Raw genomic sequence first — 144,179 nt, forward strand, 5'->3', positions numbered from 1 at the left:
GACAATACATCACATTTTACTTCAGCTGAACAAAAATCTCCCTTCTTTTCCTCTCAGTGACAGGAGGGTTACTGGCATAAGCAGTCACATAATAGCATCACCTCACTTGGTTAAAGAAACAACACTTACAGATGGAATTCTCTTCCAGGCATTAATATTATAGAAAAGAGTTAAAGTAAAAACTAACCCCACAGTCTGTAAGGGGGCCCATTTTATTGTTTGTGATACAGTTGACTTGAAAAACAGTTCACATTTCCTTTCTCTGAACAAAGTTCTGACATGAGGCCCCAGAATATTCAAGCCTAAGTGGTCCGATGTTCCCCATCAGTTGTTATAATTAAAACTGACATGAAGCACAGAAATTATACAACATAAAGACTAGCATAAGAATACTAATCTTCAATAAACCACTAAATTGATTTTACAGGAAACAGATATTCAATAAAGCATTTTATACTACGCTATTTTTAGTATTATGAAACGGAGACAAGGAAAAGTAATACAATATATTAAATAGAAGAGGAGTTGTTTATGGATCTCAGTCAGAGGATCTACATCAGCACTTCAGTGTAGAATAAAATCTACTATTACTTTCAGTGTCTGAATTCAGTTTTGTGCTGTGAATGTAATAACACAAAAGGTGACATTTCTTCCCTCCTCTGCACTTTTCTTGGCAAATAGTATACATACATAATCTATGCATATTAAGTTCTGTTACACAGACTAACATTCTAGGAATAATAGCTACCTAAAGCCCAACTGAGGTATATTAAATATTGAGTTGTTTCAGTCATTGTAGGCCATGAGCCATGCAACCATCACAACAGCAACTCCGAACATCGGCAGCATAATGAGGTTCTTGTATTTCTGCCATGATGATTGTTCAACTTCTACTTCATCCTTTCTTCTCTTATTCTTTCTTCGCCCTTTTAATCTGTTTTCAAAAGCTTCCAGTTCAGCCTAGATGAAGAAAAACAGAAGTAGCTGACATTTGTGTCAGAATTAAAAACGAGGAAATACGCAGACTTCAAGTAACACTCCCAAAACCAATTTTATAAAAATAACTGGCAGCCAACGGAAGTTACACATCTCTTACAGATGAGATGGTACCACTATATCCCATGGTTACAAAGCACTTTGGTTCCAAGTATTAAACCATTGTTTAGTTTCCTATAAAAAACATTGCCAAAAATGCAACCAACTGAAGGTTTACACTAGATTTTTAACTCAGGCTGAATATGTTACGCCAAAATGAGACTTATTTCCAGGAAATATGTTAAAAATACATTATTTTTCCTATTAAAGAAAAGCACTCATTAGTATTTAAGCTATTAAAATAATGTATAAGAGCACAGGCTGAAATCTTCAAAGACCTCCCCCCCTGTAATAAGGATGCGCTCTCTGCTAAAAATAAATTAATAAAAATATAAATAAATAAAAATCTATCCTCTTTCTCCCAATTCTTTATATTTCGCATGCTCAGTTAAATTTTAGAATACTAGCTATAATCTTAGACATGCACAAAAAGATTCTATTTGTTAAGTATTATAACTTAACACTTAGTCACTCATATATGACTATAGCAGGTATATAGCGTCCTTCAAAAGAAAGCACATGCCCTTAGGCCCAAAAATGAAGCAAAGCAACTGGAAAAATAAGAATGCCAAGCTTCCATCCAGAACAGCAGTTTCAGGGTGATGACTAGAATGAACAGTAGGATCCCCTGTTCCTCACCCCCCTCCGCATTCTTTTAAAAGGGTATCAAGAGAATACAGACAAAAGCCATTTTAGGGTACAAAGCTGAAACAAAACTGGAATTAGGCAGCCCAGAACAAAGAGTATAAGAGCGGGATGAGCCTCCAATAAGGAGCCATATAATTGCTAGGAAAATCAGAAAAGATGCTCTAAAGGAGAGTTGAGACAGACTAAAAACAGGAAAGGTCTGACTATTATCTGGATTTTAGGGTAGAGTTGTCAGCTACTAGAGAAAGCATGGGACAAGGAGCTAGGGAGCAGAGAGACTAGGTGAACTGAAAGAGAGAAGAGAGATGGGAGCAGCAGAGTGCAGCAAGTCAGGACTGGCTGGGCAAAAGGCGCGAGATTGAGCTGATGATTGAGCAGAAACGTGGACAGTGAACAGAGGCAAAGCCTGGCCATGAGAGGAAATAAATCTACATGACTACTACTGCAGTGCTGCCAGGAAAAGAGGGACTAAGACAATAAAGGTAGGTGCATTAAAGAAACAAGAGTAAGACTGTTTTGGGAAATGGGCAGAGAAGTAGCCCAGTAAATATAATTTTCCTTTGGAACTCAAGATTGCCTGGTGTCTGGTCTTCCTCTACTAAGAGCAAATATTTGTCAGAGTTTCACAAAGCGTATCTTACTTCCCTTCTTGTGCCAGATACACTGTTAGCAGGAGAAAGGGACCTATTTTGATGTCTATTTCTTTGTACCTAATAAAAGCAGAAATTGTTGGCACTTCTCTGACGATATGGGAGAAAAGTTCAGACAAAGTTCCACAGCCTGCTATTTGAAACAAGATTACTTTCAACGAGTTAATCCTCCTTTAGAAAAGCAAAATATTTTAATGAAACAGTTTTTCAAAATCCAAAATCTGGAGGCAAGTGCATAGTTCTTAAGGTTTTATAGATAATATGGCAGTATTTCATTTTACGCAGAAGCTAAATAAAATTTGGGGCTTCTATAGTTATTATATACTTGTGATCTGTAAGTTTTAAAAGCAGTGCTTCACGAATTGCAGTAATCTGAATTAAAATATAGGGCTCGAACAATTATATAACAGGTACTGAATTGCTTTCCTAGTGATCTTTATAAAAACCCCAGCTAAAAATAAATACATCATAAAAACCAAAACACAGAATGAAAAAAGGTTTGTGGGCACATAATATGAGAAAGAAGCCATCACTCTCCTTGAAAAGCTACCTACGGATTTTATATAACTGTCATTGTTCCCAAAGTGTCACCTCAGTGATCTCTGAACAATAAAGTAATGGTTGTGCCCAGTCTTCAAACTACCTTAATTTTTTCAAGCTAAACAAGCTCAAGCTTTTTATTTAGAGTAAGAACCTAACTTCTTTGTGTATAGACATATTAAAAGTAAAATGAAATGCATTTATTTAAACTGTATACTCAAAACAATTTGATGCCAGATAATGTCTAGTTTAGTGTTGCTCAGGTACTGGATTTTGCTCCTTCACATGTTATTCTCTATATTCTTCCTGCACTGGAAGGAGTAGCAGCCCCATGGGAAAATGTAGCTAAATGAATGCAAGTAACAGTGACTATAAAGACAAAAAGCATACATCCTGAAATTGCAGATCTTGTATTTTATGGGGGGTGGGGAGGGGTGCTTGACTTTTGTAACTTCTAAGGAGCTGTTAAAATATTTTTCTTTCCAAGAAAAAAAGGAAACAAAATCATTCATAGAACTCATTACATTAGAATTCAGGTTTGAGACCTCGACTTTCAGTATTGAAACTCTTGACTATTACCAGTTTCTTTTACACTAGAGTGGGGCAGAGTGAGAGCTTGGTCTGAATTGTTCAGTAATCAAAGCACTGATCTTTTTTCCACCTCTAGCAATTGTGGAAACCCTGGCCTCACACGGTGCCTCTGAATTAGAAGCAGAGGGAAAGTTCAGCTGCTAGGGCCATGACGAGAAGCCTAACCAAGCTCTCTCCCTTCCACTAAGAAACAAGTGATTCCATCTGTAAATGACATTAGCAGAAGCTGCTATCAAATACAGCAAATATAAAAATGTAAATGTGCAGACTTACCAGAGCACTAATAGTTTGTATAGAAAGGATTTAATGAAATATTAATCAAAACAGGTCTCAAGAAGCTGTGAGTAACAGATGAACTGTCTATATAAAAATGTGCTCATGAGATCAGGAAGGTGGTACAAGATGCAAACTTTTGTCAGAAGGGAATATACTCAATACATATATACTCTTAATGTGACCCAACACCCTATGATAGTGATGTCCTCCAATCTGCATCGTCAGATGGCAGATTATGAAATCAAATTGGAAGGGAATCAATTTTAGATAAAAGGCTACAGTAGCTGAGGTTAGTACTTGCGTGCAATTCTAGAGCCTATTTATTAGTTACTGTTGTCCTATTTTTTTTTTTACTGCTGTTGTCCTACTGTTTACTACTGTGCTGGATAACTGGCCACTCTTAATTAACCTTTTAATAGGCTTGATTATGTATAGGTGAAGTCTTCTACCCCTGAAGCTGCATCCATCACAAACCATGTACACAGAAGCAGTTGCCACATATTGCACAAGGGTGCTGCTGGACTGTAACTGTGAGACTTCACTGAATGTATGAGTAGAAAGCAACAGTGGTGTGACTGCAGAGAGAAACAATCACTGCTGGAGAATCAAGACAACAATAACGTTGCACGCTATGCTGGTGGAGTGAATCTGCTACAGTTACAGAGGACCCTCATTACTGAGACTTTACTACAAGGACTGTAAGTTAAGTGATCTTGAGGCAGAAATCATTAGTAACTGGGATACCTTCTGGAACGCATGAAAACACAATCAGTACAATACAAACACCAGCAACTTTGAATTTCTAGCTCTAGAATTGTAAGCATGTTCTTTACACGTGTAAATGTCCATTAGTACACTTCAGTGCTTAGCTTGCAGAACCACCAGTTATAGATTACCTCTGCCTAACAAAATGTTTCAGACATCTGTATGCAAGCTACACTTCCTGACCCATATCACAGAACTCACATTTCCAAGGTCAGCTTAGAGAACAACAAGAATTAGATGAACTGTCTATGAGTTGTATGAGAGAATATGTGTATGCATAACAGAAGTTGTGACCCACAGAGAAACTGTCTATACTAATGAGATTGGGAGAATGTCATGAGAGGATTGGGTCTGTGAGTAAGCCTCCCGCGCCCCCTTCCAAGCAGGGAGTAAGCCAGTGCTCTGCGATAAAAACTGAGTGTGACACGCAGGTGAAAACACACGTATAACCTAATACATAACTGTTGCGATAATTGCGTAAAGGGAGAGTCAGAAAGCACGCGCTGGATTTAGAATACAATTTGGTGTCAAATGCTCAGGCACAGGCATACATGCATGAACTGGTTGGAAGGAGTGCATTAAAGGCTTTAGCCTGCAAATGACAAACCTGACTTAGCCATCGCCACCAACCAAGCTTATGATTATTGCCTGAAATACAATTAGCGTTAGTGTCCCCAGGCAGCTGGCACAGAAGCTTCTTGGATTACAATGCCGACAACATATGCTCACCAACAACAGCAATTACAGTAAATACATGGGGTTTTTTCCCCTCTCAGAGACCTTGAAGGACAGACTCATTTAGGCTTCCTTGTACTTTCATGATGGGAGGGAGGAGGGAAGCTTCACCCAATATTTAAATCTCTATGGAGGCTATTCAGCAATTTTGTGAGATTTATGCATTATAAATGGGTCAATAAAAATGAAGATTACTTAATATTTTTAAAATAAACTATACTATACACAGTTATAGTAATGCAAGATTAAACTGATTCATTATAATTATGCATAAAATTATGAATATTGTTTGGGAAAACATGGGCTCTTCACCATTGTAAATCTTTCACAGCACGCATCTTAGAGTAAGATAACAAGTAAGAGGAAATGACCTCAAGTTGCGCCAGGGGAGGTTTAGATTGGATATTGGGAAAAATTTCTTCACTGAAAGTGTTGTCAGACATTGGAACAGGCTGCCCAGGGAGGTGGTTGAGTCACCCTCACTGGAGGTATTTAAAAGACATGTGGATGAGGCGCTTAGGGACATGGTTTAGTGGTGGACTTAGCAGTGTTAGGTTAATGGTTGGACTTGATGATCTTAAAGGTCTTTTCCAACCTAACCCATTCCATGATTCTATGAACAGCTGACAGCAATGACTGTGCATATCACATTACAAACTATACATCTTTGGTTGCATGGAAATTAAATTATTTACTAACAAGAACAAGGTGGGGGAGGAAGTAGGTGAGGAAGAAGAAAGGTTGATACCTGTTGTCTTCGTTTCTCTTCTTCAATAGCAGCTTTGGCTTCTGCCTCCTTTATCTGTCCAGACATACAAAGTGATAAGCAACTGTTGTAAACAGCAGCTAAACCTATTTTCTTATAGAGTTGTAGTAACTCCTGGAGAATGGTTCTCAGCAAAAGTGAGCAAAACCTCCATCAAGTGAGCTCTTAACTTACTCAGATTACAAAATATTCTCAGAAAAAGCTGCATCGTCTCACATTTGGAAAACATCAACATATAATGGATGCTACAAGGTTATAAATTAAACTTCTGACTTCAACTTGACAAGCTCAACCAACAAATATAAAATCTAAAAAGAATAGTTTGTTCACTAACAACCAGGAAAATTCCTAAAGACGTTTATTCTAAGTTTTCAGCAACTTTATCCTCAATTCAGTACATTTTAAACATACAGATATTTCCTATATTTATATATAATTTACACACACATATTTCATTCCAAGTACTTTAAATATTCCCTGACTACTAAAACAAAAGGAAATCTCTATATTTCTACCAAATACGACATATATTGGATAATGCATAACCAAACTGCTTTAAAGCTCTTGGTGTAACGCAAACCAAATGTAATTAAAAATGCTCCACCTTCAGAAAGTCATATGAAAAGAAGTCATGGGAGTTACAATTGATGATTCTATAGAAGTGGTTTGTAGTGTTCGAGAAAGCAAATTAAATGCTAGAAATCATTAAGAAAAGAATGGTATAGAAAAAATGTCAATATGTAAACACATGATGCACTTGGATCTTAGCTCCTGCATTCTGTTTTGGTCCTGCAACAACAAAAGAATGTAAAGCCTGAACACATACAAAAGACAACAGGATGGAGTGGCTTCCATCTAAAGAGATGCATAACTAGGATTCATCAGGTGACTAACAGGGCACAAAATCCTGAAGAGTGCGAAGATGCGAAATATTTTTCATAATACAAAAGCAAAGACATAAAATGAAATTACCAGGAGGCTGGTTCATAACAGAGGGAAGTATTCTACTCCCACATAGTATTTGGCTAAATCTAGAAATTCAGTGCTACAGGATGTTTGAAGATGACAAAAGTTTATGTCAACTGAAAAACAGTTAAGCATGCTAACAGTAGATAAATCCAACAAAGACCTTTAAACAGAAAGACACCAGCTTGACCACTAAAATTCCCATAGTCAGAGATCACTACAGTAATAGTAGTAACAGGAAGACTATACTGGGGAAGTATATGTGTCTGCCTTCTTCTATACATTTCTTGGACCTTTAGCACTGTGGCCCCTGAATCACTACCTTGGAAAAGTTAGATGTAAAAATCTGATTAATAATTTGAAATGAAAAACAGTCTTGAATCTAATAACAGCATGATCTGCATACCAACAGTGACAATAATTTACTAAATATGGTTTGTGCAGCTGTAATTTGTTCCCAACAATTTGCAATTCAAAAGCTCTTCACCACTAAAGAGAAAGCTCACCAGCCCATGCTTTAGCACACGGTAGCTCAAACAATATGCCCTGAGGATAGGGTCAATAGAACAGTCCTATTTGCAGATGTTCAGACAATTTTTTAAATTGCTAAACCATATATCAAATAAAAGCATTATTAAGAATTTCATTAATCTAGACACAATGGCAGAGTCTCTCTTTAGAAAAGCGTATAAAAGACCTTTTCAGCCACGCAAATCTGAAATCGCAGTCTGGTGTGGAAAAAACTGCACAACTAGCCTCCTGGGATTTCACTGCCATCTAATGGCAGAACTTCAGCTCTAAAAGAAGTGACCCACAAATGTGGAAAAAAGCAACAGAAGAGCTTCTTTTTACATCAGTGTCATCATATTTGTATAAGATACATAGGTATAATATACATAGGTAGAGGGAAGCTTAACCATTATAATCACAGTACGGAAAAACATTTATAGAACTATGTCTTTAATAAAATGTACAGTAAAAGATGCAATCAGTTCCTCACTAGCTGCTATACATAAGGAGTTTTAGTAATAGTTAACACACTTCAGTTTTGGAAATTCATGGTTGTTTTGTAACTGTGCAAACTAAATTATCTTTGTAAATGTCTGCAGTTTTTAACAGACTTTTTCCAGTCTTGACACATTATACAGTAATTGACATAATAAATGACTTTGTCAAGTGCATATAATAGGAGATCATTCTAGTATGTCATTTACAAGTCAACACAGGCTACAAAAAGTAGTAAGACTTTAAATAGAACTTTATAACTTCCTATAAAAACCCCAAAACAAATAAATCCATGTTTTTCTGTGAGGAAGGTACACATAGCTAGGTTATGCCACACAGTACGTCTGTGGCATTGCTTATAGCGCTCATTGCATTAGACCATTCCACCCCAGGGATGACAATGTCAGGGGCGAGAAATAGGAACTAGTATCTGCTGAAATAAAACAGCAGCTGACACTGCACTGCACCACACTGAGACACGCTGCTGTGTCCCAGCGCGTGCAGGCTCTTGTGAATTCACCTTGCTTTAGTGCACTCCGTGTCCTATGAACTTATCTTCACACTCTTACTGGAACTGTTTGTTACGGTTGGGATTTTCTAAAGGCATATCCCAAGAGTCTTAGTGTTTGACCTGCTTGCAAACTTGCAGGATTTGGTCTATGTGATATTTGTTAGAACTTGCCAATCAATCCTAAATGTCTGAGCAGAAGCTGACAAAAGTCAGCTTTACCCATTGAGTTTTTGGGTTGTACATTTATTACATCTAACACTTACCTGATAAAAACCAAGCAAGGTATGCACCCATGTTTTTTGTTTCCGTTTTTATAAGAGGCTTATAAGAGCAAGGCTGATATTCTGTTTCTCTGGGTGACAGCATGTAGCAATTTCTTTACTTCATAAACCAGCAGAACTAGGGAGAAGTCATGTTTACAGCAGGCTAAATAGTATACTGCAACTCTCCGTTCTTCTGGTACAAGGTAACTAATACAGTGTGACAGGATTACACTCTTCATGCCGGACAAGTTGAGCATTCAACAGCTGCAAAACTTCCACAGGGAAGAGGAGATCTAACAATCCGCGGTGAAGTGGCCTGGCCCTAATCCTACAGCACTAATCATCAGCAATGATGAATTTATCAATAATGATAACCACTTGTTCTCAGTGGAAGAGGAAAGAACCAGTTCTAATAAATTAAAAAAAAAAAAAAGGAAAATAACAAAATGTTGTTTTAGCATAGTATTTCGCTGAGTTAATTAATACTGTATACTAACACTGTAATTCTCCCCACTAAGCCAAATGCAAGTCTGAAAAAGTAGCTGCTATTAAACAGTGCATCTACTTACGTTGTATTTTTTGCTGGTGTCGCCTTGAAAAATAATTGTGTTCATTTTTTCCTATTTTTCTTGAAGCACTGAGAAGAAATTATAGCTAAAACGGACACATTACCTCAGATGCTTTCCGTTTCATTTCCTTGCATAATGCATCGCATTCCAGTGAAACTTGGCCTTCTTGTATCTTGCTGCACTGTATTTCCTGTTAAGTATAATTTGAGTCTTTTATAATCATTTCCCTATTTTTTGTTATAATGTCCATTTCTTTATGAAAATAATTGTAAAACATTCTTATTTAGTAAAACATCACTTACACAGATATAATCGTTAAACATTATTTGAACCTGTAATTCTGTATTAAATTGTCCTTTTCTCTTTTCCTTCTTTCTGATAAGCTAAGCTGAAAGCAAGAATAAATCAAATAGTCCAGTTTAATATCTCCTCTCTTCTCTTTTCTCACTTGTTTGCCTAAGACAAAGTAAGATAACCTTCTGAACTCTGGCAGAAAGAGCTAGCATTCAGAGTCTCAGTAATTTCGTATACGTTCTCTTAACTGGCTGAGATTACAGGGCAAGCTCTGGTCATGGGGAAAAAAAAAATAATTCTCACTCACACTTCCTCCCATCCCCCTAATATTGAAGAAAAAAAGGTGGTTATCTGTAAGCAGAGACTGTTCAATTTGAAGCACTTGTTCTGTACATGTCATTCCTGCTGAACACCCGACCTGCAAGACTTCTGGTTGCACAAGACAACTCTTGGAGAAGCCGAGTACTCTGGGGAACTGCAGCCTGTTTGGAAGGCTCAGAAGTTAACTAGGTCCAGAAAAACAATTTAAGCACCTTTTAATTAAGTTAGATAATGATTTTTTCATTAAGTCATTATTCTTTGCCAAGACTTCACATGAATTTCTGTTCTTCCCCTTATAATACTATACAGCTATAATAAACTCGTTACATTACTTTGACCCTTATCTTTGTTAGAAGCTAAGGATGCCGGTGCCTGTAGTTGCTTTTAGGTTTGCAGAGAACCATAACTGATTACATTAGTTAGGGATTCACAACATCTGTGCTTGTTCCAACTTATGTAATTATAAACTTCCCCAATATTGTCAGAAAAATGAATTTTTTTCTTTTCAAACCACTCCAGGTCATCTGACTATTTTCCCAATGGAGCTACAAAAATTCAAGTATGCTTGAAGATAAAGCTATTGTAAATCAGGCAGCTAACATATTTTAGAACTAACAGGATTTTATATTCTCCAGTGAACCTTCCGATATTGCAGCCCAGATCTTCAGCTGATGTGAATTGTTATAGCTCCACTAGAGTAACTGGACCTATTCTAATCTGAACCAGAGACAATCCATCCATACAAGCCTAGGAACATACAAAGGAAATACATCATTCTCAAAATTGTAACTTAGAAATTTACCTTTTTCAGTCTTTTACAGAGACACCGGAGTTTAACCTTCTGGCTGCAGCTCAGAGGACAGCTACCTGAATGGCAAGTCTCTTTACACCGGTGACCACAGGGCAACTGTAAAGAAAAAAAGAAAAACCACAAAAAAAACCCCACACCAATAAATTATTGTAAAATTACAAAGAATCTATGAACTGGTTTTATTTCAGACATAGCAGCTTAACAGAAAACTCATTCAGCTTATCAGTTTTTCCACTTGTGAAATAATTGATTTTTCTTTTTTTTTTTTTTTGCAAATGTTTGCTTGTTATTTACCGTATTTCAGTTCCTGTAGAACAATTTATCTTTTACTGGCACAGCTTGATTAAAAATCAATTTCTCCTTTCAAATGTTTCAAGAACAGTCATCTCCACAGCAATTTATACAACGATTACCCTAGCTATCTGTATTTTGGAGGAATATAAATAGATACGGTAAAAAGAAACTGAAAACTGAAATTAAGTGTACTGTAGCAACTTGTAGATCAGAATCAACAGAAGAAAGAGGGGAGAATCAGAAGCAAAAATACCACAAAAGAAAATTTTGCATGCAAGAATTTTCTGAACTATGCAAAAGCCAAATACAGGTCACCAATATTCTTATCATGTACAAAATAATTTCACAAAATCCTGAATTTCTGCATTTGGCAGATTATCCCATTTCTGACATCTGTAGGATAGAGACTTTTTTTACTGCCAGTGCAATTTTTAACATTTATAATGAAAATATTATCATTCAATTACTGTGTTAAGAACTGAGATACTGATTTAAATATGCTGACTGTTAGGAACGTAGCAGTGCTCCTAGCATTACATTAGATAAAAATGACAAGAAATCAAACAATTTTTTTCACTTTCTGTTAAGAACTTGACTGAAAATATACCTTGCTCATACACATACCTATAAGAAATCTTCACAATAATGATTTTTCATTTTCAATTACATAACCCAATTCTGTTAATAACTGATGGTGGAATCTCACATAAGACATCCAGTCAATTTATTTATAGAGATAGCTTTAAATCCCCAAACTATTTAAAATGGCATTGGATAGTGTTCTTTATTAAAAGTGAAATTTCACCTCTTCACTGTCATCAAGGGATTAACACAACTTGGAAAATGCTGTAAGACATACAATTTTAAGATACAGTTGTTCACATTTATTAAAAATTAAAAATGTGTACATAATACATCACTTCATCTACAAGAATGAGAATACTACATAAGATAATTGTAAAACCCAGGTGTACACGCTTCTTGTTGGTTAGTAAATTTGGATTCTCAGAAGTCCGTTGGAACTGGCTCAACCTCTGAGCTAGTATCATGAAACAAATACCTAAACAGAATGCAAAATTTTCCAATTAAAAATTATGGAACAGACATACATATTTTCATGTCCATGCCAGTCACAAGCTATTCTTATACTGATAGATACTTTGCGGTTTAGGGTCAGTTTTTTTAGTCACCATTTCAGCACATTTCACACAGGACTAGAAGGAACCTCTAAGTCATCATATTCAGCGCCTCCTGAAAGGCAGGTACCTCCTATGATCCCTCTATGACTGGATGAAGCCTTACCATGAAAACAGTTCCCCATTCTGCCCCCTTTCTACTATTTCGCTAAGGAAGCTGTTCCAGGAGCTCACTACAAGATGCAAGAGTTTTTTTTTAATTTTCTACATTTATTCTAGCTAGTCTAAAGCCCTTAGTTCTCATCCTCATATTGAAATATTTCTCTACTGTCCTTTCATAAAAGGCTCTTTATTCCCACAGTACTCCCTTCACTGAACTTCAACCAGCTTAAATCGGTGTTTCTTGAATACAGTAGCCAGAACTGCATGCAATATTCCAAATGACATCTCAGCAGGAAGGACTTGGTACAGTGCCTTATTCTTAATAGAGTATCTTCCCCAATACATCTTCAGTTCTCATTTGCATTTCTCTCCAGCTAAACATGCTGTGACAGTAAGAATTTCTGCTGTTTCCTGGGATTAGCCTTGACATGCATGGTCTTACTGTTTTTTCTGTATGTAATCACATGCCCCAAATACAGGTGTTCTGCAGATGCATTTCCTCAGTTGTCATGTACTGACAACACTCCATGAGTTTTCATCAGAAAATTCCAATGGTTTTTGGTGCAAAGGTCATTACTGAAAACAATGCAAGGTCAGGCATCAATACAGTCCTTGGGAAAATTTCCTTATTGTTAACGTTTCTTGCTCCAACTTTTCATTTAGTTTTGTTGTTGTTTTGGGGTTTTTTTGGGGGGTGTTTTGTGTTTTTTTTTTTTTTAAATAAAATACCAACAATTGTTTCCTTTAGCCCACCTTCATCCTAGTATTAACCCTCTTCTGTAACTGAACCAGCTATTCGCTAAATGTCATTGACTCATTGCTCTGGTGAAGCCTGATGTAGCAGATCTAATCTATTTGCTTTACCTGCAGGGAAAAAAAATATAAATTGGTCATCTTATCAAAGAAGGAATTTAGGTTTGTTCAGGCACAACTGATCATCAGCAAATCTATCTTGCATTTTGCTTCATTTTAAAAAGATTAAGGGAGAAACTTGTCTTTAAGCCCTGTATGCTACTGAGGTCAGACTACCCGCCAGGACCATGGAAGTCTAACAGCTGAGTCTGCTCACTAGTGATCACAATCTTTGCAAAACCAATTTGCTACTGCATGACCTCTGCGCAGTAAGAGGGCTCTTCTCCTGGCTCCCTACCCAAGAGCATCATACACAAGAACACGATCTAGTCTCACGTGCAAGTCATCCCATGCTGGCAAGAACAATTAGACACATTTCCACTAATAGTGTCAAAGCCCAAACAAACAGCCTTGTAAGTGACATGTCAGAGCTGTGAATTCAAGACTGTAGCCCTCACCTCAACCTCCAGGTGCTACTGCAATAAAATTCTTACACTACACACCATTAGAGCAAAACTTGCATAGCACAAATATGTTTAATCCAATACTGAAACTCAAATTTACACATTTAGTTCTTTGCATAGAGCTACACAGTTTGCATCCACAGGGATGCAGGACAAGAGTGAAGCTGGCAGTCTAACTTTCTTTTTACTCCCTCCAATGCAAAACCAACTTTAAAAAAAATATCATTAAGAGCAGTGAAATGAGTGGCAAAACAACATTTCCCCATGATCTCAGAAAACAAAAGCCATTCTGCCACTGTTTCTGCTGGATAAATAATGTAGTGGGAAAGGATTTTTTTTTGCTTGTTTTTAAGTGTCCATGCTGAGCTACTTGGCGCTAAAATAGAGAGCATGTGCCCCTTTAGATCTTTTTCACTATACAAGATCTCTTGTCAATAGCTCATGGACTAAAGGCCAAAATGAACAGGCTTTACATGGCAAGGCCTTTAAAAGAAAGGGATTTAATCCACAGCTCTGAAAACAAAACAAATCCTACAAGTATTTTCCCCCATAGGCAATGCATTTAAAACTTAACATTATATCCGATGATGACAAAACCCATCAACTGACCTCCACCAGAAGGTAATTAAAACAACCTGTTAATACACACCTGATAATAAAGAAAATAACTTGTTAATAAAGAAAACAGCACTTTTGAGCAGCAATCCCAAAAGCTAAGTACAAAAGATAAGTTTATCACTTCCAAACAAAGGGGTAGACTCTTCAGTTTAAAGGGTGGCTCTGCTTCCAGAGATCTTATGAAAATCTCCACTGCTTAAACCAGACATTGAGGAAAATCCTCTCATTATGGACCAAAGCTGTGCATTTGCCTTTTAAAATTAAATTTTTGCAACTCACATACGTTTTCAAGGTCTGTTTATAGAATTTAATTAAGCATTCTGGAAATAAAGTTTATTTCATTTATATATATATAAAAAAGACACACATACTCTTAAAATTTATGACATTGTCTCCATTGCACTATCATGTTACAATAGATTTATCACAATGGGGTCCCATATTTCACCTCAAGACAGTAGCAGAGTGCAAAGTAAAAATACAAAGTACAGTTATTTTGTCAAAAAATGCTAATTACACAGAATAAAGTGTTAAACACAGATCCACAAATACAGACATGAATACATAAATGATGAAAATTGATGGACTGTTAAAACTTCTAGTAAGAATTGTCCCAAAACATCTGCAAACATGATCATAAGAATTTAATCAGCCCTGATTAAAAAAAAGTTAAATTTCCTTCAACAGGATATTTTGTTATTGCTACCGAACAAGAGAAAGAACTTTTTAATTAAAGCTTCTCATCTAACAGCTGTGGCAATATCAAAGACTTTGCTTCTGCCTAAAGCAGAAAGGGAATGTGTACTGTACTGTACTGTATAATACTAGAAGTAATTTTTATAGTTTTATACTGCCATTGCCAAAACAAAAGCATGAAACCTTTCAAGACTTTCAAGTTCCTGTTGTATTTTTTTAAGGCACCAGACAATATAATTGATTTTCATAATCCCCAAATGTACCATGCTACCTGTAATTCAAATGGTAGTATACTGTCTACCACAATTTCTATTAACCAAAAAGTAAAACAGCTCAAAACTAAGACTTCAGTAAAATACTGTATTCTATTAAACCTAAGTTGCATCATGCTAAGCTTGGTGGAGTTACAGTGCACACTGATTTTTAGCAAACAGCAACTTCACTGAGCTCTGCTCATGACCCAAGGTCAGCTTCTGACATTGAATAAGGAAATTCTCATAAAACATTAATTTGGCATTTACTTGAAGCTGTCAAGACTACACATAAAACATTTCTAATTTAGTTTTGAGCAGACATATTTGATTTGTAAACTTTAAATGTTCTAAATTCAATAGTCTTGTCCATCTTATCTTTTGGCCAGGTTGTTTGTAAGTTCTTGTCATGAGGTCCCCTCAATGGGCTTCATCTGTTTTTGCTGGGGAGGGATGGCGGTAGTGTTTGTGGTAGGGTGATGTCTGTTAAGGCTGCTCCTTCAAATTGTGTTTATCAATGATTCCTTTAAAAGAGAACTATCAGTACGATTTGTATTATGATACAGCTAGCTAATTTTCCCAAAGTTGCAGACAAATACTGTATACTTATAAAACAGACAAAATATCCCTAGCACTGTTTAATATTCAGAGAAACTGGAACAAATTTTTTAGACAAAAAAAAGTGGTAAAAACCTGTGCTGGTTTTGGCTGGGGTATAATTAATTTTCTTCATAGTAGCAGGTATGGGGCTGTGTTTTGGGTTTGTGCTGGAAACAGTGTTGATAAAGCAGGGATGTTTTAGTTGCTGCTGAGCAGTGCTTACACAGAGTCAAGGACTTTTCTGCTTCTCACCCCCCCCACCAGCGAGTAGGCTGGGGGTGCACAAGAAGTTGGGAGGGGACACAGCCGGGACAGCTGACCCCAACTGACCAAAGGGATATTCCATACCATATGATGTCATGCTCAGCATATAAAGCTGGGGGAAGAAGAAGGAAAGGGGGGACATTCGGAGTGATGGCATTTGTCTTCCCAAGTAACCGTTACACGTGACGGAGCCCTGCTTTCCTGGAGATGGCTGAACACCTGCCTGCCCATGGGAAGTGGTGAATGAATTCCTTCTTTTGCTTTGCTTGCCTGCGCGGCTTTTGCTTTACCTATTAAACTGTCTTTATCTCAACCCATGAGCTTTCTCACTTTTACTCTTCCAATTCTCTTCCCCATCCCACCTGGGGGGAGTGAGCAAGCGGCTGTGTGGTGCTTAGTTGCCAGCTGGGCTTAAACCACGACAAAACCCCATACAGTACATATGAAGTTACCAAAATAGGATCTGAGGAAAGTAGGACGAACCGTAACACAAAGATATGAACTACCTGAAGCAGGACTGTATTAATACTTTTATGTTTCATGAAAGCCAGTAAGAGCTAGAGCTAGAATCACAGGAAGGGAAGAGCATGCATTTTTACATCATCAAGTACACTAAAAAGATTCTCTGGATAACAGAAGTTGCATAAAACCTTACTTTTCAAGGCATCTATAGGAATGAGAATTTTAGAGTTACATAAAAGCTTTATAAAACTAAAGTGCACTCTGTTGTCCTAAGCTTTCTTTCACATCCCACTGAATTAAGTAAAAAAGACATCATCCATGGAACCGGGCAATTCTGAACTGAAAGCTAGAATTCAGGACCACCACTAGATGAATTTTAAATCCCAGACTGAGTCTTGGGAATATGTCCAGAAAAATCACAACAGTTACATTAATCAAAGTAAAAGATGAGATACAGGGAAAAAAAAAAATCTTTGAAGAGAAGCTGAAGTACAGGAACACATAGTTCATGTTAAGAGATTATAAGCACTCTTGAAAATAAAGAGGAGAAAGTCTTGGAGCAAATAAAACCAAAGTAACAGAGAGGGAAATGAAAGGACAAAATTAAGAGGTAAACGGACAATGAAATAATATCCAAAAGTGTTCCCCTGCCAGGAAGAGAGCTTTCAGACATCCAGATGAGAAAATTGTGTCAGGCACATTCATTTACAGAAAAAAGACATCAGAAAGGCATCTACAAAGGCAAACTTGTATCTTCTGGATACAAGTAAGCACACAGCACAGCCTTCCTGTTGGGGTTAACACAACCTTGTCTGAAAAACAGAGGAACAGAGGCTGTTGGGAAACAAGCAGGAATCCTGTGAATTTTTGCATTTACTCAAAACCAAAAAAAGTTTTCTAAAAAAGGCAAGGATTAAAATTTGATGCTTCTGACACTCGAAAATAATGAAACAAAAGTTCTGAACCTATGTTTATTAGGTTGAGGCAGAATTCAGAACGACAAGAGATGAGGTAAGAAGTCAGAAATCTCAAACTAGAGGACATTATAGGTAAACCAGCAAAAGGGAACTGAGTGGAATCAGGGAAGGAGAATGGGTTGAATCAAATTATTTATGAGTGCCAGCTAAATATTGCATGAGACAAAGAGCTAGACACTAAAAGGCCAAACCAGAATAACAAAATAGTAAGTGATAAAATATTTTCTTTAGTACAAGTATTTTTATTGCAGGGAAGGACAATTTCTCAGAAATTTTGGAGAATTTAGCAGTGGAAACACTTTCCAAAATATTCCTGACTATTCCTGGTTTTCCACTTCATCGGTTTTCTAACCCTACAGTGGGGAACACAGTGAAGAAAGGGCTGTCACTCTTACCACAACTAATGACAACGAAAGAATAAAGATACAATAATAAGTAATGCATGGATTTCTGGAAGCACACAAGCAGCACATAACAGCGCTAGGAGGGACAAGGAAGAAGTCATTTGACCCATCCCTCATGTCTTATAGCAGTACAATCCTCAACTGGACAAATCCTGATACATGTCTAAGTTGTAACTGATGAAAATGTTGCTTCTCCAACCAGTTCTTCCCCTGCTTTACTACTCAAAAGTAGTATTTAACATGATTCTTCCTTATTGATGCCTATATACATTGGTGCATAGTGCAAGCATCATGCAATAATGATATTATTCTTCTCTTCTTTACAGCAACCCTTTAGATATACCCAGATACAGTAGAAAGATTAACTGGCTTGTCTTCTATTTCACACTACTTAACATATATTTCACTAATGCAGCAGGGCATTAACAACTCATCTCACTTGTTAAGTATAAAATCCTCCCCCCCCCCCGCCCCCGAATTTTTGCACAGACAGGGATTACTAGACCTGCACTTAGACAAGAACAATTGCAAGCCCAATTCTCAGTATTTTTCCTAATCAAACAGCATCCCATTATTTTGGAGATATAAATTCAAGAGCAGTTTTTAACCATGTTAGAGGACATACTCTTCCACATTCAACCTCATCTGCACGCTTAAACATTCAAGCCATTAATGCCTTGGAGACAAATCTCTGATCCTTCTATATAACCCTCCAATTTGACAGCAAGACATTAATAACTGTCCTCTGAGTACGGTTCACTAACCACCTTTGCATCTATCATTTAGCATATTCATTTAGACTGAGCTTCTCTAGTTTGCTTGGCCTATGAAACTGTATCAAAAACCTTACAAAAAAGTAAAATGCACAAAATTCCACACATCCATCAAATCAAGTATTTATTTGTTTATGGCTTACCTCTTTTGGACACTGGTTTTTGCAGGAAATGAGACACTCCTTTTCTTTTAAATCAGCACATGTCAGTTTTCTGTAAAAGAAAAGATGTATTTGTGATAAACTCCAAATTAAAAACAGTAAGAGTCAATACAATTAGGGGTATATTTTAAGTATATCTCACTGTAAAGAAAAGTGGGCTCATTTGTTCACATCCTGTGGGACTAATATAAACTACACTATTTTACAGAACAAAACACAAATTTAGAGGATTTGAGGTACTTTAAAGAAAATGAACAAAGAACATACATGCGTGGGATTTATGTTTTCAGAGCAATACTCAGAGGATAATGTTTAAATCCACAAGTCCCATCTCATATTTAGTACAGCCTAGCTTACCTTCTATTCATACACACACAAATGATTAAAAAGGAGTACGAATGATTACTAAGAAGTTTTTCAATTAAAACACCTAGAGTTTGAAGGACATTAGTTGTAAAAACCTTTTACACTAACTACGTTAATTCGAATTCTTGTTATAAAATTCTTCTTTACATACTGTAAAAGAACCACATCTAGATCAAACATTATGTAGATTACTATATATTTGCATAATTCAAAGTATTACTGTATTATAGCAATATACCAAATAAAACACTGGCAAATTTTAAATAGAAAAAAACAAATTACAACCTTCCAGAGACATTTTATAACTTGCTGTAAGAGCAGCTCCCATCCCCAGACATTTCAAATGGTTTCCAGTTAGTAGCATTCAAATGAAAAGACGAGTTCAGTTCTGACACTTACAAGCATTCAATATACAATATTGATAGTTTGCAGTGGCACTTTATTTTAAGCATCTGGAGACATGATGGGCAATCCCCAGGATGACAGGGCAAAACACATCGGTGAGGACAGCCAGATGGCCGGGACTTGGTACACTCCTCTTCACACTGTGAACATTCTGGACCTGCCTAACAAAATAAAAACAAAGCACTAAAGAAAGTGCCAAACATTTGTTTGTTAGATGCCGTTAACAAGCTTTTATATAGAAGAAAGAGTTGGGGTGGTTTTGCTAAGGGAATCCAGCTATTCAGTAAGATATCCCTCAAGCAAAAATAATTATTAAAATATGCTTTTAAAAGAAAAGAAGAAAGCAGAAATGCCAGTGTTTGTCGGTCAAAGAGACAGAGTTCTATTTTGCTTCCTGGGCATAAAAGGACCTCTGAATATTAGTGCTTTGGAAAATTGCCATTAAGCCTGTTAATTCTCTATGGAAAACTGTTAGGAAAAAGAAATAATTTCATATTCAGAACTAACTTTTCCCACCCAGCATGTTATTGTAATACTTTAGTCATGACATACTGCTCCGTAATACAGGGGTGGGGAGGTTTGTTTGCTTGATTTTAAGAAGCAAATGTTAAGTCATTCCATTTCCATACATGTACAATAGTTTGTATAATCTTCCAAAAAGTATTAGCTTAGGTATATGCTGGGAGCTGCTAAGGCGTTGCTGCCACTCCATATACTACACAAAGTCTACAAAAGAGCTGTGGTATCATTCTCATTCCAACATCAGCCCAACGCAATGAACATCAGCACAGTAAATTAAGCTCTGTTTCTATCCATGTTCTTATCTTATCAACACATTCAGAACCCCAATCCGCAATCAAATACACACGGATAGGTTGACATGATTTATCAAGTGAACCCACACAGCACAGTATTTAAGGCCCACCATCACATTCAAATGCTCAGTTTCACAGAAGTCAGTCAAAGTAAAGCCAATTTATCCAAGAATGAAACCATACAATGCTTCCCCAAAAGGACTAATTCCACACCAACGTTTCACTTTACGCTGTTCAAAATAAGGGCATAAGAATCTAAGTTTTTAATACAGTTTCCCCCCATTTTCTTCTGCTTCTACAGTTGAACATTTTTTTTCTGAAGTTTAAAAAGGAACCTTTGTACAATGATCGTTTACAAAACCTGACCCCCAAAAATTCACATCTAAAGACAATAGTAACTGAAACCATTTAGAAAACTGGAATATAAAATTTAACAGTAGGTAAAAGCAAACAGCTGGCCTTTCCGCAACATTTTCTAATACAACATGCAGAACAAACCTACATTCCAGACAGAAAAAAAAAAAATCACTACTCAGACATATAAACAAGAAATTTAATCAGCCCTTTTATGACTACACCTGCAATTTAGTCTATCAAAACAACAGAACAAAAGCTCTAAAGGTCAAGACCAACTTGAGTTTAAAAAATTCAAAGAAAATTGAGAAATGAGATTTACCTACACTTCACATGTAGACAGACTCATTTTCTGAGACTGTATTGTCTCATTCAAAATGGAGCTAGAAATAATCTTGACCCATTCACATTTTAATTGGTTTAACTGAAGGAGTAGGCAGACAGCCTCTTGTAGTCATAACTGGAGATGCTTAAACAACTGTCACTCTCAGTATTTACTGATGTCACTCTATTGCTGCAGGTTACTGTTCCACAAGTTGCATTAGCAGCTCATACTCCTCAGACAAAAGTTCCACAATCATTAATAGAGTATCACAGAATCACACAGAATCACTAAGGTTGGAAAAGACCTGTAAGATCATCAAGGACAACCATCAACTAACACCACCATGCCCATTAAACCATGTCCCACAATGCCTCGTCCACACGTTCCTTGAACAACTCCAGGGATGGTGACTCCACCACTTCCCTGGGCAGCTTATTCCAGTGTCTCACCACTCTCTCAGTAAAGAAATTTTTCCTAATATCCAGTCTAAACCTCCCCTGGCGCAACCTGAGGCCATTTCCTCTTGTCCTGTCACTCGTCCCTTGGGAGAAGAGATGGTAACACGGTAACTGCAATATATACAGTTATAAGATGACAACACCACCTGTAGGATTGGAATCCACAGTGAAATCCTATTTCAGTTAAAATATAACAGTAAGTTAAAATATAACACTTAGGTTTTCTACCCAACTGAATGGTTGCTCTGTTTTCTAAATGCCCAGAGAGACCATGTTGCAACTTTTTCTAAAGTAATGTTTTAAAAACTTAAAAAGCTGTTTTCCTCCAAATCATGACTCTCTCAAACCACAAGCTATGTGCTTTTGACTGCTCAAATTCAGCTTTGTACTTACTTTTATTTTTGTTTCATATTATCTTCAGCAACTAACACCTACAGCTTCTTAATCACATAAATGATAGTTTCTAGTAGACACTGGTAAACATGAATATATCATCCCAGGGCTTTAAGAAGTCTTCAGCTATTCTGCAACATTTCCAGTGCTCTCTCCTAAAGATTTGCTAGCCTCCTCAACCCATTTACAGCTCTCCTCAGTGAATAGTTTCCCCAGTAGATTACAAGTGCATTTGTATATAGGGATTATCAGTAGTTCACTTGATCCTGACAGCTACAAAAAATGACTTTAGAAGAGACTTGCCAAGAGTTTTGATGAAACCAAAGTAATGTATGTTAACATAAAAAGTGTAGCATTTGCAAAATATATAATATTGTCTCAGTTTTATAGTCTAAAGAAGTATAGATTAACTAAGTGTCACAGCATCAACGGGAACAGAACACATGCAAGTCCCCCGGTGGAATCTGGAACAGATCCTGTGCCTTCCAGCTGAAAATTCTTTATTTTCCAGTTAAAACTAAAGACAATGTATAAAATACACAAAAACAAAAGCAAAAAGAAAATCAACCTACCTTCTTTCCATCTGCACTACTGTTCAGTTTAGTAACATGATGACATTCTTTCATACAGGTGTGATTCTGACAATCAAGAAGCCGCCCACAAAATCTTTTACATGAGTAGGGATTTGCAGAGTGACATGGTAATGGACTAACCTAAAAGTTAAAAAAAACCCAAATATAAATACATATATATACAGATAGTGTATAAACACACACACAGAGCATGTGTGTGCTGTGTGTGATATATATCTATATACACAGAGGCACAAAATCATTACTGAGAAATTTTGGGTCTTGAGTGTCTTTGTTAAAAGAAGAAAACCAGTGCAATGTCTATTTGACCTTTGTTTTTTAATACACTTTAGGTTCCCATCCCAACATAACCACACACATTTGTTTTACACTGATTATACCAAGTAAAAAAGCCCGCTTTATTAACTAAACAGGCTGCCTAACTTTTGCAACATAGTTTCCTTTTTTTTTTTTAAACAGACTATTACATTCTCAAATCTTTTTGTGTGATTTATTCCTTCTTTCCGAATTACACTAGTGCCTTCCCTTAAAGGTTCCTAAACTGCTTTACAGTTATTGCAGAAGACAGTTACATTTTGCTTTCACAGGGCTAAATGTGTTATGGACATCATAAACCCAAACCATTTTATAATTCTACAAACAGAAAACAACCTGCAAGCCAGAAATTCTAAAACCCACATACTGACTATATCAAATACAAATCCCAGGAGTTGGAAGGGAAAGAAGCAATGGCTCTATGACAGGACTAACTAGGATTTTAATGTCTTATGATATATTTGTACTTTTTAATTTGAGATTAACACTCCAGTTAAGAGAGCTTTGCAGTACTATTCAGAGCATCTATTTAGAAGCCTTTACTTTAATCTTCATTGGTATTGAAATGGAGGGTAAACTCCTAACTTGGTTAAGTCGGTTACTTTCCTAAAATTGGTTAGTACAAGTCCCTCCATATTACAAGCATTAGAGGAAACTCGCTGTTCCCATTTTCTAACCATTATATAATATTCACATGAAAAAAATTAGTTTCTCTGATGCTGTCAAAAAAATTGATTTTTTTTCTTAATATCATGATCATTTCACAGAGAAAAACAGAAACTATTTGTGATGTTATTACACAATAGGCTAATGTGACATAACTCACTTTGACTAGACTAAGGGAGTGATTTTGTATGACAGGTTAAGTTGACTGATCAGCTTTGCACTGTACCCCTTCCTTTTCTGTCTTCCAACTCTACAATCCTAATTGCACACCTCTACCACTTACTTTGAATAAGTGTTACCACACATCTGTGTTTAAAGCAAGACAATTCAACTAATCAAAATGGAAAAAAAGGAATTAATAGAAAAGAGTTCCTTGTCTTTTGCTAGATTTGCAAGTTGATTGGCCATACAACCAGGTGAGCACTGGAACTGAAACGAGGGAAGAGAGGACAGACCCCCACAGGGCTGAGCAAGAGACATTCTCTCTTCAACGCTGTCCAAGTTAATTTCCCTCTAGCCTAAAACAAAAATATACAAAGTAGGATTTTAATCCACTTGCCTATAGAAATGTTTTCTGGGCTTCACCCAAAAAAAGACTGTACTCCACATCAAATCATTGCAAAATGCAAGTCATTCACAAGACTTCTGAACTCCTCCTCTTCTCATCCTGACCCACAGAGGCTCTGTGAACAGGAAGAGTCTGCATGGCAGGCTGAAGATCAAGCACAGAATATGCAGAAGAAAACCTTGAGGCTATCATGTCCAACCACTCTCCCATCCCTATGTTAGAGCTGAAGCTCATTACACTGGCTAAAGCACTAATACAACCATAGCACGTAGTCCGAATGCCTGGTTCATACTCCCTTGCAAACACCCTACAACTCAGTCTCTGGTGGCTTATATTTCTGTTGACCAAAGGAGCAAAGGCCAGCAATAGGCCTAATAAAAAGAAGGTCTGAAGTGCAGACTAGTACTATACCCAGTGAACACACACTAATTACCAAAGCTTTTATGGTTCCTAATATCCTGTCCCTTCTCATCCTCCTCCATCTCCTCCTCCTCCTTCCTCAGAGTCACAACTTACTTTCTGTAGCAACATAAGTAGTCAAAGGATGCTGGAAGGTAAAAGAATGTATGAAAAGGTGTACTAAACATTAAGATCTGCCACTGCCCACTTCTCTACTTTTCCTTGCTCACCCATTTCCACTCAGTTTTTTTTATGACTACTGGTTCTGCTGCAGCTCAGGCAGTTACAGCAGATCAGGGCAGTAATATCAGATTAGCTCTATGGCTGCACAGTTCAATATGCTGATGAGAGCATTCTTTTACCAAGAGTTAGTCTTCCATCAGATAAGGACACAGCCACTAGCTACAGTTAAAGAGAATTAGCAGAAGCACATAGGCAGAAGTGGAGCATCCCTTCTGGTAGCATCCCTCAAGTACACCAGATGACATGCAACGTTGAATGAAGCCAGGGACAAGGAAGCACACAAGCCAGTAGACAACAGTAGCAGCTTTCAGACAGCCAACTGCAGAGAACATCCCAGCCCTCTGGCTGCATCCGGCACAGCTTGAGCTTGCCCCACTCATTGACTTTCCTAAGTCTTGATTCCAACAGAAGATAAGAGAGTCTTCTGGAATCAATTGACATTGTAGCCAAAGCCAAAAGAATTTCAATTAATTCAAACCTACATTGTATTTTCACATTTTGTTTCTATTTCTTGACAAGTCTATCTGTTATGGATATTAGTAGTAAATCCAAAAGGACAAAGTAGAGAAAAGTTTTACTTTCTATAGTTGGAATGCATTTCTGAAACGGCTAAATGAGGGTCACTACTCTTGCTACAAAGATGAATATCAAAGAAGCCACAAACTCCAGGAGGCTGATGAGCTGAAGAATAAAGAATGCAGATGAGAACCAGAAGTCTTTTATGAAAGCCAAATGGAAAAAGAAAGAAAATAAGGAGGCATCATTTTCAGACCACAGGTCTTCCATAGGATAAGGAAAGGAAGGCAAGGAAAAAAGGACAAGATAACTTTCACAAGCTTTCCAGCACATCTCCCAAATGCATAAAAGCAACTAACAGATACATCACTTAGAATATGAAAATAAAAATCAAGTACAATAGGTCAGGGAAATTTTGGAAATATTCATAAGGTATTTAGCCATAAAGATGAATCTCATCAAGTTTTACATAAAATTTTACCTAGAGGCAGAGTAATGGTCTTCCTCCTATAAATGAACCACAACTAAAAAAACCTTATAATAATAAAACATAGCATTAAATTCCTACCAAAAAAAACCAAGAAGAGAGTTTTATCTACCAGGGAACAGCAAGACTGATATTACAGGATATTCAAAATACTCGTCACAGAAACAAAACCAGAATGTTTCCCTCCTCCTAGAACATTTAATGAAATGAAGCAACTACAAGAGAATTAAATACAGCAAATAAATTAATACCATATCCAGTTAAGACTTCCTTGTTTGTCCTCATTTACCTTGTATGGGCTTTAATTAACATTTTCCTATAAAAACAGATTTTGAATATCAACATTAGGTCTCATAATTTGATTTTAAAAGAGCACATGTATGCTACTGCTATGAAATGCCAATGCTTATAGCAGTTCAAAGAAAAAGTAAAACATCAAGTTTTCCTTTTCGGAGGGCAGCAACTGTTGATGACAAGTGATTTTTCTAACCTGCAACCTGAAACAAAATTGAGAGCTAGTTTTAAGCACCTACAAATCAAAGAATGAAGAGTTATTACTTTTTCTAAATATATGTAAAAACATCCAAAACTTACACAGCAAAATTACTTCAAAGAAGGCTGCACACAGTAGCTAAAAGAAATCTTAAGTTAAATGTCATGCAGAATCGCACTACCACTGAACACAGATTTTATACAATTATATCATCTGAAAAGTAGTTTTAAGTCTGTTGTTTCAAGTGATAAATTGCTTGTTCTAAATACCCAAGAACATGTAAGAGCTCAAACTAAATCAATACCTTAAAAATACTTTTTAAACTAAATGCTAAAGTGAAATTAAAAAAAAAAAAAAAAAAACCCCAACAAAACAACCAGCTCCAATACCTACACAAATTAAAATTACTGTCCAAGTAAAAATGTAAAGACAGTAGATTTGCTTATCATACAACTCCTAAGCTGTTTGTTTTCATTCTCTCTTCTACTCATTGTCCACAAGCATCCTTGTAAAATACAAGAAGTCTTTATAACTCATTTCATTCCTAGTTTGTTTCTTTTATACTTCCTCCATTATAGGAGGTATAACAACAGTGCAACATTAAGTAGTAACATAGCACAGCAATGAGCCCCTCTTCACAGCAAAACTTCTCTTGAGAAAATTGCTACTTTCATCATCTGTGAAGTTTGTATTTCCCAGTGAAAATCTCCTCAGGGGCTGGAAACTACTATAGGAGGGAAGTGTTCATAAATGCATACAAGTGTTTTCTCTTGTTAACGGAAGTAAATTAGTTTGAGATGAGATTACTTGTTAAGAGCCAATGTGGCTGTAAAACACTGAACAGACATTATATGTTTTTTTTCTTCTTAGAAAGCTGAGAACAACATAAAAATGTACAATGCACATAAAATACACTGTAAACATCCCCTCACACACACACATTAACATATTCTTTTGCTTGACTGCTATCAAAATCTCAAAGATTAGGACACTTCATTCTACTCCAGAAGTTCCTAAACTTCAGCAGGAAGGAAGCACTGCGCTCTGCTGGCTGAGAGAAGAAACATTTAATTTAGAATACCATATAGCATCAATAAATCTAAATAATTAAAGTTAGGTATAGTCTCCTTGGGGTTTTTCCTTATTTTCTATACTAACCCATAAAGAGAACACGACCCAAAGCCACTGACTGATTGTGCTAAGACTAGTATGCAACAGAGAAGGGATTTTTTTTTTTTTTTATTATTCCAAAGTAAGTAGTTATAAATATGTAGTAATTGGAACAATTTTCTCTAATAAGAGCAGCCATACTGTCCTCTGTTATGGGGAGGGACATAAACCTCACAACCATGTACGCCTGAACAGTACCAAAACCAGTAACATTGTCTAGACCAAGTTATATATTGGGCCAACTGACCACAGCTTATATTTTGTTTATACATAAATTCATGAATGTTAGGGTGAGATTTGATATGTCCTATGACAATACAGGTCATTGACTCGATAAAACATTGGTTGATACACCTGCAAGTTTTACTGTGGAAAGCAAAACCAAAACCCAGCTGTTTCAACAACAAGCAAATAGGCACAGTTGTTCTTTTCATCCATTTTCACAGCGCATTTTTCTTTAGCAACTGACAAGCTGCAAAGTAGCTCTATATTCATGGAGGCTATATTCACAGCTTGGTTGGATTAATAAATGTGCTGCACAAACAGACTGCAGATACATAAACTTTGTTAACAACATTTGTAGATGTTGCCACCACACAATCAAGCCACCATTACAACACATACCAAAAGATTATTAAAGAAGGTCAAAGAAAAAAAAGGGGGGGTGTCTTTAAATATTTTTAAGTATTTACTGTTTTCTAGAATTTTTACTAGCTTAAAATGAAACTAGGTTTGTTATAGTATTGTTAGCTGCACTTCAATAGTGAATTTATGCCAAACTTACTAGTAGAGATATTCCCAGACAAAGCTATAATAGAAATAATTTTTGTAAAGATTAGTTTACCAATCATCTTTTAAAATCGAGAAAAATGAGTTGATCTTAAATTTCAGGACTTTTAGAAATGACTGTAAATAACGATGATAGTTATTTAGCTTCAAGTGTCAATTATATTTTCTTCTCATGCAAACCCAAACAGACAATGACTTCATCCAAAACTGGAGAAGGCTGCACACCAAAAAGAAAAGCTATAAGTAACACTGAAGGAGTTTCCACTATATTGTCTGATTTCATCCATGCATGCTTAGATCCAATTCACATGAGAATTCTACTGTATGACACTGTGTTCCTTATCCTTTTAAATTAAACACAGCAGTTTCTAGGAGAAGTGAGGGAAGTGTGTGACAGGGAGAGAATAATAACTATAGAATGAGGAAAAAACCCTAGATGTATATAATGAAAAAAGACACCACAAAAAAAATTTACACTATTTAAACAACTGCAGGAATACACATATAGGTTCATAAATCATGAGTTTAGACTTCTAAATAATTCTGAAGAGTCAAGTAGTTATATATTCTTCAGAAAGGAACTAAAATACCTTCTGATATGTAAGCCCTTGTGATAAGGTATTTCACTGGTTTTAAAATATAAAAAAACATATAATATTTCTCTTTAATACTTTTTTTTGCAGATTGAAAAATTGAGATATACTTCATGTTCCACTTAAAAAGGCAGTTTCCATGACTCACCTCATGCTGCCCAAGACACTCCCTGTTAAAGAGAGAAAAATCAGAGATTTAGAAAACATGTACTTCTTTAATAAGGGACTTAAAACAGTGACAGTGCTTTTCACACAAAAATAACTCAAATCTATTTTTTAAAAGTGCAAACTAAGAAAAAATCATCTATCTATGCAGATCAATGCCCTCTCTTTTTCAACAGTTGTTTGGATTTCTGTATTTTGTGACAGCAATCCCAAAATCAGTGTTTCATGTGCAGATTAATTGTAGTTGTGTATGAAAGCAATAATTTTTATTTTAGAAAATTTATTTTAAAAATTACCTGAATTGCTTCCAAATATCTTCTCCTTTGGGTCTACTAATATATCACTTAATATTTTTCAGTTATTTCAGAGAGCTATCTAGTCTACTCTTATGTTTACAATTCTATCCCTCAGAACGGTCTACCATCCCTAGGAAAGAAAAACTGCACACTGATCAGAATGGTGAAGATATTAAATGGTGACTCATTCAAACACTGATCTCCTAAAAATTAAATCAATCTTTTGCTCAATTTATTTTGAAAAGTATCTTTTTCTTTTTACCTCTGATGTCCTATCTCCTTCCCAAGTATTATTTTGATTTCTCTAGTGAAACCTTGTAAGGGAGAGTAATGAAAATATCATGAATATTCAAGCTAAAATACCTGTACATCAGTTCCCAAAAATTTCTAGAAGAGTATTTAAAGAAAAGTATCCCTGATAACTTCTCTAACACAAAGCAACTACCAATAGCTACAGATGGTCCTTAGGACAGCAGGATATCAACAAGAACAATCAGTCTTTCACCTAGTAAAATAAGAAGCAGATGTAGCACAGGAGCCTGTTCTTTGCTCTATACAGCTTAATTATTTAATATCCAAGATAATCTTCCTATAACCAGTTAATTTGGCTTCTGGGACCTCTGCATTCCTTTGTAGCATGCTTGTGTTCCACTGCAAGGGGAAACTGCTTAACCAGCCTGACTGCCTTCTGCAATTTAACTACTAAATCTGCAGATGAGAGGTTCCCCACAGCAATCTTGCATTCAAGTTCAGAGGTAATGGTGTCAGATGAACTACTAGATGTATGAAAACCTGGCAGGATCACTGGGCTGAAAGGGTAGTGGCTAGCTGTTTGTACTGTACTTGGACACCAGTTACAGGTGGAATTCCTCAGCCTGAGACCCATCTTGTTTAATTTATTTTTTTTTCCCAGTAACTTGGAAGAGACAAAATGCACCAATTTTGCAGACAATGCTAAAGGATGGTGGAATCAATACATTCAAGGGCAGGGATGCAATTCAGAAGGATCTAGACAGATTGGAGGAATAGGCTGAGAGGAAATTCATGAAATGCAGAGACAAAAATGTCCTGCATCTGGGACTGACTAAATCCGAGCAACACTGCAGGTTGGGAACTGACAGGTTGGGTGTATAGTAGTAGTCTTTGAGCATTACGGGGAAGTTACGAAGAAGATGAAGCCAGGCTCCTTACTGAGGTTCATAGCAGGGAGGCAAGAGACAACAATCATACTCTTAAACAAGGAAGGTTCTGACTGGATACACAGTGGAGGAAGAAATTTAAAAAATAATAATTAAAAAAAATTAAAAATCAGTATAATCAAGCACTGAAAGAGGTTGTCCAGAGAGGCTGCAGAATCAATGTACTTGGGGGTTTTCAAGGTCCAGCTGCACAAAGCTGGAGCAAATTGGTCTGAATTCAGTGTTGATCTGCTTTTAGCAGGAGGCTGGACTAGATGATCCCACCCCAAGGTACCTTCCAGCCTCAATGGTTCTGTGAAATTAATAGAGCAAATGGTTTTCCAGAAATTACCTTTTAACTATTTACAGAAACAGATACTGAATACATTCCATTCCAAATCTCTGACTGCTCATGATCAAAAGATACCAAATTATTAGAAAAAACATCCAAAAGTATTGCAAAACTTCTGTGGTGAAGGATGTAAACCCCACCAACATCCATCCATACACAATAGGATTATTTAAACTATTCTCCATTATCATATTCGTTCAAATGCCACTGTTCTAGCAATGATTCTAAAGGTCCTGCTAATGATTTAAGGTGTCAGATATTTTACTTTGTAGCAACACATTACATCACATCTACAGTTTTGTTTACTATTATTATTTTGTCAATTCAGGAAACTTCTCTCATATCACTTTCATTTAAAAAAAAAAAAAGAAAAAAGAACATTACAGTTGCAAAGATCGATCAAGAGAGTTAGGATACTCCAGAATAAATGTGATCTAATGCTAATAGAACCTTAATTTGCCCCAAGCACTATGAAATGTAACAATGCTTCCTCTACTTAGAAAATTAAGTACAACTTTTCCAGTATGGCTTTCTTCTCACTTTGCAGACTTGCCTCCTCTGGGGAGGAGTCTTCAGACTAAAGGAGGTTGGAATTCAGAGGAACTAGGAGATATGCCCTACATAACACATGATGTTACACAACGACCTCTGCTGAATACCTACATGAGACAGTTTCTACAGGCATCTACCCAAACACTGAAACCAGACTGTTCCTAAATACACATTTTTCACCTTTTGGGAGTCTGGCTTTGAACTTTGAGACCAGGTACTGAGAGGTTATAGTTTTGAACAAAAGTACAACCTATCATAGTACCATCTTTGAGAAATTAAGTTCTAAATATATCTACATAGGCAGTTAAATGGATATTTTTGATCATCTTCCTCTGTCTACTTCTCACTTCATAAAATGAGGACATAATATTCCCTCATTAAGGAGGGATGTTTAAAAAACAAATAGGCACTAATGCCTTTGAAGTATGCAGGGTTTAAAACAGTAGGAGAATACAACACAAAACCAGACCAAAAACCCCAGTATTTCCTTTTTGAGATAAATGTTGAATTCTGAGTCTTTATTCCACAATCTATCAAATTGAAGAAGAATGGTGAAAAAAGTCATCATCATATCTTCCCTTATATCGTCAGCATCATCACAAAAAGAGTTGATTCAGATCTACTTAAGGAGCAGAACCTTCAGGACTAGTCAAAAATAGAAAGGAGACAAGCAGATGGAATGAAGGGCATCCACCTGCCATTCATTAGCATATAAGAACTGAACAACTGAGAAAATAGCAATTCATTACGCAGAAAATCACCATCCCATAAACCAAAAAAGACAAACTATATGGAAAAAGTTGTATGTTACTGAAGACTATCAAATTACAATGGCTGTCTTTGCAATTTCCATATTTTTCTTTTAAGGTAGCATTGCACACAACATGTATTAGAAACAACCAATCTTTACTAATACTATCAGGCCCTTCATACAGTGAGCACAGACTACGAAAATGTCTATTAAACAACCACCAATGCTCCCAGTTTTATGAGAATGGAGTTCACATAGGCTCACTGCATCTGAAGAGGAAAATATGGTTATTTTTATGTCCATCTCTACCAACAGTATAAAAAGAAAAAAATATCTTTCCATACCAAAACTTCCTTTTATTTGTTTTCTTTTTTAATACTTACACTGGTATAGGAACCTCACAGGGAGGGCATGGTAATGCAGTTTGAATAAAAGCTGGCTCAGATGGCTGTTCCCAAGGACCTGCAGACTGATGCTGAGAGCAAAAGACACCACTAGTTGAATACAAAACACAATTGGAACTATCTGCTTGCCCACAAATAAATATATAGTCTAAAGAGAACCCAGTTCTAAAAGGTCCACTTTCTAGTAACTAACTTTTTTCTAATGGAAATCTCAACACCCCCTACACACAAAAAATTACAATTTCATCCTTAGCATGGTTAGGGATAGGAAAATGAAGGCCTGTGGCCCTACTGCTAAAAATCAAGCACAAAGCCAAACAAAAAAAACAGCAAAACAATTCTAAGCGTTTAGTAGAGGTAAAAATATAAAATATTTCAAATTCTAAACAAGTGAAATTATCATCATGCAGTGCATGCATGTGTCATGTTTAAAGATGCCAAACAATTCCTTACTTCTAACTAGTGCAAATTTTGATGGTTTAGTAAACAGAGTTAAAATTTATTTTTTGCTCTTATGTTAAAAGTAATTGCTTACATTTGAAATTAAACATGTGTAATACAACAAAAATCTTATAATTTCTTGAGTAATTATAACAGCTGAAAACTGCACATTCAATTATATGTATTACAAAATTAATTAGATTGCAACAAAGGAGCTAAAACCACTTAGTTTCTCGGTTAAGCAGTATGCATACCTCTGTGCTTGATTATTTATTTACTCTGAACTCCAAAAGCCTCCAACATAAGATTAAGGTCAAACAACTGTTGCTTATTCTTCAGAACACAAATTACACACCATTTTTCACTATTTACTTACTAAGCCAGTTTGCTTCACAAGTGCTTCATCATGGCAGGAAACAGGGCACAAATGACCACACGTTAAGGTTTTCTGGCAGGACTGACGACACGGAGGACACGGACCAAAGTGACAATAGTGTTTCTCCTGGGTAGAGTGGTGACAGGTAGGTGGTCGACTGAAGTAAAATCCAAGAATGAATCAGTATGATAGCAAGAAATATGAAGTTACAGTCACTGGACAATTATGCTCAAAATACAAAAATTGAGATGAACAAGTTATTTTTTTTTAAATTAGTTTACTTCCCACCTTCAGCAGTGGTAAATATTACAGTACAATTATACTGGAGTTCTAAATTAAATTAAAATCAAAGTTGGGTTTGCACATTCGAACAGCTATTTCAATCCTAATTCTACTCTGTGCTAAGTAATCTGGCTACACCCCAGCAGAAAATATTCTCCTTTTTACTTTTGCTGGTCAAGTTTTCCAGATAAACTGCCTCATGGAGGTACTTCAAAACATACCAGAGATGACTTGAAGAAGGGAGTGGGACTACAGAATTAGAAGTGCTCGGTGGGACAGAACCTCCCCCTTGAGAGCAGCAACCTGCTCAAGAAACCACAGCATCAAAGAGGTGTCTGATAGGAAGGATTATTGCTAATCTCCATCTGCATAGTCAAGAATACAGAAAACTGAGAAGTAATATCTGTAATCATATTAAAGGAATAATTTTTGCCTTTTAAAGTTATATTTTACTACTTTCTTTAAGGGCACCTTAAACTGCACTTAAGAACTAGAAACACATACACACTTTCTATACTGACCTGCACAGCTGTTTGCATTTGGGAGGTTTGATGGTGCGCTCTCTGCCACAGGGCACTTTAATGACAGTTTTTCCACAATTACATTTCACATCTACAGTCTCTGGACATGGATTACAACTACCTAAAAATAAATATATTAACAATATGATAATGTGAGTAAGCTCCTGATTATAAAAAATGGTAACTAACGTAACTCCAAATATGCATACGGTGTAATTGTCCTATTCTGTTCTATCTCAATAATAGATGGCTGTTAATTTTTTATTTCTGCTTAGTTTCAAAACCCTCTTGGGAAAGAGAATTTCACCATTCAATAATAATAATAATAATCATCATCATCATCATCATCTTGATTATTCTGCAGTTATTAACTGGTATCAAGTTAGAAACAATGCCTCTAACATATTAAAAAGAAGCCAGCATTATTAAAGCCCAGTGATTTCAATCACACAACACATATATTTGCTATTTATATTTCAGTCTTACATATGAAAATATGTCATCTTTCATCTATATTCAAAAGATCGAAAAGAGATTGAAAAACTAGTACATTAAAGTTTTGCAGATTTTGTACAATATTAAAGAAATGTTCATCCTCTATGTATAATTAATGCTTTTTTGAAAAGATCCTCCCCCTTTATAAAGTTACTCATGCTACTAACCTGATATATTTAAAAAAAAAGAGATCTGTAAAATATCTGTGTTTTAATGTATAGCTCTCCCACACTACTACTTCATCAAGTGCCAACTGCTAAGTTTTATTATTGAGTAATTAACAGTAAGAATATGCATCTTCTAAAAAAGCAAATTTAGACATGGGATTTTGGCTTACTAATCATATTGCATTCCGAAACTTTAAAGAAAGCAATTCTTTGAAAGCACTATCGACAGTACAACTTTTTAAGTAATTCTGACTTGTTAGCAGGATCTGAGAAACAACGCTTCAAGAAGCAGACCTGTCAATGACAAAATGCTACTGAAGAGAAAAGGATGGAAGTATACAGTCTTTATATTGCAAAGTAAATTAAATTATAATACTTTATCAGCACACATAAACAGCTACTTTTACAAAATAGACAGAATGTCTAAAGCTATGCTGCCCAGAGTGGCTAATATGTGTACAATTTACTTAACTATTCTATTAAGCAAGACAACTGCCTACATTCTCAAAAAGATGAAGGGCAGAGATCACATATAAGCCTGAAGTTAAGATGAGAGCACACTGTTCTCAAATCAAGTGTTACGATGTACTACAGTAGGAAACAAAACATTTCTATTCCCTGGCAACACATTCTAAATTTCAGCAAGCATGATTAAACACTTAAGAAAAAAAGATATGTAAAAATCAAACCACAAACAGAATAGATTAAGTTACTTTTTTTCAGGAACCCCTGCTAAAGGCCAAGTGCTTATTATCAGCAACCTCTAATAATTCTGAGATCAGGTACCTTTTAAAGGACCTGATCTGGCAAGTTATTTTCTAGGACGCATACTATTTACTTTAAAATTAGTGGTCGCTGAGATCTGGCAGCTCACTGCAAAATTAACCTGACCTGGTACTACATACTGAAGATAAAATAATTAATAACAACTTTCAGCAGCTATTAAAATACTGGTGTGTAATGAGAAACACATGAATATAAATATTTTGAAATCAAAATCATTGCATTTATTAGGAATATTTTAAAATGTTCTGACAAGATATTAACAAATTACAATCTAGTACAATTTGTAAAGCACAGAGAAGTTATTTTCTTTTCTAAATTTATCATCTGATATCATAGTTATTAGGTTCATTAGATGCAACTTTTGGCAAAAGTTAGCACTTAAATACTGACAATTGTACTGTTTTGATAAATTACATACTTTAAAGTGTATACATTTGACATTTACATTCTTAAAGTTAGTTTTTGTTTTCTTATAGGCACTGCTTTATTATTTTTACACTGCTTTTAGTTATTAGAAATCATTGTCACTTTTAGCCAGGTTGTAAGATGCAAGCAGTATCAAATATAAACAGCTATTCAATGTGAAAGTTTATCCTATAATGCAGCATTAGCTCCTTAGTTTTCCAACCAGAATTTTATACTATGATTTAGTTATCAACCAAACTAATGCAGAAAAACAATGTTACCAGTTTTCTTCTCACAGTACCAAAAGAAAAAAAAAAATTATGTATTTACAGGATTTTAGAGGGGCATGGGGGAGGGAGAAGAAAGGAAGGGGAAGAAGAGAAGAGGCACAGTTAACAGAGAAAAAACAAACCACTAGTTTGTGGTGACAGATTTAATAGCAGGTTAACTGGGACAACTACCACATTTACCTGACCTGTGCTCTTAAGAATCACTGCCTCAAAAGCAAGATTGGCTGAACAAGTTGTGAATTATTTCCTGAGTTGTTGCAATTTATAGTCCAGAGTACTACAGGAAATTACATAGGCTACTCAGCTGCTGTTTCAGCAGGACAGCAGCTTCTGTGGGGAAAACTGCTGAGAGGGCAGTCACTTATTCAGTCATTCCAGTTTAATCCCCTACCAAGTGAATGTCAAAGCAATTGGCCAGGATAAAAGCTGGCATGTAATTTTGGCCATTTTCAGCATCTTTTTAACCAAGGTCAATGGATGCAGAAGTAAACTTTTTTGTTATCCTTTATTAAGTCAGTGACAAGTTCTTATTTTCTCTTTTACCAGAAAGATACTAATATACATTCAAATTTCATCAACTTTTTTTTTTAAGCCCACTCATATCACACGTTGTATTCTAGGATTTTTAAAAACCATCCAGACTCAACCAGCACAATCACTTCTATAGGTAGTTGGACTTTGTTATGCATATTCAGTGAACAGAATTATTTGGAAAAAAAGTCAAGCTATGGATTTTCAATTAAGCAGCTGGAAAGGGGACAGAGCATTTTCAGAGGAACAATGCTAAGCAAAATTACCAGGTAAAAACTCAGGTTGTCATTATGTAAGTCCTTAAGCTTTAACTAGCACTAAAACCCTTTCAAACACACTGCCCCCACAAAAAGCCCACATGAAACAAGGGAGAGAATTCATTAAGCACCACACAGAGTCATGCAAGCACGAAGCTTAGCAAAAATAAATAATATTCCACCACTATGGGGATCCTTCACCTATTCTTACCTCTGTGGCAGCCTGAAGGACATTTGTGATTTCTGCAGCCTAGAGTCCGCCCACAGACTTGATCACAAGGTGGACAGTTTCCAGAACAGCACTATTAAAAAAAAGCATACTGTATATAACTGAAAACTTAGACATTTCTGGTATAAATTTGCCCTCTTCTACTATCTCTTTTTTTCAATATTTCTTAAAAAAAAAATTCATGCAATTTAGTCAAATTTTCTCAAATTCATGCCAGGTATACAAAGGAGGTCATCTGTGAAGTTGTTTTAAAAATTTCAGATTATATAACACAATGAAAACACACATTTGAAAGCATCATTTCAATACATTAAAAAGGCAGAGGGCTTCCAAAAAGCATAAGAACATTTTAAAAGTTCAAATTCTTACAATATTTTAATCCAAAATAATTTCAGAAGATTACACATAGGATATCCAGCAGTTTGCCCCATTACTCTGCAATTTCTTCCACTTTTATACTATATCGTCTCTGGCACAAAAATGTTTTAAACACCTTTTACTTATGTAGTAAAACTTCAGGATAACTTCAGGATCAGTTATCTACTTTCTGTTCTTATATAGAGCAGTAATATGGAAGAATCAGAACACATCACAACACCACCACATTGGTGGATGCCAGGTCAGGAGAGAACCCCATCTTTTCTATTAACTTGAAAGGTACCCTCCTTCCAAATTGTATAAGGAAGGATGGCAATTAGGAAGAGAAACCTGGATTTTTTATCATAAATTAAAGATGTCAAGATTGCATTTACTTGTTTTGCCATCTTTTCACATAAATTGAATTCACTGTCATAATAATACTACTCAAAAATACCTAAGAATAAAACTGTATTTTCACGCCTCTTTGTGGTAAGAAGTCCAACTTTCATAATGTCTTAATTCACACATAGCAGGCAACTTTCAGGCCTTCTTGAATCAATAAACTGAAAAGATAGGTCTGAGCTATCAATCATTCCTTTGACTTCAAATGAGAAGGGAAACAAAACTCAAATTCCCAATTGTCAGAACGCTGCTCTTTGCAGTGATGCATATTAGAAGGTGGGGTGGAATGCTGCATTGTCAAAAATAAAAGTATGTCCCTTACAAAGTTATGAGATATGCCCAACTCTTCCTACAAAGTAAGGAAATAAATGGATTTAACTACTCCAGAATGCATAAAGCATCAGTAACTACTCAAGTATCTGAAAGCAAAACTGCCTTCTGGAACTGGAAAGTTGTCAAAATCCCCTCCCAGCTTTTAAGGCTACTGGGTTTTTCTTGGTGACATGCTGTTCAGAGAATTTTGGTACACTGCAAACTAATTTGAATGACATTGAAGAAAACTCCTCTTCAATAACATGAGGTGGAACAACAGACTGATGTGATTTATATATAAAATATTATATCTAAATAAAAAAAAAGGTTATCTAAACCATACATTTGAGAAAGATCATCTCTGGACACTTACCTTTCTCCTACATTGGTGCTTTTGACAATCACGAATTTTAGTACACTTTGTTTCACACAGATATGGCTTATGACACGGCATGCGTCTAGTGTGCTTTCCACAGCGACACTGTTTTTCAACTTCCTGGACAGCAAGATAGGGAAAAAAGGAGGGTATTTTTTCATACCAAAAAGAGTGGAAAATAAAACATTCTACTACTAGCTGTAAAAAAAAAGTTCATGGGAGAATAACATTGCAATGCTCTATCACAACAGGAAGCATATCATATGCTAGCAGCAGATGACCTATCTGTGCAATAACCACTTGGGGACCGTGAGTCAGTATTGGAAACACTGTGCTCTAGATGGCACCTCACTGTAGCCCTGGTCTCACCAAATGGGAAGCCACTTCAAGGGAACCACTCAAATGTGTAATGCAAGATGTCAAGTGTAAATGCAAAACAAATTCATACAAAAAAGTACCTCTCCTGCACAGTAAACTAGACTAACCCATTGTGTACAGAGATAATTTAAGAAGCAGGTGAGTAGATTTATCTGACCTTCACCCCAGCTATCATGTGCTAACTACTTTCACCATAGACTTTGTAGCCAAAGCTGGTTCAGGAGGAGATGACTGAGAGCAGACAGAGAAACAGCTTTATAGGCCAGACCACAGAAGCTCCACAGATATTTAGAGCAGAGCAAAATATTATTTTCTTATTAACAAGGAAATAATGTTATGTTACATAATCTTCCATTTCACTAATGAAGAAATAGTGTAATAAGACAAAGCAGCAAGGAAGCTAGGAGAGCTGGGGAAAAAATTAAGTGTCTTTCAGGGCATAATTAATTTAAAAAAAACAAAACAAAACCAACCCAAGACAATAAAACCCTCATCCATGCCTCAATTCAGATACATAATGCTTAACTATTAATTCAGAACTGTGTTGGGGTGGGGGGAATAGGGCAAAACTGTGTTGCTTTTAGTGAATAGAAAGTCACAGATTTTGTGATAGATATGATTTCATTTTCCTTAGGAGACTTGCACTGTTCCAGGCATATAGTGTTTAAAAACCCTAACAAAACGTGACCCTGCTACAGTAAGACTAACCTGTCTGCATATTTCACAGGGACCTCGATGACAGCGCTGTGAACATTTATGGATGCCACATTCCAGAACTTTGTCACAACTATCGCCACAGGTGGGCACATCTTCTGTACAAGGCAATGTAAACTCTAGATGAGGAGAGAGAAGTACAAGTAAACATTTAGGAAAAAACCCAAAATATTTAGAAAAAAATTCACTGTGTAACATGACTTCAAATGCCAATTCTCTCTCATTTTTTTAAAAGCTTCTCTAGAATTACTGAATTACTCACACCACCAATTAAACCCCTGGTACTAAATAAAGCTTTGAAAGAATTATGCAAAAAAGTTAATATAAGCCATCACAGTTCACTGTTTGTAAGAACTTTTTATGGACCCTGCCCTGCAGAATTAACCTAAACTACTGACTGTCAAAGACTGGATGACTTGTTTTTTAATTTATCTTATTTTTAAAAAAAAAAAAAAAAAAAGCAGCTTACTTGATTTTTCACATGGACAGGACCTCTTCCCAGAACGAGGACAGTCTCCACAGGGACCAGCATGACAAACTTGTTCACATGTGTGATTACCACAAGGCAAAGGTTTCCCACACACCTAAAAAAATCAAGAGAAACCAAGTGAATGCAATGTAACGGAACTACATACCAAGACAAAGCAACCCCAGGGGAAAAACTAGGGGCAAGAGACATCTGGATGGAATTTAACTTTTTCTGAATTTTGTTAATAGGTCTTATACTCGCTGAGTTTGCCAAATAAAACTGATCACCCCTGCAGTGATCCTGACTGGAAGACCACTGTATACTGAGGAGTCAGTGCTTCACATAACAGTTAACCTGAGTAGTCCCCGGTCTGTGCTGTGCTGCACGTACAGCTTGGCCTTAAGGCCTGTGTTGTGCTGCACTTACCCCTTGGACACAGGATAAACTCATTGTGGCAGATGAGATTAGGGGCAGCTCCCACTTGGTACCAGTGATTATGCCACCTGCGTGTCCTTGCCTTTATCTAAAAGTGCAGCAAGAAGTTCTCATCCGAACATACTTTCTGACAGTTGAAATGACGAACAGAGTTGGTTTCTTGTAACAAAATCCTACAATCGCTTCAATGACCAAAATGGGGTAACCCTTCCTACAGATGGGCTCTGCACTGCATGCTGCATGTGAATCAGAGGCCCATTCAATGCTGCACAGCTTGGGGTTCCCAGCGCCTAAAGGGCCATGCTATTATTTATATTATACTCCCTTTCTCTATAGTGTTAGCGGAAATAAATTGCATTTTAACTGATTACTTTACACAGGCTGAGTGCCTTTCTTACTGGGATCATAATGACCAAGTACCTCCCAGTGCAACCTCTCCCCTGCCACTTAATTTTTGAAATTATTTTTATTTTTTACAGTCTGTCAGTCCATAGCCTTGGTCCTAAGAATGAGCTGTAAATATACTTCAAAGAATGAGTCACAAAGCTTTCATTCTGTTACAGTCACTAGAAGTAAATAAGCATGAAACTCTTATCTACTAAGCTGTGGTTTCATGCTTATTTTCGAAGATAGCAGCTGAAATTTCAACCTCAAGTACAAGAAAACAGACTATACAAAGTCAAATTCACTGCTAGCTTAACCCTAGCACAATTCCAGAACAGTGACTTTTTAACTACTGTCAGAAATGAACTGGGACACCGAGTAGATCCATTCTCAAACACTGCTGCTTACATTTTTGATTGCACTTTCAAAACCTAAAAAATAAAATTATTTTCTTACTGAATGAGTTTTTCCAATTCTTAATACACTGAGCAATCAAATTTTATTAAGATGAGCAATAAGCTAAAAAGGACAGTTTCAACATACCTGATCACACTGCCACTGAGGACTTGCACAAAGTCTTTCTGCTGTCTGTCTTCCACAGATGCATCGTTGCTTACTGACTCGTGGACAAGGCTGACAATCTCCTGCATGTAATTGCAAAGTGACATTGAGAACAGGAATTGCAAAAGAATGATGTATCTTAACAATTAAAGCAAGTACTCCTCTGAAGTTTAAGAAGGCAGGTCTACCTGCATGACAGGAATTCTCACAAGTGTGTTGACCGCACAGCAATGTACGTCCACAAGGCAGATGACATGACCATTCCTTGGCACTGCACCTTCGGGGCACTGGTTTAGCTTTCTTACAGTGGCAGGTTGTTGTGACCATCTTTGGGCAAGGTGGACAGGGTCCTAAGTACAGGAAAAAGAATACCTTGCTAATGGCCAGTCAGCAAATGCAGCCTTGACTACATCTGGTTTATTCTGAGAATTCTAAATATAGTTAGCGGATTTTAAGTAAAACCGTGTAACAGCTACATAAGTACAGGTCGCACAACCAAGGGACGCAATGGATTTACCTGGATGACAAAGCAGCAAACACTTATGACCGCAAGAAGGTTTGAATTCCCTCTCACATATCTGACCACAGGAGTGAGGTACCAGCCACGGGTCCAGTGTTGGATTCTCCACTTTTCCACAGTAACAGTAATACCTACTGGGAGTTTCAGACCGTTTGTATTCAAACCTACATTTTGGACTACAACAAGGGAAAAAGGGAGTGAAATAAAAGCAATTTTTTTGAATATTTTTTTAAAAAGAAATGCAGTTTTTGTCATTTCAGTTTCCCAAGACTGTTACCAGGCTAACAATAAACACTTTTACAATTACTGTAACCAATAACAACATCATTAAATTTATAGCAAGACCTTTATTGTATATTATATGTCAGATTTTACAATACATTCATCAGAATATCTAAGGAATTGTCCTATCTCTGCAATCTTTTTTCTCTAATAAAATATAAAAAAAAAAAAAAAAATCACTGTAGCAAGCATACAGAACAATTTTTATTTTATAGCACAGGAATGTATGCAACAAAGAGTTAAACTACTTACACAGAACCAATCAAAATAACGTTTTTACCAGCAGCAATTTACAAGCTATGTAAACCAAGATTTTGTGATGCTATTAAAACTATGCATAATAATTAAAATTTTATCTGAAAGATTTTAGATTGTATCAGTTCAGCATCTTAGATATTATACGATGCACACCTTTATTTGTTACCCTTCATGGTATCAGATATTAAAAAACGTATTATTCCTAAAGGTAGATAGGCACCAAAGGTCTGGAACTTGTTAGTGTCACAGGCCCTAAAGGCTTTCAGATGCAAGCCATGGACGAGGGAGGCAACACAAGGAAGGAGAAACAAACACTGGGAAAAGACAATAGACAAGGAGCTCCTCCTCAGAGAATAGAGGCTTTGAAAGACCTATGTACTCATTTTTACCAAATAAAATGTCAATTTGGTCCTCCGTAATACATTACAGGCCATAAACCATTTCTCCATAGTGACTGCACAGTTTTATCACGTGCTTAAACATTAAATAAAATACCATTCACCTTGACATTTTTTCATTATAAACATTATGCTTAAACACAAAACTAGTTCATAGTAGGACAGGCATTATCAACTCGAGATGCTGCGAGCCAACAATTTTATACCTTATTTTCTAAGCAAACCGGCTCTCTGAGATCCCACATTAATAAAGCTTTTGAATCCACCAGGCACTTTCAACCAAATTTCATAGAGGATTGTATCTCAAAGATACTACAAGTTTCCACATAAAAGTAGGTGGGCAAATAAAGCATAGAACAAACATGCACAGAGAAACCTTGACTGAACTTTCAGACACAAACCTACTGAAAAAGCAAGCTTCATTATTCATGCAGCCACAATATTACCTTCTTCTTTATACAATCTCATGTAAAACTACAAGACTGGCTTTAATGCTTGAGTTACACAGAGACTAAAAAAAAAAAAAAAAAAAAAAATAAATCCCTAAATCTTGGTATTATAGAACTTTTTTTTTAAATTGTACTTATTTCACGGTGCCAATTTTAAAAGTGACAAGTACGTAAAGCCATTCAGAAATAAATATTAGAAGCTGAGACACACAATAGATAAGTTACCTTCTCAGAGGTTAAAACAAATTTGATGCAGCAGGTTTTTAATATCACTGCGAAATATTCCTGAATCACGTTAATGAAAACTTAAAAATGATTCAGAAAAACAATAGAAAAGTCAGTCTTCTAAACTTTTTTTTTTGTGTGCATGTCATTTACAAGTACCATTCCTTTCTAAAATAACTCCAGTTCACATACATTTCACAAGAAAAGTACCTATCTAAATGTACCATGAAGAGCTCACCATGGCCAGGGATAATCTTTCTTCCCAAAATCATCATCCGTCAAAGGAGAAGACACAAGGAAAAGGCTGTCTTTGGCCCATTTCTGGATACACACCAGGTGAAATATACAAAAGCATCCACAACAGCTCCAGACCTAAAGAGCAGATACAAGTGCCAATTGCTTTATATTACATTTCTTTCTGTTTCCATTGATGAACATCCGTAATACCTAAAGAAATACAAGCTTGGTATTTTTCCATTTAAAAAATGGGTTTCCAAAGATAGATTATACCTATTGCTAGATTAATACAGGCAGGTTTACTGTTATAGATTCATACCTATAATCTTATTTCCTGCTGCTATGGGAAGTTTTTGCCAAGGCTTATGGAGCCCAAACTACTCACATAATCATAGAAATGTTGATTTAAACACACTGTTGGAGGTCACGTAAGCACAACCTCATGCCCAAAGTAGGACTGTTGCCAACTTAGCTCAGTTCAGCCACAGCTTTGCCTAGCAAAGTTGGAAAATCCTGAAGAACAGGGACTCCACAACCATCCTGGGCAACCTGCTCCAAGCATCATGCTACTTTCCTAGTATCCAATCTGCACCTCCCAAGCCCCAGTTTGTGCCATTGCCCCTTATTACACCACCTGTCACCACAAAGATGACTTTGGCTTTAGCCACCTTCACAACTCCAAGGAGACAGAGGCTGCAATCATATCATCCCTTAGCCTCCTCTCTGCTAGACTAAACAAGCCCAGCTCTCCCTCCACCTCTCTCCCTGTCCCATACTCTTGGTCTCTAGCCATCTTGGTAGTAAAAGTACTAAAAATATTTTTTCCCCCTTTCAAACTTTAGGATTTACATACAATGCTAGTAAGAAAAAGATTTGATTAGTAGTGTGGCTTTCAACATAGTGTTTTTTGTTGAAAGAGCAAAAGAGGCATAAAACTGAACAGAATTAAAAGCAAATGTGTCTAAGAGAAAGTTGATTTTGCCAGTATCCTGTCTCCATCACTAAACCTTTATGTTCTTGTTCCCAATATACTTCTCTTTGTCAGCTCTGGAGTGAAATCACAATCCTTTGCTTAGAATATCAGCCTGCTGTTGAAAAGCAATTTAAATAACAGAAACGCAGTTTTATGATTTTGGTACTTTCCACATATTGATGTCCTAACTTGTCAGCTTAGAATGACTATAACAATTTGGTAAGAGAAATGCAGCAGAAAATTTAAGTTTGAATATCTTCATTTTTTTAATAACTTATGACATTGTTATAAAATTATACTGTGAAAACAAGGAGAATTTCCCCATTAACTTATAGAGGACAAAGTCAATGACGTAAGTTTATAAACGTACAGTAACTAACTTCCCAAAACTAAAGCTAAACAGGAGACATTAAGAAAACACACACACTTGGCTGAAATGTAAGATTCAAAATAACTAACAAACCACTGCATTATAAAAGAAGACTTCCAAGTTGCCAAATCATCTCACTTCTGCTGAGATGAGATTAACTGTATCAAGTGACGCAGAACTTTAAAATCAAGCTAAACATATACATTAAGGTCTGAAAAAATATGGATTAAATATGTTAAGAATTCATACAAAATATATGGCACTTCTTTCTGAAAAATGTTAATGACCACAGTTTAATTGGATACTTGTAGTCCATGTACATGTAGCATAAGAAGTTAAAGGTTTCCTGAACTTTTTTTTTTTTTAATGTTAAACATACAGTTGCAAACATGTATTTGATTCAAGTAACTGTAACAGAAACAGGGTTGGGCCTGTCAACGTCACAGGGAAGTTGATACATAACAATAAAAGTGAAAAATATTTGTCCCAAAATCTCTCCCATGAAAAATTTACCTATATAAAATAAGACAATCTTCTGAGACAGGCCACCCTTCTCTTTAACCTGATCAGCATTTGGAGTAGTAAAGCTTATCTTAGCTCCCTTGCTATAAATCTAACAAGAATATTTCCTAACTTCCTAGTATTTCTTGCTTTGGTCTTTGCTACAACATAGGTTATTGAATACACCATTGCAAGCACTGGCCTTCTTGCACTTCTTTTTTTCATCTGCTACTCTCTAAAATTTAAAACCAACTATTTTACATTACAATAACAAACATACGTCAAAAAAATACATATTCTGATTATAAGCTACGAATATATAAGCACTTCAAATGTTTGAAAAATCCAAAGATGCTGAATGTTGCATTTAGTACTCTATCATTTTAAAACTATTAATCCCAAGAATTACCTTAGTAATATAATTAAACACAAGTTATTCAGACAGCTGTATTTGCTTTATTCTAAAAGACTACAGTAAAATACTTACAGCTTGGTTCCTTTTAACTGAAGCAATGCAGATCAGACATGTCATAGCCCCTGACTGAAAAGCTTCATTCATGTACTGTCTTGTACGTTCCAGTTCACTTGCATCTCCATCTTTAATGTATAAAGATTTTTAAAGCAATCAGTAGTGTTTGATCTGCTATTCTGTACATGTTGAGACTGCTGTAAAAGTTTGTTTTTTTCTCTTAACAGAGGCCAGTCATCTATTATTACAAAATCACATCATTAGAAGTACTTAAGACAGTTTCAGAACTATACCATTGATTCTGCATAAAAAGGAAAGTAGTACTGCCAGCATGCATTGCTGGGAACAAATATTTTTAATACAAGACATCAGAATAAAGTGCTTTCCCTCCAATTATCGAAATATTCTAATACATAGCCAATAATACAGCACTGTTTATGCTTTCATACTGAAATAAAAGTCAATAAATGAAAAAAAATTACCAGTTTGACTGGTGTAAATGGTAAATGTTTTGGCCAAAATCTTTCCTTGTTTTATTTCAGCATCTTCATCATCATCTTCAGACGAAGAGCTAAATTGGTCTTCAACTAGCTTTTTTGCTGCAGCCTGATTAGCCTTCTTAATTTCATCAAATTTCTTCTGTGAAGATAATTCTATTAAGAGAACAGATTAATGATGATTAATACTGTGATAGTTAATTGTAACACCACATTCAGCTCTACATAGTTTCAATTGTCCTTTTCTTTAAAGAGCTTGCTGATTTTATGTTTTTAAGGGCAGTACATTACTACATTTTCAATACAACACAAGAAGAGATAAATTGTATTTTCTTCCTTCTGGTGCATTACCCATAAAATTTACAGCAGGCATTATTATCTGTCAATTACTGCTGACAAATCCAATCAAACATACTGGAATATATGCATCTATAATGATGCTTTACTAAAAGAATACTTAAAAAAAACCACCTCCACTCACATCCCACACAAACACAACTTTCATAGCACGAGAAAGAAAAAAAAAAAAAAAAGAAAAATTCAGGCAATTCTTGACAAGAGCCATTGTTATAATTTGCTGATACCCTTCAGGTACCTCTCCCAGCATTCAGTATTTTTTAAATTACAACTTTTATGGATCTCCCTCTATCCAACAAGTCTTTATTGCAATAGTTGGTTCATGCTATTTCACAACAACATTAAAAGTGACAGGGTATTTTAATACAAGCTTTTTTTGAAGTGATTGCATGTGAAATAGAGAAAGATTCTCACGAGAAAAAAAAAAATATATAAACAGAGTTCATAATAAACCAAGGTGCCTTTAAGGTAACATACCACGGAGATAAAAAGGTCTTCAGCAAATCACAGGTCTTAAGTACCTCCTAATTTTCCATATAAGACTATTGCACCCAATATATTTACTGGGGTTCCGTCAAGTTTAGTTTTAGGGCTTTCCTTAATAAACTATGCTGCCACTTAAAAGAGGTCAGTATTTGGCACTTCTCTACCTGCGAAGTATTCCATGAGTATTAACTTGTACTCACAGCAACCCTCGTGCATGAGAAAGCCGCACCTTTTCCAGACCGGGGCAATGTGGCACACTGACTGGAGTACCTAACGTTTGTCCCTAGCAGGCAGCACTCTCCTGAATATTTCCGATCGTACTGAAAAACAGCTGCTTCATCCTTTACGTGAGAGTTACTCTTCTGCTCGAAGGGCACTGACTGTGCACCCTGGGGAGGACACAGCCCCCGAGCTCCCAGCCACTGACCGAGGCCTCCGCGTTTCCCCCCAGAAGGTACCTGCAGGCAGGAGACGGCACATGGCGAAACACCAGCCTGCTACCGCCCAGCAAGGAGGGAGCGGGGCCGGGGCCGGCCGGCCACGCGAGCCTCCCCACCTCCCTTCCCTACGACGCCGGGGAGAGCCTCGGCCTCGGCATTTGCAGGGGCTCCCCAAGGCCCGGCTGCGCTCCAGGCCACAGCCGGCTCCCCAGCCCGGGACGCCGCAGTCCCCGGCCGGGCCAGGGTAGGGGGGAAGGACACGACACTCACCGCTGGCCCGCTCGCCGCTGATCCCCGCGGCCGCAACGGAGGCGCCACCGCGGGCCCTCGGGGCCGGGGGCCGGGCAGCCCCCACAGCGCGGGCGGCGAGCCCGTCCCCAGGCCTGGCGCGGCCCCGGCCCCGGCCGCCCTGACGCCAGGGCGCCTCCATTTTTCCCCCGCCAGTGAGCGAAGGGCGGCGGAGGGAGGCCGACCCCTCCTCACACCACCGGCTGAAACCGCCCCGAGGCGAGCTGTCTCTCCCTCTCGCCCGGGCCCGGCCCGGCCCCTCCGTCCGGAGGCGGCGGTGGAGGCGGCAGGGACGCCGGTGAGCTCCCGCGGCAGCGCGACTACAACTCCCAGCGCGCCCCGCGGGGGCGGAGCGGAAGTGACGGCGGGGGACTCCCACACCCGGCCTGCACCGGCCGCTGCTAGAGGCCCGCTGCGGAGAGGGGCCGGGGGAGGCCTGTTCCGCGCTCGAAAATCAGGAAGGTGTTTGCTGATCTCCAGGCTGGCATCTCTTTATTACTAAATGCCTGAATTTCTTTTTGCCTGCCGCGCCGGCTGCAGAAGCGATGGCTTCAGCCCTTCTTCTGGCAGCCGCTTCTGCAGCGTGCGGCCGTTGGGTGCCTTTACCTCCCAGCTCTTCTTCAGAGATTTAAAAAGCGTCTTTGGAAACTTTGCTGAAGTAGTATCCAGCTTTTACTGCACAGAAACACATATTAAGGAACCTGTGTGCCTCCTGAAAAGTTCTGATAAATAAATGCAAGTTGAAATAATTTAAATTTGAGTGAGATTTTCGGATAGCACACGTTCTGTCTTGCTCTGCCATCAGGAAACTCTGCATTTAGTTTTTTTTTCAGCAAGTGCGTGTTTATAAGTGTTAAATAGTACAAGATTTCAAATTAAGAGTCTGAAAATAGTAAACTGCTGGAGGCCAAGTCTGGTTTTCTGTTTTAAAATAATTTTTATTCTCAAGAAATAGGCAGCTAGTGACTACAACTTGTGTCGTAGACTGAAGGATCAATAAAAGAAAAAACAGTAGATCTCTGCCTTTATTAATTAAAACTCATATCACGCATTTCTCTAACACAAAGTCTTAAAACTCTTCAACAAAGGAGAAAATTGCTTCCTAAGTGAAATACGACGCAGCCCTATAGGCTGCTGCTGCCATACAGATTGCAAATTATATTCAAGACCTGAATTGGAAGAATGCTGATTGCAAAGTCCAACATTTACAGTGTCGTTAAATGCCAGAATAATGCTTGTTCTTGTGTGCAAGGATAGAGTCATTAATGAAATGATGGCATAGTCTTTCCCCTCACCAGCACATTATGCCATTTGTCATTCAACGCACAGGATCAACAGTGAATGAACAGCTGTTTCATATTTACATTTAACCTTGCTGTTCCATAGATATCCTATGCATTAATTACTTTATAACATTTAATGCTTGCAGTGAAATAAGGAGTCGTTTATAGATCTCTGGCATTCTGGAAACCTATCAATATTACAAAAAATAAAACACCCAGAAATTAATGCACTTTACAAAAGATGTGATTTATATTATCTCCATCTTATCAAGGAGAAGAATGAAAGTATAGAGATATTATCAAGTGATAGTAATATTTACATGTATATTTTTTAAGAGTGGCAGTCCAGTTGCCCAGGATAATCAAATTGCCCTGAATACAGAATTATCCATTCTCTCCTTGCAGTCCCTTTCTTCACTCCCTGTCATCAAACTTTTCCAACGTTAAGTAGCTGTGATCAAAGTCTACTGAAAATACCCAACTGAAAATACCCAGCTGAGACCACAACTAATAAAATCAATTTTTGCCAATGGAAAAAGACATAAATTAGGGAAAAGATCCAAGGAGATAATGCTTCTTAAAGCAGTTGAAAACATATCGGACATATGAAACAGTAGATTTTACTATCGTAGTCATAGTTATGAACAGAAGAAATAAATACACTATCAATGAAAAAAATAACCTATTTAGTCGTTGTATTCTTTCCCCAACAGCAGCCTCAGAAGACGCTGTGGGGAGAGTTTGGCCTCTTTCTGTCATGTCTGCCTCTTGCACTCTGCCAGCATCCACAACTGTTACATTAGGTTCATAAAAATTTTTAAGCACAGATCTTAAAAACTTGATAGTCCATGTTCAGCAGCCATACAATTACATGGAGCAGAACAGTCTTCAATATTATGTATTTGTTATTTTTGTAGAAAGAACAGCTAGATTTTGAGCCATCCATATTTGCCACACTGATGCTTGCAAAAAGTTGTATTTTCGCCCCTCTCTATTCCAGCCTTTGCACGTAATATCCTGAAAAAACAGCAGATCTTTTAAAACTGCCCACTTCCATTTCAAGAAATCAGCCAAGGTGGAGCCAATGAAGTAATAATATTTTCCAAATCTTACAGCCTTCAGTACTCACATCTGCATTATAGATATACCTAAGTATTTAAATAATATCCCATACTTAATTAACCTTATGTTAATCAATAGATACTAAAATGTGTTTGTTTATACACAAATTTAATATCACGATTCATGCCTATATTGACTTCAAATAATATGATTGTTACCAAACCTTTCCTTCTTTCCATAAGTAGACACGAAGAAATTATTTTAAAATAGTCAGCAAAACTTTCAGTATTTGCCAGTATATGACTGTATATAGATTGAATGCATTTTCTGTAGAATGGTGTTAACATAAAGAGTACATAATGCATTAGCAGATAATACCACCTGTTTGTGTGAAAGCAAGGTGTTATCTTCCATCTTCATTCTCGATTCTTCTTGTTTCTTTCCAAAACCTGCCACACATGTGCTGCTTGTAGGAAACTAGTGACATTTCTGCAACAAATAATTTTTCATAATTAATAGTTAGGTCCTACAAAGATTAGAAATTAATGTATTCACCCCCATGCAGGATTTGACCCCAAGTCTTATTGGCAACCTCCAGTCTTTTATTCCACTTTTGACACTCCAGGTTTAGCTGTGGATGGATCTGCTTCTTCTAAGTCTGCAAATTCTTGCTCTATAACTGGCTTCAATATTTTCTCAATTTGTGTAAGTCTTTTTTTCAGTTTCTGTTGAGCAGCTTCATACTCAGCCAACAGCCTGGCAAACTTTGTTTGTAATCTGTCCATTGCTCCTTCCATGTAGGTGACCTTCTCTTCCAAATCTTTAGGATCACTTCCTAAATTTGCAATGTCAATGTCCAGCAACCCATCTTTCATTAGGATTTGCTTGCCTTTTTCTTCCAGCATAGCCTTTGCGTCTGGATACTCTGTCAAAGCCTCCATGAGATCATCTTTAGACAGACAAAACAAGTCCGAGTATCCAATACTTCTAATATTGGCTGTTCTTCTATTGCCGGCTTTGCTACCTTTGATATTAAGAATGCTGATTTCTCCAAAATAGCTGCCATCACTTAGGACCACAAATTGGGTAATTCCATCATCAGCAACTACTGCCAGCTTGCCTTCTTTGATAATGTACATCTCTCGTCCAATATCTCCTTTTCTGCAAATATAATCTCCAGGACTGTATACTTGCGGCTGGAGTTTCAAAACCAGTTCAACCAACAGACCAGCTTCACAGTCAGCAAAAATCCGAACTTTTTTTAGTGTTTCAAGGTGAACATTGATTGCAATCTCTGCTCTTAGTTTATCTGGCAGATACTTCAAGACTTCCCTTTCATCCACAGCCTTTTTGTTTGTCCACAGGTAGTCAAACCACTTTATAACTCTTTTTTCCATGTCTTTACTCACATTCCGAAAGTGCATATACTGCTTGATAGCATCAATCCTTGCTTGAAACTCTGCCCTGGCAGCATTCATGTTGGAGATCATAGAGCCCACATTACCAACAATGGTAGCAAAAATCAATACTCCGACCAAGAAGTCAACAACCACGAAAAAATACTCGGAGTCTCGTACAGGAGGGGGTGTTTCACCGATAGTAGTCAGCGTCAGTGTTGACCAGTAGAGACTGTAGACATACTTTCTAGTCAGACGGGCAAATTCAGGATCGGAGGTGTTGGGATAGACCCATGTGTCAGCCCCAAATCCGATGGCTTTTGAGATTGAGTAGTACACACAGGCATTCCAGTGAATAATAATCACGATGTACATGACAAGGTTAGAGATCCTGAAGATATTTGGGTAGTTTGTCCTTGTTTCTGTTCGCTGGAAGAATTCAAACATCCGAGCTACTCTGAGTAGTCTGTTTATTCTTAATTCTGGGTAATTCAGTCCTAACTTAAAGTATAAGAGATCAGTTGGTATGATTGACAGAAAATCTAATTTGAATTGAAAAGATGTCTTATATTTCTCTCGAAGCTTTTGCTCTTCTTTCACCAGAAGACCTTGCTCCAGGTAACCTAAAATCAAATTATAAATAATAAAAAATGTTACGACTTCAACTGTGTTGTGTTTAATGTCAATGCTAATCTACTTCAAAAAATATTTTGGGTGCAAGTTCCAGATGGTACATAACTTCTCTTACTTTTCAATAAGCAATTTCTTATTTCCAAATATTCAACTTAGTGCTATATGGTTCAGCTTGAGCTAAACTATACAGCTTTGAAAATTAAACATTTCTTGCTATGATTCTTTCCCTCCACTTTTCCACTATGGTGAACATCTGAAAAAAACCCAAAAGCCCAAAAAACTACACAGGCTATAGGAAGGGTGGTTAATGAGGGAAAGAATTTGAATATGGGAATTTCAATTCCATATTGAGTGTATCTACTCAATAGCTCTGGATGAAGGATAAGATTTTAACAGAAACAGTTGCGGCTGAAGTTAATTGGATGTCTTGCTTGCTCAACAGTCTTGAAAAGCAAGCAAATACTTGAATCTCCTTAAATACAAAATACAGATTTAGGTGCTCATTTTTCAGAACCCCTGATTCTCGGCTGCATCGCATGTTTATTTCGTCTGGTTGAGTCAGCTGCAGGCAGAACAGCTTGTATCTAGCTTACCTCATGCCTAGCTTACCTCAGGCTTTATGTATTTGAGTAATACATCAGAGTTTCTCCTATTTTTACAGGTCACAGACTGCAGTCTTTCAGAGATTTAACCCGATGTCTTTTTCGCTATTGCACCTCATCAAGATACTCAGATAATAAGAGTAGTAGTATTCTGAATATTTTAAAACACGTGACAAAAATACATGAAAAGGAATAATTAATCATTGAGTATACTTACCAGTTCTTGTCCGTACGAACATGTCAGCAACATAGATGGCATCAGAAACATAATCAATAATAAACCATACCACTAGGTAATCGTGCTGAAGCTCATCAAAACAGGCTCTGAATAGGAAAAGACAAAAGTAAATTGCCATTAAATGAAAATTAAATACTTGCATGAAATCAGTGATGAATAAATTTTATCTATTTAGGGATCTTACAATTTGCCAGAAGTTTTATATAGTCATTAAAGGAGTACATCACCTAGCAATAATCATGGTCCAGTTGTACATGACAGGCATTGTGATGCAAAACAACCAGTTGTAATATGTATTTCCTGCTGGATCAATAATGAAAATATCTTTCTTCTTCCTAAGTGATAGGCAGGAAAAAAAAGGAGATTTAATGAGACACTTAAAATACACATAATAATTTTTGAGGAATGAAGCATTCCAGAAATTGTTATTGAAAAATAAATGGTCTTTATTAAAGGTAAGCTTCCTTGCTTGAATGCATGGAGAACATGAAGCTGTTTGTTAGGTGCGACTTGGGATGCAAACTTTAGAATCTAAATTTTGCTGAGAAAAATCAGCTTGGCAGTCTCACTTCAGTTTGTAGTGGCACATGTAATTTCAACCTTTTTAAATTAATTTGTTTCCTACCCAATTAACTGTCCCGTCTGATAATTGATTTGATCATCTTTCAAAAAATAAAATGATTATGTGACTTCTAATGTTTAAATAAGTGAGGTAAATCATGTCTTTCTCACTGGCAAAAGTCTAGCTCTGAGAAAGATGAAATACTGACATAGTTTACATAAAGAAACCAAAGAATGTGAAATCATGCAACACAAGTTCCTACTGCACTATTTTAAGTTTCTCTTCCTTGCCCAGCAAATTATGAATTTACCAAGCAAAAGGCAAAGCAAGAACTTCTAGATTATAGAAGAGTTTACTTTCTCGTAGGTGCCCTTATGTGCAGAAGAGATTGCTTTACACTGGCTACATCTTTTGCTGCAGGGTGTTGTCCAAAAAATAGTGACTAACTAGAATCCAAAGGAGATTTTTCTTGATTAATTTTTTCAGATCAATTCCATGCATGCATATTTCGGTTGTCCACATATGAAGTTAAATCAGAACAACTCTACTCTAAGGAGAACAACAGCAGTCTGTACACTCATTCACTAGAGTATAAGCATGTTGTTTACAGAATGTCCATGAATGGATTCAGTTTTACATCAAAAGCAGTTTTATTGGACTAACATAGACAGGACCTAACTGAAAAATACTTACTCTTCTTTATTTTCTTTCTTCTTGGACTTATCTTTATTTTTGTTCTTCTCCTTTTTTTCCTTGTTCTTTTGTGTTTCTCCATCCTTTTTTTTTTCTGACTTGCTAAGAAATAGATTTACATTTTCAGTTGTTACAGACTAAGTTAAAAAATACTTGGAAATAAATTAATGTCTTTGAAATAGTAGTATTATTACTCTTTGTCTTACCTCTTCTTTTCTTTTTTCTTTTTCTTCTCCTCTCTAAGGAAAAGAAAAATATGATAGGCTCATATAGGGATGCACATAGCCATTGCTTCCACATTTATTTATTATCATAATCTGAATTCAGTAAGGATAACATTATACTTAGGTGTTTGGCCTTCAAAAACTGGTTTGCTTATTGTATTCACATAGAACTACTTTTATTTTAAATTAATAACTTTGGTATTGAGAATTATCATCATAATTGATGCGCATGAAGTTCAAATGTACGTGCAGTCTCTTTTGGGATTACTCGAACAACATAACTGTTTATAAAGAAATTATTGGATATATATAATTCTTTTTCATTGCTGCTTAAACAACCAATATTGCAGTACTCTCATTTTATGAAATGGCAAAGATACTTACTCGTCTTTATTACTATTGTTGTTAATATTGTAGCGTGCAAATGCACCAGGTAGATACCGTTGCCTAGGGAGCAGCAAAACAACACAGTTACATGATATCTGCTGAAATACAAAAAAACGTTTAATCTAAATTGTCACAGACTGTTTCTCACCATTTTAATCATGGGCTAAGTTATGTAAGGAAATTGAAAGAGGACGGATTCTAATATCCTAAATATCTATAATAAGCAATATATCACAATCTTTAAAACTTTACTTATTAATAGAGGGTGAAGAAAATTAGATGATGGCAAGTATCTGTGTTTGGTTAATCCCATCCAAATTATCAAAGAAAAAAACCCAAACAGATGCAAAATGGTAAATTTGACATACCTGTTTTCCCCTTTGTCCATCGGTCCAGGGTCCTCACTGGTGTCTTGTACTACCACACTGGGAACAATTGTATGGGAGTGATGGGTCTCAATCACTCCTACCTTCATGGTCAAGTTTGTCTTTCCTTGGGTTATTGAAGAAGACTGATTTAAAAAAGAATCAAGTAATTTCACAACTAGCAGAAGTAACAAGCAATTTTTGTTTTTCTAAAGATGAATCCTTTATATCCTTGCTTCCCCCCAAACCAACAAAAGTGTTTCCAGTTTCCTCTCTCCCATGACATTCCCACCAGACAAGAAAGGGTGCTGTGGGTGCTTCAGTGTGCTGAATGACCAGGCAACTGCCGCTAAAGAGAATGTTGAACGCATCTTTCTCTTAGAGGAAGCATTAATTTAGGTCTTTCTCCTGAGCCTAATCACATACTTTGAAAATATTTAGACAATTGTGTTTGAAATGTCTACTGCTGTTTCATTTGATTTTGAACCGAAGGCTCATAATTTACTGTATCAGGATGGATAAGTAGATTCATGCACAGGTGACATCCTGAAAACTAGACTAGGAAGCATCCATTGGTTGTATGTCCAAAGAAATTTCAGTATGTCTGACATCTGGGAGTTATACTCTGTTGAGAGCAAACAGTAGGTTCTGTAACTGGGAACTTAAAGACTGATGTTGTACTGAGTATATGAGTATATACCAAGTACTCCTTACTCATAGAGCAAGTTGGACATAAATACCTACATGGAAATGGTAGTGGCTGTTCATGTCTGTTTTGTTCATCTCAATATTAAAAAAACTGAAAATGTTGTAGTGTACGTAACTTCTGCTCTCCCTTCTCACCACTATTCTTACAATTTCTGAGTTATATCTTGTCATCAATGAGACTGCCAACTCTTTGGGCATGAATTGTGTCTACAAGTGTGATCTGCTCTTGGCAGGGCCATTTAGATAAGATTATAAACCAGATGCTATCCACTGCAGTGACAATAGCCCTGTGCATGTGAAAACAGAGTAGAGAGATGTCTGGAAGCCACAAACTGACAAATGAGTGGCTGTACCACTAAGTGAAGTCAAATGCCATAGAATGAATCAGACTTAAAGAAAGTACTTCCATTCTGTAGTCAACCACACTGCAAAAGAGAAGCAGGATGATACAGCTGCCACACTACTCCCAGACTTATGTGACTTTCCTTATTAGTCGATGAAACTAGGACTATTCCTACACACGAAATAGGAGAGAAAACCGATGTTTCTAGTAGTCATCAGACATGAGTGACACATGGTGCAAAAAATAATACAGCAATATACAACATTCTACAAAACAGAAGGATAAAGATTGAAGATTAAGATGTGTTCTTCCACAAATAGTCCTAAATGTAGTCCAGCATTGCTGGTCCATCTTTAAATGCTTAAGAGCAAGTATCAGATCTAAGATGTCACATAAAGAGATTCTAAGTTTCTAAGACATGGTAAACATTAGGTTAGATTCACTAGGAGCCTAAAAGCTGTAACAGGATTTCCACTGACTTACTCCAAGGATAAATTGTGTTTGAAAGTGTGGAGATTGTAAGTACGACAGGTTGAATTAAGCAAGCTTTATGTCTGCTTACAGGTGCTCTGAAAGCTGTGCTAATGCCGGCACACAAAATTCCATCCTGATTTAACCTATATCCTCCACAGAGCCACACTGGAGTCCACACAGCTCACAAATAATGGTGCAAAATAAAGCTGTGTCCAACCATTTCCAATCACTCAGCACCAGACAAATGCAAATGTATTAATCTCAAGGGAAATCATTCCTCCAACAGAGTGGGCTCTAAACCAGTCAGTTCACATTAGGACTCCTAGTACCAGCATTTCTACATAGGCACTGATTTTTCATGTTTATCTTTGCTCTTTGAGTCTTCTTTAGTTTCAAGAGCAAAACCCCCCATCTTTGACTTTGTGCTATCTGGACATACTGATTTGCAGATGTACTAAAAGTTAAAGATGATGAGAAGTGTGGTAAAATAGGACATGTACAAAAATCCACACCCCTCCAGAGTATGTAGCCTAGAGGTTGGGGAAAAATCTGTATCTGCTACCATGCTCTGTTCTTCAGGTAAAGAGGATTTTCTGTGCATTTTTGTAAATAAACAGATTTCTCTGGCTCTGTTAATGTCTGTTGTAAGTGGAAGCACTGTGGGGTGCTTTGTGTTCTGCCGAAGGAGACGTGGCAGCCATGCGTAGAACTTGCTGGGAAAGAGGAGCTGCCATTTGGGGCAGGACTAGAGATTTCATCTTACTGCAGCATTGGATGCATTAAGTGGGCATAGAAATTGGATGTATTTACTACCCTGTAGTCTCAAAATACTAAATCTGAATGTTGGGTGACTACTGCACCAGGTTGTTTCCCTTGTCGGTCAGTCAGGATATGTAGCACAAGAATATCTTCAAATCCCATTAGTCTTAAAGCAAATTGTGGGGAGTTTTGAAATGCTTGAGTCTAACACACAGAAATGCTAATGCAGCACGTGCGCAGTGCAAGTTGAACAGACACAGTAATTGTTCCTGTTTTGGGGACCATGGTTACAACATTTCTGTGACAAAAGCCCGACACTGGGAACAGTAGAAAATGTCTCATTAAACTCAGTGGTCCCAGAACTCACCTTAATGCGTTTTTTTGTTGTATTATAGAGGGTTTTCAAACAATATTTCAGATGCTTTTTACTAAATTGTATCACTACCATGCTTCCTATTCTGTAGTCACACATATTTTTCTTAAACTGATACATTATCACAAATTGTTACAGTGCTTTTATTTTAATAGTCCAATATTCATTTTCACATTATCATATTTAGGTAGTAACTTTGAAAGGTAATACAGATAAATTCTTGCTTTAGAGGTATTCTAGATTTTTACCATATTGTTTTTACTGTATCATCACAAATAGTTTGCTTTTACTATCTTGGATTTTTAAATGTGACTACTATGATAAACGACTAAGTTTTCAAACATTATGGCCTAAAAACTAATTCTATTAATTACTATACATCAAAATGTTTAGTAAGGTTGCAAGAAAATGAAGGCAGTATTATCCTTTTACAGGATTGTAGTGAATGGAAGATCAGCTTCCATCTCTTCTGCTCTTTTATTTTGCCTATTTCTCACTTTCTTACTGGCCCACCACATTCGCTTCTCTAGTCATCATTTTCAGAGAGAAAATGCTTCAAGTAAGGATATCCCAGAACAGAATTTGGTGTCATATAAAGATCTACCTTTTTTCTTTACAAAAAGCAGCAAAAAATCTTCATTAATATTAAAATCTGCAAAATCTCTCTTTTCTAACATGCAGAGTCCTTAGCAGCTCTGCAATAAGCAGTTTCATCAATGTGCATGCTTACCTTGGCAATGTAATCTGCTGCTTCTAATAGCGATTTCAGTCCTTTAAATCAGCCACGTTTCCTTAGTACGTAAGCAGAGCCACCATGAAAAGCTATATATAATCAACATTTCATACATAAATCCCTTATTGATCGATTTCTCAACCAGTCAGTCCCATGTGCAGTTCTCTGAATTACTCCCAGGGAAGGACATGGATATTAGAGGAGGATTTCCTTCACCTAGTGATGGATTTTGAGATTTAGAGAGAGATGAAAGTGACAGTGGCAGTCACTATTATCCCTCACCTGAGCAGAAGCTTACTAGCCCTATCAACATGCACAAGAAGAGACAAATATTGGAGCATACTCTGTCTGGAAACTAAAAAAAATATTATTGTAAATGACTATATATTCGGTATTGGCTGCTGGCCCATTTTCTTAACATTGCAGATGCTTTTTTACTGTAGTAACAGGTCTTTACTAGAATAGATAAAACACTATAAATGGAAATTTCCTGTTTATTTTAATGGGTTTATCATATTGCTGAATAATAGGGAATACCATTTTAAACTACTGAAAGTTCTTAACTAATCTAACATAACTTTTACATTCCTATTTTGATGCTTAAAAAAGCCCACAAATTGTGAACATGTATTTAGTGGAACATGCCATGATGATGACGTTTTAAGACACTGAACTAATCTTCAGGTTTGGTATGGATTATGACTTTGCAAAATGGTTTGTAAAGTAGCTGCAGTCCTCCTCCATAAGAAATGTGCAATGGTTCACCTGCAGAGGCCACACAATCACAAAAGCTCCCAAGAGGATCCTAGTGTACTTTGAAAGAGAAGAGGTTGAGGTGTTTGCATACCTCAGCTTTCTCATTTCACTGCTGGATGCCATGAGAATGAGGAAAATTAAGTTTTCAGGAGCTGGAGTGATTGTTTTTTTAATCTGGCATGTTTTACATGGCCCATTTTGGAAAAAAAAAAAGGCATTGCTGAGCATGAAGCCCAGCGCAGAAAATCTTTTTAGCAGCAAAAAGAGTGAATGTTCAAACTTGAAATGGGATCTTCCCCACAACTGAGACATAGCTAAAGTTACTGAATTGCTTTTTAACTTTGCTTCACAACAAGCAGAATCCAGGAAAGCAGTCCAGCCCCTGGGACCCCAGGATTAAGATACATTTGTTTCCTTAACCAAGAGCAGGAGGAAGCAATGCCACTGGCATTCATATGAACCAACTTAAATCTTGCAGCCTGGCTGGTGGAGTGGTCATTCCTAAGTGGATTGACACATTGTAGATTTAATCACAAACCTAAAATGACGTTCAGTATCACAGGTCAGCCTCCTGACCAGAAAAAAAAATTAGACACATGTGGTGCTACGACTTTCCAACCCTGAAGGCAGTCAGTCCATTTTCTAGGAAAGAGAATAAGCATTTGAAATTTAAAGAATAAAAAATCTTTTCAATAAAACAGTAATGGGCAACAAGGAAATGCATAACATTATGCCCAGTGGAAGCCAGGTATACAAATCTACAGTAAGGTATCCAACATAACAAATGGACGAAGTGAATAATCTAAGTTCTGGGATATGTTTCATTGTTGTCTTCAAAGGGCTGAAATACAACACCTATCCTAAAATAATAGATATGAAAGGAACCTCAGAAGGTCACTGCATCCAGCTAGTATTGAATCAGCACCAGTTTTACCTCTGTCATTCTTATGGGTTTTTGCCTGGTTTGCAGTTTGAAATATCTCAATGTTCAATGCTGAGCAGTGATTTTGTGAATATGTGGTGACACTGAGTGACTGGGACCTATGCCTTGTTGTGTGTCACACGTACACCAAACTAATTGTGAACTCCTGCGTTTGGTGCATACCTTTGTCCAAAAGTTTTAGATGACCAACCAAGCCAGGCAAGTCTATGCTGTGTCTCTCAAGTCGTTATGAATTACAAAGGAGATACACCTTTTTATTCTGGTGGAGAACAGTCAGTTTTCTTTTAAAAAAAGCAGTCCTGTAAAGAAACTCTGACATATTTTTTCTTATCTCTCTTACCATGGAGTTCTTCAAAGAAGTTCTCAAACAGAGGAAGGTGAGTCCTACTGGGCCAGACCAGTTCTTTGTCTGACAGTGGCCAGGACCTTACTTACCTGCAAAGAGGTTTGCAGGACAAGTTCTGGGTGAGCTCAACGCAGTGATCTCAATTCTGCCCTCCTTTAAAAGCCAATTACATAGTTGTCATTGACTTCACTGACAATTACATCAGTTCAGTGTCAATATTTTTTCACAGATATTTTCCCTGTCATTTCGTATATTCCAGTGAAGTAACCTTGACTGATGGGAGAATGACCGCACTAATGGATTATTGTTTTAGTAGGCCAGCTTTAATCTATTTTTGTATCTCGCCTTGTCATCATCTGTAATTCTCCTCAATCCTATTAAAGCTACCTCTAGTTTCAGACACCCATAACCAAAACACTAGAAACATTATACATATGTATTTATTTATAAATAAGCAGGCACAACATTGCCTTTCAGCTTACTGTGTGGTAGCTGTGTACACAGATGGGTGTTTGGATTGGGACCACAGTTTTGGCAGGCTTATTTTCTGCAAATATTGTTCTGGCTTTTCTAGTGCTGATGCGATTTCAGCAATGAATGTCATGTTGGAAGTGCTGCAGCTGAGAAGGCTCCAGGGCTTCTGCCTTGTTTAATACTCTTTTGTGTGGACTGGTGTTACAGGGAATTCAGTGTCATGAAGCACATTTGGCCCAAAAGAGGCTTGGTGACTGGAAAATCATCAGCGCAGACAGTGTCTCCACCAGTAGGTGGTACTGTATTTTTGCTTTAACGTTAAATGGGGGCTTGATGGAGAGGGAAGAAGTAGAAGCAATTTAAGATGCGTGTTAGATTCCCATGTGCAGATGAGGCTAGAATCAGAAAGCACTGGACAGACTGCAAGCCTTCTGTGGACATGAGTGCTATCAGGCACACAGTACCTTCTAGCACCACACCGTGTGCTAGAAGACTATGTCAAAGCCTTTTACTAGCGTCTTCCAGGTCCAGACCCTGGTTTTTGCATGACTACTCTGAGCAGGGATTAGCACCTCTGAAATGTCCACAGACATGACAAGTGCTGTGTCTGGCCATGCCCAGCAGTTATTTGTGTGCCCTGAGCTGAACCTGCAGTGAGGCTATCCTTGTGCTACCCAGGTTGGGGTGGCTTGAGATGTCTCTTCTCCTCCCAACCTGGAACCTGCAAGGAACAGAGGGACTGGCCCACCAGAAAACTCTGTGGGAAAAACTAGAACTTCATTCAATAATATCACTGGGATAAAGAGTAAGTGTGGTGACCCTGCAGGACTGCCAGTAGCTCTGAACAGTCAGTTAGGATTTCTGTTTAGCAGAATTTTATTTCAAGCTAAAACAACATAGGAAATCTGGGTTGGTTGCACAGAAGAATGATGCTAAAATGTTTACACATACAAAGCTGATTCAACTGAGATTAATTCTACTTAACAGAAAATCATCAATATATGATAGTCACTGATAAGAGTGGTAGAAAACGCACTGTAGTTAAAATAGATTTGATATATCTAGCCTTGCTTGTCTTTCATTCATTGTAATAAAGTAGGAGTTAAGGTGGCACTATCTGGGCATTCTTAAGGCAACATGTATAGGATTCATCTCTTCATAGCAAGTACAGCAAGCTAATCATACTGAACTGCAATCTAGAGGCACCATTTTTTGTCTCAGTTTAAGTTAATTCCCCCACATGTTGCTCCTGCAGATCTAGACTAAATCACCAGCATTTGGGGCAGATGGAGTTCCCATGGTCAGAGCTCCACTCTCAAAATGAGCTCAGTAATTTTTGTGTGGGTACATGCCATACAGGTAATAAACTTGTTTGTAGCCGCCGTATTGAACAGAGCTCACGTTTGGACACTGTCGGGTAGCAGCGACTGCAGGCAGAGAAGAGTTATGCAGAACAGGGAAGCTGAGCAATGATGACAGGACTTCAAAATGCCATAGGCAGCTTTCCTAAATAATATTAGAAAAAAAGATAGATCTTGCTTCACGTCTGCACCTGGACTAGCTGCACAGTGAACAGTTTTTCTCACTGTGGTGAAACCAGTTGGCGTTATCTTCAGTATTTACAATAATATAATTAAATACTGCATAATAATACACATAAGGAACTCGATGTAGATGTGTATGAGCAAAAAAATCCTCAACAAAATTAAAGAATTTATGACAAAGCCAAGAAGTCACACAAACTTTGTTTAATTAAGTCATTCATGGCTAACACAGAGGCAAGATGGGTTTTATTAATGCACAAAAATGTGGTTTCCAATTACTGTTTTATTTATAAATGTAAAAGTATAAAGTTGGCTAGATATTCAGTGCTTCCATTTTAATTGATAACCGACAAATAAAGTCAGTGCTTACTTAACAGTCAGTTTCAGCAAATCTTTCATTGCATAAGTAACAGAATTTTAATATAACTTCTCTCTTGCATTTTCCCTACATTTAATGGAAAAAATTAGTACAATAACCCAGGAAGGCATAGCAGGGTTTCATAACATCCCTATTTCTCTTTGGGAGAAATGGGAACTGCCACAAAATTGCTTTGACTGTTAGTACATGCATATGGTTACTTCATACACAAAAAGGCTGACCTGTGCTTAGCCATAGCTGGCATAGCTCCACTGAAATAAGTGGAGCTGCGCTGATTTGCGTTAGCTGATGAACCAGGCATTGCTCTAAATCAGTCACAGGTGCTGTTTGAATGGTAAACTAGCATCTTTTTCCTCTTCATGTCAGATGATAAAATTGTATATCAAGACTTTATTTGCTTTCCCATTTGACCTTTACATGTCATCCAAAACAAAGAAAAATATATCAATGTTGATAAATTACTTTTATGTAGTTTCTTTCTTCCTGGCCAAAAGAACATTGTCTCAAAGTTCTTTGAAATTAGTTAAGTATGCAAAGTACTAATCATCAATGAAGTATACACACATGAAGTATACCCACTCCCTCCTGTAATTATATTAGAGATTGCATGTTCTTTATGTCTGTCCATTGACTTGGATTGTTAGCTACAAGGTTTTTGTGCCTTTATATATTTTCTCAGAAAAAAAGAGTTTCATAATGTTTTCACAGTTCATTGCAGATTTAAAAACATGAAGCATGAGCTACGTAAGATTTTCAACCAGGAAACAAGTAAGTGTATAGAATCATTTAGGTTGGAAAAGACCCTTAAGATCATCCAGTCCAACTGTTAACCTGACACTACCAAGTCCACCACTAAACCATGTCCCTAAGTGCCACGTCTACACATCTTTTAAATACCTCCAGGGATGGTGACTAAACCATTTCCCTGGGCAGCCCATTCCAGTGCTTGACAACCCTTTTGGTGAAGATAATCCAGTATCCAATCTAAACCTCCTCTGGCTCAATTTGAGGCCATTTCCTCTCATCCTTTTACTTGTTACCTGGGAAAAGGGACTGACACCCACCTCTCTGCAACCCCCTTTCAGGTAATTGTAGAGAGCGATAAGGTCTCCCCTCAGCCTCCTCTTCTCCAGACTGAACAACCCCAGCTCCCTCAGCCGCTCCTCATCAGACTTGTGCTCCAGACCCCTCACCAGCTTCGTCGCCCTTCTCTGGACACATTCCAGCAGCTCAGTGTCCTTCTTGTAGTGAGGGGCCCAAAACTGAACACAGGATTCGAGGTGCGGCCTCACCAGAGCCGAGTACAGAGGCACAGTCACCTCCCTACTCCTGCTGGCCACACTATTTCTGATACAGGCCAGGATGCTCTTGGCCTTCTTGGCCACCTGGGCACACTGCTGGCTCATATTCAGCCACCTATCGACCAGTCTGTATCTCAGATTAAATATTTTATTCATTAATTAAAAAGACTTTGATGTCCATGGTCTGCTAAAGGAGTTGGCCTGTACAGAGGCAGATCCGCAGAAGTGTTAACGACATTGTTTCTCAGTATTCTTGTTCTGGGTACTGCACCGCAGTGAAGCCCTGACCAGCACATCAGCAAGAGCTGTGCCAGGGGAAGAGGTGGTCTCTGGCAGCTCACCCTCTCCCATGCTCTCTGCTGCCTCAGCAGGCCCTGCAGATGTTACCACCACCCTTCTCTGCAGATCTGCCAACTTGAGTTGCTTGCAAGATCAATGCTTCATGTGCTTCAGTCAAATTGGAGGAAGCTGGAAAATTGACACATTTTGACAGAAGCAGGGGTATGAACATGCAGATTTGACAGATCTGAAGGGGCACAGAGCAAAAATAGGAGTTGGGAGCAGACTGCAGGCATCTATCTGTCCATATACGTGGTTTTATCCTATGGGCATGATTATGTTGTACAAGAAGATGGACGTTTGCTCCCAAATTTTCAGATTGTGCTTTAAGATTTTAATTTAACTGTTTAAAATACTATTTAAAATTATTGCTTTTTTTTGTAGCAGTAACCTATGTTTTAGAAACGTTAAAGCAGAGAAGTCAAACTCTTTTTATAAGGCAGCCTGCACTGGGTTCAGGCCACCTTCCGTAGAAGTTCTTATAAGGTAGATGTTGTAAAGATAAAGTGGACAGGTAATTAAATGCACAAAACCAAATGCAACGCTCCTTTTCTCCTAACATACAGAGCACTGGCTGTGTTAAAAAATAAGTACAGAAGTAAAAAATGTGAGTAAGACATTGAAACTGCTCTCTTGGTTTAACCCCAGGACTGCAAAGTCAAGGATGCCTAAAGCAGGGAAAATCGAGTTACTTTGCTGACACTGTCACCATATTTCACTGGTCTGCACCAGAGCTAAAACTTTTCAGAAACAAAGATGATTAATTTAGGTGCTGTGCTGCAAAGCATGGTTAAAACTCTGCTAGTCTCAAGCCAGCATATCCCTGTGATGCTCTGTGGAGCTGTGTTAAATTCGCAGCTCAGTTTGGCTCCAGTTTGGGAAGTCCTAAAGCTCCTCAGACTATCCCAGGGAGTTTGCTGGGCAACCCTAGGTTAGCATGCAATGGTTTATTAAGACGTACATTTTGTAAATGTTAAATTTGTAAATAATGTTAAAAACAAGGGCTTAGACTTCCGCCTTGAAACTATTGATTGGGTAATTAAGATAATTGTTTCTTATGACACCCTGGGACCTGTTCAACCACGGGAAGTCATCTCAGGGTAAGTATCACCGGGCGCTGCCCTTGTTCTGCCAAGCTGGGGGGGTCCAGCCAGGGGGATCCCCGCCTGCCCGCAGAGACAGCCATCAAGGCTGGCGCAGGCAGCCCCTCACACACGGACATGGTTGCACGTTAAATCTGCTCACCTCTTCTCCCGGGTGTGAAGGGGAGGACACCTGTGGAAACTCCTCCCTGCGTGCCCGGTCCCCGCCAGGACGCGCCCACAGGCGCGGCGGGGATGCCACCTCCACTTCCAGGGGCCAGGCCGGGAGCCGCGGGGCGCGCCCAGGTGCGCCGGGCCGCGCCCGGGCGGGCGGGCGGAGCCGCCGCCGCCCGCGCCGCCGCGGAGCCCGCCTAGGGGGCGCCCCGCAGCCATGGGGCACCGCGAGGCGCTGCCCGCCCGCCCGTCCTGCCACACGGGTCTGCCTGCGCGGGCGCGGAGGGGGAGCTGGGGGCGCGGGGCTGCGCGGGGGGGTGCGCGGCGCTGGAGGGAGGGCGCGCTGGGGACGCGGCGCTGCGTGGAAGGTGCGCGGCGCTGCGCGGGGAGTGCGCGGCGCTGGGGACGCGGCGGTGCGCTGGGGACGCGCGGCAATGGGCGGAGGTGAGGGTGTGGGGTATGTGCGCGGCGCCGGGCGCCGCTCCTGAAAACCCCCGCGCTGCCTCCGCGCCCGCACCGCGGGAGCGGCTATCGTGAGTCCTGTATACGTAAGACTTTGCTCCGCCGTGACGTCACGCAGTTGTTCTCAGAGGAGTGTGGCGCTGCAGGCGCTAGGGAGGCTCCTGCGCTGCTTCTCCCGTGGCTGGCTCGTGTATAAACCCTCTTTTCGGCATCTTTTGTGCATTTGTGTGAATGGGGTGTGCCGGGGAACGAATCCTTGCTGATTCTCAGGACACTGACTTTCAGCCCCAGTAGCCAGGCCTGGGCGAGAGTGGGCTTGGTATTTCCCGGGTGACCGAGAAAGGCATTTCATGTTCCTGCCAGGTGTGAGCTGAGTCGTGAGCGCAATAAAAATGGTCAAACTACACGTCTAATCAAAGCAAATAGTTTTCCAGATGACTTCGGACCAGCATCTTCAGCGGTGGGCTAAAAGCTAAGCTGGCTGTCACTAGTGAACCGCAGGGCACGTTAGTCCTAGGCTTTTGCCGGACTGCAAGTTAAAGTTGCTACAAGGACTGTGTAGTACCAGGCTAGCTGATCTACCCCACTCAGGTAATATTTAGGTGTTTGAGAAAACATTTTCGGATTTAGCTGAGACATAAAAACACTTCAGAAGTTACAACAGTGGCCGCCGCAACTGGTTTCCTGTTGCTATCAACCTTGAGCCAGAGCTTGGAGAGTTTATTTCTGCAAGGAGGGGTTCTGCTGACGGGTTCATGTTTGTTAACGTTTGGAAGTGGGAGGTGAAACTAGCTTAGCTACAGAAACTGGGTGCTGAGCAAGCCAGGCGGCCTCAGAGATTTGTCACCTTCCTCAGTCCTTCCAGGTAATCTTTAGGCTGGTCACAGTGGGGAACAAAGTGATAGTAATTCCTGGATCAGCCTCCTCTTCCCAGCTCTCAGATGGTTCTTTGATCAGTGGAGTGACGTACCACTTTACATGCAAGTGGAACAAATGACACATTTTTTAAAACTAGAAAAAGCTTCTCAGCACAATAAACAGAGATCACAACCATTCAAGATTACCTTTCTCAGCTGGCAGACGGAACAGGCAAAAAATTCAAGGTCTCTTTGTAAATGTGAGCAAAGATTGTATTTCAGAAAGGAGAGAAGCATCCTGTGGCAGTCACTGAGTGACTTACTATAGATGGCATGTTAAAATATTGATTATTCGATGTCGTAAGGTCTGCTGGGGATGGAGAACTTAAGAATCGGTAGAAGAAGTAGTAGTAGTGTCATATGGAAAGGAATAAGCCTGCCATTCCTCTCCAGCTAAATGAAAGTACAGCATTCACAAAAAAGGGGAGAAGAGTGTTATTTTCTTCATTTTAGAAACCCAACACACTGATAGAAAGCTGCCTTTACCATTGCAGGTAGCTAAAAGACCATATTTATCAAGAGTTTTTGTCTTGATGCTTTCCTTTAATTAAAGGCAAGAACTGTTGCTGCTTCTCACATAAAGCCTGTAGTAGCTGAGCAGTGGTGGTACAGCCTTTGCCAGTCTGGTTTAGCATCATTATAAGGTATTGAGAGCTAAGGGATTTTGTTCATTGGCAACCTCTCTGCTTTTTTGCCTTGCCGTGATGCATGTTAGCTAAGAGAAACATTTATGCTTAAAGGACTTTTCTGTAATTTTCTTTTGTAATTTAACCTTTAATAATTATGTCAAAACTTAAGTATATGCAAAATTGTCGTCTTCTGAGACTATGGTAATACTTTACGATTTTAAAATACTTTCAGATACAGATGCAAATCCCATTTCTTTTTCATTATACAATTGCAACTTCTAGTATTGATAAGATGGCAGAATACTGTCTGTCCTACACACTATGGAAAAGTAGTTTCATGTAGTTGTAAATTCTTTAAGTTTTTAATCTTCAGCTGCAGAATGTGGACATACCCATCTTGTGGGACCATTTTTACGAAGTCTGGCTTAGCAATACAAAACAACTCCTGTAAGATAGAAACTCTCTTGGCAAACAAGGAAATGTGATTGCACAGCCCGAAAATCAAATTATAACTTCCTGTAGTGTGTTTGTTGTCCAGTATGGCACAGGACAACTGGGAGCCAGTATTCATTCTCAGTTCCTTACTTGTAAAGGGCGGTATCTCCCAGTGTTAATATGAGCATTGTCAGCTGCAAATGAAGATATGCTGTCAAATTTCATACTGTTTTTAATACTTTAGATATTATAAATATTCCTTCCTAAACAGTATTACGTGAATTATCCAAGGCTGCTTATTGTTAATCATGCAGTGAAGTACTTTTGACAGAATATTAGTATTTCCAGAGCTTAGGTATGAACAGACACAGAGGCACATCCTTTTCTACCAAGTTTCCAAGTGGGTTTTTTTTTTCAGTTGGAAAAAAAAAAAAGTGAGTCTATTACTGATGATGCCACACAGCAAGATAAATCCTTCATGTGTCATTTTAATTACAGGGGAAACATGGAAAACAAAATTATTTGTTGCATCCAATGCTTTAGGTGAATCACAACGGACTGAGCTTTTGTACTTCTGCATCTGCTGTTTCATATTTTAACATGTCTTTGCAACAAAACCTTCCTTTCCAAAAAGGCTGTCCTTAAAAGCTATTCCAGCCTAGATTCTCTGATCCACGCTGTTTGCGTGCTTCAGTCTACCATGAGAAACTGTGAAACATCAGCCCAGGCTACTGTAAGCCCTGCCGCAGCGTTGCTGCCTGTCCCCTGCTTCCCCATGCAAAATAATGACTCCTTTTGTTCTTGGAAACGCAATACCTCTTCTTCCTTTAAAAAACACTCCGAGGCTGATGGCAATGATGTCATTCCCACAGGCTGTCATCGTAGTGATAAGCTGATAAGGCTTGGCTGGTGGAAAGTGTGAAGCTTCAGTCTCAGCTCAGGAACACCCAGCTCTGCAGCTGCGTTGCAGAGACAGCAAGGGGACTGTCCCTTGCAGGCTGTGGTCTTCCTCCAGCTAGGGGTTGTTGAGGTGAGATGAAAACTGCTGTGAGTTGTAATGAGGCCTCCACCTCAAAATTTTATGATTGGTTAAAGAAGATCTGGCTTACACAGTAGTCACTGAACAATTTCAATAAAACGTATTAGTACCCATATGCAGCAAGGGTTTGCTCCCTATATAGATTTTTTTTTCCTTCTTATTTTTCTTTGTTGTTTCCATACCTCAGCTACAAATGTAAAAACAGAAGACTGGCATAACAGCAGGCTTACTCTAGCAGGCAAAGTCTGAAATCATGGATTTGGCTATATGTTTGTGTTTTGGGGATGTGGTCTCTGCACAACGCAGAGCAACCCTTTCTTCTTGAGGTTTCATGTTAGCTTATACGATTTAAAGTTGAATTTTACATTGAAGATAATATTTTATTGTTGCATTCCTTGGTATTGCCCTAATTGCTTGACTGAGCCAATGTATTGCAAAAATATATATCTAAAATAAGGCATGCACTTGTGAATTACAAGCGTGGGTAATGACCTGGGGCAGCATTGTGTATGTTGTGTGGATTTTTGCAAGTTATTTGCATGGTCAGAAATGACAAGTGCTCTGCGAAGATGTGGAAAGGAGTGGGCAGTGCGAGGATGGGACTCCTTCAGAGCTGTGCCCGGTTAATGAATCACTTGTCCTCCTTTTTCTCCTCCCAGGTGCTGTGCTCTCTTTTGCTTGCCATGACTCCTGCCAAGCATGGTGCCAGATTATCAACGTGTCTGAATCCCACTCTTCTCTCCTCACCTCTATGGATGGGACTCTCAATGAAACCAGCCGGAGCATTTTCACGCCTGCTGGAAGCAAATATCGCCTCTACGTTGGCTTGGCTTTGGCAATAGGTTCCAGTATCTTCATTGGTTCTAGTTTCATACTGAAGAAGAAGGGACTTTTGAAACTGGCAGACAAAGGAGTCCCCCGAGCTGGTAAGTGGTGGTGCCTGCCTTGCTCCTGCTGTGGACACTAACGCCTCTAACTCGGCAAAATCAAGGTTTGAGTCACAGATCACACGTTTAAAGCTGTCATAATTGAAAACCATCATACTTTAATGGTGATCAGAAGTCCTGTCTTGGCTAGGGATGGAAATATGGTGTGATTACAGGGACTGAGATTTCAGAATTCTTCGGGCTGTTGTGGCAGCGGTCGGTATTAAATCTAGTGAGCTGGTGTTATTTCCTCCCTGACAGCAGTTAGATACCAAATAAAGTTCTCCCTTTGTCTTACCCTTCAATATGCCTTTCTGTCTCTTTTTTCCCATCTTTTTCCCCCTCATTTGAGATGGAAATTCTTAAGACGATAACTAGGTTTAGTTCTTTTTTAAAAAAAGAAAGTGCAATGAGCTGTAGAAGGGATGCTTACTACAAAGGTTTCTACAGTTAGTACAGCTATTCTTTTATCAAAGTCAGCAGATGAAGAGCTAGAAAAATGTGGAGAGCTTTTAAAAAGCCCATTGGACTAATCTCATAATTCCCTTTGCATGGATTTAAATATATAGCGTTAGCAGTTTTTCTTCTGTTTGTTGTGTTTCTTGCAATATATTCTTTCATGGAATTTGGTTATTTGAGAAAAAAAAAAGTGTTACTGAATGTTCAATAGACTTATGTTTTATGTAAAAACAAAAAAAATAAAGAATGCAGTGGCACTTTTCTTTCTAATTTCTCTCAATTTAAAGTATAAGCAGAGTCACAATGCAGCTGACTGTGTCTGAATATATTGGATCTGACCTGGGTAAGCCCTTTGAAGCATTTCTTAAGCTCACCAACAATCTTCATGGACATTCTACTTTTGCTTGGAGCTTTCCCTTTATAGTCAGGTATCATTTTTCAGAAGTCCAAGTCACAAAGCAGTAGAGCAACTAATAAAAATGGCAGTCAAAATCAAACGAAATATTCTTCATGTCACATCCAGATAACATGCTCTTTCAGTACTTTATATGACTAGAGGCAAACGTGAAGCTGTAGTTTTGTTTATTATAATAAGGTGATCTCTTTCTTCTAAGATGAGATTATTTTTTCTGCTTTCAGGACAAGGTGGATATTCTTATTTGAAGGAATGGCTTTGGTGGGCTGGATTGCTATCAAGTAAGTCGCCTCTTTCCTCTCAGCCTGTATGTAAATGCTATATACAGCGGAATGTTTTAAATAGATTTATTCCCTGATTTTTCACTCCCCTCACTTAAAAGAAATGCTTTTGCAATCACTTTTACGACAGAAGTTGTTCTCATATCCCATCTCTCAAATACTGTGTTTGCTCTTTGGAGCTCTTTGCAGAATAACAACCTTTTCTCTAATATCCAGTCAAAAGCAATGGGATTGACTCTGTCCGGATACTAGGAGTACTTAGGGGAAAAGTATTTAACTTTCTTCAGTCTTCATTATGTCCAGAGGAGGTTAGACAATTTTGAAAGGAAAAATTGCATATATAGGGTAGAAAAAAGATTTTGGGTTATATTTGCTATAATAGCTGTCATACAAAATATTTATAATAGTATGCCTTTTATTCCTCCCCTTCAACCTGATTCAAATGTTTTTTCTTCTGCAGTGGGTTTAGGAGAAGCTGCAAACTTTGCTGCCTATGCCTTTGCACCTGCAACCTTAGTTACCCCCTTGGGTGCACTGAGTGTTCTCATAAGGTTAGTACAAACTGGAAAGCAAACTTTGACAAATGAACCATTCACTGTGTGAGGGGAAAAATTCTGTCTTTGGCTGAAAGTAGAGAATTTTAATAAGAAAACTGAAAAACAATATATGGACAAAAAATTCTTTTTGTTCCTTGGTGGAAAGATCCCTTGCTTATTTAGAACTGAATTTTCTGGGTAGAGGGAATGAGAAGTCTTGTTTCAAAGACTAATATATGCTTTCCCAACAACCTTCCACCTATATCATAAAGTATTTCTTATCAGTGTATACCACATATACTGCTGATGCACAGTGGTAGAAAGCTGTAATTCATCTCTTCCAAGAGAACTGAAGCTTTCTTAAAAGGTCTTATCCTGTTCTTCAGTTGTGATAGAATGTTAAAAGAAAATACAGTATTCCCTCATTAAAATGTTTTCAAAAACATTTCTATTTTATGGGAGCATAATTTCATATTAAGGCACACTTAGTAAGTATTTTGGGTTTGTTTGGTCTTTCCCAAGTCCTTCTGGAAGGAAGGCAAAGAAAATTTTAGCTTTTTTAATATCCGCAATTAAAATCTGTGGTTCTTTTGAAGTATGAATGCCCTTCAAACACTCATTGTTTCCTATGTATGAAGAAACAAATACTTTCCAAGTACTTAAGCACACACATTAACATGGCTATCCCAGAAGCAGAAAATACATGGATTATGCTTACAACAAACTTTCTAGGAAATAATTTATTAGCAAAACAGAATTACTGTATTTTAAATGTAAAACTCTTATTTTTAAGACCTAAGTGTATTATATGAAACATTGTGTTTAAAACCAACCTGGGCCACATATTTTATTTTATTTTTAGAAGATGCTTGCAGTAATCTAACTGCTAAAAATGCAGCCGTTCTGTCATAGCAAAACCAGCGTAACTCTGTCACCTAGACATGTGCTGGGATCAGCGTCTAGGTAGATGCAGACTAACTGTCTGCCTGGCTGCTGCTTCTCAAAACAGCCTGAGTTTTGACACCCTCTCCTTTGATGCGGATAGCAGTCTTTCCAATTTTCATGAAAAAGGTCATGAGAACTTCATGTCAGTAAGCTCATTACCCTTGTGCGAAAAAATAGCTGTAATTTGATCAGTGGGTTGAAAAACTATTTGTGAGCGTGTCCACACACTGTTAAGCCTGTGTCTGTGCCTAAGGATGTGCTCTAGCTGGCTAATTGTGTGCCCTGTGAGATGGCCTCCTTTGGGCCATGTTATTACCCTTAGGTTAAATCTTGAACCCCTTGGAGAGCCTGGGGTCAGTCCTCTTTGAAGGGAGAGCCGTGCCTTCTCTGTGTTTTTGGGGGAGTCCTGGCAAGCCAGGCAGAAACTTTGCCTGGGTGGGAGAGCTCAGGGAGGGATGAGGAGGAACAGTTTCCAACACTTGTGTGCATTGGTTCTAATGGCAAATGAAGTGCTTTATATCATTTTTGGAAGAAAATAACAGCTTGTGTGGTCAATCTACAGGTGTGTAAGAGTGCATACCCCTGACCCAGGCAATCAGTAATGAGAAGTTCCTTGAGCAATTTGGACCCTTTACAACCTGGAGGGGAGGGATCCGGGATGCTACCCGCCTAAAACCTGTCCTGATCTTCTTGGTCCTGACCAGCCTTCCTGCAAAACTCCTTAAAATTTGATTGTTCCAGGCTGGTTTCCCATATATCCAAATTCAAAAGAGGTTTTGAATTACTATCATGTTACACAGAAAGATTTTGAATGTCTGGCATGGCTGGTGGAGCTGAACCTTTTATTTGTATTTTGCCAAACAGTGCTATATTGTCATCCTATTTTTTAAATGAGAAGCTGAATATTCATGGAAAGCTGGGATGTGTACTGAGCATTTTGGGGTCAACGGTCATGGTTATTCACGCCCCTGAGGAGGAGGAGGTCACCTCACTAGATGAAATGGAAAGAAAGCTGCAAGATCCAGGTCTGTATGCAACTGCAATGAACTTGTGCTACAGTTCATAGAGAAGTGTTCAGGACACTGAATAACTTTTAACACGTACTTGGACGTAGTCTGGTATTTTCTTTCATGTGCATTACTTTTCTTCCCTTTCCTCTTACAGCATTTGTTACGTTTGCTGTTCTCCTAACAGTTGTTGCCCTCATGCTGATTTTTATCGTGGCTCCAAGGAGAGGTCAGACAAATATACTGATCTACATTTTAATTTGCTCACTCATTGGTGCCTTCTCTGTCTCATCTGTGAAAGGCCTGGGCATTGCCATTAAACAAATGCTGGAGCAGAAACCAGTTTATCAACATCCATTGGTTTATGTTTTGGTGGGCATCTTGGTGCTCTCAGTCAGCACTCAGATCAACTATCTCAACAAAGCGTTGGACGTGTTCAATACATCTCTAGTGACACCTATTTATTATGTGTGTTTCACCACGACGGTTGTGACGTGCTCCATCATCCTGTTCAAGGAGTGGAGTAGTATGGACCTGGGTGATATCATTGGAACCCTGAGTGGATTCTGCAGTATCATCATAGGCATTTTTCTGTTGCACGCTTTCAAGAATACTAATATCACCTGGAGTCAGTTGATGTCTGCTGTTGCCAAAGAACCATCATTACCACACCGTGAATACGAAACCTGCCACACTTTACTGGAGAACATGGAAGACCCAGCTTTGGCATATGAGGAGGACAACGTTTTATTCAGTCAATGAAACTCTCAACTGGTGTTCATCATTGAAGTATCATGAATTGCAGACTCAGCCCATCTGTGTCTACCAGAATGCTCTTCTTTTCTGCAGTCCTCCGGAAAACCATCTGTAAGGCCAGTTAAGTGAGGGCCACTCCTCTATGCCAGCTGTTGGTAGTAACGAATGAATGTGTTCAATAATTAACATGACAGACAGAAACCTGATAGTGATTGTACATCAGACAATGAATAACCTTGTCCTTTTTTTGTGCAGCATCTCCTGTTGGAGAATTTTAGCAGAAAAGAGTGGTCTTTGTAAGCTATGTTTACAAAGTGCAATTTTCCCATCATGGTAAAAGATAATCTTTGCTGAAGTGACAGGCACTCTGCTATTATCTTAGTGATGGCCTTAATTATTTCAGGCTTTCTTTATCTTTCTGTAATTTATTGCCAAGCAAACTTGTAGATAGTGTACCTGAAGGATATTCATTGGAGATATAATATGAAGAAAATATTGTTTAACCCTTTTAGCTTTTAATATAAAATTTTATGCAAGTTTTTTTCATTTTTGATGACATACCAATGAATCTCAAACAGAAGTCACCAAAAAATTTATGAAATGTGGTTCTTGGTAACCATTCTCCTTCAAAATCCATTTTTTGGCAGTAAAGTCTTAGCTTTTCTACCCTAGGAGTCCTGAATGGATTGCAAATCCCTGGATGTGCACGTACCTTTTTATTTCAAAACTATGACCAAGTTACATTTTAAGAGAAAGCAAATTCCTTAGAGGCCTGAACACAGATGCTGTTGGCTTAAAAAAATTACATGAGATAAAAGAATAAATTATTCAAAGGCAGAAGAAAAACAGAATGTGCATTTAAGTATTTCCACTCTGTTTTATATTCCTTTGAGGCTTAAGAAGGGGCTTTACTTATTTCTGTACTTCTTCCTTATATTGCCATCTATTCATCAAAATCCATTTAAGCTTTTCAGAATTTTTTTCTCATTTTCCAGAAAGATATCACTGTTTCTTAACAGCAAAACAGTCCTGTTATTTTGTATGCCATTATAAAGGCAAAATCCTTTTTCCAGTCTGTGCACTATTTCTAGAAATACTAGGTAAAGGAAGGGCTGCAAGTAAGGGGTGAGAAACATCAAAACATCTTTTGTGTTAGTTTAGCCTTTTCATCTTTTCTAAAAATGAGTATTCACCTCTATTAGATGTTTTAGCTATTAATCTGCAGTAGGCCTTGAAGATTAGTATCTGTACCACAGTATGCTCCTCAGTTGTGGTCACTGATCTTTATCTGAAAAACAGCTTGCACAGTCCATGGTTTACTCATTACAATCCCCTTTGTTGCCACTTTGTGAGCAAGAAAGTAGCTTCAGCAATCAGATGTATAGGTCATGATGAGCTCATCAGGAAGGTAGTATTTCCAATTCCTGTTTTTTTAAGTGTGAGTCCAGAACCTTTGCCAGAGGGTGTTAGCATTTCAGCAACTAAAAATTGATTTTAACCACCTGAGATTTATATGCCAAGCAGAACCTCCTCATGGAGCAGGCTGTATATTCTCCAGCATGCAAAGAGTGTAGTAAAAGTGGTCACTCTGGATGGATAGCGAATTGTTCTGCGAAAGAAAGCTCATAATTTAGCTGTAAGAACAAAAGTGTTGCTACTGATATTTCATACATGTTTGTGTTGTGCAAAGTTTAAGTACTTCCTTTTTGAAAGATGTTCATGAAATATCTCAGTTCTTAATGATTTTTAATGATGCTTTAGAAGCTATCAAGAACTAGAAAGTAACACTAGGCATACTAGCTTAAAGTTATTTCTAAATTACAAGCACCTTTTTTTTTTTTTTTTTCACTTGGATAGGTTGGTAGTTGACATACCTACAGGAAGAGGTAGAAATTCTATCAATCACCTCCACTGTATTTCTAAACCCTCATTTTTACAATGAAGAGCTTATCTGAAAAATGTGATACTGAGAAGTGTGTCCGGTTCTTCTGCTCATAGTACTTTATAAAAGATTGAAGGTAATCTTGCTGATGTAAAGAGGGGGCATGTCATTAGGGGCAATGGGTGTTCATGTTATCACCTGTGATTACCTAATTTGAGAAGTACATTCAATAGTGCAGGAGGTCGCAGAAATGTTATCCCAGCGGAAGAGTAATTTTAACAAAAAATGTACTTGCCTTGAAAATATTATGACAATGTATACAGTTTTGGAGTATTTTTCAGCTTTCCAAGTGATGAGACTTGCAACAATTCTTTGCTGTTAAAATGCACGTGTTAAAAAAGCTTCACAGAGGAAAATACATAGAGTTTCATTACTTCTTAGATAATGTAGAGAATACTTTGGCTTTATTGCCCAGATTCAAGCTACAAAATCTTTATAGTTAAAAACAGATAATACAAATAATAAAAAGAATAAAGTTGGAGTTTTCTTTACAGTTTGCCTTTTAACAAAAACTTGCATTGCTTTTCACTGTGAATTACTCATACAATTTAAAGAATAACTGAAGATAACAGATTGACACTACAAAGAGAGAAAGAGATCCTTTTGCATAGCTGGTTGCCCCTCTATTTGCTTATACAGTCATCACTGTGGTGTGACCAAATGGGTTATTTGTATGAAAAAGCAACCAGTCCAATTATTGAATGGCTGTGTGTTGGCATTTTTTTAAAAAGTGTAGTAATACTTTCTTTGAGAAGGGTCTGGACTCCTTTTATACTAAGCCTGGGCTCTTTTTCTACCAACTCCTGGCAGTCAATTAACTTGTACCAAGCAAAAATTCAGTATTTTCTACTGGACCTGCATATCTGATTTTATATATAAATAATATCTACTAGGAAAATAATGTTACGTTCTTACAATGTCAGAAAACCAAAGTTAATGCTTATTTTCATGTTGTACCAGAAGTCTATCATGTTAAGAAGTAAATTATTGATTATCTTTTTGTATAAAAAACATTTGCTGTAAGAGATGTTATTTTTGAAAATATTTGTATTTAATTATGAATTTGGAATAATTTTAATTTTTAGTGAAATTATGCTAGTATTTCTCTTGTAATAAATTATTCATGGATTCTGTGCTAAAAATCTGTGTTTTTTAAACAAGGGATAAAAAGGAGTGTAATTCATATTTCTGGTAAGTATTTAAATGCTTTCTGATAGATCCAAAGCAAATAATTTTGGTTTTAGCCGCTGGTCCTGTGCACACGTCAGCGGATTCTAGATGAAGAAGGTCTGGCTGATGTCCTTGTAGTTCATGTGCATTGGACCTGATTATGACCTTCTTTTAGTAGCCTTGACTTTTACTAGTTTTTCTGATAGGAAAGAAAATTTTCTATCCCCCTAGAAAAGCCGCATGTGAAACTACTATATATTCACCCTGAGCTAAAAAGTTTGTAATGTTATGAAGGAACTGGAGGGAAGAGTATGGGCAGATCAAGAGGTTTTAGCTTCTCTTACAGAATTACCCAATTTGCCCAGTTGTGTTATTTTTACCCTGGTGTTCTGTAGAAAGCATTGGCAAGGAACATTTAATGCTGATTAGTAGTCAAAGGACATGGATTTTGAGGGACAAGTGAAAATGCCTTCTCTTCTAAACTAGGGAAGAAAACCCAAAGCTGATGTATTAGGGATCTCTTTGTCAATGGAGAGTACTTCAATGAGTTGTCAGGTTTTCCAGGCAGTGAAATGAAGACTGTTATTTAAAGTAATTTGAAGTGTTTTGGAAAGTAGGGGGAATGGTTAAGAACTAGAACAAAGAAAACCTCAGAGGCAATACATTGCTAACCAAATTACGGCTTTTAAATGATGATACAAAACAAATCTTGGCAGCTACTCATTACTACTGTACCTCAGGACAAATTAATGGGCAATTAAATTCATTACATCGCTGTGCTGATTAAATGAAGGTAGGCCAAACAGACTTGGATAGGTTAAATAATCTGCAGGGAATTTGGAGGGAAGTACATAGGTTATTAGCTTCTATAGAAACCTGTTCTACCATCTTCCTTTACCTGCCTTCCCAGACATGCTTAAAACAGCCATGCCATAAAAAATTTTTATCCCAAAGAGTACTGATTCAAAACTTCAACGTCTTTACTCATCACAGTTGCATCCTGGAACTATATGGCAAATTTCATATTCCTAGCAAATGCCATTCTCTTACTGTTCAAATTCCAGCAAAACAAAACTGGCAAGTGTGTTAGAAAATACTCTTTTAGCAGAGCGGGTTTCCCGTAGCTGACTCCTTTCTGGCAGGTTTTAAAGCGGTGCTGAGTCAGAACAGGGCAGGGAGGCTGAGCGGGAGCCAGGCTGGTGGTGCGTGAGGGAGGAGTGGCATTGGTGATGTGCGTATGTGCATTAGTGTGTCTGCAACGTCTCCCTGTTTGCGAAACTTTATAGAGGGGGTAAAAAAAGTCGGGCTGAAAGCCAAATGGCACTGGAGAGAAACATCACGAGACTTGTGCACACGAGTAATTGATCTCCATTGCTCGTCAGGAATACTTTTGACGAGAGAAGTAATTTCATTTTCTGAAAATACATTCCAGGTTGTCAACAGTGTAGCTTTTCTACAGGAAAGAGATATATCCCAAGTGGCTGGTGCACAAAGGCTGGGAATTCTGCCTTTTTTCCCATAATACTGACTTGCTGCAAGTTTTCCGATGTTTGATCAGGGAACATCAACCGAATTTTTACAAATGCCGAGCACTCATACAGCCTTTGACTAGACATTCATTGTATGAGGGTGGTATAGTGTCTCCTTCTAACCTTTACTGCTTTTCCAGGTCTCTCTTTTATCACACAAAGGTTTTTAAAAAAACAGCTACAGACATCCGTTTGCCCACATATGCCTCTTTACGTTCAGTGACATGGGTGGCATTTACTGTTCACCCGTGTAAGTACTTTCATTCTTGCCTGTTCAAATATGGTTAGAGTTTGAGCTAAGCTCAGAGACACCATGAGGACTAAGGCAGCCTACTTAGTCTTTATTTATGGGTGTAGCCGTTCTGGTAAGTAAATACACTGTAGATACCTGACCTTTGTCCTGTAGACCTTTCCTGTTGCTGATTAAGCACTGGTTTTACTGACTCTGAAGCGTGTTCTAGTGCTTTTTCATTTATTTACTGTCAGCCTGATGACAGCAGCTGTTAAATTTATCTGCGTCAGAGTGTTAATAACAGCCTACTCATAATTTCCCCAAAGCGGCCTACAGAAAGATGCTATTGAGAAGTTGAAGGCTTGGTAGGCAAGCATTTTTGACTCTGTGTACTAGACCAACATGTTTCAAGGATGGATCCATATTCACCATGGGACAGCTCAGTGAAATGAGCATGAGCAGGGTGCTTTGAGCACATAAACCTACTGGAGCTTTTTATTGCACAGTACAGTGGTGTATTACATATTAACTTGCAGTAATAAATGTGGCAAAACCAGTTTTACAAGAGCTATTAAAAAAGATGCCTCATACATTATTCAAAGTCTCCATGTGCTTTTATATTGCAGTGACAGTTTGAATTTTGCATTTGTAGCGCATCATCCGCTGAAAAGCCTTGTACTTCTGTGGCCTGGGTGTAAAGTTGTGGTGAGTTCAATGTGTGGTACTGTGTTGTGTAGATCTGTATTTAGTTACAGGTCTGATAAGGAACTGAATGCTCATAAATGAGTTGATTATAAACGTAAACAGTGACATCGGTTGGTGGCACTTCTTCTAGCAGATTATATGAAACGATAGGGATATCATGCTTCACTTGAAGCAGAAATGCCTTGAAAGTATGTTTGAAGGTACTACTGAATGTTCAAGCAATAGGATTAAGAATTTCCTTTCCCAAGGGATGATAACTATGAAAATACAATAGCAGTAAAGGTGAGTGATTAATGCCAGGAATGGATGTGACCCAAAGATGCCATCATCTTCTGGAAATTCAAAGCTTGATATATATGAAAATATATTTAATTTTATTGTTGCAGTTATTTTTTAAATTTGGAAAGGAAAAAATAAGTTGTGCAGAACTCAATCGTTCTTCAGCTAGTGGGTTTTACGTATTTTGTCTACAGTGTTATAATATGAAATATAATGTATTTACCTGTAAATAATTCACAATGCAATCACATCTTTTTTAAAAGCTATTTATTTGTAATGGTCTGACTCCATTCTGTAGTAAAAAATTATTAACTTCATCTGCCTTTTCTTTTCTATAATATATTTGTATCAACCAAAATTAAGATTTAAAATTAAAAGTGAGTAACATAAAAAATAGGTTTTCAGACGTTGTCCATGTCAGGTATCACAGGATCCATCTGAGCTAGACTAACTCAAAGCACTTCGTTTTACTGTCAGGTTCCAGCTTTAACTTGTCCCTTCACCATTCTGGGCACTTGCAAGGGGAAGGCTAAGGCAAGCATGGGTGTTTGAGTAGGCAGCAGCAGGCGAGGAGCGGGAGGCAATAGGGGAAAATTCAGGGAGAGGTTTGGATAAGATAATCCTTACTCTCCTTCTTTTACACAGAGTTGGTAGAGAAGGTGCCTTGACCTGCGATGCAGGTTTAAAATGCTTTAGGGATGCTCAGTCTTTCCAGCTGCTCAGATGTGACTTGAGACCCACTAAGTGATGACTGCTCCCTTTGCTCCCTTCGCCCGCCTTTATCCACAGCAGTGGGTATGGGCACACGCGTGGGCGCTGCTCTGGCAGTCGGTAGTTAGCTTGCTGCCCCTTCTGAAACACTGCTCCACTTCTTCAGTGCTGGGTGCTTTGCAGCAAAAGGGCTTGCCTTTAAACATGACCTAGCTAGAGCGTTATCAGAGGTTCTTCCATCATTTTTGCTGGAGCCAATCAGTATTACCCAGTGCATGAGTCATATTAAGTACCAAATAATTTAATAATATTGTTACAGGAATTAGTGTAGCTCTGACAAAAAGAATAAATAAAAAGGGCTATAAGGTGAATAAGCTTGGTTACTTATTTCCAGACAGATTTTTCTCCCTAATCATGAAAACAAAGCCTTCAGAGTCCCGAACCAGTCTCCTGAGGTACCCTTCTCAAACTGAGTAAAAATTAGGCCAAGCCTGAACAGCTGCTTCAATATGTAGGATGCTGGTACTGCAGTTTAAGTGGAGACTGCTGTAAAAGGCTGAGGTTTTATCAGCTACATTATTGACATGTTTAATGCTAACCTTTCAGTAAATACATTCATACAAAATCTCCGATTATCCCATCTCTGTTATATCTGTGAGGGTCTCTGTTAGCTCTGCAAAAGTAGGACGTCCTTCAGGTTTCTGAAAAGAAAATCAAAGGATAAATTTTTATTAGCAGATTGATCAATTATAGTACCAGACTTCAGAAGATGGTTAGAAGTACATATGAGCTACCACTTAAAAATTATGCTTTATTTTATTAATACGGAAGAAAAGATCAAGTTTATAATTTGAGAGGAAAAAAGCATCTGTTTTTCATGACACCAACAGTGTGAGCACAGCCCCTTTTCCAAGCGTTCCTAAAACCTCTTTATATTTATTTCAATTCTGGACCAGAATTCCTTTAGGATTTCTCCCCTATAGCGTGTCACTGGAAAGCACTACCTCTCAGGAAACCATGGTACTTGAATGTTCCCTGGGCTGTTGAAAAAGGATCTTCACTGTTTCATCATTTAATGTATTACAGCTCAGCATGGAGCAAACTCCTGGGTGATGGCAGACAGGAGAAGAGCGAACTTCCCTGTTCTCTCTCTGCTGGCTGGCATCCAGACGGATGTTTGCAGTAAGCAAGCAAGCTAGATGCAGTTTAGATTTCAGTCTCTTCAGCTTTTTTTACCCAGGGTCTAAAAATTTCATATAGAGTTAAAAGATGGGCAAGAAAGGAGAGGTAGGATAAAGGAGACAATGGTAGCAACAAGGCTGCCCAGCTACTCTCAGCGTATGCCTGCCTATTTACATGAAAGCATTGCACACAAAGCTCTTCTGAAAGTACTTTTTATCTAAAATTAAAGATTCATTTCCTGTAGACACTAGAGAAGGAGGACCTTAAGGAATTACTCAGATGGCAAAGTTGATGAAATCAATGTTTTGATACTGATATAGAAAGAAATAGGTGATGGAGAAATGGAGAAAGAACATCAAGTACTAAATCAGAGTGGAGAGGGTAAAAGAGGTGCAGCCTAGGAGCTGTAACAATGTACAGAGGTACGGATGTACACCTGAAAAACAGGGTTTAAAATCCACATTTAGTGGGCATACCCACTTTGTACATGAATGTGAAGGTTAGCATTCAGAGCAGAGCTAGAGAAACCTACGCATGATACGGAGGTGTGGAAAAGGTATTACATTTGATGCAGCAGAGAAGCGCGACAATAGTGGCATATTCAAAACCAGGGATGGTCTAGACCTATTGTCCTGACGATATGCTTTATATTGATTAAATGCAACAGTCAAAAGAAACAGCGGCTTGTAAACCTAGGTGTGATTTGTGAAAAGCATAGTGAGAGATACTGAGGATGCCACAGATTTGAAATAAGGATTTAATGCCTCAATTTTTTAAGATTGCTTTTAGACCCACATTACAAATTAATAATAAAGTCAAGTAATATCACAGGAAAAAAAGGGCAACAAACCTCATGCCAGCAGCTGTACATGACTTTGTACACAGTATGTGATGCCAAATGTGGTCGATAAAGTCGGTTACCCTGAGAAATCTCACGGACAACTTCAGAATTTGACTTGTTTTCAAAAGGCATTTTGCCTTCTGTGAAAACTTCCCACATCAGTACACCTAGAAGTGAACGAAAATATTTAGGACAAAACAAAAACCCCAAACCCACAAGCTATTTAGCAACATTGGAAGCACAAAAAACTCTCTTGATTTTTTGTGAATTGCATGAAAACATGGGCAACATGAGCCAAATGAAGACAGATTACCAAAAACTTTTTCAGCTGATACAATTCTGCTCCCTTTTAAGTAAGTCAGCTAAGATGGTGGTCTATGAAACTGAGATGAATATACATTGGGCTAATGGAGACGTACCAAGAATGCACATTTCAGTCAAAATCTAATATTTAGGCACAGGGCCTTTCTATTAAAAAACATACTCATCCAATATAGGCAAGATTTGAAAAATGAGAAGGACTCAAGCTTAAGATAGGTGGTGTCAGTAAAAAGTTACACTTCCTTAAATCACATCAGGAGTTTTAGGGAAGCACAGTATGTTGCACACATTAAACTAATCAGCTCACCAAATGACCAGACATCTGATTTGCTGCTATATTTTTTGAAATGGAAGACTTCAGGAGATGACCATTTGACTGGAAACTTGGCACCTGAGGAGCTGATATATTCGTTGTCAATGACATACCTAAAGAATAACAGGAAACAGCATATATTTTATTGATAGTTAAATGGCAAACAGTTCTGGCAGCATTTCCACAGATGGTTTATAATTCCATAAAAATACAGTGTCAATTTAGAAACAAAGAAATGGTATGACTAATTTAATATAAAATGCACACAGATACCCACACTGGAAGCTATGCACCTAAAGAGGTTTCTGTTTACATGAATGATTTGAATTGTTCATGACACATATGTTGGAATAAAACATTTTAATATGCTATGTAAGACTAACTGGACGGTTGCTATTCTCATCTTCTGGGTATATTTTGACAGGAAAGATCCCTACGCCATGGGCAGGAAAACCAGCAGCAATAAATAATTATTGTCTCTTTTTAAAAGAGTCCACCTTTTCAATCACTTGTACCCAAAGACTACTGGCAGAAGGCTACACTTCGTAGCTGATGGGTGGAATCCACTGCCCAACCTCACAGATGTAATTTCTGGCATGTTGTTACAGAAGCAACACAGAAAGAAATGTTCATCACATACAAGGCAACAGCTCTTGCAGGTGCACTGGAAAAGTAATTTTCTTTGCCCAAGCTTATAGGAGCTGACCTCCCAGTTAAGATGAAATTGTGTGCCCAATGCAGGCATTTATAGGGCAACATTTTAAAAGGCTATTAGGTTGATCCCTACCTACATACAAGCTCTGTGCACATTTTCCCAGTATGAATGTTCCTGAGCAGAAGACAGATGTGCACTACACAACATTTGTTCTCACGGAAGGCATAATGCAAAGGCACCTTTTAAAGGAGGTCACATTAAGAGAAATCATCTGTTTGTCTCCCTTTCTTATTTTGGTGCAGGCACAGAAAGATGACAGGTTATTGGATAAGGAACATACGAAATAACAGTACAAAATAACAAGCAGTGGCAGTTGTGTAAGCTCTGAATCATAAGATTGTGGTCCCATCACCTCTCCATGGTCTCCCCAGGAGAGTGAGTGCCCATCCTAGAGCCACACCACTGGTCTCCACTTTTCGGCAGCAGTCAGCCATTCAGGTCCACTATTCTCAGACTGGACCCTGACAGCCCTTTGGTCTCTTACTGTGTTTCCTGGTGCATTTGGATGATGAGTCCAGACCCCTGATACTGACCTTACGCTTTTGGGGAGCAGTGCAATCAGTGGGCACTGCCATGGTATAGGACAGCCTTTTGAGAAACGAGTATTTAGTTATGAACTGCTGGGGTGTTGTAATCCTTAGGTTAGAAACAGGAGGCAAAACCTAAGGGAAAGGTAAGCAGCATGGCTATGCTGATCTAATGCAATGACTTGCAGCCGCAAGGTGAATGTCACCACCACCTCCTGCTCAGAGCCACACACCGCCTTTCAAGCTCATCTGCCTCCAAAGTGAGAGGATTCAGTCTACTAATCCAGCAGAAGAACCAGCCAGTAAAACACAGAAGTGGAGAGCTTTGTGCCGGGAATTGCAAGGGGAAAGAAGGAAGGAGTGAGACAACCCCTTTGGGTAGCAGGCGGTCATCTGCTCAGCTCAGCTGTAAGATAGAGCACATCCTCTGGGGGAAGTCCGCGAGGGCAGAGCTTTGTTCCTCTGGCCTGTGCTTGTCAGGGCGCATTTTGCTCTCTTCCTCTGTGTTTGGCCGGTCCTCTCATTAAGCAGAAAAACCACTTCCCTGCTAGAGCAGCGCACATCGCCCTTCCTGCCCGCCCTGCCAGCCCTCCCTGCCTCCTGCCTGACCTACTCAGCCACTGCCGCCTCTAAAAGTCAGCAGCAGTGCCCGCATCTGTCCCTGGGGCCTTTCTGCCCTCCCCGCTGCTCAGAAAAGTTGGGGAACTTGTTTCTTCAAGCTTCTAGCAGCCCTGTGTGCGCTGGGCATTTCTCTGTCCGTGAACCACTTCTGAAGTTTACCAGGCACTTTGTTTACCTGTCTTACACTCACCAGTAACAAGAGGAGGACACAACATCCAGTTCATGGCACAACAGTTACACAATGTTATAATTTCCATCAGAATTCAAAAATTGGCCACGGTGGGATTGCCCAAATCAGCAAAGCAAGCAGTGAGGCTAACTTGAGGTCATGCTGCAGATGACTGAGAATAGGTACTCACTAAACCTGCGTCAGTGGCCTCGTACCTTGCCATGCCGAAGTCGGATACTTTAACGATGTGCTCAGCGTTGACTAAGCAGTTTCTTGCAGCCTGGGGAAAATGAGAGAAACATATCTGAAATCTGTGCTAAAGCATTTTAAGAAAAATACAACAGCTGATTATTTTTGTTTCAGCTCATACTGTTTATATTCTAAAAGGAGATGAGTGTCTTGCTCAAAAATATAAGTGAATTTCTGGCTCTGAGTCAGCGAACATATTTTGCTGCTGTGAAGTTACACATCCATAGCATGTATCAGCTTAAATGCTTGTACTATGAGTTGCAATAGTTTTGCATCTTCCTGCATGGTGAAAGAAATTTTAGGCTGCAGAGTCTAGTTATTCAAGCAGATATTTTCCTGAACACTAGCATTAGGACACTCAATGTGAATTTTTAAAAATGTTTTGTGACTTTTTCATTACAGAAATCAGGAACTCCTTGGAAATTTTCAAGATTTTACATTTCTTCAGGCAACTAGGGAGGAAAGCAGGAAGATTTCCTCTCTGAACCCAGATGTGAGCATTGAACAAGAAGCAGGGAATAAGGAAACAAGCTCCTCTCCTGTGGTTCCCTGTGTATGAGGGGTAGGGTGAAAAGCCACCTAGATATCCCAGCAGCAAGGTAAGGCAGTAGGGAGCAGAAAAAATGTAGATAGAAAAAGATTTTGTTTAAAAAAAAAATCCTCATTGTTGCTGACCTTTTGTATTGCTGTGATCTTGGTTGTGTTGTGAACACCGCATGATACTCTTGTATTGGCATGTCCTAACACCAGCCTGCTCCATGCTAATATCCCAATTTTCTCTGACTTCTCTCAGTTATCAAGTAGTTTTTCCAGCTGTCCACAGACAAAAGAACAGCTGCAAAGTTTTGGTTTACAGGCAGAAAAACACTACTGGCTTATTAGATCCTGCAGGGCTGAAGTCTTACAGGACGCATTAGCGTCCCATAAAATGCAGTGACATGTTCTACACTGCCAATATTTACCAAGACTTTCAGAAAACCTATTGTACTTACTAAATCACGGTGAATAAAGCTATTTCTTTCCAGGTATTCCATCCCTTCGCACACATCCTGGCACATGGTCAGCAGCATGTCTCTGCCGAGTTTCCCTCGCCTTTGCCGAAGGTAATTGAGCAGGCAGCCATTTTCCATGAATTCAGTCACAACGTAGAGAGGCTTATGGTGTGTGCACACTCCGTAAAGCTGGACCAGTTTCGGGTGGGAGAGTTTCCTGTTAAAAATTGTGTTTTAGAGAGGCTAGCGTTTGTTCTTGGCAGGTAATGAGACCTTTCATTCTCATGATGGTTTTGAAAAATACTTTTGGTACGTGACAAACAGTATTCAGTTCAACTGGCCTCAGAGTTGTCCCGCTATCTAACACATTTCTGCCTACAATTTCCTCCAAAAAGTGAGCTCTCTGCATTTGTAATTGTTCATCAGTTATATACATACAGTGAATGCGAAGCTTGATTTGGATGATGAGAAATGGACAGGTCTAGTTATGCCTGGCTTTCAGGCAGGGGACATGACATGACCCTGCAAGGGTTCTGGGCTGTGCCAAGACGCGGTCTGGATACTTCCCTAATTTACAAAATTAAAAGAAATGGTAATATAATTTCTCAAAAGCTTTTGTTAGGTATGAGCTCTGCCAGTGGTCCTAGAGGCACTGAATTATGGATGAAAGAATAATTGTAGGAGCACATTTATTGATCAGCACATTTACTCCCCATTGAGCTCCACAGCACAAAGCGATGCACGCTCCAAGGAAAGAGTCTGGCAATGGGCACAGCGAGCGTCTGCATCAGTCCGATTCAGACCTTTATATCGGCTTTTCTGTCCTGCACGTCCACCATTCCCATCAAACTGGTTTGTCTGTTTGTTTTAAATGGAATTAGGTTATATTTATTTCTTGGTCATCTCAATGTCAGCTGTCAGATATAATAGCTTTTGTACTTACATCATCACTTTGGCCTCCTCGATGAAATCGTCTTCAGACATTGCACCTTCATTGATTGTTTTGATGGCAACCTTGATGGTGGCTTTCCATTTACCCAGCTGAACGACTCCAAACTGCCCGCGCCCAAGTTCTTTCATGAACATCAGTTCAGATGGGTTTAACTCCCATTCCTCTATGAAAGCAACCCAATATGTTACAACAGTCAGGTCAGCTTTCCTGAGCCGTGCTCCAGGAGACACGCCTTGCTATTTGCAGTTAATGCATGCAGTAGAACATCACAATTGTTCATCAGCTATAGTATGAGTTTTAAATATCTGAAAATTTCCACATGCTCATGTATGTTTATACATGAATGTTATTTTACAGCTTGTTGAATGTGATTAGTGTTTAACTTGCTTACTGTAGGAATGTCTGAGACTCGAAGATAACACAAGTGTTTAGCTTTGATTACATATGAGAACTTTTTTGGCGTTATCATATGTGATGTTGAACTCTGAACCAGTTCTGGGTGGATAGTATTACTACAGAAATAGTTACTGGCTGCCTCTATTGTAATAACCACAATAGTTCTGCCCTTCAGAAATATTAAGTCTTGAGATTAATGGGAACATTCACAGGAAAGATACACAATTTTGGAGGTTCCTATCATCAGCCAGATGATATGAACTTCCTGATCAATAAACTGGCATTTATTGCTTGTTTTCTAATACTGTGTAAGATTTCATTCTTATTTCTAAAACTTGCAGAACTGACAAGGGAAATCTTCCCCATAAATAATATTCATTTCAATTTCCTAAGCATTTCAATAAATCAAGTAGCCTTTGAAAAGCTATTAAATGTATATTTGAGTCTTAGGCCTGCATAGAAAAGCCTAGATAGCTCTGAAATGCACTGGTGGTTGTAACAGAAACACAAGTCACTGAACAGAAGGACTCGAGTCAGGTATCTCATTTGGTACTGATGCCTTACTAGGAAATGAGTTCTGTTTCTGGTGAATATGCGGCTGTTTATGTGTTTCTTTTACTGGGAAATTTCACAGATACAACTTAATTATTAGCTGGGTGAATGTAATCTAAAGTCTTGCCTAGAATCTAAATTCTTGCCTAGATTTCTTGCCTAAATCTCCACCAAAAGAAGATAAAAAATTTACCATAACTGAATCCTGCTGTTGCTGGTGAAGAACATACAGCTGATCCAACTGGATGTCGGAGACGAGTGATAAGACCTGTAGGAGACAAAGCAACAATATTCTGTTGACCAAAATTACTCCATTTTAAAGTATGCTATATCATACCTCGTCTCAAACAAAAATATTTGGAATCTGATGTACATTTCTTATTTCTTGAAGTTACTTTTGCTTACAGCTTGTTCTGATAAAACACTACAGTGAGAAGAAATGGAGGAAGACTATTCAATAGGGCCCTGACTACAAAAGTATCTATACTTTCATACAATCAAAAGTGATATTCTTGCTTGTTTGTATGATGTTAGTGATCTCAAATAAATTAGTACTACAATACTATATCACCCACCCAGGCGGTCTCTTCCAGCATGATTTCTCAGGATTGTTTCCTTTTGCAAGAAATATTGTGTCTTTCATTTTCTTTGAATTCATGAGCCAACAGTACCAGTGAGTACATCCCTCACCAAGGACTCCCTGCATTTATTTGTTACTTTCAGGTCCTTTTCTGCTTTATGTATTTCCTACAATCCTCCTCCCTCCAGCAAAAGACTGGCCATTCCCATATCTTCCTTCCTCACTAGTGCAAGGAATCTCTGTGTGTTTTCCCATCTCCACTCATTCAGGGTAAAAACATTTTATATCGTATTAAAATGACGGGCAGAACCAAGGTGAAGGGCATTTTTTAATGCTAAAAATTATAAAAGGCTTCTGCCAGCCAACACTTAGAGGTGGCTAACTCTGGTAGGCTGCAAACCAGTGTTAGACAGTCCTTGTGCTCCCTAATTCCGCCTTTGTTTGTGAGATGGGTTTTTTTGCCAAAATCAGTAGAATGCTGCCTGCTGCTGCATGGCATAGCTCCTGTTTTTCTTAAATTGCATGCATGCAAATCCTTGTTGTAGGCAAGGAAAGAATTATGATCAAATTTCAAACAAGTCCCATTCAGTCAAATATGAACCAAGAGACTACAGAGCAGGTAAATACATTAGGCTTCTAGCTTTGCAAAATTCATTTAATATATGTAGATTTGTTTGGTAGTTTCACTTCCCACATGGTATATGCACACTACAGCTATGACTTTGGCAGAAAGGATCATGGCATATTTGAATTCATTAGCAAAAGAAAAAATTGTGTCTCTTTTTATAAGGAAAGTATTAGAGGAAGAGTGTTTTCCAGTCTCTCAAAGTCCTGAGGAGCTTCAAATCATCAGTTGTAAAACCTTATCAGCTTGCATGTGTTACCTGCAGCATTGTGTTGATGATACTCGATGAGTTCAGGAACAGATGAAAAGAGATATTTTTCTGCTACATAATATTGTCCCAAGTGGTTTTTCTTAATTTGATAATGTCGAATATCTCCACTATGACTTCTGAAATCACAAAGGTTTATAATTTTCAGTAAAAATAATTTATACTATAAATCTGATTAAATTTCACTTTCAAAGAAAGCACAGAAAAATCTAAAAACTTGGGGTACAATTCTCAACTTAAAATGGCTGTGTGTAGCTGGGATAGTGTTTCAGGGAAAAAAAGGACTTGAGTGGATCTTTTTCACAGCATTGGGAGATATTGCACAATGTATTTTATTGCACAAGTATCATTGCATCCATAAGAAATGGCCATAGCGTTTAACAGATGTTCCTCCTAATTCAGCACTTACTTCAATCTAAGCTTTTAAAATTAAAATGTTCTTCATTACCTGAGTTTTGCCCCCAAAGTTAAAAACATTTTCATGTATACTGTGAGATTACATTTTCTGTTCTGCTTCTCAAAAGGCTCCTCACTGGAGCTTTTATTTGATACATTTACTTTTCTGTATTTCTCCACATTATCTGTCTGTCTTGCTTTCTGTACATTTTGCTGCCCTTCTACCCCCGCTTTCTGGGAGATTCAAAATGAAGAAGTTAGGTTTGTATTTCAGGCTGGAGGTGGTTGCTGAAGGTTGTTACCCTACTGCAAATGTGAGCCTGTGCCCAGCACGAGGGGTGGCAGGAGGGCTTGCCCCACCTTTCTGAGGAGGGGAGGGAGAGAGGAAGAGGGTGCTGGTAGCAGCGATGCTTTTTCCTTGCTCCTCTCACCTCTAGCTTGCTCTAAGAGGAAGAGAAGGAAAGCAGATGCCACGGATGCAGGAGGATGTAGGGGGGCTGAGGGAGGAGGGTATAAGGCAGCCTGAGAAGGGGTAAGTCAGTGCTGTAGGTGATTGCTACTCATGTGGGGGAAAAGTGAGTCCTGTGGCAGTCCTCTGGCAAAAGAAGTAAGACTGCACAGTGAGGAGGTAAGGTGATTTTAGGAGAAAGACAGGAGAAGTTTGGGGACAGCAGAGTCTGGGATGAATTTACAGTGCGCAGAGCCTGCAGGGAAGGGAAGCAGTTTGGTGCAGCGGCCAAAGGCTGTGGCATCGTGGTGTGGAAGCTATGGCACTTCACATAGAAAGAGAGGCAAGAAGATGCAAACGTAGGGTCTTATTGCCTGCATTACATGGGTGGGCTGCACGGCTTTCACAGCAGTTTATTTGAGGATTTCCATGAGTGCAGTTAAACTTGTCTTGGCAGGACATTTGCACCCTGACTCCCAGACCCACTGCCCACAGTCAACATTTCTGCACATGGGGTGATTATCTCTGCATGAACAGCACCTCAGTGGTTCCCTGCTCCTATGCACTGCATGTCCAACCTACCCACTTATCCCAAGGAGTTTGGGGGAAGCTCTTCCATCACCTCTTGATTTAAACCCTAACCATTCAGAGCAACTCACCCTTTAGCCCGCGAATACATGGACAGAGTAAGAAGTCCCTGTTGGCTTGAATCTCTGACAACAAATGCGCCTTCTTTGGACTGAAAAGAAAGCCAAGCAGAGTTATCTTCTGCTTTTGAGCTTGAATAATCTTCCCTTGAGACAGGACTTGCAGCTCATTACCCACTGTGGAATACCTATGACTACTTGGGAGGGGGATAAAGCAGTGGAGAATGGCAATTGATAGCCAGGTAGATAGCAGAGCAAAATTAACCAAGGGAAAATACTAATTGCCAGGCAATTTCTTGGACTTAAAGAATTTAAGTGAATTATACTTTTCAGTGTGAAGAGGTGAAAATGCTTTGATATATTAAAAAATCAAATTGTAAAAATCACTAGAATAAAATACTGTAAAACAGTTCTATCTGAGATGTTCTTCTCTGCTCTGTCTTGCCCAAGCCCTGTGTTAGTCCTTGAGCAAAGACCTAATGACTTTAACTGAGTTAGGCACTTTGGTAACTGATAGGGGGTAGAATGCAATATGGATTATTTGCTTTATACATAAGGAAGACACAGGGGTTTTGTTAAGCTCTGCTAACCTCACTAACTTAGTACATGGATTTAAGTCTTCAATGTTTCATACAAAAGACAAGCCCAGTAAACAGCATGTAAATCAATTTATCTAGTGTGGAAAATCTACATAGAATTTGCTGGGGCTACAACTTAAAACTCTGTGAAGTCTGGATAGTCGGCACTGTATGCTTACCCCAGAAAGCCTTTTTATTTTAAAGTATTCTCTCTCTCTTACAGCATACCAAACAGACTTGGATTTGACTCTGGTAATGCTCTTGATGCCTCTACTGATAGATCTTTCTAAATATCGTTAGCTCTTTATATAAGCTGAGTTACCTTCTGGCGCAAGAGAAGTTCCGCCTGGCTTCTGTTTATGCTTTTGCAGTACCACCTGCAACAAGGAGATAACCTATCCTTTAATTTCAGCCAGGAAAAATTAATGTTTGCTCTGTTTCACAAAAGTAATCAATCTTAATAGTTGCACTATTCCCAGTCCAAAAACCTGAATAGAACGATTGCTGTAGATAAGCATCTCTTAATTTGGAATTACTTTATTACACCACTATAAATATGACAACTCTTTTCCCCATTCACTGTGATTAAATATGAGCTCAAACAAAAGAAAACCCAGGAAACAGTTATGCCAAACTGTGATGAAATTTACAGTCCCACTTGCTGCATCAAGCCTCTCTTCTCTAGAATTTTGCAGAATTTTACTCTTCTCTCCAGTAAATCAGGTTTGGAATTAGCTTCTAGTCAATTAATTACATGTTCAGAACAGGAAGACATCAGAATATAGAAACATTACGTAGTGAGCCTACAGAAATAGGAAACATCTGGATTCTGACATTCTGATTTATACAAATCAATGTCGTTGAAGTACTCAGTGTTTGTAACTTCACATTACACTGTCTGAGCAAATAGTTCCAAAACAAAGTGGTTATTTCATTCTAAGAGTAATATTTTGTAACAAAAAAATAGAGCTTTCAATAAACACCTGTTCATGTCTAATAAAGAAAAACTGATGGATCAAGCACTAAAATGTGTAACTCCAATCCATTTTTAGAAAAGAAAGCACAATTATAATTTTCAAGGGTACTCACTCATATGTTTCTAAATTACTTTTCTTGTTCTCAGTAACATAGTTGCTGGGAATTAGACCTTCATTCCTGAAATGACATATTGAGGAAAAATTTCTTCACCGAAAGGTTATCAAGCATTGGAACAGGCTGCCCAGGGAAGTGGCTGAGTCACCATCCCTGGAGGTATTTAAAAGACGTGTAGACGTGGCGCTTAGGGACATGGTTTAGTGGGACTTGGCAGTGTTAGGTTAACGGTTGGACTCAATGATCTTAAAGATCTTTTCCAACCTAAATGATTCTATGATTCTATGATTCTGTTATAGTATGGTGTAAAATATTAATAGGATTAAGATATGCATCTTCCTTTTTTTGAATTATAAAGGTTACTTACACTATTGGCTATGTCGTTAGACACTGAATCCCAACATAGGAATTGAATAGAAGTCTGAGTCCTTTCATCCTAGGCACAATCTTTCTGCTCCACAACTATGGATAGCTACTGAAATGAGTAAGTCATCTGGGATAGGCTATTTATAGAAAGCAGCATGTTAATGAAAATTTTCAAGTCAAACTACAAGACAATTTAGAAAATAATTACATTTCTTCTAAATCAGAAGCCACTCTCTTCATTTCTAACCTTGTAACTATATAAAGCTTTTTTGTTTGTGTAAAGTGTATAAAGTGCAAAGTGTGTGTTTGCATGTATATACAAAATAATAATCTAGTTGACTCTCACTACAAATTTGAGTTGAGAAAAAGCATTTAAAAGTATTTAAAGGAGAAATCTGAATGAAAAGGAGACAGTTATTATATAATGTATAACCATTCCCAGCATGACAGTACAGGATACACTGAAGAAAATGCAAAGGAGAAAGGGGAACAACATGAAACAAACATAGATGTGGAAAGTATCCTAGTTATCGAGCTCTCTAAAACGTCCAGGAATTTTGGATCAGGGATTTTGTTTCAGGCACATGTCTTAATAATCCCTACGGTCTTTATGAAGTGCTTACACGTATAGACCGCATTGTAAAGCACTTGAAGTATGGAAAGCTGGATTTGCACATGGCTCAGAGCCCAGTGATTCACATGGTCCTCAAATGCCCTTATGTTGCTCACGAAATTACTGAGTCTAGGACTTAGGTCTGAATACCCAACAGATTCTAGATTCCCCACCCATTTCTACAGTGCCAAACACTGCTGAAAGTCTGCCCAGTCAATTCGTGTGCCTCATACATAGTTGAACACTTTCAAACCTGCCCCTAAATTGTTGCACGTGTCTTATTTTATCTACCTGCTTTCGCAGGGGTTGTTTTAGGTTTTTTTTCTTTCTGTGTAGGGAGATTGAAATAGATGCCCACTTTCTTACCCATGTTGGTCTCTTGCCTTCCACCAGTGGGGATCATACTGTTCGAGGATAATGTATTCTTCTGACCTCTTGAGCGGTAAGTCCAAGGGTCCTCTAGCAAAAAAGTCATAGAGTGCAATAACTCTGGGGTTTTTTGTGTAGTCTTCCAAGGCCTCGGCAGGTAGAGGAGGTAATGGCTTGTTCTTTAACTGCAATTGCCTCTTACGCTAGTGAAAAAAAAGGATCTTTCATAATTAGTCTTTTCTCCCTACTATTGCTTGCTTAATTTCACTGCTATTATACCGTCTCAGTAACCAAAAGGAACTCACCGTGGTCATTACTTCCCCATGTAAAGCACTATCACCTCATCACTTGTAAAACAGTGAGATTTACATTTGAGTAGTTTGATGTAAGAGCCAAAGTCAAAATGGAAAGTACAGTGAATAATAAATAAGCCGCCTACCTAATCGGGGTGACTTCTACATGGTATGAATGCTGGGACAACTCCTCAGCTGGTGTAAAAGCAGAGAAGCATTGAAATCAGGGGAGTTACAATGTCTGGAAATTTGGTCATATATCTGGAGTATTAACACAGAGGGCACTGCAGACTGTCTTAGCAAATTGGCAGGAACATAATAATTTTCTTTTGCATCAAGTTAGGTTCTAGCTTTGCACTTGGATATGCTTTGAAAGCTCAGATTATTCAACTTAGATCTAGTAAAACTGAGGTGGGTGTTTCACATGCCAGCTGAGCAAGGCGAGCTTGCATCTGCCCAACAGGGCAGTCCCACCCTTCCCACTTCCATCACCCAAGCCCAGAAGTGGGTGAAGGAACCACCTTGTCGACAGCAGAGAGCTTGGGAAACCTCACTGTGACCCTGTATTTACATCAGTATGAATCTTTGGATACCTTTACTCTATAATTTTTATGCAATGAAACACCTTACATGCTCAAGAGTTAGTTACTCCTCTGCTTGGTCTGGTACTGAGCCACCATATGCTACATCAGCTCAATTCTCTCTTTTCACCTGCCAAAACATTACTTACCCTGCACTTCCAAGTAGATGCATAGGAAACGTCTGGTTGTGAGGCTGAGTACTGGGTCACCAGGCCAGTATCAGGGTCCAGGTTCATTTTTGTTCTCATTGCTCTGATTTTGAAAAACATGAAGTATTTGCATGAATATTTATTAATAAATATTCACACAAAAATATCCATTCATGGATATATATATGTCTTCCTTCATATTAGGCATATGCAGGGTAGAGCTTCTTTAAACTTCTGTACAATTAGCAGTTCTACTGAAAATAGACAGATTTTTAAAAGTCCTTTATGTGTGGATATTTTGATCATCCTAATTGCTGAAAAGCTTAAGCATTTCACATACCTTTTTTGCACTGTGCAGCAGCAGCAGCAGCAGAAAACAGATTGGATGGTGTGATCTGTGAACAAGAACATTTCCCATATTTGCAGTGTTCCTGTTTGTTTGTTTACAAAACTTACAGAATTAAGGACTACTGTATGTGCTTAGCCCCATTATTAGCTCTGTCTGCGCTGTGAGATATCTAGCAAATCATTAAGGCTGAATTTGCCTCCACCAAAGACAGCAGACTTTTCCTCCTGCCCCCATCTATTTGCTCCCACTGTCTCCTTACAATGTCTTAGCAATTATGAGGCCATGTGATGAGTTAAATCAGCTCACTAAATCAGAAAGGAAAAAAAAAGACCTTGTCAGCCAGATCAGCAACAATCTGACTGATGACACCACCCCATGCAAGCTCTAACCAGTGCAATAAAGGGGATGAGAACATCATCAGGGACAGGAGGTGGAGAACTGTCCCCTTCAGCAAAGATATAATTTTTAGATCATCCAAGCCACATACAAAACCACGGTTGCCCGACAAGCTTTTTCTTATTGTGAGGTTTATTAAAGGAGACATGCTACATTCAATTCTTTGAATTAATACTCATTTTCCTATTTCTGTTGCAGCCATTAATATAATATATGCATTAGCTGAGGTTTAAATGCTATCAAAGATGTACTTTACGCTTATGTGCCAAGTGGTTGATGATCCTGAGAAAAATACATTGGACACATCATCACATACATCATACATTTACAGAGAAATCTATCTAGTATATCTGGTATGAGCAGCAGAGAGGATATGGCGTTAAATAGGTCAGAAGGCATTAAGAAGGTTTGAATGAGGTAAATAAATGGTTGACATCCGCTCTGGTCCACTTCTACTCAGGCTGAGACCTACTTTCCCCAACTTGTGTTCCCACAGCAGTTTAAGCCAAGCTGTGGCAGCTACAGTCCTGTCCCTTTTCCCTCTGCACTGCTGCTCATCTCATCTCCAACAGAACAAGACAGGATGCTAAACTGGTGGGGAATCCCTCTCTGCTGGGTCAGCTCCCTGAACCATCTCACCATCATGCATCGCTGGTGGGCAGGTGGGAGGGCAGCAGCACCAGCGGGCTGTGCTCGGGCTCTCAGGTGCAATGTATGCTGTTTTAGGAAGCATGAAAGCCAGGCATGCAGAGGCAAGGCTCCAGTCATATTCAGCTGCACTGACAGAAAATAAACTTTATATCCCACTCCAATGAGTCCTGAGGTCATAGTACAAAGCCACAGAGGTCATAGTACAAAAAGAGACCTCAGAAAGTTATTTGAAATAGAATATCCAAGGTCTTGGTATTTTGTTGTTTTCTCTTTCACAAAGTATGTCCTTCTCCCACCAGTCCCGCCAGTGTCTTCCACTTTATTTATTTTTTTCTCATGGCATTTTTGGCTTGTTGATCCTAATGACTTAATGCAGCCTGGAATAAATAGGATGTCCCTTCTATTGTTCTGTAACACTTTTTGCCAATGCCTGTTACCAATGTTTCAGCCAAATGTGCTGAGAGTATGCATCGTAGCACTCAAAGCATTAAGCAACCTTACTACACAATAAAAATGTAAGTATTTTCTGTACGAAGGTACCTAATTTAGCAAATCTTGCACTAATAAAAGAAGGGAGAATGTCAGATGTCAGAAAGATAAGACCAAGACTAGTTCTTAGCTGGAAGAGGAAGAGACCTGTCTCGTATGTGTTTTGGTTAGAGTATTTATCTTGAAAGCGGTGAGGTAATTTCCCTTAGACTGTTGCATCCTGTGAAGAACCTATTGTGCGGGAAGCTGGCGAGCTTCTTAACCAGAAGACGCTATCAACTGTTTGATAAAAGTTTCCACTGATGGCTATGCAAAATGCAGCAATTAAAAATACCCAAGCCAACTGACACCAACAATTTTCTTTAAAGAAACCAGGCTGAAAATATATGGGCAATTCAATTTATTTGGTGCATAATTTTCCAGTGTACATTAAATTGTCCCTCAGCTGTTTAAAATTATAGTGGCTGAAGTTTGCCTGAACATGGTCTCTAGCATTGTTTTACTACAGGGTTGAGATTATTAATGTTCTAGGTAAGAACAAGCTTGGAATGAAAATCACTTTTAAAAAGTCCACTGGGAATTATTTCTGGTTTATTACCATTTCTTTTTTGTTCCCCAAAAAACCTTGTAAATTCAAGAGTAAAGTAGTGTCACGGTTTAAGGAGTGTGTGTCTCTAAAGCAGTATTAATTGGTGCCTTGGAAGAACATTGCATGACAGTGTGGTCTTGCAGGTACGGTCTTTGGAGGAACTTATGGCCATATTCATTAGAAAAAGGGTTTTTTAAAATTACATGCTACTAACCAAACCTTCCCAAATATCTTGGGAAGGAATTGTGTTTGTCCCCTGACCTAGACTGTGTTGGGTTCCCATCTGTTCTGATAATCGCTTCTGTTTTTCATAAACAGTGAACACCATGGGTGAAAAAATTCTTGGGATTCTTTGACTTCAGCCAGTGCCATGAAGTTTAATTGATGTTCATAAAGTATTTAGTGATGTGCAAAAAGGAATATGACATTTGAAACCTTGTCTACTTCTTCTGATTAAACCATTATTCCTCATTAGACAACTTGCTCTCCTTATAGAACACTTACCAGAAATACTTAGAAGAAGCACTGTGGAGTTTCAATGTGACGTAAGAATGATCTTCTAATAAGATTTTATAGATTTGTCTGTTAGCACGAAAGCGAGGGGTTCAGACTGATGTTATGGACATGTAATTCTGTCTTGCTTTTCTTTATGAGCCCAGTGATTTGAATAAACTTACAGCGTAAACTCAGGCATCCTTTTTGCCTTCAGTGAATTTAAAACTTGTTCTACTAATGGACGCTTTTCGTGTTTGAACCCCCCTCCTTTACTGTGCTATAAGCAATTAGCAATACATGAATGTATGTGATGTTTTAAAAACAACATCCCAACCATATATGATATTAAGTATTTAGTCTCTTGTCTATAGAACCACAGAAAAGGTGTAGGTTAAAGCTTTAATTACAGTGCTTCCTGGGACATGTGCTTCATTTGGTAAGCGATTTTTCCAAGGCTAGAGTGTCTAACCAACTAAAGAACCCAAAATATGACCAAGTTCTGCAGGCGAAAAGTGAAGGCTCAGATTAAACTAAGGCCATGGGCCAGATAAGCCCATGCTGAACTGAATTGCTGGGTCCTGAGGAACAGTACAAACTTTGCACAGTTCTGCCAAGTTTGCGTCTCCTCATTCTCCTTACTGGAGTATTTTAAGTGTCAAATCATGGCCTATCAATCCAGCAGATATTTATCATTCTAAAGAAGAGTGTTTCCAGCTCTTTGAAAACAAACCTGTCTTATACATCTGTTCTTGGCAATGTCATTGCTTCTGAAATTCTTTTGTCCATGCATTACTCCCAGAACACTTGCAGAATTAACTCAGTAGAAATCAATAAAAGCATAAATTATAGCAGTGCAAACTCTTAATTTCTGTTTGGAAATTTGTCGGGTCTGCTGGGAGACATTATTAAGGAACATAGAGAGAGAAAGGCCTTCAGTTCTGTGCAGCTAAGTCCTGCTTTAGTTAAATTGAATTGTCAGGATTTTTGACCTGATGGATTGGAATTTCAGCTTCTCAGGCAAAGACCTATGTATTGATCTATACGTTTTACATCCTCCCTAGTCACTGGTAAGCTTCTTGCGCAACACTTTTTCTTCCCTTGATTAAAATCATATTTTTTGTATTCCTAACTCACTACAGAATGGCCCAAAGCTGCTCTGAGATGCTGTTTTAGAAAGACTTCACCAACACTGCAAACGGTGAAAGCTTTGATACCCTGAATGAATAATTCGATTGAACTGGCTCGCATCGTGACCCTCTGTTAGCGGCGGAGGAAGATGTTTACACTGAGGGCTGCCTCCAGGTGCCAGAGCAATGCTCGCCGCGGTGCGACAGGAAGCCTGCGTTTCCTGCCTGAAGCTTCTCACAGCTACACACACCCTCCTGTGACTGGGGCTCTTCCTTCCTTTCTCTTTTCTTCTATTCAACAGCCATCAGACAAACTAAGAAAGAATAATAATTTCTAAAACCCTGCATTTTAACGCCAAAAAATTGCCATCTTTTAAAATACAAGTAAGAACTGGAAAATAGATTCTTAGTATTCACTCATTGTTTCAAGCATTTCTTCTTGGTTTTTCTTTCTGCTACACCCTAACTTAAATCACTGAAATAAATTCAACTATTCTATCTGATTTCCTTCTATTTTGGACCAAGGACCTTTCCTTCAGCAAAACACTCTGGATTTGTCAAAGGTTTTTAGAGTCACCTATGTATTAGCAGGCCTTAACCCCCTGGTCCCTAACTCAAGTAACCCCATTGAAGAGTTCATAAATTAAAAATTAATCAGTGATGGTATCAGTGAGAGTTGTGCTTCAACAAGGAAATAACATTTTGGTTTCCATATTTTGAAGAGAATAAAGACACCAATAAGATTTACCATATTATGAATGGCAGACTGCTTGGACAGGACACAGGAAAGAAAGATAGGCTAACAGACAGAATTATCCCGTAATTTTTGACAGTAAATTATTTTTTGAAGCCTGTTAAAATAAAGTACTTATGGACCTATCATTATTTTCAGGCCCCACTTCTCTGTTTCCTACATAACCAAAAATTTTCCCCAGACTTCCAGAAAAAGGGATCAAATTTTGCTTCTTTTAAATCCATAGGAAGGGAGGTTTCTCCAGCATTCACACCCCCACTGGACCTCTCAGCCCACTTTTGCTTGAGTTCTATCAAAATTTAAGCTACCAAAACACATTTGGCTTTGACCCTCAGGGTAAGTCATCAGGGAACAATTCAAGTCAGTAGCTTAAAACCTAAGTTTAAATCAAACAAGATGAGTATTTGAGCTATTGAATCTAGAATTTGCCAAATCTTCCTTCTTCAATTGGGTGGACAATTTAATTTCCTCAATTTCTGGTGAAAGCTTGCAACCTCAGACAAAGTTCAGCCAATTCTACAAATAATTTAACACAGGAACAAAAAAAAACTTAGCCCATTTCAGTGCTCATATCTTTTTCTTTCTAGAAATGACTATATTAGGAGGAAGATGCTTCTTTTTAAAACAGTGTCATATTATGTCCCTGGTGACAGGTTAACAAATAGGAATCCCAACACTAGCACAGAGCCATGATAGCCTGTTGAATTCTGATGCCCAAAATCAGACCTTTTAGCATGCAGAGTTTTGAAACAAGAAGAGATACCATGGCAAGAGAAGCATGTGGATGAAGTGGAAATACTAGGTAATTGGTGTTGAAGCTAGCCTGACAAACACTCAGCCTAAGAATCTGCAGCTGACATTTTGATAACCAACTTAGAGACCTGAAAACAAATTTATCTGTGCACAACAGAGCAGATGGGATGCTAGAGGAAGAAGAAAAAGATTGGTCAGCTGTTTGCTTGAGAAGTTGAAAGATAGTCCCATGAAAACAGAGAAGAGAGAGCGAAAACACGCGAGTCCTTTGAGATGCTGCATTGCTGCCCATAGCTGTCCTGATAAAAGTCCCACAACACCCAGTCATATGCTTTGGGTTGATAACATTGTCTGTATAGGTAGCCAGTTCACACACCTTTATACATGCTATCTTCCTATCCTCAGTTTTAACTCACTCTAATTTGCAGCCTTGGCAAAGTAGAACCAAAGATACAAGCAACAAGTTAGAGATTAATTTTTAAAATTTATAGTTTTATTATTTCATGGGTTTCTTGGCTTGAGTTTCTTTTTCTGACTGACTGTTTCTCAAAGTACTACTAATTTTGAAAGTGCTGCAGTCCATGTCCAAGACTTGCACTCTTCTAGTATGTTTTGCACAAAGTTCTTGCTCTTGCAGCACGGGCAGCAGGTTAACTGCGTCCAACACTACAAACTCAGCTTCAACCATCAAACCCAAATCTTTACTGTAACACACGGTATGCTGGCTGATCTGGTATGTCTGTCCAACAGTATAGAAAAATCAATAATCTAGTAAAAAGCCACAGTACAGTTCACTTCTAAAAGTACTTTAAAAGACAAGCTTTCAGCTTTTCGCATGTGCAAGCTGAGGCTTTGTGTCTTTCCTGTGAGTTAATTCCGCTCTGGAAGAATGACAGCTCTAGTTCTACCAAACTTTTATTCATGTCTATGCTAGACATGCTTTTAAGGACAGCATGTGGGAATATCTCCCTATCTGTATGTAAAAGTAGTTGCTTTGCTGAGTCCCTCATACAATAGATTCATATTTGTGCAGTAATTTTGAAAGTCAAGACAAGCAGTCTGAACAGAGATCACCTGAACAGTGCAAGAGAAAGCTGGTTGGTATTTTTATGGCAACAATTAAATAGCTTATTTGCCAAGTACACTGCTGCTGCACAAAACAAAACTGCAAGATGAAAATACGCGGCCCAGTTTACTTACAGGTAGAAAGAATCATGTCTGTTGTCAGCTTATATTCAAATGAAAATGCAAACCTCTCTTCATCAGTTGTGCTAGTAAAACAGCCCTAGCTGAGCTCTTTGCTCTGATATGAAACATGGTAAACGACAAATACTGCTTGACCCCGCCTACTTACTTTTTTTTAAAAAAAAAAAAAGCAGCCCCAAACAGACTACATACTAATCTCACATCTGTTTTTTTTTTTAAAAAAAAGTGAAGAAAGTGTCTGCTTTCAAGTATCAAACACACATTTTATAGAAAAAAATATTAAACTGTAATCAGTAGGGCTAAGTATTTCTTAAAAAAGAAAAAGGAAAAAATACAGCAGTTGCAAATCACAGCATTTGGTTCTGTTCAGATGAATTTTTGACCCCAATGTTTGAAAAAATTCAGTTACAATAAAAAGTTGGAAGAAGGACTAAAGTTGCTTAAGGAAGAGTGAGCTCATCCAGAAGAGACGATGGTGTGGTATTTCAGCCTGCCTTTGAAGACATCAGGAGTCAGCAAGACAGCTGCCTCCAGAGGTGTTCTGATCCTTTCCAAAAATTAACCATCTAAGGCTACATTCAACTGAAAAAAACCCAACACTTTTCTTCTAGAAAGTAGGTGCTTCACAGTTCCTGGCATCCTAACTAAGTATCAAACCCAATGACAGGCATGCAGAATTTATCCTCAGGTACAGGGAAGAGGAAGGCAAAGGGTTTGGATTCAAAGCACCCACCTCAATGATGAAACTGCAGTTAGCATGTATTTTTTCATATAAGTTAATAAATATGTAATTGTTGTATAGAAACAGGCTTAAAGTTCATTGGAAACTATTAATCTCCTGATTTTCCTATGCTTCATTTGTGTTTTAAGGGAAACATTACTTATTATCGTAGAATTCCTCATGATGTAGTGTCAAAAGTGTTGGCAATGTCATACTTTGCAGGGTCTCCAGTGAGAAACAGGGGTGCAAAGGAGCAGTTAGAGAATGAAAGATGAGCTCGGCTTACCCAAGATCTTCCATGTTCTTTTTTCTACTACCAACAGAAAACCCTAGATTTTCCCCTTTAAGAACACATGCAGTTGGTAGTGACTGGGTAGTGGTTTGGACTGAACAATTTGACAGGTTTGTCTGCATAGTTGCAACAAGCTTCTGAGATTTTGTCATAAGAAAAAGGAAATAGCAATTTAAAACTTTTCTAACAGCTGGTAACTTTTCAATGGAATAGCATGAGAAAAAAAACATTTCTTCCAAGAAACAAGAGGTTTCCTCCTTTTGAACATAAAGGTTTAGACAAAGCAGTGCGGGGAGCTAAGCATCTCCAAAATTGATTACATAAATACTCAAATGCAGCAATGATGGAATGTATTACGCTAACTATAATTACCTTTAATAATTTGAGTGGAAGTAAACTTCACCATACTCCTCTCTGCCTACTTGCAAAAAAAATTTAAAAAAGGTTTTGTGCAATCTATTTTCTATTACACATGGCACAAGGGCATAAGTAACAAAAGAAAAAGAAAACATGTAATAGAGTTACTCGGGAGGTGGCTACAGCAGAACTAAAGTGGAAATACTCCTTACATCACTGGTACAAAGTCAGGTTAATTGAAACAGGCTTCAGCAAGGCTGTGGAGACATTAGCCTCTAGCAGAGGGGAAAGGGCATGTAACTTCTAAAGAGAGTTCAGGCATTTCTGCACTGAACATTTCATCGTGGCCAAATTCATTTAAGTATATTATTCATACTACTACATATATTTAGTATAGAATGTGCATACACACAGATACATAATACATACACGGGCTATCATAACATCATATTCACATGAACAATGAGTTTGGCTTATGATGCACTGACAGTAAATTACTGGCAACGCATTAGTTAGTTCCAAACAACAGTTAACATGCAGTTTATTTACATACACGTGTAGTATGACATTTTCTGTTAAGAGCAGAAAGGTTAGATCACTGTACGTACAGATGACAGAAACAGGAGCCCTCCTTTAACACGCTTGAGAATGTACTTGCTTTCATTTACAACTCCATGTATCGAGTTGTGTATGTAAATGAAGGTAGGACAAACTTGTGCTTGAAAATTTCAAAAGGAAAACACACTTCATATAAATAAATGCATGGAATTTATATATTTACAATACATACAGCATATAAATTATTTTATAATTAATCCAAAACAAGGTCCTATGGTACACTGACAGCCAGTTGTGCTGAATCTTGGACTTAATTTTCACAAGTAACATCAAGACTAACCTTGGGAGGTCTCTGGTTGACCAAACAGCCTAGAATGTCTTGGGGCATATCACGGCTCAGGTCTGAAGCAAAGCTTTTTGAGTGTTACACTAAACTGAAGACTGTTAACAACCTACTACGTGCAAATGAGAGGCACATTTTGTGTTCTTGATGTGTCATAAAACACTCATCGACCGAGAAAAAATAATGTTTCTGGAGAATCTCTGGAAACATTTCAATGTCAGTAAATAGCCGTTTTTTATAGATAACTTCAATTTTTAAGCATGCAAATCACTACTAACACTACTGCCTGTGCAAAGAGAAACTCAGAAACATGGTCTGTATATACATGAACCCAACCCAGTAAATGCAAATGAAGCTCCTGGGCTTTGGCCACATTCTCTTTCTCCATAAAGAACTCAACTTGCCAGCTATGCAACGCTGACTTCTCAGAGAAAATATAGACACTGCAAGTATTGCTGAAGATACTGTGCTCATCTCCCAACATCATGTAAAACTCTCCTTGTGTTGAAGTGGATCAGATATCACAGGTTCCCCACACTGTTTAGCAGCATCCAGTAGCTTACAGAATCAAGCCTTTAAAAAGAAATGGTGAAGCCACATCTCTGGAAAGTGGCTTCTTTCCTGTACTTGTGCTCCTGTTGTCTTTTTTTTTTTTCAGAAAGCATCTTCACCCTCTGCAATATCAATGATTGTGTGAAGTAAGTCTTCAAAAGTTGGACGTCCCTCTGGTTTCTAAAAACAAAAGCATGCAAAACTGATCAGAAAGCAATAAAGTTGTGTTGATTTTGATAAATTATTGGCCTTGGTATCATTCTGTGGCAATTAATTTACTGTTTCATTACATGTGACATGCAAAAATATTTCCTTGTGTAGGTTTTAGATTTATCCCTTAACTTCAGTAAGTGTCACCATTTTTATGCTTTGAAAAAACATAAATAGGTGTTGCTGGACTACACTCTTCATATAATTATTTTCCATAGCACTACACTTATTCATTTTTCTCCCCATTGCCAGCTCCCTCAATGAATTACTCTACTCTTTCTTTATGCAAGTTGTTCATTCTCCTAAGAATTTTGAGTGTCATTCTCTGAAGCCTCTTTCACTTCAGTGTTTTTTGGACTCTGAAATGAGACTACATCATAGACTTACGTAACAGCATACTTCATCTACTGTATTTATTTTCCATACAGTTCCTTATGTGTCATAACATCCTGTTTGTTTTGTTTAATTATGGCAATACACTGAAGTAGTCTGTTCACTGACCTTACTGACACAGTTAATTTAGCATCTTCTGAATGTCTGGGTAACTTGCACTTTTTCTTCATTTATCACCCTAATTAGATTTGTATCACCTGCTGAATTATGAATCCTCAGTATTCACTTCCCTCTACAAATCATTAATAAATTTATTAAATGAGGACTGAGGTACCTACAGTTAATCATATTTTACGACAAAGATTGACGGTATCTTGCCATTATTTGTCCTGTTTGTGATTCACAAAGATTCTCTCCCACACGATGACTGCTTAGATTTTATTGTTAATAACTCCTGATGAAATCAATAAATTTTTAATCAATTCATTGATGTTCATATAAATCCTATAAATACATATTAATATTCAAAGAGTGTTAACAAATAACTTACCATTATCTTCCAGGTAATTTATTATTCCATTTTAATGACCATTTCAAGCAGGTTACCAAGTACAAACAAAATTTAATGATCTGTAGTCTCCTGGCTCCTGTGAATTGCTTTTTTGAACTACAGACATATTTGCCATTCTGCAGCCCTCCAGGGTACTGTTGTTTTTAATGTATTTTTTGCTGCATAAACCAACTGCTTTGTAAGCAGATGTCCACCAGTTGGTTTGATTGCTAATTGCTCTCTGTTCCAGCACCTTCTCCTCCAAGACAAGTGTGAGACAGTATGTAATCTTTATTACTGGAAAAGAGCAGTTTTTCCCTAGCACCCCCTGTGGCAAAGACTAACTAGAAATAAATCGTGTAGCTCTTTCCATTCTTGGTTTTCTTGATTGCTCTCTCAAAATTAGAGGCATCTCATTAAATGCACTTATCTTCTTAGAGACCTTCTGCTTTAATACTACAAAAAAACGTTTTATACTGATTTAGTTGATACAGTATTAAATTTGGGTTTGCCTCTTTGGAAACTACAGCCAGTATCTTTCTGGGTTAGGAGGATTAATAGCACAGTGTATTGTTATCTTTCTTTATAAACCTTGGGATTTCTATTTAGATTCAACTGCAAGTTAATCTATATTTTCTATATAATTTATAATCAGGTATTGAAGTATTCCTTTAAAAATATTTTCGGTCATTCTGGCATGTTTCTCTAATGATTGATAAACTGAAGCAATATAAAAATCAGATTCTCCACCCCTGGGCCGTCTGACTGAATTTTTTTTTTTTTTTGCTAGCAGAATTTATACATAGATATAATCGTGACCAGCACAGATTTAGCAATTCTTTTGTTTTGTTACTAAATGCCTTTGCATACATAATCCGACAGTCCGTTTATTTCATAGAAATTTCCTTGGTGGTTTTTCTTATCACAGCTCTAGTTCAGTTGCAAACCAGGGGGAGATCTTTGTCTTAGCAATAAACACATGAATAGCTGAGAGAGCTGGATACAGTCAGAATGCTGCAATAGAGATGAATTGCTCTTGCTAGACTGACCTTTTTTCAATTCAAAGACAAAAAAAAAAAATGTATATACCTCCTGCCAGCACATCATCATGATTTCATACACCTGCTTACAGGCTAGTTTGGGCCGATACAAACGATGTCCTTGGCTAACCATTGTTACCACTTCATAGTTGGAGTTTTTTTCAAAGGGCATTTTTCCTTCCGTAAATACTTCCCACATTAAAACACCTTAAAAAAGAAGAAAACAAACGTTAAGAAAATAAGCAAATAACTTCTTAAAAATATGTTTATTTTGAGCCCTGGGCTCAGGATTTCTGATACATAAATAGTTTGAGATCCATATTCACATGTGTCATCGCCGAAAACATCTTATTCTAGTAGCATGGGTTTTAATAAATAACAGTTCTAAAGTCTCTGTGGAACTTTATGCAAGCATAAAACCGTGGTCAATGGGCTCTCTGAGCTTCTTCTCAGATGTCCGAATCCTTCCCAATAACTAGAGCTTAACTGCTATTGATAAAATGTAAAAATAGTGCTTTCTTTCAGTGATGAATGTCTTACCAAATGACCAGACATCTGACTTGCTGCTGAATCGGCTATAATTAAAAACTTCTGGGGGGCACCATTTCACAGGAAATTTAGCTCCTGAGGAGCTTGTGTATTGATCATCAAGGACATACCTAAAAAAAAAAAAAAAGATACTTTTCAGTCAGACTCCAAGCTTGCAAATCATAATTTAGATTTCAATATTAGAAGCTCATATTGCCATCTAATGGCCATGACTGTTAGCAGCACACAATAAAAATAGCTTCTCTAGCACAGTACTGAGGTTTCAGTCAAGACTCCGTTCATTTTTCTTACGACCTCAGTCTTCTCTTGTGATTATTAGCTATACAACACAGGTCTAGGCCACCTGCAAGTTAAATGTCTGTATTACAAGAGAAAATAATGCAAAAGCACAAATTTATTGCTCTCTCACTGACCAGTCTGAATTCAGATGTCAGGGGACATGCAAGCTCAATAGCACAGAAAGGTGGCAAAAGCCAAGAAGAGCATGGTCAAACCATGGTGCTTTAATACCTTCCTTCTAAGCACTCTCCACCCCCTGCCATGCCCACACACCACCCACCTGATGTAGCACCCAAAGGTGCTAACAAGGGCAAGAAATTAACCCCTCTCCAGGTCTCAGCACCTCCCAGCACTTCAGCTAGCGAGATGCAACTCTGAACCATCTACTCCAAGAGGATGCCAAACTCACTGAACAGCCTCTTTTATCATTTATTTTCCAAAATACAGATTAACAACTATTATCTCTGCAGCGTGAGCTCTGCTGTCCGAAACACAAGCTCCAATACGCCTCCTGCATCACTACCAGACTAAGATTTGTAAGATTTTTCACAGATGTTACAGAAAGTTGCTAATAGAAGATGAGTCAGACCACGGAGTCGGTTCAGAGACTGGCCTCTCATGATAAGAGTTAGGCACACTGACTTCTCTAGAGGATAAACTGCCTAGTTTTGATTTTCCAGAATTAAAATGAGTACGGAAATCGACACATGACCGCAGAAAAAACAAGCTTTAAAGGCACTGGAAAAAATAAACCCAAAGGATGTCCCCTAGAGAGGTCAAAAAAAGATCATTCTTGTCCATAATTTTCCCGTACGTCTGGTGCCTTATGACTAAGTACAAGGGTTAGGTGCATTTTCCCAAATCCCCACAAACGCATTTGCACACTCAGCCATACCTTGTCATTCCAAAATCCGACACTTTGACCACTCCTGAGTCACTCACCAAGCAATTCCTGGCAGCCTGCAAAGGGAATGGTTAGAGTTGGATGAAAATCTTGCGGTCTCTTGCAGACAAATTACAACAGTCTAATGAGGACTTCGTCCTTGTTGCTTAGCAAGTTCACCAGTTTACCAAGTTCACTGGTGTATTCTTATTACGGTCCAGGATAAAAGGAGTCAGTGCATTTGCTCTTGATAGTACTATTTTGACAACGAAAGCATTTTGTAAAAAAACACCAGAAAAAATTATCAACTCAAGGGATTCATGAGTGGTGAAAATGGTACCAATACACAGCAGAGATATGCTATTATATCAGCACAATTAAATCTTGATAAAAATTTCAGAGAGATTTTATTCCATTTTCTTGGGAGAGAGAAACCTCTCATCATTTTCTGCGCAGGGCAGTTTTAGTGACATGATTAGAACCTAAAGAGCCAACTTAAACTACTTACAGTTTTCTGCAAGAACAAAAGCCATTATTTACAAACAGGCTGTTTCAAAAAGGAATAGGTAAGCTCAAAACTAAAAGTTTCAAAGATGAGTGTATTGCCTAATGGGATGTTACCAAGTCTCTGTGGATAAAGCTGTTTCTCTCCAGGTACTCCATTCCCTCACATACATCTTGGCATATAGTGAGCAGGACATCTTTACTCAGAACTCCCCGCTTTTGTCTCAGGTAATTGAGAAGGCAGCCATGCTCCATGAACTCCGTCACGATGTAAATAGGTCTCTGTTGTGTGCACACACCATACAGCTGAACTAATTTAGGATGTGTTAGCTTCCTGAAAAGATTGAGATCATGTCGTTATTACTTCCTCCACCCAGTGCTAGCTCTCCACCCCACAAAACTGCAAAAATACCACCTGCCCGAAGTGTTTTATTTATAATCAGTAAACAGCATCGGAGGCCTAGAACTGGCAATAAAAGTGCCGAGCACACAACTCACATCATTACTTTAGCTTCTTCAATGAAATCCTCTTCATACATCGCACCTTCCCGAATTGCCTTGATGGCCACTTTATACTGTGCCCTCCACTTGCCAAGGCGCACTACGCCAAACAGACCACTCCCCAGTTCTCTCATGAACGTCAGTTCTGAGGGATTAATTTCCCATTTCTCTGTAAAACAAAACAAACCAAACAAGAGCCCATGACTGCTGTATTAATGAACATACTGAACTGGTAGGTGATAGGGAGGAGGAAAGGGAAACTGGATTACTAGCAAATCAGGAATTTAGGGGGAAAATGTCTTAGAATTAACTTCAAAATGTAGCACTTCTATATCTCACAAAACAAACAAACTTTTAGGTAGACGTGACCTTTAAGCAGCTCCTGACCAACACAGAAGGCAAAACTCAAACTTTCCTGAGGCCAGTAATTACATACTGGTATTATCAGACTTGATTTCAACAAGCTGCCATCATAGAAAGTTGTGCCAATGCATAGCAGCTGCTCATGTCACCTGATGTGCCATGCTTAAAACAGGTTATTCCAAATTTATAAAAAAAAAAGCAACCCCTCCACAAAGAGCAAAGGGCCAAGGTTGAGTCAGAAGTCTGGAGGCTTATGAAGGAACCAAAGGCACAGCTCAAGGTGTCCACAAAAGCATGGAGGAAGATGCCAAATTCCCTTGGAGCACCGGTGTCACATTCTGCCTCTCCTCGCTGCTGCCCTTGGCACCACAAACATACCACCAGCCATGATGCCTTTACATGCCAATCCTCTGAGCAAGGGTCTCCAAGGTACAACTTGGACCCGCATAAGTTAGTATAGGCAATCACAGTAAAAAATTAGGTCTATTCAAAATTTTTAGAAAATACCGTGGCAACTTACATTTATAAAATCATGGGAAAAGATATGTGTAGATTAATATAACATGCAATTACCATAGCTGAATCCTGCCGTTGTTGGTGCTGTTGTCTTCTTTGGGGTCACTGGGTAACGCAGCCTGGTAACAAGACCTGACGTTCAGAGATAATTCAAGAGACAGTTTACTTCTGAAATAGCACCAGGCAGCAAATGAGCCAGTTGTTCATTGCAAACTTCAACACTGATTAACAATAAGCTTTGACCGTATTTTCTGCTATTGCATTGTTTTGACTACTCAAAGTGGCTACGAGAGGTACAGGAGCACCCACTGCATCTAACTTGTTGCTTCTTCTTTATTGGTGAGAGATGGATATAAATGCATACGTATTTATGCTTTACAGTTATGCTGGCATCAACAAAGGCTGACGATCCCCTTCAGATCAGAAAGACTATTGAAAATGTATACTCTCAATGTTACTTTTGATCATTTCTATTGCACACATAGAAATCCCACCAGTTTCACATGGGGATTTTACATATACAAAATAAATGTTGCATGCTAGCTGAATATTCTCCTCAAATCTTATCAGAACTTGATACACCATAAGGTAAAAGCAAGGAAGCAATTAAAAACAAGTAGTAAAATCAGTTAGAATAAATGAAAAGCAGGGTTATGTTTTGGAGCATATATTCCAGAAAGGCGTTTTCCAGAATATCATTAGGAAATGCTGGGTCATCTGAATTTGATATAAACATCTGGAAAATATAGCTCATGAGGGAAATTTATGCACAGACTGGACTTGAAAAAATATTCTGTATTAGTATCTGTGCTTTGAACCTGATTCCTAAATTCTCCCCATCCTATCATACAGTGGGAGGACACCAGCATCAGCCATAGATCTGAAGTATCTAACCTTTACAAAAACTCATCTTTAGGGATTTCCTGAACAGCATGTTACTGTTCTCCTCATCTGTTTGCTATATGGAAAGGTAAGATCATTTTAAGTGGTGGTGACCTGCAGGTAAAATAAGCTTATGCCTGGAGAATACTCTGGGGAAGTACCATCCCTATCCATCTGCTGTAGGTTATAGGCAAAGCAGCTGTTGGAGACACAATGTGGAGCTAAATGAATGATTCTTCCTGACTCAATACAGCTGTTCTTCTGTTACTCTGGGGACAGTAACAATATATATATATATTTTATTTTTTTAACATAAAACTTTTCAAATGATTGCCTATATTGAAAAAATGTGAAAACACAGTGTCTCGTTACTTCCCTGAAAAAGAAGGATCTATAAAAACCTAAAAACTTTCATTAAAACCTTAAGACATCTTACACTCCTTTTCAAACCAACCCTAAGTGACAGAAAAAATCCAATTCATCTACCTGCTGCATTATGTTTATGATACTCAATTATTTCTGGAATGGAGTTAAAGAGATGTTTTTCTGCAAGGTAGTACTGCTTTGGTGACGTCACTGTTTCTTTTATATGGTAGTGTCTTATTCCTGATGAACCTTCTCTGGAAAAATAACAACAATAAAAATAACAACAACAACAACTAGTAATAATACAACGTCATTTGTTGTGAATTTTTTAAAAGGATTACATTGACTAGGAAAAGGAAACTGAAAGGGCCAGCGCAGGTGCCCAATGTCACATGCTTCAGGAACAGCATGAATATCAAAGATCCCGAGTGCTGGTGACTTGCCTTCATCTCAGTGCTCAGACCAAGTTGAAGATTAACCCATAAAAGGTTAATTTTCAGCCCAGTAAGCTCCCCGATCCAGCTCACCACACACTGATGCAAACACTTGGGCTGGCAGGAGGAAAGAGACCAAACGGGGTGGGAGAGCAAGATGTCCTTTTTTGGGTGGAGGTTCAGGTCTACGGTGGATTAAACCAAACGTGACCTAACCATGGAGTCAAGAAGCTCATTTTAGTCACCCATCTCTCCTATCACAGCAGCCCTCATTTCTTTGTTGAGCTCTCTCCTGCGCTTTCCTCCAGCCCATGGAATGGAGACAGATGCAAATGGATTCGGACGAGACAAGGTGTGCAGAGCAGCCACAGAAACTCACCCTCCAAATTTTGTATAAAGGGAGACTGTATACAGGCCAGGCTGACTTGAGTCTCTCACCACAAAACCACCTTCTTTATCCTAAAATGCAAGCACAGCGACAGTTTTGTACAAGTGGTTTTAAGCTGCATGTCTCTTCCACTCACTCTGTGATTTGCACATGCATTTGCTTTTAAATAAGCATTTAATAAGCAAATAAGCACTTGCTTTAATAAAAGAAGCTACTTTACGCGAATTTCATGGTTAATACTGTAAGGCTGCTGTGGTCACCTCGTTTCTGAGGAGCTGCTCTGCCTTGCTTCTGTTCAGGTTTCTGCTGTACCACCTGCAACACAACATCAGTAACCAAAACTTCTGCAAAGTGCGTGATTTCTGTAAGATGCTTAAAGCAAAGTATTACAAAGCTACAGATTCAATAATTTTACAATAACAAAAGGTCAACAACTGAACTTTAGTTAATGTACCAAAACCAGTCTCTATTACTTTGTGCAGTTATCCCATAAAAATGTCCCGCAACAAATCCAGTGAGATCCCACAGAAGCCAATAAAGTTCAGGTAACGGAACTAATTTTTCAGGAAAAGCACTTCTCAAACACGCACAGGCTGATGGGGGTAGTTGCTCTGAATGGCAGCCCGAGGGCAGGCTGGCAGCCCTGGGGAGGCAGCTGCCTGCACACGGGTCGAGCCACCTGCGGAGCTGGCTGCTAGACTGCTATTTCATTCAATAACTTCACGGTTCTGATTTTCCAGCGAGGACCCACCTACCGAAGAGGAGGTTGAAAGTGAATTAAATGTCATGGTTGTACATCCCTGAGCTCGGTGCTGCACGGGCATGTTAAAGCAGCCACAGAAGCGCTGACATTTCAGCCAGCTGCAGCAAATAATATAAAAAGGAAAAACACACAGCTCTCAAATGGTGTGGTGCAATTGTTTTGAGCTATGCTGTCACGGCGGTAACTGAGAAGGGAAGTGGCCCAGCAGCCTCTAATCAAGTTCTGCTGTTCCAGAGATAGTGGTCTCTTGCAGTTGGTAGATGTCCCGGAGTAATCCTCCCTGGACTGTGCAGTGACTCAGAATTACGGCCCCAGGGTGGTAAGGCACAAAGTGGCTGGACCAGATAAGGCAGCCCAGTTCCTTCCTTTCCTTTCCACCAGCCCTGCATCCCAGCCCAGAGTGGGTCAGGGCTCTTAACAAGAGCCTCAAAGATGAAAAAGCAACAAAGAACAAGTAATTCCCTCTAGGAAAGCTGAGGGCAAAATCCCAGGAGAAATTCTACCTTCTGTCCAAACACAGCAGTAGAAGCCATACATGGCTGAGAGTAGAGTTCTGGAGCTACTAATGTGGTTTTGTAAACTGGTTTTAATTATTGCCTCAAAGCTCCATTTTATCTAAAAGTCATGAAACATGTCTTAAGTTCCCAGGCACAACAGTTTATGCTGTACTGAAATTTTAAAATCAAGAACAACAGGCTTGGAGACTACAGTGTTAAATTTTATCCTGATGTTCTTAAATAAGTACTCCATAATTAAACATCAACTGGAAAAAGCACTTAAAAAAACAACCTATACTTTTATAGCTGATAAGTTACTTAAAATGCACCAAGTGATATATTTTTCAAGAAAATTAGAGGTGACTTCTGAAAATCTCTGTAATCTCTGTGTTTACTTTGAATGATTTCCACTGTTTTCTACTCTACTATCTTACTGCCACACACTTTGGACAAACATGTCACTTTAATACTTAAAAAAAAAAATTCAGCACACTTATAATGAGTAAATTTCCTTTAAAGTTTCCCTTTGTTTATCAGAGAATTGGGAGGGTGTTTTCTGCTTTATAGTAATAGTCTAAAAACTACATACGTGATGGCCATCTCACTGACTTGACTCTACATTATAAATCACAGCAAAGTCAATGAGAAGAATCAGAAAAAATATATGCCTATTTCAAATATTTAAGTTTCATCTCGGAGATCATTGCTATCGTATGTAAATAACTTTTCAAAACTTTAAAAATACATTGTCATTCTTAAAGCACAGATCTTCCAGATTTTAATTCAAATATTCACTTACTCATACTGATCAAGGTTGTTTGACTTCTTTCCGGTTACATAGTTGCTTGGAATATATCCTTGTTTTCTTAAAAAAAAAAAAAATAATAATATCTATCTATATATATATAAAAATATAATCTGAGTGAAAACACATAAAATTGCATGCCTAGAAGACAGTGTTTCATTCTGCTAATTACCAGAGGTCCCTTGCTGTCACTTATTTATTACCGACCCACCCACTCTACTGCTGATTATACAGAAACTAATTTTCCACATTAACTTTCTCTGCACCTAGAGAAGTGACACGGGCAGCAGAAGTGTCCAAGAAAACCAGCAGAAGGGGTGAAGAAGAGCAACCCTCTGCTGCTCTGTCACTTCTGCGCTCAGAGGTCCCAGCCAGTCACTGGAAATACATTTGGAGCCTGCCACGGCCTGATAACTCGCAATTACCCCTAACGTATTGCAACAGGGACCTGATAAATATTGAAGTATGGAAACTTTCACCTTTAAAACCATAGGGAGAAATTTTAATCCAGGGAGTGTAAAGTTGTAGTCATTAAGACATCTCACTGCAACTCTCAACTCATTCAGAGATTGCCCCTAATAATACAGCTATTTAATAAGATGATGATTATTCAAGTCTGGAAGTCTGAGCCTGCTGAGCTAAGTGTTAACCATATTGCTCCTAACGAGCCATTCCCCAGGGAAGCAGGACTACTGTACCAGTCTAGCGAGGTTTTGCAGGCTGTCTGATGCTTTAATTGGGAAACCATGAAGTCTGACAGGAAATATAATTGTAAAAGCTTCCATTTCTGCAACCATCTTTGCACTCAGGCCCCAAAATCTATTGAGAACCACACTTCTAAAAATTGGTTTCCATGTGGGAATAAAGGTACGGATGAGATTTCAGGGCTGGGGTCCAAAGTGGGGTCTAATACAGTTATTTGTTGACACATAGTCAATATAAACTACTACAACATGGAAATAGCCTTATTAACTTTATAACAGAAAAGAAGGAACTCATGTTTACCCATATTTGTCTCTCGCCTTCCACCAGTGAATGTCATTCTTCTCAATCACTGTATATTCTTCACCTTTCTCTAATCTTAAATCATGATGTTCCGTAGGCTCAAAGTCATACATTGCTACCACTATCTCCTCCTCTTCGTTGCCATTTTCTTCAACTGGAGGAACAGGTGGCGGAGGCCTTCGCTGAAAACAACCCAACATCATTATCATCCCACTCTGCTCCGTTATTCCACCCCACCCACCCTTACCATCACCCCAGTGCAAACCAGCCCGAGCATCCCAGAGGCAAAAGCTGGGATAGTCCTGGGTTGCCACAGGAGTGAGCTGTGTCGTCTCCAGGAGGCAGCTGCCCATGGGGCTGGCTCGCACTGCAGCCCTGCAGCTGCCAGTAAAGGGCAACGCCGGCCAGTGTTTGCTTTCCAACCCCCTCTCCCACCAGCAGCACAAATACTGCTAATAGGTGCAGCTAAATTTCAGTGGGATTTCTTCCACCCTGAGATAGAGCATGATGCCCAGCAATGCATACAGAAATAGACCTTTGCTGTAAGATATGGAAAGAATCACAGGAAGCCTAAATGCCATCTCAAAAAAACAGCAATTATCTATTCAATATTTTAAAGACACTACCTACCACACTTTTTTCTGGCATTGGAGAGGGCAATGTCATTACACCTAGAAAAAGAGCACAGGAAGAGATTTGTGTCTATCCATTTACCTATAAATTTAAAAACTGAATAAAAGGTTTAAATTCAGATAAGGTTTTAAGATCTTAACTAGCCTTCAGGATAGCTTAGTAAGCCAGGAAGCAACAACAGCTCCAATTAGGCATTAGGAAAACATTGATTAAATATTCTTGCGAACACATCCTAAATCAGCCAGCAGGTTACATTCACCATAGGATTTAGCAATACCTGTGCCACACAAGAGCATGCGACAGATATCCCTGGACCAGCCCTCAGATGCAGAAATACATAAGAAATAAAAAAGGGATAGAGATAAACAAAGAGTATATAAAAAGGAAGCAGTGTTTGTGTCACCACAATCTGATGGTCTGGTCCTATTAACATCTGTTCTTCTAAAAAAAGTTATACTCCCTTGACTCTTGCTTTGCTAAATAAGGCATAAATGTTGCATGTATTTTTTATTAATTCTCTCAGGTCCAAGAGTATTTTTTTTTCTCCTGTGCTGCTTTTTTCCACTTAAAAGGTTGAGCTATATGTCAGGTTTTACATCTTCCTGCCAAAGAAGGCCGACCACAAGCCACTGTTTATTCTTCAAGTCTTTTAATGCAACTAAATCCACAGGTCCCCACCGCTCCCATTTAAGGCCCTGATGTAGGAAAGCATCCAGGCACTGCTGATTTCACTGGGAGCCTGTGATTTGGATGCTGGAAGATGCACGTGCCTATGGAACTCATGGTTCATCCAGGCTCATTCAGCATACAGACATGTACAAACATCTAAGATAATGTATGTACAGACACAGGACTGAATTAAGCCTTCTTGTATCATTTTTACACTGCTGCAGTAACACCGAATGCAACATGATTATTATTCTTGTACATGGGTATGTAGAAGTTATTTACTAAAACTGAAGAGCTGGCAAGGATTTCTAGCTGAATCTTTTTCACCATCAGGTTTTATCCTCGGTCCGAGGTAAACACTTGGTCAAATAAGTTTCAGATGGGAAAAACAAACCAAGTGAAAAATAAATTCCACAGCCTCTATGACTCCTTTCAGCTTTTTCTAAACATTTTTTGGGAGGATGATTCACTGGCTTTTATATTTTTTACAAAATGCTTGGAAATGAAATAAACATTTTGATTTACTTTAGGCACAGTATTAACAATACACTCGGCTCTATGAATTTCCCTAATATCTATGGTATTCAATTTGATGACACTATCATATAAAAAAGCAGAAAAATATGCCAAAACAAGTTAATATGAAAACATATGTACTTACTGTTTTCAAAAAGATTATATTTTTCACAGCCAGGTGCTAACTTTTCTGTCTGTCTGCAGCACTGATAAATTCCCTCTGTCCAGAATTTAGGATGATATTTTACCATTATATTGCTGTTGTTCTTTATTTCTACAAGAAGAAAAAGAGCATACATTAAAAGATTTTTAAAAAAAATCTGCTAGAGGGCCATTCTTAATAAATATTACCATATCTTTGACATGAAGCTTAATCTTTGCTTGGCCTTACTATAGCATTGCTTCTTGCAAGTTTACATGGAGGCAATACAATGATAGTAGAGGATATTTTTAGGATAATACATGACTTTATTCCAGAAAAGAGTGCAATACTCCCTGCCTAAGCTGGCCACCCCAGCAGGGATAGGCGTTTGGTGCATCCACAAAAGACGACCCAGGCACCTGCCTGCACCCTGTAAAGCAGTCAGGCAGCTGTGAAAGCCCTGGGGGCTCTGCCTGCCCCTTTTATTTCTACTACTGCTGCAAGTCACTCAATTTCCACTACAAATAGTGTTCTGGAGGGAAAGATAGCTGACATTTATCGCTATTCTATGGCACAATGTCTGTGTTAGGTTTGAAAGGCTCCTTACCCCATCCTATGGGCTTGCTGAGTTTCAGAGTTTATTCCCTGCCCTGTAGTCCCCAGCCCAGGAATTCTTTCTTATTACTTTACAGAGCCCCTGCAATTAGTGTGAGCATTTGATGGTGGCAGAAAGAATTAAGAAGCTCTTAAAAAAAAAGAAAATCCTTACTCACTATGATAGCATTAATGAGATTGCATCTCAGTGGCGATGCCTCCTGTCATTTTACATCTGTCTAAGGCTCACAATATTGTCTAGCTACATTCAAACAAAACTTTTGAGTGATGCCATTAACGAGCTTGGATAAGCTTTATGACAATTTACATGTTGTGCAAAAGCATAGAGTCAAATTCTGCTTGCAGTTGGACTTCACAAATTAAATCAGTCTGGGTGTTTGATACTCCCAGTACCTATTATCACATGCTATGTATGCAAACGATGAGCTGGCCCAATAAAAATAAAAATCAGTGGATACACGCAGTAGGAGTTTTACCATTTTATTTTTCTAGCTTGTGGTGGGTTGATGCCAGTCAGCAGCTAAGCACCCACACAGTCACCCACCCACTCTCCCCACCTAGCAGGACAGGGGAGAGAATGGAAAGAGAAAATCTGTGGCTTTAGATAAAGACAGTTTAATAACCAAAGGAAAAGAAAAAAACCAGAAGTGATGTCAAGGCAATCGCTCACCATCTCCCACAAAGCAGAGTGATGCCCAGCCAGTCTCTAAGCAATGACCAATACGGAAGCCAAAAAACCCCCAATCCCCATCTTCCTCTACCCCAGTTTTTATTGTTGAGCATGACATTATATGGCCTGGAATATCCCTTTGGTCAGTCCAGGTCCGGTGTCCTGGCTGTGTCACCTCCCAGCCTCCTGCCCACCCCCAAGTCTACTCGCTGCGGGGGCAGAGGGAGAAAAAGGCAAAGCCTCCACGCTGTGCAAGCCCTGCTCAGCAGCAACTAAAACACTGGTGTGTTTTCAACACTGTTTTGGCCACAAATCCAAAACACAGCACCGAGTTAACTCCATCCCAGCCAGACAGCTCAAGTAAAGGTATCTACGTATGTCAAGTGTTAAGTATGAGCAATTTCCATTACCTTCTTTCAGATTCTTCACCCACTGATCCCGGCTTTGGGCACTTGGTGCAAAAATATAAAGCGTATTAGCATCATATACAACCTGGAGAGGGGAAAAATAAATAATCAAAATACGTTCACCTGGTAATATTCATTCATTTATTCCTCAGGAAATAAAGGAAACAGAACAAAACAAATGACTGTTACATTTGGCAAAATTAGTGTACTCAGGCATGAAATGCAGAAACTGGGAAAAGGTTATTAGGGTTTAGTATTCATATATGATGCTTTCAGTAGAATAAAGGCGGCTTTTGTAATCGTACATTATCTTGAGAGTATTCCTTAAAAATGTTTGTTTCACACTTCACTTTGTTCATTCTTCACTGTGTGTTTTCTAAAAACAGTTCAGTTTAATTGCTAAAGCTATTTCATAATCAGACATCCTTTGTTCCCGGCCATTTAGTAACTCCTTGTGATTCTATACTGCTCTGGGGCAATTCCTGCCTTCTTCGTCTTCACTGCTTGTACTGGCGGAAAGCAAGTATTGCCCCCCTCCACTCCAACCATTCCCTCTATCATAAGCAGGCACAGCAGCTGACACCCCCCCCCCATATCTAAACATTTCTTTTTCCCCTCTAAGCACTTTGTTTTCTGTGTTTATTTCCATTAAGCTCGCAATGGAAGAAAATGCAACAAATTTTATCTTAATTTTCTTATTCTTATATAATTTAATGGTAATTAAACTTATTTTAATGTGAAAGAACAAAGACAGGAAAATGGGCTGCCAGCTAACCTGTTTTGGAGAAAGACCAGGACAAGGCACTTTCCAGGCAAAACCCAAGCAGAGAGTGTGGGGTAAAAGAAAAAGACCAAGTGAACGAGGTACAACTCCCAAGAGAGGGGACTGCAGGGGGAACAGAGCTTGCTGGGGATGATTTTTCATCACTGATCCTGAGCCGAATCCCACACAGCCCCAGAGAGCCAGAGAATGGGCTCAGTATTTAGAAGTGACAGTAATTTCAAGCAAGTTACATCCAAATGGCTTGGCGCTGTTGAAAAGAGCACTGTAAGTTACATATTTTATATAAAAGGAACATACCTGAAATGGATATTTATTTTGACAGGGAATAACACCATCACTTTTAACAACTTCTACACATTTAATCCTTGAAATATCCACAGATCCTTTTCTGTACTTTTTCTATAAAAGAAAAGCAAAAAACCCATTATGTAAAATAACCAATTTATCTAATTCTTTTTTGGTTTCCCCATCAGAGACTTCTTGCTTTCTTTTCCACTCATGACACTGATGTTGCTTTAACTGCAGAAGTCATTTGAAAAACGAGAGAGAGAGGGTATAAAGATCTACTCTGGTGAAAGTGCCCAGAAACAGTGTAATTGCTCAGTTAAAAGTACCACTTCTTTCTACAGAAAGTTTCTTATCAGCTGTAATCATAGGCTTAATCTACTCTTCTTTACAAAAAATAACTTGAGTACAGATGAAGGAAGGCTTCTGCCTTGTCGATTTTAAATTATAATTAAAACCGATGAGGAAACTAGGTGCCAATGCATCATCTCATCTGCTCCCTCACTCTGTTGCTGAAGTGCTCCCACCATGTTTCACCATGTTTCCAGAGTTCGTGCTGAGGCAGGATGCAGAAGATGGGGGTGAAACCCATCCCCGGGCCAAGCTGGGGTCTGTGTTGAAGGAACTTCTTTGACCAAGGATAGCAGAAGGCCAGAAGAAGCAATGTCAAAAGCACAGACATCTGAGAAGATTTGATCCTAGAAACACAACAGTTACTACCCATGGAAAACATGGAAGTTTCATCAGCATTTAAAATACATTTAGCACTCTGTCTCTTACGTATATTGTTACGAAGAAAACAGGCACAGAAAAACGTGCATGAAGAATTCATGCACGTCATGGTCAGCATCAGGAAGACTGACAGGAACTAAGTTCAGATAAAGCTGTAACTGTTATTTAACACCAGAAAAAACAAACCCCTCCAAAAAAGAAAAAAAGTAGGCATTTTAAAGAACCATTAAAAAAAGCAAAATCATAAACATTACCATGAGCTGTACTACAAAGCTAGATCATGTTATGCTGAAAAATAATTTGCACCAAGTATGCAACCTTGGATTTTTTGATCAAAAAATCATTTTATGTCTTTCTGTTTATTTTATGGTATCCCCTTACTTGACCATTGACTGCCTAAAGTAAAACATACATTCATGCAAATGCCAAAATCTGAGTTACTGAAGTCTACAACACTTGATACAGCAGCAAGTGTTGCTTCTCCCTCTCCTTGTCACCGTGTGGCAGGCCTGGCAGCTTCAGGGCTGCCAGATTAGCCAAGGCAGAACAGGAGGATCCAAGTGAGATGCACTTTTTCACGAAGCACAGACTTCAGCGCTCCACGTAATTGTGTTGAAGATGCCTCTCCAGGTCTTTTTTCCTGCACAACAACATACAAAGAAGAAGAAACGCTTGCCACTTCTGTAATGTATCTACCCAGCTTTCTGTGTCTGGTGGGGTACCCATATATTGCTTGGATCCCATCTGCTGGTTAACTGAGGTTGTGGGACAGAGAGAGAGATGACATGCATTGGGTTTTTTTATCCAGATTCCTTAGAGGAAAAGGCTTTATTAATTTCTCAGAATCTGCCTCTCCTCCAAGACTCGGAGATTTTTCATATCAATTCTGGCATTCAGTGAGTGCTCACTCAAAAGGAGCACACATCTGCCAGGAGGACAAAGGACCTGAATCCAACAAGATAATCAACTAAGATTTTTGGGGAAGAAAACAAAGCAAACCTCCTGATACAGAGCACATCATTCTAGTAATCATATTTCCTATGTCGTCCCTTTGTACACTTTCATGATTTGAGGTGGGTCAGTTTGCTTCAACACGAGATGCTAAAATAAGCCAACTCAAAGCTGACCCACCTTACAACTCAATCCAACAAATTAAGCTTAACATCAGCAAAGATTCTTCTATTTTTGCATACTTTACAGATTAAAAACACCTTACATATGTGAAATTAAATACAAATGCACCGCTCCATTCATGTTTCAGACTGCATCAAAAGCAACAGTTATTAATGGCCAGCAGGCTTCAAATTGTCAGGTGTGCAGCTGTGTTTTAGCTCAGCATTTCTCACTATTAAACCAAGGGGCACAGGAGCAGGAAAGAATGATTCAAGAAAAATGCTAATAAGACCACTGCAATTTCTCTCCCCTCCCTACTTAAATGATTTCCCTTTATAATGGGATACCTTGCACACCATCATTGTGTTGCATTTATTCTGCAAGCCAAAAGGCTTGCTCTAGACCCAGGTGTACAGCAGACATGAAATGCAGAATTAAGGGAGAGCTCAAGCCCTGAAGTGGTTGGGAATTAGAGGTGCAGGCACGAGCCAGCCACAAGAAATCCATCCACAACCACGCTTTCCAACAAGTGACCTCTGCTACAAAGAGACAAAATTAGTAGAATGGCTAATTATGCAATGTCAAACCATAGGAGGCAGAGGGACATTTTTCACGGTTGTTTTTGGAGGTGGAAGATGGCTGAGTAGAAAAAGGTTAGAATCACTGTAGAAATAATAGTATTTCACCAGCACATTCATGAATGCTGTCTCAACTGAACAGTATTAACAGAGGATCTGGGGAAAAAATAGATAAATAAATAAAAATCACAGGCCAGTGAACACAAGGGACCTATCAAAGCTGGTCCACCCCTTTTCTGAAGATAGATATATGCCTCTAGAGGGAGGCCTATAGAAGGAAACATGGTTAGAACAGTAATAAAGGCATAAAAATACTAACGGTTGCGGAGTTGGTTTTTTTTTTAAATGTATCTGCTTGCTGAAAATAACAAAAGGGAAGTGACTATACAGAAACTACTGTACAAAGCTTCTCAAAATGCAAAATGCCATATGTACTTCATACTTGCTTACGCTTCAAAAACTTAATTTACAGTTTCAGAAGCCCTACTCCTTGTTCACAATGAGGATGGCCAGTCCAGGCAGTAAGTCTTGTTTCCATGCAACGCAAAAAAAATAAACTATTCCTATTATTTAACATATAAGACAGTAATATCAAGAACTTATAACACTAGACCTACATTGTCAGATATGGAACAAATATACGATTACACAATTCCTTTAAAAAATAATCTTATAATACAGGAAGACAAGAGATATCTAAGTTTTAGAAAAGTATGCAATCAAACAGCTCATCTTCTGTACACTTGGAATTACTCCTTTGCTGAATATAGTAGATTTACAGCTTAAAAAGCCCTTATTCCCACTATCGGATAAAGTGTTTCTCCAGCGTATTTCCTCTTTGCTGATGAATACATTGTGCTGCTTACCCTCAGAAAAGCAGGGTTGGGGGTTTAAACTATACAAAGCACATTCCATTTGGAAAAAAACTCAAGGAAAACACACAGAAGTCAGACCAGCTGTCAAGAAATAGCTAGATTTTATCTCACCCATGCTGTCTGTCTCTCTTTGCTGTTCATACTATTTCTTTCTCCCATGCTTATCCCCATGTAGGAAATCCTGAGATCATCAGCATGTGACCCATGGAACTTGTGTTTTTACAAGTATAGAAGATCTCAGCGTTACTGACATCTCCTTTTATGGAGCTGCTCTGCAACTTGACAAAACCTCAGAAAAGTCTGGCTAACCCAACATCCCCTGTAGAGAACTCCTCTGGTAGAATATGCTCCAAAGCCAAATGTAAGGGTGTTTTCATTTTGGGGGTTTGTTTTTTGTTGTGTTTTTTTTTTTTTTTTTTTTAAATAGCACTGCCATTTAGCAATAAGAAGCACTGGATACTGCTGCAGTTCCCTCTTGAGAGGCATTTTCACCCAAGCAATTACTGATTATGCAAATATAATTACTGTAGCTGGGTGTTAGATGGTCACATTTTCCACCCCCTTATTTTCCAGTGTCAGATATGTTGAAGAATGCTTTGTCTCCTTTCAATTGATTTTTTTAATTATTATTCTAAGAAAAGCAAGTATCAAGTATATCTAGTCACCTTTCCAAAATGGCTAGAATCAGGATAAAAAGTGAGAGGTGATTATTATTCTGATCTAGGCTGACCTGATCCAAGATCCAACTCTTGGGAAGAATTTCAAGGGGAAAAAAATACAAACACAAGTGAGAAGGAGAAAGTCTTAAACCCTGTCCAGCAATGTAGGAGACCAAGAATCCTTGACCACGGCCTGGCTGCTCAGCATATGCCAACCACCAGCACTGGAGAGACCAAAAAGGACAAAAAGAAATTCTCTGTAGTAGCACTGATGCAACTTCCTAACCATGACCAGAATCACAGAATCATTAAGGTTGGAAAAGACCTGTAAGATCAACAAGTCCAACCATCAACCCAACACCACCATGCCCACTAAACCATGTCCCACAAAATACTTTATATAAAAATAAAATATAAAATATATAAAATACAAAAATACTTTATAAAAGAATAACGCATTATCTGTAATTTACTCTTCTCCTGCAATTGACAGGCAGGCAGTCAAGTGTACACAATTAGAGTTACGATACATTGCTGCAATCACATAAGGCAGCACTATAAATAAGAGCAAAGGACACAAAATAAATCAGCCAGGCCTCCATCCATATCAGGCCCTACGTTACCTACAACCTTTCAGCTTTCAAAATAACTAGCACATAGCTTCAGGCTCTTTGAGACAAATCTTCTCTTCCCAGTTTTCTGTTAAGTCCTCGCAGAGCTCTGACTCTGCCAGCCCAGTTGTAGCATTTCTGCCCTGTTTTCTCCCCTCTCAGGGTCATCGCTCTGTCTGTAGGGTGAGTGACACCTTTCATTCAGCTACCCCTCTAACACAGCCTTCATGCTGTCTGAACACTAGACTCTGACAACTGGACCCAAGAAGGGAAGAGGGCCCTAGTCCACCGCCATCACAGGTGAGCAACCAGAGCCCCCGGACAGGACCCAAGAGGTCACCTAGCCAAGGCACCAGCTGCTTTACCTGCTCTTTCAAGGTTCAGATGTCCACAGCTACAGAGCAGAGGGGTTTGTTGTCTTTGAAGATTCCTGTCCATCACCAATCCATCTCCCCTCTTTAAACACTTGCTGCTCCACCAACCCTTCCCCACAGTCCAGGCTTTTGGGAACCTCATCCTTCCCACTGTTCCTGAATCTCACAGGCAGGTCCACATCTTCCTTGAAACTTATTACTCCAAACCAGATGCAGCACTGCAGCTGATGCCTTATCAGATTGTAAGGATTCACAGTCCCATTTATTCATCCTAATGTAACATTTGCCTTTTTCACAGCAACAGGGTTTCATTGATGCATATCCAGCTTATGATTCACTACCCTGTCACCCAAGTCCTGCTGGGGACAGCCTGACACTTAGCTACTTATTTCCATTCCATATTTGAACATTTCAGTATTCCTGCCTAAACTTTTACCTTTTGCACTTGTCCACACTGAATCACATTCTACACAAAATAAAAAAACAACCAAACCTACCACATACCTAATCCAATATACCACTGATTTCTAGACTTGTTTTCCAAAATGCTTGCAGCTCCTTCAAGTTTTGCGTCACCTGAGAACTCAACAAGCAACAATATCACTAGTGAAAATACTGAAATGCAAGACAGGACACCACATTCACGACAGTCTTTCAATCTGAAAACACGCCACCGATGCCTACTGAACACTGTACCAGTTTCTCATGTGTTCTGCAATCAGATTTGCAAGAGGTTTATATAGGTCATTTCTAACACTGACATCTTAAAGTGTCTCATGCAGCAGTGTCAAAACCCTTACTGGAATGAAAACACAGGATATCTGCTGCTTCTTTGCTACCCACGAGACTTGTTAACCCATGGCAGAAAGAACGTAGATAAGCCTGAGATTTTTTTTTTTTTTTTGTTGGTTCTTGTCAAATCTTTGCTGGCCGATGTGCAATTTCGGTACCTTCCGGGTACTTTCAATAAGCCTGTTTTTTCTAGCACTTTTCTGGAAATTATCTTCATAGCTTACAGTTTCTCAGCTTCTCCTCTGTACTCGTAAAACTAGGCCTTCTCTAGCCTTCCAGGATCTCATTTATCTTCCAGCTCTTCCTTCTTAACACCTTTAAGACTCACCCACTCCTGTCTAGTCATAAGGTAAATATTCTTATCCATGCCTTGTCAGTGCCTCAACAACTACAACCTACACTTTTCAACTTCAACTATGTCTAATTTGTTCCATCGCATAAACATCAACATTTTTCTAGAAAGATAATTACTGCAGAGCCTCATTTTATATCAGACTTTTCTTTTGGTAGATGTTATAGAGAACAGGGATTCATTACTGCAACATAACCAACTTCTTTTACAACTTAAGTTTCTTTATGACTTGCTCTTTTCAAGTGAGTATTCCTGTGCATCAGTTAAGCTGCCTCCATTCATGTGAATACCTTTGAATTATTTCTCTGATTTGAACAGCTTTCACTTGCACCTGCTTAAAATTCTTCCAGCTGTGCCTACTGTTATCCATCTTCTCTTGGTTTTTCAGCCAACATTTGGGGTCTTCTGGATCATCATCAATACAGTAGTTCTGCCTATTTTAAAAAATTATTTTCCTGAACTTGGGGGGAGGAGCAGAACAGGAACAAAGAAGCCATGAACCAGCTTCATGGTTCCCAATGCCAACGGCTACTGCTTTTAGTAGACCATCTATCCCAGACCCTCTCTGTAAGATTTTTCTTCTCGGATTCTCTCAGCTGCTTTCCTCCTGACTCCTTTTTGCTCCTCCCATGAGGTTTCTGGAGCCTTTGCTGCAGAACAAAGTGTTCTCATTCATTCACCTCAATAGCTCAAAATTCTGATAAACTTTATGTGGAGCTGTATTTTAGACAATTAATTCCTACTGTTTGATCTACCTCATTTACTAAAGCAAAGCTGCCTCCTTACTATATTTGCTCTAAGCAGTGGGTAGCTACTGTCCTGGCTTAACCCTCCTCTTCCCCAGGCCACCATACCACAGAGGTATAGTTAACTAATCTACGGTAAAACTTCTCCTGGTTACCGTCACATCTCATCAATGCTTTGCACCATGTCTCTACTCACTTGTTGGCGCATCTTATGCTTTGATACACAGCTTCTCAGAAGGACTGGGTTTTTGCTACAAGTGTTTAGTGCTGTTGTGGGGAACTAGCAGCCACCACAAAATAATTAAATCAATATGAATATAACATGGCTTAGATAATTTTTACATCTGTGTATTTACTTGAAGCAAGACTCAGCTTCCTATATTGCTTTTTCTCAGAGATGGATCTCTCACAATCCCATTACTCTAGCTGAGCAAAGAAATCTATATATAGAAATCACAACACAGGCACTGCTATCTCAACAAAGATGTCTGTAAGTTTGCTTGACAAACTACAACCTGAAGAGTACCCATTGGTCAGTCATCTGCCATCATCAAGTCACTTGCTAATTCTCCGTCTTGATTTCTATGTAATCAAGTGCAAAGAAAAGAAGTTAAAATTAACTATTTTCCTAATGCTGTTGATGTGTAAAAGCAATGGTGGTAGTCATTATAGAGGTATCATACAACCAGAAAGGGTGGCTACTCATACTCTGAGTTAGCATTTAAATATAGATCTTGTGAAGAAGTTTGAAAAGCCCTCTATTCCATCATGTATTTTCACTCTTCAGTTTTTCATAAGAGGTACAAACACAATATTGTCTATCCAAACTGATGTGCCAGGCATCATTCTAGGTGGGATAACTTGTAAATACATCATTGTACTTGCTCAGCAATAGAATTGATGGTGAAAATCACTGTTACAAGTTAATCATAACATCTTTAGTTTTATTTTTATATATATATCTCCACTTCTGTTTCCTAGAAGGGAAACAGGAGCCAACTCACCGTTCTTTTCCAGGTCTAGCTGGAATAAAGTTATTGTGCAAACTTGCAAGTTATTTTAAGAAAGCTCTATCGTTACTACCTATGACTTGGGAAAAAAAAGGCTCTGCCAATCTACTCATTTCAGAAGGTATTTATCCTGCATTAAAAAAACAAGAGTAATCAGTGAAGTGATCAGAAGCATTTTAATACTAAATTGTGCTTTCATTTATGTAAAGCATTAAGTTACCTATGCAATGACTAAGGAAACCATATAAATCAGGGTAATTAAGTTAAAAAAAATAAAGGATAAACACTGTAGGAATAAACAACAGTAGAATCAAAACACATTGATCTTCTGTTAAAAAAGAAAAGTAACTAGCATAACTTTTTGGAACTCTACAATGTTGTTACACTCCAAAGGAAGTATTTGCACAAGATTAGTATTGCAATGAAGCTACACAATTTTACCCTGAGGCCTGCAGCTTTAGAGTAGGGCCCAGAGTTTTAAAGTTATTTTTCCTTCCTTAAAATATCACCACAGTAATTTCAGTAGCTTCTGTCTCCTCTCTATTCAAATTACAAGAGCCAAATACAACTCTTGCAGAAGAACCTTTTTTCCTTAGGAAGAGACTTTCAAAATTAGCAATCCCCAAGAAATGTTCACGTTTTTATTCTGCTTTTTTCATTTATATCCTGGTGGGTTTTTGTTAGTTGTAACAGTTCTGTTTATGCAAGACAGTTTTCACAGAAGTCTGACCCTGATGGCAAATGCCACTACTGCCAGGGAAGACAAGAGTACTCTGCACCTCCCAAGATCAGCTCATCAGAAAGCCACCTTCTCCTTCACTTCACAGAAGCATCCTTCTAAATAAGATTCCTTAATGTTTTCCCTCTGGGGCTATTATTTGCCTTCTCTGTAGAAGCAAATGGTTTCTGCATACTCATAAATAGGCAAGTGCTGTGCCTACCCCAATATCCTCTGTGCAGCCCCTCCAGAGCTAACGGGTATTGCAGCACAGACTCTCCCCCGTTTTGTCTTCCCTCTAACACCACAGACCCCCATTCACCCAAACACATGCAAGGTAAACATAGGGACCAGGATTTAGCCTATAACTTTGGAAAATGCAAAATCCAATATAAACCATTTATTGCTGTAAACTGTAATCCGTACAGCGAACATGAGCAAACAATAAAGATGCTAAAGCTTAAAGCAATTTCATGTTCATAAGCTCATAGTCGGCTTCGTACCCAATGTCAGTGCAAGTTGCTGTGGGCTGGAAAGGTTAATGTGAGCACACCACGCTGTGTGTGGGAGGACAGTAACCAAACCACACACCTTCAAACTGAAGACTGTCACTGCTAAGCAAGCTGAGAGAGAGAAATACTAGAGTGGAAGGGAACATTCGACAACTCCAATAGATATGAGTATACTTACAGTCCGTACATTGATAACAATTTATCAAATTATGACTGGATCTGTGTCAGCTCTGTGGAAGCACCACACTCATGAGAAACATCAATGTGAAATTTTTCAAACCAGCAAACTAGCAGGACATCTCACTTGCGCATACCAGCTCCTTTCAATTACTCCAGTGACGAGAAGTACTTTAACACCTACGTTTGTTATCTTGCCTTCATCTCAAAGAATTTCCCTTACCTAAAAGGCCATCTATAGCAAAAACCTCTAGTCTGTTGGCACTTCTAGTTCAACTGAGCTGCCCTGTCAGCATGAGCTAACTAAAACTTGTGTGAAATACATGTTACCTGCTATCATGGCTATTCTGTAAGGCAGCAGTAAGCCCGCTCCAGTCAGGGCCTTTGGACTGCCCTAATGTCTTCTCCCAGTTCACAGACATCTTCTGACCATTCACTGAGAAAGAATTCACAACAGTAAAACTTACTGTCACACAAGGAGAAAGAGGATAAACCAAGAGTACTTGGTGGACGCAATAGCTTGAATTCTCTTTCTGTGTGGTTTGTCCTGCTGGCTAACTCAAGAGGAATAAAAGATGCTTTTCTTTGCAGCAGCTAAGCCACTCTGCAAAGGAGTGTGTGGGGCACTTGCACCATGGGACACCAGCCACCAGGCATACTGGTAGAGCTGTAAAGCGAGTATTCCTTTCCGTTACAACTGTTCAGCTGATATTTACTGAAGTATTTCCAATTTCAGTGATAAGGTGGACTCCTAAATAAACACTAAGGTTTGATTTTCCAAACAGAGTCAGCTGAAAGTGTGAATGCACCACACCTTTGAAAATAAACTCCAGAGCATTTCAAGTTGTATATGCAAGATATGAGGCCACTTCTGACAGAAAATGGCCAAACATACCTAGGCCCATGCATATGTGAAGTTATTTCCACAAATGCCTCCTTGGATTTCAAACCTGCACTCCCTTCAAGATGAAATTAGCAATTCTGAAAAAGTCGTACTAAAACTTTAGCTAAGTTTTTGCTGGTCAAAAATACAAAAAAACCCACTCCAAATGAGTTTTTTGTGTGTTGTTGTGTTGGGTTTTTTTTAATTGCTGCATTAAATATTTTATTTTCAGACAAGCAGGTTATTTCCAAATTGCTTAACTTTGCTTATTAATTTCCTACAAATTAGTATTTGTTTATTTCTTAGAAGAAAATTGTTCAGGAAAATGAACAGAAGCACACCTGAAGTAGTATGCTGAGCTTTAAAACCACACAAAATTGGAAAAAGATTTCCTAATAAAGTATTTCATGGTAGTGTTTCCTCATTAGAACACTACATGCCTTTGCTATACAACCAGATTACCTGGAGAAGTTACACTACAATCAATGACTCCAGCTGACACCAGTAAGCATAGTGCAGAAGTCCTCAAGAGCAAAGGCCAGTTTATGCAAAAATGCCTACTACTTCCCACTTCCAAACCACCATAGTTACTGCTGTCTACATAAATCTGTTTAAAGCTGGCTCGGTAAGTCTACAATGCATATTTGAGAACATTGTACCTATCTTAAGTCTTTCTGACTATAGCATATTCAGTTTTATAGTACATCTCCATACTCAGAACAGAAAGATATTTTACTTCTTCCCTGTTTTTATACAGTCATGATCAGTACTCTGTGCTTGGAGGCTGATTCAGTTATTTCTTACTACAATGAATTTTTGTCTTCATTACAAATGGAATCCATCACATTCAGATGTCATCAGCCACTTTGGCAACGTTAAGGAAAAGACGACACAAAATACTCTTTCCAACAATGACAGCTGATAAACCATTAAAGACTTCATGAAACTTTTAACATTAACAAGCCTATAAAAGGCTGAGTAACTATTGTTAGCCCAATATTGCACAATAGTGCAATAATGGCATTTCCCCAAAATTTACACTTACTAATTCACAGAATTTATGCCAAAAAAAGCCACAACCAGAAGGCATCTGTAGCTTAAACAGAATATTCCTCTTTTCTGACATTAAAAATACATCTCCGTGATGCTTAAGGCAAGTCAGCTCCTGATGTATCTTTATTTTCAAGCTTTTTAATGTCCACGTTTTTAACCAACCTTAAGGTCATACATCACCCTTTTTTTACCAAACAGCATAATGCCCAGAAGAACTCAAGCCATAAAAGCCATGGTCCTATTGGCTTCCTACACAAAATAAGTTTCCCATGACATTACTCATAATTGTAGAGCTTTGCACAGGTGATCTAAACCAGGACTCTCCTTCATCAGGTTTCTGTGCTTTGGAATCAGTCTTGAAATTCAGCCTCTTTACTGATTCTGTAGTTAGGCTTCATCAATAGTTCACACACCTCCTCCATTTACAGTCCAGCAATATTTCTAAGTGCAGAAGCTACATTTCTCCTTCTCATGGCAGCAGTGCAGCTCCAGCTTCACTGTAGGCACTTTGTACCATGACAGGGTGCCTGAGCTGCTTGAAAGCACGTATAAAAATATTTAAATAGGTAATGAGCAAGGTTAAACAAGATTTTACCCTGTTGCTAGTAGTCATGTTTATGAGATAATCGTTTATGGCTCCAAGTAAGTATATGGCACTTTGTCAAGACATAGGACAGAAAGAAAATAAAAAATAGAGAAAAAGTGGTTCTATAATGTGTGGTTTCTGGTCAAAGAGCAAGTGATCCCTCACCCCTGGCTGCACACAGCAGGGTCAATTAAATCTCTCAGCAGCATTTACAAGAACAACATTTGCTATGGTTGACTGCTTTCTGTTGTCACAAATGTTCCACTTCTGTCACCAGACATACTAAGAATCTAATTCTGTTGTCCTATTTACAATCCTGACTTGCCCACACTTTGAGTATTGACTAATCTGGTTAAAAAGATTTAATCTTGTTTTTAAAAAGAAGTGGTATGACTATTCACGTGACCACAAACCCTGGGTTCTTCTTGAACTCTCTCTACTGAATTCCCATAGAAGTTAAAATGGAAAAAACAAGAAAAGACTTCAGTTTGGCCAACGACCACACTTGGAATCATATACTTGCCTAAAAGAGCAGAACTCAGCCACCCTTGGCAGACGCTACCACTGCAGTTATGTGATTAAAATGAGGGTGTGGGATCCTCTTGGCTTGGGATTTCCATGCCTATCTTACCAATCTGGACTTTGAATATTGCCAAGCCTGAAATGAGATCAGTCTGTACCTCTCCTTTCATCTGTCGTATCTTTAAATTCAGCCAATATAGAGTAGTCACATTTATTTCAGCAATAAACCTCCAACTATTCACAGGGGCCAGAATTATTTTAATCTCTAATAACTTTTTTCTTTCTATATAAATTACTTCAGCCAGAATATACAACTGCCTTACTGTAAATACAAATTTACAGCCACCATTATTGGCTTAAATAAAAAAACAAAACAACAACAAAAAACCCAAACTGATAAAACCCCCAAACTTTTTCCATTTCAGTTGCCCAGTGACACAAAGGAATAACTACCACTGTGTCACAGAGATCTTAGTCACACAGTAATTTTTATTCTTTTTCCAAACAGAGACCAAGTATTGCTGACAAAAATATGCAATGTGCCCCTCTAAGATCAGAGCTCATTATTTTCAAACAATATTGTTAATAAAATAAAATGCTGATTAATGTTTAAAAGAATCTAAAGTAGGAGGAATAGTGAAAATGAAAAGGGTTTGAGGTTGGAAAGCTATGTGTTATGGCTGAGCCAGTCTAACAACCTGCTGATGTCAACAGTCGGAGCATCCTGTCCTCCTCCACCACCTGGTACTGCCTCTGGCGCTTGTTAGATCCTGCACCAAGCTAACGCAGCTTGCTAACCCAGCAGAACACTAACCCAGCAAAAATAAAACCAGATCAAATATCTATCTGCTGATTAGCAAGTCTTTTCAGAGCAGTATGGATTCCAAGAAGTGCCAGGACCAATTCAAGTGGATGGAGGAGGCCTGCAAAGGCTAGGACAGGGAGGAGATAGACCTGCCTCTTTCAGCAGCAAACTGCTGGACTAGCGTAGGTGTAATGTATATTTTCACCACAACAGTCTTTATGTCAGGCTAGAACATTTTAAGGAGTTACTGCCTCCACAGCTGAAGGCACTACAGGCAGCCCTGCTCCATCTCACTGCAAATAAAACCGACAGCTTAAATCCCTTCTCAGACAGATCCACCAGGAAGGGGAAGCATTCTAAAATAAGTAAGTATTTTAACTCCATTGTCAGTAAAAATACATAAATTCATATTCCAAGGTGGATTGAAAACAGCCTGGAGCGTGGTGGTTAATAGCACAAAATCTAGTTGGAGGCCAGTGGCTAGTCGTGTACCCCAGGGTCCTATTCAACCCCAGGTCCAGTCCTGTTCAACATCTTCACTAACGACCTGGATGAGGGGCAGAGTGTACCCTCAGCAAGTTTGCTGATGACTCCAAACTGGGAGGAGTCGCTGACATGCCAGAGGGTCATGGTGCCATCCAGAGGGACCTTGACAGGATGGAGAAGCGGGCTGATAGGAACCTCATGGTGTTCAGCAAGGAGAAGTGCAGAGCCCTGCACCTGGGAAGGAACAACCCCCTGCACCGATATATGTTGGGGGCCACCCAGCTGGAAAGCCGCTTGGCAGAAAAGGACCTGGGGGTCCTGGTGGACACCAAGTTGAACATGAGCCAGCAATTTGCCCTGCTGCAAAGAAGGCTAATGGTATCCTGGGCTGCATTAGGCAAAGTATTGCCAGCAGGCCGAGAGTGATGATCATTCCTCTCTACTCAGCACTGATGAGGTCACACCTGGAGTAATGTGTCCTCTTCTGGGCTCCTAGAAGAAGAGAGACATGGACATACCGGAGAGAGTCCAGCAAAGGGCCACAAAGATGCTGAAGGGATTAGAGCATCTCTCCTATGAGGAAAGGCTGAGACAGCTGGGACTGTTTAGCCCAGAGAAGAGAAGGTACAGGGGAGATCTTACCAACGCATATAAATGCCTGAAGGAGGGGGGTGTAAAGAAGATGGAGCCAGGATCTTCTCAGTGGTGTCCAGTGACAGAACAATATTCAATAGGCACAAACTGAAACACAGGAGGTTCCTCCTGAATATCAAGAAACACTTTTTTTACTGTAAGGGTGACCAAGCACTGGCATAGGTTGCCCAGAGAGGTTGCAGAGTCTCCATCCTTGGAGATTTTTCCAAAGCCACCTGGACATGGTCCTGGGGAACTGGCTCTAGGTGGCCCTACTTGAGCAGGGGGGTTGGACCAGATTACCTCCAGAGGTCCCTTCCAACCTCAACCACTCTGGGGTTCTGTGATCTCATTCTTAATCCTCGACTGTGACCAAGCTATATTCGGAGAATGGGAACTACAATAGTCCACTGTGGTCTTGGAGAATGGGAAATTAGCTCAATTCTGCTGCAAGCACATGCTTTGGTGGAGAAACATGCTTAGCAAGCCTTAGCTCTCCTGTACCCCCTTCCTTCATGAGAGGTAAGACAGCCAACACAAGAGGTTGCAGAAGTTGTCTCCATTAAGTTTATTTGTTGAATGGCTTCCCAGAGTGTAGAGAATGCTCCACTAGCTACTGCAGCCATTTTAATCCCTTTCAGCATTGTGACAAATCTGTAAAGTAGCCTCAGTTAAGTGGAAAACTGCCCCCCAGCACTAAAAGATATGACAGGGCACCCAGGGGCAGGTGATCTTGACAAAGCTCATTTGAAAAAAGGTGGTCTGAGGATTTGCGTAGTTTACACTATCGACTTCTGGTGTAACTGAATTTATATAAAGTGGTAACAGCAAGGAGCTGTTAGTCATGCCAAAAATAAACTACTTCCAGCTTCATTTCAGTCACTGGGTTACATGATCCACTCTAATGGATCTCATCTCTAGTGAACTTGGTCTGCAATGCACAGCTCCTATAAAATGTTCCTTCTCCTGTTTGAATTCAGTTAATTCCCAGATGTGAAAGTAATGGCCTTCACAGTAAGCATGGCCACAAGCAACTACAACTGTAAGTTTTTCTAACTTTGCTCCACTTTGTGATAGCAGTGATCTTTCATCTCTCTGGAGAGGGAAAGAAATCAGCTTTGATGACCAGCTATAAAAACTGTTTTATCTTATTCCTGGCATCCTGGCAATGTACTACTGCTCTGAGTAAGAACCAGTTCACATTCACTACCAGGTAAGTTACCTACATCTCTGTAAATCTACATTATAAATAAGAGAAAAGAGGAGTGGCAGCTCATGTTCATTGTCACCCATGGCCATTGCCCCCGTCCACTCCTCACAGTATGATATATGGTAGGAAAAAAGCCAAAGTATACAAATGCAAAAAGGAACAAAGACACTCTATAGTATAAATCTGTGTCTCCTACCTCTGCTCGACCTTCATAATATGTTAGCATAGACTTTGTAAGTACAAAAAGCCTCTCTTTGTAGTTTAAGGGAGAAGTCCTCTTCTTCTGCTGTGATCTTTTAATCAAAATCTCTTGTAGGATAGTAGTCGAATTCATTTCAGCCACTTGTCAGCTCTGTTTCTAGCCATTGAATATCAGTTCCTGTGAAGACAAGAGGAATACATCATTACTGTATCTTTGGCGGCTCACAGAGCTGGAGATTTTGGTAGTAAAAAGAGCTTCTACTTACAAATAAAACTACCTGAATATACAGAAAGCTGGAGCTCACTGTAAGCATCTGAAAGTTTATGAAAGTTAATTATTAGACAAGAAAGTTCAGGCTTTGCTCAGCTGAAGGCTGCACTGGCACGTTCCCAGGAAGCCAAAAGCTGTACCTGACTGGGATGAAGTAAGGGACACTGCAGCCTATGTTACAGAAAATATGGGTCAGAAGTCCGAAACGTGCTCCAGGCAAACAGCAGTGTACAACTTTTTTCACCACAAAGTCCTAACGTGTATCAGTTTTAATTGCTAAGGTCCGTGCATATATAAATGCCTTTTGCCAAAAAGTTCAGTACACAAAATTGAACACGGACCATTAAAAGTCATTTTGAAAATTCACCCCAATTATATTAATGAAAATTTTCAGACACAAACAGTCATTTAGAAGATCTCAGTTTGAGAAGAGAGAATTAAAGCTTATTTTTCAGAAAGTGCTAAGTACATGCCCTCCATCCTCTAAATAGAAAGACTTCATGCTGACCATCAACAATCTAAGTAATTTACTTCTGACAGTTCTGGTTGCTCAGTGATGTCAAGCTGCTTTAAAGTTTTACACCATGATTGATACCTGTTTGACAGATTTAGCAGTACATAAAAACGAACGCACCCACAGTTACTTTGTTTGCAAATCTGGTTCCAGCGTCCTGCCAGAGACATTGCCAGGTAATCTCTCTGTTCTTTGCAATGATGCCAGCTTAAACACAGCTGATCTGCTCCCTCATCTGCTTGCTGCTGCCCCGACGCACCACCCTGCCTCATGTGGGTGCCAGTGTTCCTCCCACTGGGCTGGGAAGCGGGCTAGGGAAGGGATCCAACCGGACTTTTCATCATGCACACAGACGGCTGCCTGCGCAGACTTAACACATGAGGTGGCACGGAGGCAGGAATGAAAGGTGTGGGAGAGGTTGTGGAGAAGCTGTTCCAGAAACCTTTTTCCCCCCCATTACCTTTCTCTTTGCTAGCTTTCGGCCAGACCTGCCCACTGCACTGCCTGGCCCCTGCCTCGAGCCGCGCTCCGAAGCCAGGGCACGCTGCAGGTGCAGACCTCGACCGCAGCTTGGGCTAAAGGAGCATGGCTGCAGGCAGAAGCCATGGCTTGAAGAAGGAACAGCAGCATCTGCTGAAGCACCAGTGACCACAAGTGTCTTCTCAAGTGTGTGCACCTGTGGAGGGACAACCCAAGCCCAAGCCCTACCTAAGCACTGCAGATCACTGTACCAGTGGGAAATTTCCCCCCAACCTATAAAAAACCCAACCTTTTTTCACCTCGCAGGGCTTAATTTATGCACCTATTTACTACTTAGAGTATTTCAAAATTCACTGGGGAAATGTATCTACATTTTTCTCTGTGGGCAACATAACTTCAGCATGAACAAAACAGTGCATTTCACAGCATTGTGCAGAGAAGCTCAAAAAGCCACAGCCCTCCTCACAACATTACTTTACAAAAGTAAAATTTAAATAAAATTATATGTAAACAAATTAACTTTAGTGACTCTCCTTTTGCCTTGTGCCCAAACATGTCATTATTTGTTGTAGCAGTACACTAAATTATACCTTTTGCTTCCAGTCTAGTCCTGATACTGCATTTCACTCCCTGTTTTGACCAACTAATATACCAACGTCGTATACCACATATTCCTCATATACCACACTCCTGCCATTTCACACAGCTGGATGTAGCTGTCCACTGCTTTAAAATATCCTTTTCTTTTCAAGGTGTATCTCTGCATATGCTAAAAAAATTAGTCTGTGGTTTACATGAAACTACAAAATAAGACCAGGTTAGGATGCATAAGTAAAAGACTATAATAAGATTGGAAATGGTGATTATTATGAATAATCTCTTTTTGTTTTTCCTCGTCCTCTGACGCACGTACACACATACATTTTGTTGGTCATCTGTCACACTGCATTCCTAGGAAGATGACAGATCTCTTTCAATTAGCAATTGTCTTGAGTGCGTTCTTTAATTACTAAAGCTGCCCAATTCTGTTTTATTGCCCTTCTAAAAATAAATTGTCAATCAAAGGTAATTGCAGAAGGAAGGATACACCATGAACTGAAAATGCAAACATTGTTATAAGAATTAAAAGTCAGTATTAACTTTCGGATCAGCTTAATGCACACAAACTGTAAGGGTTCCCATCACAGCCTCTCACATTCAAAACAATCCTTCGGTTCTCTGTAGCACAAATTCTCTGTTGGCACTTAAGAAAAATGTAATTATCCGTCTTAGAAATGGTGATCTCAGAGATCCCCAGAGTGCTACACTAGAGAGCACAAGAAGGATTCAAAATTAACTATGATTTCAAATCTCAATACTGATAATGCTAAAATACTTCATTTCTCTACCTGCCCTCTTCGGTCACATTAACACTATACAAGAAACAAAAACTCCTTTTGACAAAATCAGCATTAAAAAATAAAAATATCAATAATGTAATTGGTCAATGTCTGCACCTGGTTGCTACACTGAATTATCGCGGCTATGGAGATCTCTGCAGATTAGAACCAGTTTCCCAGGTCAGAAGATCAGCCTTTGCATCTGCATTTGGTCACAGAAACCTGTTTTGTTTGAGGTTTTTTCCAAGCCAATAGCTCTAGCCACATTTCTGTTTCCATAAATAAGGCTCAGGACAACTGAACCCTCACCTATTATTCTGAAAGTTCCTTTCCAAAATTGCAGTACTTCCTTGAGAAGCACCTGTACCAGCCACCCTTACCTCTTTTCAAACCCATACATTGCTACGTTTTCTTCAGTACAGTTTTAGAACTTTTCTACACTTTTTCCTCCAAATATTCCATTGTTGCCGGAGCATTCCCGAGGACATGAAGCTGTTTGCGTGACACATTGTTATCTTGTTCCCGACAGCTGTGGGAGTTTCGTGCTGCCACCCATCTAAACTTTTCACAGTATCTCCTGCCAAGGACTTGCCCTGTTCCCTGCCAACCTTAGTTACATGATAACAAATATGATTTAATTTGCAGGGATGCTGAGTACTTAGAATTATAACTGAAATCAGAAAGAGTTACAGATCCCCAGCTTTTTTAGGGTGGAGAAACACCCTCAATTTTAAGTATCAAAAAGTCTGCATCAACTTGCACTGATCCATCTTCACATTATACAAATATCCACCCCTACTGCCATGGAGTCACCACACACTTGCCTCAAAACAAATGCCAACAACTATTAGGATAAATCTGTTAATTCAATATTGGGCAAGATGTACAAAGTAAGTTTTTACTTTTAGGCAGAGCTTCTTATGCATGCCACCTTTCCTGGTTTTCACTGGGGAAAACCGAGGCACTAAGTGATGAGGTAACCCCAGCAGTTGCAACACTACCCATGTTATCTCCTGGCTCCCACTCCCAGCTCCTGGGTTGTGTTTGTTTATTGAAACAATTAGTCACTGTAAGCCTGTCCATAAGCACATATAACATTCAAACTGTTGAATAAATGGATGAAAGTCCCAGTGGAAGTTCTAGCGAGTAGAAAAGAAAAAGCGCATCGCAAGCTGACCAGGGCTTCTCCGATCCAAATAGGTTAAGTAACTATCACTTTATATGACACAAAGCTTTGTACCACACAGAGTGACGGAGTGGCTCAGAAGAGAAAAGCCATTCTGAAAAACACACTTATCAGACCAGTCATAAAACGAACACCAGCAGAAAACATTTGTTTGTGGCTGAAAACAAAAATAAAATCAATCTGAAACTCTTTTCTGCATTTCGCCTCTCCTTAGCGATGGTAACATTTACCTAGGCATCTGGGTTCTCCTGTGCAAAGTCTCAATGCTAAACTGATGGGTTGCCATCCAAGATAAAGAATCCCTCTAAGCAACTGGCATCCTCAGCTTTCTGACTTGGGTTTCATGCATCCTGCACAACTGCTCTTTTTCAGATTTTGTGCACATCAATCCAAACTGGTAGCAATTCCGAGTCTGTGTATTTAACATTGAAAACATTTTTTTTTAAATCAAAATGTCAATTTTAAGTACACAGGTGGTACCTTGTAATTCTGATTGAAATCTGTAACTCTTCCAGAATATTTTTTTTAATTAATTCAGATCAATTTGCTGATCAAGTTCATAATGTGTTCCTGCAAATGGCTGCAATGGGGTAAGCGAATAGGCAGTGCATTGCAGCTGTGGGTAGAGAGCAGAAACAATGCAGAAGGAAGAAGAAAAGAACTCCTTACCCTGTTTTTTCTGCTGAAGCTGCTGTTGCTTTATCATGAAATTACGAACTGAGTTACATGTGAATAGTCACTTACATGAGTTTCCAGCACAGGCTTATTTGAATAATTACTACCTGGTGTAAGCAAGGATTGCAAAATCTGCTCTTGTGCTTCAAATGGTAGAAAAGTCTTTTCGCCCCATATCCAAGGTTGCAGATGCAAACTCCAAAAAATAAAACACAACTGAATAAAAGACAACTGTTATTAATCCCTGTTCAAATGGCAAATTTCATGGAAATACAGACACAGAAAAATATACTTTAGCATAATCTGTCATAATTTTAAAATTGGAATTGAGGGGAAAAATACTGTAATGATAGCTGATACGTATCATATGCCAGAAAAAGGAGAAGTAAAAAATACTTGGATTTGCTTCCCCCCCCCCCCTTTTTTTTTTTTAAAACAGCAGACTCTCAGAAACCACTTCTATCATACGCAAGCTATCTATTTTTTTTTTAAAAGTGACAGAACTGCAATTTTTGGGGGCTACTTTTGAATAGATTTCAAAATTATACCCAAAGGTTTGCAAAAGCCCAGTCTCTGTTTGAAACTCAGCCAAAGAATAACTGACTAATTTTATATATAATCAGATCCTGTGAGAATAAAATTCATATTTGCCTGCACTAAATTTAGGTTAAAAAATAAACAGGCTAAGGGGTAACTCAGTGACAATTCTTTGGAGATTCTCTGAGATAACCACATGATGTTGCAAAATATCCTTTGTTCAACTGAAAGCTACTACTCCTGCATGTGTACATGAGTATTTCATTGCAACCAGGACAGGTTTTCCAAAATTCCTCAGAAACAGACTCACTACATTTTACAGAATACAAGCATTTCTTTCCTCTTAGCATTATAACTTAGATAGCTAGCGTAAGTGAAGAAAACAATGCTGAAAAACTGATGGTCCCTCTTAGATAGGGTCAGCTGGCATCGAGGTGGTTCATCACACCAAACTGGACCATCAACTCATCAACCATCACGGAAGAGAAGTAAAGCCAAAGTGCACAGAACAGCTCGGGAAAAATGGTAAGAGCAGCAAAAGGGTTTCTTTCCCTTTATAATGATGAGTTCAGATTTAGGAAAAAGACATTACAAATGGTTTGGAGACATGTACAACTCAGCTATTGCTCTTTATTGTGACCTCCTGTAAGCAGTACACTCCAAGAACTAAGTTATTCTTTCATAGCTTTATAGTGCACCTTCTTCAACTCCCTCATGAATAAATTATTTAGGAAAGGAACCTCTGCTTTATGAAACAAAAATTACATTACCACCATCATGATGTAGAAAATACGTTGACATGAGCATTTTTTAATTTATTTACTGCTAACTTTGAGTTAGCAATACTATGGGATACCATACAAAAGATGGACTGATCAATTTTCACTATCTTCAGCAACTTACTGTATTTTTATTCATTCCTCTAGAGCTGAGCATTTGTAGCTTTTCTTATTTCTTTCACATAAAAGCTCTGCAATACCTATAAACTTGCACTGACTATTTTGCCTTCAGTTTACTCAGATCAAAAGCCTCTTTAGCATTTATAATGTTCTTTGCTGGGAGGAAATAAAGCTGAAACTTAGTTTGGGACACAGGAAAGCAAGGCACAAAAAGAGACTTTGAAACATCAGTTAAAGTAGCAAAATCCAAAAGTTTTCTCAGCCTACTGACCTTCTGCACACTCAGCCACCTCTCCTTTCTAAAGATGAAAAGCTTTTGAATGTCTCACTGCCTCAAGAAATAGTATTGGCAACAGAGCAGGTATTCAGCTCTTGCATTGTATGCTATCCCCAATTTCCCATGTTTGTTTTGTTAGTCAAAAGGTATTATGAGCTCATCTTGCTATTTCAAAGACTAGAAAGTCATCTTCATTTCTGTACTAAAGATAAGCAAAACCCACTGCCCAACAGTTGCAAAT

At 38.6% G+C, this 144,179-nt stretch overlaps 5 protein-coding genes across 6 annotated transcripts; 1 reads left to right on the forward strand and 4 right to left on the reverse strand.

Annotated features, from left to right (window-relative positions):
* Window positions 1-437: 437 nt before the first annotated feature.
* On the reverse strand, window positions 438-48,629 carry NFXL1 (nuclear transcription factor, X-box binding like 1). 2 transcript variants are annotated; one of them, XM_059817546.1, is made up of 22 exons: window positions 48,470-48,629; window positions 46,902-47,072; window positions 46,438-46,547; window positions 44,108-44,241; window positions 42,255-42,433; window positions 41,926-42,087; window positions 41,720-41,820; window positions 40,358-40,472; window positions 39,883-40,007; window positions 38,794-38,916; window positions 37,329-37,419; window positions 34,187-34,307; window positions 33,384-33,540; window positions 32,546-32,637; window positions 29,017-29,038; window positions 22,609-22,749; window positions 19,686-19,852; window positions 18,903-18,972; window positions 10,798-10,902; window positions 9,484-9,570; window positions 6,049-6,102; window positions 438-960 (listed from the first exon to the last, which is right to left on the reverse strand). In XM_059817546.1, the coding sequence occupies exons 1-22, from the start codon at window positions 48,627-48,629 to the stop codon at window positions 787-789; spliced, it is 2,661 nt and encodes an 886-aa protein (XP_059673529.1). In that variant the 3' UTR covers window positions 438-786. The 2 variants fall into 2 exon arrangements, with proteins under 2 accessions (XP_059673529.1, XP_059673528.1); XM_059817545.1 differs by having other exon boundaries at window positions 48,461-48,629.
* Window positions 48,630-51,434: 2,805 nt separating this feature from the next.
* CNGA1 (cyclic nucleotide gated channel subunit alpha 1) lies at window positions 51,435-56,043 on the reverse strand. Its single transcript, XM_059818097.1, is given in 7 exon segments — window positions 51,435-52,852; window positions 53,682-53,788; window positions 53,930-54,037; window positions 54,958-55,059; window positions 55,164-55,189; window positions 55,562-55,632; window positions 55,932-56,043. Coding segments are annotated over 7 exon segments (1,944 nt in total).
* A 10,699-nt stretch (window positions 56,044-66,742) lies between these two features.
* On the forward strand, window positions 66,743-75,474 carry NIPAL1 (NIPA like domain containing 1). Its single transcript, XM_059817925.1, is given in 7 exon segments — window positions 66,743-66,820; window positions 66,822-66,924; window positions 70,803-71,069; window positions 72,168-72,224; window positions 72,685-72,775; window positions 74,570-74,730; window positions 74,870-75,474. Coding segments are annotated over 7 exon segments (1,362 nt in total).
* Window positions 75,475-82,668: 7,194 nt separating this feature from the next.
* On the reverse strand, window positions 82,669-97,282 carry LOC104251746 (tyrosine-protein kinase TXK). The gene is made up of 14 exons (XM_009813307.2): window positions 97,212-97,282; window positions 96,872-96,974; window positions 95,846-96,051; window positions 94,498-94,563; window positions 93,731-93,785; window positions 92,843-92,922; window positions 91,331-91,458; window positions 90,060-90,134; window positions 88,910-89,081; window positions 87,967-88,183; window positions 86,941-87,005; window positions 84,688-84,806; window positions 84,069-84,226; window positions 82,669-82,737 (listed from the first exon to the last, which is right to left on the reverse strand). The coding sequence occupies exons 1-14, from the start codon at window positions 97,280-97,282 to the stop codon at window positions 82,669-82,671; spliced, it is 1,584 nt and encodes a 527-aa protein (XP_009811609.2).
* A 9,294-nt stretch (window positions 97,283-106,576) lies between these two features.
* TEC (tec protein tyrosine kinase) lies at window positions 106,577-137,853 on the reverse strand. Its single transcript, XM_059817463.1, has 17 exons — window positions 137,716-137,853; window positions 122,105-122,206; window positions 121,027-121,108; window positions 119,335-119,463; window positions 118,002-118,042; window positions 117,372-117,553; window positions 116,361-116,426; window positions 114,562-114,616; window positions 114,293-114,372; window positions 113,600-113,733; window positions 112,289-112,363; window positions 111,350-111,521; window positions 110,969-111,185; window positions 110,360-110,424; window positions 109,177-109,295; window positions 108,686-108,843; window positions 106,577-106,683 (listed from the first exon to the last, which is right to left on the reverse strand). Exons 1-17 carry the CDS (start codon window positions 137,851-137,853, stop codon window positions 106,606-106,608), a joined length of 1,893 nt encoding a protein of 630 aa, XP_059673446.1. The 3' UTR covers window positions 106,577-106,605.
* Window positions 137,854-144,179: the final 6,326 nt, after the last annotated feature.

The sequence above is a fragment of the Gavia stellata genome, chromosome 5, assembly GCF_030936135.1.
Source record: "Gavia stellata isolate bGavSte3 chromosome 5, bGavSte3.hap2, whole genome shotgun sequence".
NCBI classification, from domain to species: Eukaryota; Metazoa; Chordata; class Aves; order Gaviiformes; family Gaviidae; genus Gavia; species Gavia stellata.

Coding starts and splice junctions, on each gene's coding strand:
- NFXL1 (XM_059817545.1), bottom strand. CDS start 48,629: ATGGAGGCGCCCTGGCGTCAGGGCGGCCGGGGCCGGGGCCGCGCCAGG. Junction 33,541..34,186: donor AAATGCAAACAGCTGTGCAG/GTCAGTATAGAA, acceptor ATTTTACTTCAG/TCGACCACCTACCTGTCACC. Junction 19,853..22,608: donor GTAGTGCAGATGGAAAGAAG/GTAGGTTGATTT, acceptor TTATTTTGTTAG/GCAGGTCCAGAATGTTCACA.
- LOC104251746 (XM_009813307.2), bottom strand. CDS start 97,282: ATGTTCTTGTTCACAGATCACACCATCCAATCTGTTTTCTGCTGCTGC. Junction 84,807..86,940: donor TCCGACTTCGGCATGGCAAG/GTACGAGGCCAC, acceptor GTTATTCTTTAG/GTATGTCATTGACAACGAAT. Junction 84,227..84,687: donor ATCAGATGTCTGGTCATTTG/GTGAGCTGATTA, acceptor GTTCACTTCTAG/GTGTACTGATGTGGGAAGTT.
- TEC (XM_059817463.1), bottom strand. CDS start 137,853: ATGAATTCGACTACTATCCTACAAGAGATTTTGATTAAAAGATCACAG. Junction 116,427..117,371: donor AAGGCGAGAGACAAATATGG/GTAAACATGAGT, acceptor TTTTTTTTTAAG/AAAACAAGGATATATTCCAA. Junction 109,296..110,359: donor TCGGATTTTGGAATGACAAG/GTATGGCTGAGT, acceptor TTTTTTTTTTAG/GTATGTCCTTGATGATCAAT.